We start from the raw sequence: 144,179 nt of genomic DNA on the forward strand, positions 1-144,179 counted from the left end.
TATCAAAATGCTTTCAAGTTACTGAAATTACAACAGGCGTTTTGGGGGTGGGGGTGGGGGAAGAGCGTTGTTATTCCTTTTCTCACTTGTCCTCATGCTTACCACTCAAAATACACATGTTCTGGGCATATGTTGGCACAAATACACAGACATACTGACTTTGAAAGAGGCATATTTTTTGCACTCCTTGACATCTGCTTCTGTTGGTTAAACACATAGCTCTTCTGTTCGTGTTTCAACATGGTCAAAAAACACACTCGAATGTGTCAAGCCTGTATGTGTCCTCTTTAATAACTGATGCAAATCGTTGCCAACACAATCCAGCATCACCTTGGTCACTTAGGACAGCACTGAAGTGCATGGGGAGTGGCTGGTAGATGAACCCATCAATTGTTGGATGATGTCATCATTTCTCATGCTCCTCCCCTGCTATCTCTCTTTTGCTCCTTTTTTTGTTCCTTAAAAGAAATCAAATCAGTTTTCCTGTCAAGACTGAAGTAAATTAAGAAACATTAGGACTGAGTTTGCATTGTGGATAAATTGAGGCATGGGCTTCCCTGATGGCTTGCTCAGGTTAAGAGTCTGCCTGCAATGCAGGGGATGAGGATTCAATCCCTGGGTCAGGAAGATCTCCTGGAGAAGGAAATGATAACCCAGCATTCTTGCCTGCAAAATCGTACAGACAGAGGAGCCTGGTGAGCTATAGTCCATGGGGTAACAAGAATCGAATACAATTTAGTGACTAAAGCACCACCAAAAGTGAAGTTAAGTGATTCTTTTTTCACTCTGTCCTGCCATTTTGCCGTCCACCTTTAGGATAACATGGGTGCTCTGACTGTGTATATTTGAGGATAGTATATACTATCATGGTGACTTTCTGGGTTATTGTAGACTTAAATGTTAAATATTCTGATTTGGAAGAATCTAAATTTACAACTACAGTATGGCATCACCCCTGGCTTTTATACACAGAGAATGGCATAAGTTTCTTCCATTTTCTTCATCTGCATGTTGAAATTCTATTCACAACTATCATTCATTTACATATGTATATTCAAACGGTTGTGTTTCACAGCATTACATTTTATGAGACAGGCTACCTTCATCTATATTTTATTGCAAAGAGATTACCATCACTCCTAGGTATTTTAAAATATGAGCAATGGTTGCTTACACAACAGGAAAAAAATTTAAACAACCTGAAACACCCAGAAACAACCCATCAAATTCAGACGACTAGAAGTATGGCTGGAAGGTTACAGCTCCTGTCCAAACTAAATCCTTTAGCAATGACTGCATTGCCTTTAATTCTGTAAATGACAGCCTCCTAGTAGGCTGCATTATTCTGATCACACTTACATCTGTGCTATAATTGGCTGCCCATGAAACTCTCATCGCAGACAGCCTTGTTAGCTCATGGGGAAGAACGGTACAGGCAACACATCAAAAGGTTGAATATGGAAAAGGAATGAAAGAGCCTCGCAGCCTGCTGAATTCTGGTAATTGAATGAAGAGCAGGAGAATCTTTGTGTGTATGTGCGCATGCACATCCATACAGGAGTCCCTCTGCTAAGGACCGCCAGATGAGGGAACAATAATAATCTGTGGGGGAACAGAGATACTGTGAGACAAAACAGAGATACTGTGAAGAGCACGCAGTTCACAGAATAACTTCCCAGTCTTAGATGACACCTGCTAGTGCTGCTTCCAAACACCTGTGCAATTATCTTCCGATCTTAGTTATCAATGGGCTTGATCATGACAGTCCAGAGGGTCTGAGGCTTTGGCTTTTTGCCTTTCCTTTAAATTGAGAAGTGTGATGGAGAACAAGAGCATTTACAGTTGGAGTACTGATTTCCAAGTGGATTTGAAAGCATAGGAAGATGTAAAGAGAATTGCCGTTAGGACCAGGATTTGATCCCAGGTTAATTGAATCTTGGCTGTGCAAGGTTGGAGGGAACTCTCAACCTTCCATACAACAACGTGAATCAGCTGCATGTTATTGTAAAGCAATTATACTCCAATTTAAAAAAAAATTAAAATGGTCAATAAGCGTAAAAGGATAAACAAGCAGAAAATAAAATTAAAAACAATTAAAAACAAAAACAACCTTCCAACCAGCAGTTGGCTTGACCATTACATGGGGATTGTAATATCTACTGTAGGGTTCTCTGAGGACTAAATAACTTGATGTAGCAAGCACCATGTGTGATTATGTTTCTTAGTGGACAGTTAGTTGTAGTTGTAGATATTGCTATTTCTGTTTGTTGGGAGAAAATTTTCCACAGGACTGGAAAAGGTCAGTTTTCATTCCAATCCCAAAGAAAGGCAATGCCAAAGAATGCTCAAACTACCTCACAATTGCACTCATCTCACATGCTAGTAAAGTAATGCTTAAAATTCTCCAAGCCAGGCTTCAGCAATACGTGAACTGTGAACTTCCAGATGTTCAAGCTGGTTTTAGAAAAGGCAGAGGAACCAGAGATCAAATTGCCAACATCCACTGGGTCATCGAAAAAGCAAGAGAGTTCCAGAAAAACATCTATTTCTGCTTTACTGACTATTTCAAAGCCTTTGACTGTGTGTGCAGAAAATTCTGAGAGATGGGCATGCCAAACCACCTGACCTGCCTTTTGAGAAACCTGTATGCAGGTCAGGAAGCAACAGTTAGAACCGGACATGGAACAACAGACTGGTTCCAAATAGGACAAGGACTACGTCAAGGCTGTATATTGTCACCCTGCTTATTTAACTTATATGCAGAGGACATCATGAGAAACGCTGGGCTGGAGGAAGCACAATCTGGAATCAAGATTGCAGGGAGAAATATCAATAACCTCAGATATGCAGGTGACACCACCCTTATGGCAGAAAGTGAAGAAGAACCAAAGAGCCTCTTGATGAAAGTGAAAGAAGAGAGTGAAAAAGTTGGCTTAAAGCTCAACATTCAGAAAACTAAGATCATGGCATCTGGTCCCATCACTTGATGGCAAATAGATGGGGAAACAGTGGAAACAGTGTCAGACTTTATTTTGGGGGGCTCCAAAATGACTGCAGATGGTGATTGCAGTCATGAAATTAAAAGACACTTACTGCTTGGAAGGAAAGTTATGACCAACCTGGATAGCATATTAAAAGGCAGAGACATTACTTTGCCAACAAAGTTCCGTCTAGTCAAGGCTAGGTTTTTCCAGTGGTCATGTATGGATATGAGAGTTGGACTATAAAGAAAGCTGAGCACTGAATAATTGATGCTTTTGAACTGTGGTGTTGGAGAAGACTCTTGAGAGTCCCTTGGACTGCAAGGATATCCAACCAGTACATCCTAAAGGAGATCAGTCCTGGGTGTTCATTGGAAGGACTGATGTTGAAGCTTGAACTCCAATACTTTGGCCACCTGATGCGAAGAACTGACTCATTGGAAAAGACCCTGATGCTGGGAGAGATTGGGGGCAGGAGGACAAGGGGATGACATAGAATGGAGTGGTTGGATGGCATCACCGACTGGATGGACATGGGTTTGCGTGGACTCCAGGAGTTGGTGATGGACAGGGAGGCCTGGCGTGCTGCAGTTCATGGGGTCGCAGGGAGTCAGACATGACTGAGTGACTGAACTGAACTGAAAAGAGTAGAGAATTCTTACGGATAACTGTAACCTGGCTGAATAATTGATGATATCCTACCAGTCCAAACTGTAGTATCTGTGGTAAATAATTGATGGTATCCAAACTGTGAAAAATTCTTAAAGAGATGGGAATACCAGATCATCTTAGCTGCCTCCTGAAAATCTGTATGCAGTTCAAGAAGGAACAGCTATAACTGGACATGGAAAAACAGACTGGTTCTAAATTGGGAAAGAAGTATGTCAAGGCTATATCTTGTTGCCCTGCTTATTTAACTTATATGCAGAGTAGATTATGAGAAATGTGGGCTGGATGAAGCACAAGCTGGAATCAAGATTGCCGGGAGAAATATCAATAACCTCAGATATGAAGATGACACTACCCTTATGGCAGAAAGCAAAGAAGAAGTTAAGAGCTTCTTGATGAAAGTGAAAGAGGAGAGTGAAAAAGCTGGCTTAAAACTCAGCATTCAAAATGTGAAGATCATGGCATCTGGTCCCATCACTTCATGGCAAATAGATGGGGAAACAATGGAAACAGTGAGAAACTTTACATTTTTTCATTCCAAAATCACTTCAGATGGTGACTACAGCCATGAAATTAAAGACCCTTGCTCCTTGGAAGGAAAGCTCTGACCAACCTAAACAGCATATTAAAAAGCAGAGACATTACTTTGCTGACAAAGGTCCGTCTAGTCAAAGCTATTGTTTTTCCAGTAGTCATGTATGGATGTGAGAGTTGGACTATAAAGAAAGCTGAACACTAAAGAATTGATGCTTTTGAGCTGGGGTGTTGAAGCAGATTCCTGAGAGTCCCTTGGACTGCAGGGAGTCCAGCCAGTCAATCCTCAAGGAAATCAGTCCTGAATATTCATTGGAAGGACTGACATGAAGCTGAAGCTCCAATACTTTGGTCACCTGATGTGAAGAACTGACTCATTGGAAAAGACCCTGATGCTGGGAAAGATTGACGGCAGGAGAAGGGGACGACAGAGGATAAGCTGGTTGGATGGCATCACTGATTCCATGGATGTGAGTTTGAGTAAGCTCCGAGAGTTGGTGATGGACAGGGAAGCCTGGTGTGCCACAGTCCATGGGGTCACAAAGAGTCAGATATGACTGAGTGACTGAACTGAACTGACCTGAACTGAATTTCCTGTCCTCTTTGTAAGGAAAAGAGGGAAGAAGCATCTTCTCTATGTGGTGCAGGAGCACAGAGCCTCAGGAAGGAATACAATCCATACAAGTTCACTGCATCAGCATGTAATGTATCTCTTGCTCACAGTTACTCTGCTTATAGGATTATCTTCCTGAGCCCAAAACTAACCCCCAAAATATGTACTCACATAAAACTCTTACCCATAGAGTTTTATAAAATGTGATACCATTCCTTTGCAAAGAGAGCAGAAATGGTTGCCATTGTCCTGTAATCAGAACAGTAGTTTTCAGTTTCCTCTTTGAGGTAGAAGCTCTGTGCTACCCACATTATCTCTTGGGGACCAACGCACTTCTTCCCTCAGCCTCCTGGAGTGTCTGTTGCCAATGGCTCACAGCTGAGTCTTTCCCTGGGACTTTCTCTCAGCCAACAGGAGCCGATTCACCCAAGGTTGCATCCCTTTCTTGTGGCTGCCTTTATCCACTGACTGAGGGGTGGAGGGTATGACAGTGAGCCCTCCTGTCTCAATATGGGACTGCCCTGAAGGGTCCTCCCAGGTCCAGAACTCCCTGTGAAATCAGAGGATCCCTCTACTGGAACTGCAGAACAGGCAACTTTCCCTTCTGCCTTCTTCCTTTCTTGAATCACTGACAGGAGTTGTTCTAAAAGCACTCAAGTGTCAGTTAGGGTCCAAGAGCTGAAGTGAAGTCGCTCAGTAGTGTCTGACTCTTTGTGACCCCATGAACTCTAGCCCACCAGGCTCCTCCATCCATGGGATTTCCCAGGTAAGAGTACTGGAGTGGGTTGCCATTTCCTTCTCCAGGGAATCTTCCTGACCCAGGGATTGAACCCAGGTCTCCCACATTGTAGGCAGACGCTTTACCGTCTGAGCCACCAGGGAAGCCCTAGAAGCAGATGCCAAATGAGAATTAGACATGCAAGCCTGTATTGGGGGAAATGTTTGTGAAGCAGAAAAAGCAGAGGATGCAAGAAGATGCAGACGAGCCTTTGGACTGGGCTTCGGGCCTGACACCGATGGAGGGACAAAGGAAAAGAAGTAAGGTTAAGCAAAGCCTCAATCTGTAGTATAACCCTGAAAAATTCTTAGTGGGGCTGATAAGGCTTCTAGACCACTGTCTGCTCCTTAGAGTTAGGCAGAAATAGTCCAGCTCTGTTTCCCCTGCTGCGGTAAGTCATGGCCCAGAGGAACCCAGGGAGACCATGGTCATAGTGTGAATTCTGCATGTATGTGCATGTATGTATGCTCATCCAAGCTCACGCGCACACACACACACAAATGAAGTCGTGATATCTAGAAGCTTTCATCCAACCTCTTTCCTTGTAGCCAGTTGTTTTATGGGTTGATATAAGTGACATCACCATGGTCACCAAATCTCCTTGATTATCTCCACCCCAGAGGGTGAACATCTTGGTCGCATGGTCATCTTGCAAGGAACCTGATCATAGAGAGCTGTTGTTAGGAGTGTTCTGTGGAATTCTAAAATGGGACTTTGAACCTGGATGATGTATGGGCTGCTGGTGATGAAGACCCTGTCACGGGTGGTAGGTGAAGTGCTCGAAGTCCCTGGCATGAGGCAGCTCTGCAATTATTAACATTTTGCTGATGGTACTCTGGGATGGAGTATGGATGGAAGGCATGCAATGGGAGGTGCAATGTCTCAGGCCTACAAGGGGATGGAGCCTGTGTATTACAAAGACAAAGATATCAGAAGGGTGTTGCTGAGCGAAATTTTTGCACTGGAATGGGACAATGAAAGTGAGAGTGATTATTCACCAGTTGAAGGGAAAATGTGAAACTCAGAGGGTCTCTTTGGCAGCACAGAAAGAGACTCTTATCTCCTCTAGCCAGGGGGCAGAGTGGGCCAAAGATCAGTCCCAAGACTTAATTATAAGGATGACAAAGCTCCAGCAAAGGTTACATTTTCAACTCTGGAGAAGCTGCTTTCTCACAACCAGGGCCCCTGATGAGGAAGACTAAGCCCTGACATGTCTAAATCAATGCCCTCGAAAATATGAATATCCCAGATATTTACAAAATCACGGGGCTACAGAAGTGGCCAGTTTCTCCCTATTAAGCATCAACCCTCCCTCCTGTCTTCAAGACAATGAAGGCACTTCTGCCTTTCAGGACAGCATTCAGTCATGTTAGCATCCACCCCTTCTCTGTTTTCCTGGCCACTAGACTAGAAATTAGAGCCAGGTTTTTATATAACATGCTGGGACATGCTGGGCTCAGTAAGGAAGAAAAGAACTATTCTGTGAAAGGGTTGCCGATATACTTCTGCCACAAACTCTCACATGGCCAGTCATCAGAGAAAGGGAAACAATACAGGGGATCCTGGAACCACAGTTTCAGCTTCGCTAATGTGACAAAGTGCAAATCTGCCGCAAATACGAGTAACGTGGGGTCCTTTTCTCAAATCTGGAAGGATGAAGGGAAAAAAAAAACAAATAAATGTCTTAAAAGGTAGAAGACAGATTTTCTTCTCTAGAGTAGGTGGGGCACGGAGGGAGTGGCCGAGTTCCCTGGAGAGGATGGGGATTTCATGGAGGAGAAAACTCCAGGTGCATCACAAGCAGAGGGAGAAAAGCAAGAGAAACCGAGGAACTGAACCATCACAGTGCTTTTGAAAATCAGAACCAGTTGGGCTAAACCTGGGGATAAAGATGAGGAAATACACAACTGGAGGATAAAAACAAAGGACACGATTATGGAGGGTTTCATAGACCATGCTAAGATGCTAAGAAGTTTGGACTTGATTCTGCTTTGTGGTTGTTGATTTGAATTTTATATTGAAATATTTTAAGCTATTTTAATAACTAATCAAATAAAACCATTTCAAATATGTAAAAAAAAATAGCCCTATGTCTGAACACACTAGAGATGGCCAACACAATTAACTTGGGCTGCCAAGTTCACATCCATTTGCTCAGCTTTCAAAATAAAGCTTCTCCTGTCATTTCCATTTAATTGCAAAAATATCATAAGGTGGCAAAAATAGCTATTAAAAACCTGTTCCTAATTTCAAGTATTTATCAGTGTGAATTAGGATTTTTTTTAAATTTCTCTAAACTCTAAACCAAGCACAGAAATAAAATTGGACATCAAGGTTGATGTAAAAGTAAAATTTTATTCACATAGCTGATTGGAAATTTTGGTAATCACCTTAATAATCTCAGTGTTCTCATTGATCAACTAGTTGGGATTCATAAAATAAATTACGGTAATACAATACCAATCAGTTTCAAATACTTAATGCTTTGAGGTATTATTTTGTTTCCAAATAGTATCCCACCTGTACAAAAGAGGAACTAAAAATTGCAAGCATAGGTAATGGTAAGCCAATAAAGAATTTTAAAAGCAATGTGATAATTCTTTTAAAAATTTGAAAAAAATCATGCTGATGGTGAAGTCACAAAAGAATTAGAGAGAAGTCTGAAACATGAGGTTTTTCAATCCAGGAATGAGCTGGCCCAATGACTAGAAGTGTTGATGGGATTGGAGGGGACAGAAGAGAGGAAGGATGGTGTGGACTTCCTGAAGAGGAAGCATCTGTAGCTCTTGAGGAGGATTAAGATGCAGAGAATGACGAACGGATGGAGTGGTGAGTTCAGTGACTGGGTGGTCATTGATGGCTTCTTCGTCTTTGACTTTTTATACAAGCTTAGTACAGGAGCTCTCACATTAAAAAAAAACGTTCAGTTAGTATTTTTGAACTGTTAAAATGTATGCCAAACAACAGTGCTTTGGTTGGCTCACAATACTTTGAGAAGTCCCATCCAAAGACTTGTATGATCCCACAGAGCGTTCCTTTTTTTCCTCTTAAGGGGCTTTGTCAAAAAGAAGGATTCCACTGTAATGTCTGTCATTTTCCTTCTAAATCAAGGATAACTTCTACTAAGAAAACTCACTTTTAAGAAATCCTTATGCATCATTATACTTTGGGTGGCCTATGAGTGGAAAATCCTCTTGCGCCCCAATCTGGTGGGTGGTATTTCTAGAACTGCATTTGGAAGGCAATAGAAATGCTTTCACCAGAGCTCCAGACAAACTCCCCTGTGCTCTTGTATGTATTACAGATATTTAGGGAAAATAATTATTTTTAAAGCAATTACAAATTCATAGGAAGGTGCAAAGAAATGCACAGGGATTTTATGTGCACCCTACAAGAGGAGATATATTTTTAAAGTATCTTGGAATTAATTTCCTAGTGTTAAGGAATATATATACACACACACATATATATGTGTGTGTGTTTACATATATATAAGTATAATGTATTTAATGAGATTGGGTAAGCAGGAATCTGGGGTATTAAGGCAGAAAATAGCAATACTGATATGTTAATGACTCATTAGGTTTTCCCAAGAGCAGCTACATGTTGCTCTGTTTCTAAAGGTGTACTGTTTGGACCAAAGTCAACAATAAAATCCTCACACGTATGTGGAACCTGAGACAGTAAACATATTTCTCTGGCATTTAATTAACTCTACAGAACGTAAGGCAAATAAAATCTGTTTCTAAAGGAAAAACAGCAATCACAGCTATTAGAAAGCATCGTTTAAATGTACCCATGCCCACTTTCACGGACACACACATACACACACACGTGCAAAATTAGTAGCTGGCTGGATTTTAAATTTGAAACATGCTCAATTTCTTATGTGCAGTGCACTTCTAATTATCTTGGTCTTTTCATTGGCCCAAAATACTAAATATTATAGAAGAGCTTCATACAACATTTGGCAAAATTCCTTTGAAAATTAAGACTAATTCTGAAATCTGATATCTTTTGTGCCAAAATCTTTTAACTCTGACTAGTTCGTCACAGGGTTGAGCCTCATGGTGTTTTTCAGCCCTTGCTCTTCTATCCCGTCACTAACCAAAGTGACCACAAAGCCCAGAAAATGTGCTATGGTCATATTCTGAGCATTTTTCAGGCCAGTGATATACTAATCTTACCTTAGATTTCATAGATTCAGATGTTTTTCACACACATTATCTTTTTTTCACTTGTCAATAAGCCTGTGGGACAAGTATTACTTCCCTGTTTAATTGTATGGAAAGTTGAGGGTTGGAAAGAAGTTGCTGTTGTTCAGTCTCTTAAGTCATGTCCACCTCTTTGTAACTGCATGCACTGCAGCAGACCAGGCTTCCTTGTCCTCCACTATCTCCCGGAGTTTGCTCAAACTCACGTCCATTGAATCGGTGATGCCATCCAACCATCACAACTTCTGTCACCCTCTTTTTCTTCTGCCCTCAATCTTTTTTAGCTTCAGAGTCTTTTCCAATGAGTTGGCTCTTTGCATCAGGTGGCCAAAGTGTTGGAGCTTCAGCCTCAGTATCAGTTCTTCCAATGAATATTCCAGGTTGATTTCCTTTAGAATGGACTGGTTTGATCTCCTTGCTGTCCAAGGGACTCTCAAGAATCTTCTCCAACACCACAGTTCAAAAGCATCAATTATTTGGCGTTCAGCGTTCTTTATGGTCCAGCTCTCACATCTGTACATGACTGCTGGAAAAAGCCATAGTTTTGACTGTACAGACCTTTGCTGGCAAAGTGATGTCTCTGCTTTTTAATGTGCTGTCTAGGTTTGTCAACGTTTTCCTTCCAAGGAGCAAGCGCCTTTTAATTTCATGGCTGCAGTCACCATCCACAGTGATTTTGGAGCCCAAGAAAAATCTGTCACTGTGTCCACTTTATCCCCATCTATTTATCATGAAGTGATGGGACTGGATGCTATGATCTTAGTTTTTTGAAAGGAAAGAAATTATAAGGATATAATGTATAGCACCAGGAATACAGTCAACATGTTATAATAACTTTGTATGCAATGAAATCTATAAAGATACTGAATTATTATGTTGTACACCTGAAACTAATATAATATTGTTAGTTAACTGTACCTCAATAAAGAAAAAGAAAGTCAAGGCTTGGCATGATGGAGAGGTTTACCCTAAATCAAAGAACTAGTTAGTAGCAAGGTCTGGATTAAGATCCCTTGATTTCTGTTTCTAAGCCCAGTGATCTTTCTTCTCTACCGTAATAGCTATTCCATTTGTAACTGATACAGTCTCAATTGTTTTCTGAGACTACCGTCAGTGAATTTTTCAATAAAATGGCTGGCAGCCCCAAATCCCAAACTCTGGGTACCTTAGCATAGAATATCTCCAAGACTGATGAAGGCCTTCCCATTTGGCTCTAGCTCCAATTTTTTTTGTTTCTACTGCCCCGTGAATCTGTCTTCAACTCACATCCCCTTTTCAGAGGTACAGATAGGTAACTGGGCTCTCACCAGCAGAAGATGGATGGGTTGGCAGATGCCTCTTCTAAGCATGTCCTAGAGATATTCATACACGTGCTCCTCTGTGTCTTTTCCTTCCCTAGGGTAGAAAGGGCTACAACGAGAACTTTATCGGAAGCCGTATCTTGCAGATGGCAGAGATGACCATAGCTGGGGTTCGTGATTAATCAAGTGGAGGAGAGCCATGTTCTGAACAGATACACCCTAGATCATCATGTGAGAAGTAATTCCTATATTCCTTAAATCACTGAATTATTAATACTATTGTCATATCCTAACTAATTTAACCTTCCTCACCAAACATACCCATTAAAGTGGCTTTCTAACCAAAGGTCAATTTCTCTCCCTAAAACCGAATTCTATCTTTAGCTTAGCCAAACCAGCTTTTTCAATAGTATGCTATGTTCCTATTATACTATGTAGGATGGTATAAAAATGCTGGAAAAAGCATAGGGCCTAAGGTCAGGCAGACTTGGGTTCAAGTATGAAATATATACTTTTTAGCTTGGTGACAATTGCTAATCTCCAAACCAAAATTTCATCTTATGACAAAAATGGGCTCTTTGGGGAGAAATAAATGTGATAACATGTGTAAAATACCATATCACAGGTTTCCTGAATATTGGTACATGGCATGCAACCAATAATATTAGTAATAGTTATTACTCATGGAGCAATGTTTCAGGCTTTCTCTTGGTTAAAAAATATATATTGTGGATCATGTTCCAAAAGGAATAGACAGTCAGTCCTTGGAATGCGTGTCTGCTAAGTTGCTTCAGTCACGTCTGACTCTTTGCAACCCTATGGACCGTAGCCTACCAGGCTCCTCTGTCCATGGGATTCTCCAGGCAAGAGTACTAGAGTGGGTTGCATGCCCTACTCCAAGGGATCTTCTTGACCCAGTGATCGAAACCACGTCTTTTATATCTCCTACACTGCAGGCATATTCTTTACTGCTGAGCTACAGAGGAGGCCCCGATCCTCAGGGACCCAACATCTAATGTGAGAGATGTGGATACTTAACTTACCCTACTTATTTTCTCCCGGATTATGGCCTCTTTTAAATTATGTTTTTTACCACCCAACACTCCTTTTCTAACCTATATTTGCATAATGGCGGGGTCAGTCTTTTACTGTTCTGGAAATTTGATTTCCAGGACTGATACTTTGTCCTTAATAAGCTTAATAATACTTTGCCCTTAATAATACTTTGTCCATTCAAAAGTTTTCATTAATCTTAACTCTGATACTTTTATGTGATAATTGACAGATCATTTGATTTCTTAGTGCCTTCACTTTCCAACCTCCGAAAAGCTAGATGAAAATTTTTGTGGATGAGGAAAATGATTCATGGAAAGATGTTACAAATGTAGAAGGTGCAATATTAATATGTTAACCCAATTAAGGCTTCTATTCCTTAGAAGTTTTTTTTTTTTCTTAAAACATGTTTAAAATATGTATTTTGTATGTTGGGGTAAATACAAAGATTTTTTAAAACATTAGTATTAAAAATTGCCATAGATCATCTTACCACTCATTGTTAATATTTTGGTCTAAAGATTTATTTTTATTTTCTTTTCAAACACCCACACTGTTTTGTTTTGTCCTTGTTTCTGCTCTTTTCTAAGTTTGAGTTCATACCATTCAGTTTCATATTTTTCTCTTATTCACTGAATATCATGTAGTAAACATTTTTCTACCCAAGGAACATTTCTAGGGCCCAATTTACATTATGCCACAGTAACCATTTAAATCTGCAATGACAGTCAGAGAAAGTTTTGAATTCCTAAATTTTCTTTTGTGGCAGCCTTTCTGCAGCTGTTATGAGAAATGCTGCTTTTGTCAAAAAATTCTCTTGGCTCTTATCACCTGACTGTCACTTATTCTACAGAGCTCTGGTGCTATTAGCCAGTGGGGCATTCACAGGGGTCCTCTCTGTAGTGGAGATAGGGAGTCCTGTAGTTCATTATCAGGCTTCCCAGGTGGGTACGATCCCTGGATCGGGAAGATCCCCTGCAGAAGGAAATGGCAAACCACTCCAGTATTCTTGCCTGGAAAATCCCATGGACAGAGGAACCTGGAGGGCTATAGTCCATAGGGTGGAAAAGAATCAGACACGGGGAAAGCAACTTAGCACGCACGCAGGTAGTTCATTATTAGCAGACTCAGCTTTCACTTTCCCTTCAAACACTCATAAATAACACACAAAACTCTTATGTCCCTGCTTTGCACTACCTTTTATTTTTCTTTCAAGTATCATGTCTTAGTAACCCAAATACTATAATATATACTAAAGGTAACACTATCAAGATTGGCAGTAGTGGTGACTTTTCACAGTCTAGTGGTTTAGGTATTCTGCAGAGAGATGGGACCCAATTCAGACCCTGGAAATGTCCAAAACCCCTGATTATGAAACCTTGGAAGACTGAAGATTTCAAGCTAAATATGAATGTATGTGTTATATACAAGATGAGAGAGTTATTTCATTGCAGCTAACAGATGCAGAGTGATGGTAGGGAAGAATGGTGGGTTTTTTGGGTTTTTTTTTTTAATGTTTTTAGCCTCTAGTTTATACTATCTCTCCCTTTCCCCATCAGACATGCCAAGAACACTTAGTAGATTCATAATGCTGAACTGGCAACTGAATTTGAAGGCAGGGGTGGGTAGGGGGGAGATGAAAACCAAGGGACTCCATTAGAAATAGCCTCTGCTATCTCATTAATCTCTTCCAGCAAATAATACATGCCGAACTCAGGCTATTGAGGTCTCCAAAGAATATCATTTTTTTTTCTGGGGTTATAACAAATTAAAGAAATAAATTAAGTCACTAACCCAGCAGGGAAGTGCTTGAAATCCTGGGCTCTGTAGTCTTTACTGCTGTTCTGGAATTACAGTAACAAAGAGATCTTTTCTGGAAATACGCATATTTAAAATGTATATTATATGTGTATATGTAAATTGCCAATGTAGTTTTGCTTTTTATTATTAGCCTTGCACATGTGCCTGCTAAGTCACATCAGTCATGTCTGACTCTTTGCAACCTCATGGACTATAGCCCACCAGGATCCTCTTTCCATGGGATTTTCCAGGCAAGAAGACGAGTGGGTTGCCATGCCCTCCTCCAGGGGATCTTCCTGACCCAGGGATGGAACCTGCATCTCTTATGTCTCCTGCGTTGTCAGGAGGGCTCTTTACCACTAGTACCACCTGGGAATCCTTTAGTGTACTCCAAAAGCCCCTTCTGTGCCCCAAACTCCAAAATTTGTTATCTTCTACTCACCAATTCCAAATAGAGAATAACAGTTGTTAAATGGAGTGGAAGTAGAAATTTAGTGTTCTTTTATATAGAAACAGAGACAGACACAGTTCATCCTTGGGGTTTTTTTTTTTTTTTTTTTTTCTTTTTCTTTTTGGCTTGCTTATTTGTTTCCTTGTTTTGTGACTTGCTTGGAAAAATTTTGTGGAATCTGTCTCATCACAGAGTACAGCCACTGATGTCTCTGCTTATTTTTTAAAATCATTGCTTTTATGATTAAGTCTGGCTTTCTAGGGTCTACATAATAGTGTCCATTAACTATTGGTTAGAGGTTGTGCTTAAGTGGTTTTAGTCAGTAAAGTGTTATTCACTCAGTTGTGTTGAAGTCTTTGTGACCCCATGGACTGTAGCCCACCAGGCTCCTCTGTCCGTGAGATTCTCTAGGCAGGAAGACTGGAGTGGGTATCCATTGCCTTCTCCAGGGATCTTCCTGACCCAGGGATTAAACCCACATCTCCCACGTTGCAGGCAGATTCTTTCCTGTCTGAGTCACCAGGACTCAGTAAAACTTCAGTCAGTAAAGTTTCCACCTTTACCAACATAAATGGAGTGGGCAGGAGTTGGATTACACCTAAATGGAAGGAAGTTTACTATTCTTCTCCAGCTGCTACTTGCAACTGAGTTCCCTCCTGTCCCTTAGAGGGGCATTTACATACTCCCAGCAGGATGGAGGGACATGTAGAGGCCTCTCTAATCTTTCTGATTGTACATACACATTTCAGGAAGCTCATTCTGGCGGTCTTATGGAGAGTGGGTTGAAATAAGGATGTCTGGACTTAATGAGACTACTTAAGTGATTTATTTTAGAACTCAGAAGGAGAAACTTGAGGGGCCATAGAACCACAACTATATGCAACTCTCAGGGTCATAATCCACAGATTTGTCTATAAAACCCATATAAGAACATGCATTAGGTAAACGGGAACCCCTAGAGTTGTTTAATTGGCAGCGTGTGTGGTCATATGTGATGACTCTATAAAGACGTTTCAGCAAACAGTGATGACAACTGAAAAAGAGCATAAGTTGTCAAGTCCTGACACAGAAATACAGTACAAAGGACAAAGTGTATAAAGGATTTAAGATCAATTGTTCTAAAGCAAAGATTCCAGACAGCTGGCCTAAAAATACTTTTCATGTGTTTGAAACGTTATTCAGTGGAAGAAAAAAACCCACATTTTTTCCTTTTCCAAAGACAGTAGAAAAATTAGAAATGGCTACAGCAGTGGTGGTTATATTGAATTTAAGACAATGTTTCCTGATTCTCCTCAGATGATAAGTCTAGATATCTGGTTGACTCTCCTTACCTAGACATCTTTAAGAAAAAACACAGACAGTTGGCTCACTCTTCATCTGATTTAAATACATGGCTGGAGCCTTAATACTACACAAGGTCACTATTTCTTCTCTCTTATTTTATTACATACCATATAATTATACAATGGTATATCCATTTCCTTCATGCTGAGGAAAGGGGTGAGCAGAGTGTCAATCACTTTTGTTTCCAGTTATCTATTATTTTTTATATAAAAGGGGAAAACGTCTGGACTAGGAATGAGATACTTCAGCTATCTTTGATTGACCCACCAGCTATCTTAGTTTGGTCACCTGTAAAACAAGTCAGTTAAATTAAGTGATTATTTCTCAATTTCTTTTTAGCTAAAAATGTAAAGCTCCCATGGGCCATAGATACAACATTATGTTGGTTTATTTTTCTCTTAAAACAGTACAGAATCCCTTTTCCATTTATGATGATTTGGAGATTATGACTAACTCTCTTCTCAGACCACCTAGAAAACCTAGAGAAAGTATAGAATATATTTTAGTAATGCATTAGAAAGCTAACAAAGTAGTGAGGGATTACAAAGTAAAAACCAGGGAGGAGGATGAAAGCCAAAGATGAACACATTGATTTTAAGAGTTCTTTTTCTCCTAAATCCATCTACATATTTCTAAAATGGTTAAATTCATAAGCTCATAAGATGATAACAATGTCTTGCAGGATTTTAAAATATGTAGAATTAAAATACATAGTAATAAGAGCATATAAAATGGGAGAATAAATGGAATTAATATGTTTTTAGAACTTTGCATTGCCTGGAAAGGGGTAAAAATACAAATTTATACTAGGTTTTTCTTAAGGTAAATGAGCATTTTGTAATCTTTAGGAAATAATGTTTTAACTCAGAAATTTGTTAAGTAAGTTGGACTATAAAGAAAGCTGAGCACCGAAGAATTGATGCTTTTGAACTGTGGTGTTGGAGAAGATTCTTGAGAGTCCCTTGGACTGCAAGGAGATCCAACCAGTCCATCCTAAAGGAGATTAATCCTGAGTGTTCATTGGAACGACTGATGTTGAAGCTGAAACTCCAATACTTTGGCCATCTGATGTGAAGAGCTGACTTATTGGAAAAGACCCTGGTGCTGGAAAAGACTGAAGGCAGGAGGAGAAGGGGATGGCAGAGGATACTGTTGGATGTCATCACCAACTCAATGGACATGAATTTGGGTTGGTGATGGATAGGGAGGCCTGGTGTGCTGTGGTCCATGGGGTCACGAAGAGTCGGACACAGCTGAGTGACTGAACTAAACTGAACTGAACTGAACATTTTCTGGAGGGACTTCCCTGCAGTCCAGCGGCTAAGACTCTGTGCTTCCATTGCAGGAGGGCATGGGTTCAATCTCTCCTTGAGGATCTAAGATCCCACATGCCCCGTGGTATAGCAAAATAAATAAATACAATAAAATAAATAAAATAAGTGGGATAACAGTACTACTGTTAGCAACAACAAGCCCCTGCTCCCTAAAAAAGAAAAAGACACAAAAATGTTTCTGGAGGTCTAGTAACCTTGTGCCAATTTTATTTTTTATTTTTACTTTTTTTACTGGAGTGGGTTGCCATTCCCTTCTCCAAGGTATCTTCCCCACCCAGGGATCAAACCCGGGTCTCCTGCACTGGCAGGCAGGTTCTTTACCAACTGACCCACCAGGGAAGCCCCCTGTGCCAATTTTAAATTTTGATATTTTTCTTCATTTTGATATGTTACATGTAAAAAAAAAAAGACCTTTCCAAGGAAAACAGTTCAAAGAACCATGCAAACACTCAAATTCAACTTTATATTTATTTATTTGTTCAGAGAAAAATCACCTGAAGGTGACTTTGAAGCAGAAGAATATCCCTTTTTTTAAGATTGGAAGTTTTGGAAAGGGTGCAGCATTTTTAATCCATTGTTGACCAAAAAGTATAAGGCATAGATCCAATTGCTATGCATCTAAAGTAGTACATAAGAATGAATTTATTTAACAGGCCAGTTTGCTTGGAGGGTTGTGAACCATTTCCTGAGTTTGGATATTATTGTTGTTGTTGTTCAGTTGCTAAGTCATGTCCGGCTCTTTGTGACCCTATGGACTGTAGCCCACTAGGCTCCTCTGTCCATGGGGTTCTCCAGGCAAGAATACTGGAGTGGGTTGCCATTTCCTCCTCCAGGGGATCTTACTGATCCAGGGATCAAATCTGTGTCTCCTGTATTTGCAGGCGGATTCTTTACCACTGAGCACATGGGAAGCACACTGGATATTATTGCTTACCTTTAAATGAAGACAGGTACAGAAGAGATCATATAAGGAGACATCAGGTGACTTGGTCTAGGTTAAATAGTTGTGAGCCAGCTGGGTTCACAGATTCTTGAAGGTAAGGATCAGTATTTATGTACATTTTCAGTATCTGGGAGGGGCTAGGTCTTCTGTAGCAGATAAGATACTGCTTGGGCTAAAGATTCAGATAAATAGAGTTGTAATCTTGATCTGCTATTTACTAATGGTGACCTTTGGCAAGTCACTTTGTGACCCTAACCATTAGTTTTATTTTCTGAAATATGGGCAAAGCAATTTAGCGTAAAGCAATTTAACTCATAGGTGTAAGTGCTAGAAAAATGTTTAAAAGTGGTTTGTAAAGAGAAAAATGTATTACAAGTATAGGACATTATTCTTACTTCAAATTATATGTCACACAATTCAAGTCAGTAGCATTTATCACTGGTTACAAAGAGATGGGTGCATTTATAGCTTGCATGAAAATGAAACTAAGGCCCTGTTCATTTGGGTTAAAAGCAGTTGCTTAAACAATTACAATAAATTTAGATTTTCACAGTGAGTAGGCCTTGGGAAGAATTTTAATTTTGTCTTGTATTATAACTGATAATAAAGTACCTGTCAAATTTTAAATTTATTTTCTTTTCATTAAGTATTCTTTTAGATTTGGTGCCTATTTTACTCTGTTTCTTGTAATAGGCACACAGAATATGCAAGAACTAAATGTTATCATGACCAGATTTTCAGTAGTCTGATAAACAGCTTAATTTGGAATTTTCTTTATAAGCAAAGCATATATTATTACAGAAATAAATATGCATTTGGATAATCTGGGATTTCATATTTAAATGTATCGATTTTTTATTCTGAGATGGTGGACAACAAAAATTTCCTACTAAGGGACTTCCCTGGTGTTCCTGTGGTTAAGACTCTGTGCTTCCAGGGGCCGTGGGTTCAAACCCTGGTCAGGGAACTAAGATCCCACATGCTGTGCAATGCGGCCAAAAATAAATAAATAAAATAGTAAATTTAAAAAATATCCTACTTAATTCTAAATAGGTGTAGGGGAAAATGTGCTTGAGAGTGGATTGAGAAAACCAAGGGTATAAAGTTCTGGGCTAGTGATGATGTCAGAGTTTCCAGAAGATTCTTCACTTCAGTCTCTGGAGTTTCACGTGTGGAAGTGAGAAGATTAGCCTTTCCTGATGTTCATGCTGTGCTGTGCCATGCCTAGTTGCTCAGTTGCCGCTAACTCTTTGTGACCCCATGGACTGCAACCCGCCAGGCTCCCCTGTCCATGAGGATTCTCCAGGCACGAATTCTGGCGTGGGTTTCCATGTCCTTCTCCAGGGGATCTTCCCAACCCAGGGATCAGCCTCAGGTCTCGACTGCAGTCGATTCTTTACCAGCTAAGCTACCAGGGAAGCCCCCTGATAGTCATAGCTAATGCGATTTTATTTCAAGAATCAGATTTTTTTTAGCTGTGAGTAAGACACCACCAGCATGATAGGAATGCCAGAAACCTATCGGTGACTATTACCACAAGTCAGAAAGTCCTTCTTTCAAGATAATTTTGGTGCCAATGCCCACAAAATTATGTTGGAATTATTATAAAATATATACACACTTTATGAGATACGTTCCTTACTAATGCCACAGAGAAATTTATATTACGCTTAATAGTTTGGGATAACAAGTCACATCCTTAGATCATGACAACACATTGATCATCATTAAGTAATTAACTTAGTTACAATTTTTGGAAATGAACTTCAAGAGATAGATGCGACCCAGATGATGGTCTTGGAGAGTTTATAATCCGTGAAATCTTGTACCAACAATAATGAAGAAGTTGTCACTACAGCCACCTATGAGATTAAAAATATCGCTAAACTTATAGGAAAGGATTTTCTTAGCTTGAATGCTTTTTACTCTCCTTGTGGGCTTTCTCCCTACTCAGCCCATGTTTTTGTTGTTTTTTTTTTCCTTTCTCTCCATGCTTTTTCTTTCTATCTCCCTTCTCCATCGCGCCTCTTTCCTCCTCCCAGCCATACCCCTCAACTCTTATCACTCTTCCTCCTGCCACTTTTAGGCCAAAACAATTATATTCTGAGTCATACTAATGTGATGGGTCAGCAAATATCCCAGAGCTTTCTGAATCAGCTACACTCTTATCTTCTTATTTACTCACCTAATTAATTTCAACTCTGCTTTGTTTGTGTAGATCTGGCTATAGAAACCTAACAAAAACATTTTTTCTTTTTGATCCTTCTTTCCTTCCCACTCTCCTGCCTCACTTTCTTTTCCTTCCCTTCTCTTCTACCTGGCCTGAAATTAGACTAATAGTTTAGTAGCTGTTAGTTCTCATTCTCTGGTCTTCATAAAGTCTTTTGTTTTGAGCTTCATTCCTTCCTGGGGCTCTGAGTGAATATCAAAAATCCCCAAAGTGTCTTCAAGAAGAATGCAGAGTTCTAACTGGTAATAGATTCTTCTTATAGTGACAGAGTGTTTTACCCCATGGGAATAGAAGGACTTACTTGTATCATATATATTTATCTCAAGGTGCCAGATGGGAGGCGTGAGCCAAACAGAGAGAGGTTGATGACGCCCCAGACACTAAAGTGCTTCCAAAATTCTGAAGTCTTTTAACTTTTCCTTAATGGGTACAACTTGAGAAATGGCATGAAAGACATGATGCAACAAAGAATCCAGAGTACAGAGGGAAAATATAACTACTCAGGATCATAGAAATGTCTTTCAAGTAGACTCAGTATAATAAAACAAAATAGAATCTAACATTGATCACTAATAATTAATATTTATCAAAAGATTTTTTTTTCTTAAAAAAAAAAGACATCTGAAATGATCTGGAGAAAAAAGATCTAGCCAAGATGTTTTAAGGTCACTTAATCTATTTAATGATTGCAAATTTTAAAAGTTTTAAGTTTCTGTTGCTTTATGGTTTTTAAATATATATATATTTTTATTTTCAGTTAAAAAAAAAAAGATCAAGATCTTTCAACTGGGTTGTGGGGTATGTGGGATCTAACTCCATGACTGGTGGTTGAGCCTGCGCCCCTGCATTGGAAGCAAGGAGTTTTAACCACTGGACCACCAGGGAAGTCCCTGTTTTTATTTTATTTTGTGAGAAAATGAGAGAACCTGACTGTCTTACTCAAATCCTCAAGAAAGTTTGTCAGATCAATTATTTCTGGAATAGAGTGTACAAAATTACCACTACTACAATCCTCCAAGTGAATCCATCTTCTTTGGACCACAGCTGTATGTATTCAATCCAGTCTCCTTTGGATGCTCCCTTACACTGACAAAAAACCAGGGTGGAAATCAGGCAGGCATGATCCTACGTGTGCATGTTGTCACATACAGGTAGATTACTTTGGTGGGACTCAGTTCCAACATTTTTAAAAGAAAAGGAAGAAACAGGAAGAGAATGAAGGAGAAATGAATGGAGGGAGGGCAAGAGAAAGAGAAAGATAAGTCATACATGACAATGCATAAGTTACTTAGCATTTATGAAGAAGAAAACGTATGTCATATGATGGTTCACACTTATGTGTTCAGTAAGTTTTAGTTGTTATATTATTAGCAGTAAAGTTTGAATAAAATACACAAACAGTTTATTTTTGTATCTTGTGGCATATTTTGTTTGGGTAAAAGATACTGGAGGACCATCCACTGATAAGAAAGCCAGGATATTGTAAAATCAATGGGGAGAACTCCTAGAGGGATAGTTCATTGTAATTGATGCTGTAGAGAAAAGAGTAGGACTGAGGTTGGAGAAAACCCAATAATAATGGAACATGTGCTTCAGACCACCCTCCAATGACTACTTATCGAGATGTGCCTTGACATTGGTGACAATGTCATGCCTGTTGGTGTAGGAAGAAGTCTCTTCATTTGTAAGTGATCTGTATCCTACTAACTTGGGATTCCCAGGTGGCTCAGTGGTAAAGAACTTGCCTGTCAAGCAGGAGACATGGGTTTGATCCCTGGGTAGGGAAGATCCCCTGGAGAAAGAAGTGGCAACCCGCTCCAGTACTCTTGCCTGGGAAATGCCATGGACAGAGGAGCCTGGCGGGCTACAATCCACAGGGTCACAAAGAGTCAGACAGGGCTGAGTGACTAAACAACAACAACAACATCCTACTCATTTAGCCTAAATTCTTGTCAAACAGCTTCTTCATGACAAGACTCAAACAAAGCTAATTTTAGCTGGACAAGGGTAACAGCCAGCTGTCGTTGGGTATTACATTAATAGTTGACCAGGAAAAGAGATTGTAGGTGACTTTAAGAAGGCAATGCAGGGACTTCCCTGGTGGTCCAATGGCTGAGACTCTGAGATCCCAGTGCAGCGGGCCCAGGTTTGATTCCTGGTCAGGGAACTAGATCCCACATGCCAAAGCATAAAGATCCCACCTGCTGCAATCACCGACTCAGTGAACATGAATTTGAGCAAACTCCGGGAGATAGGGAAGGACAAGAAATCCTGCCACGCTGCAGTCCATGGGTTTGCAAAGAGTCAGGCGTGACTTGGCAACTGAACAACAATGCCACAACAAACAAAATGACACCACATGAAACAAAACCAAAAAACAAACCTCTTTTTCTAGATCTCTAAGTTAAGGAGTTTCCTTAATTATACCATTTTATATTTAACTTCTCAAAATTTATCTCATATTTTAAAATAACCCCATTCTACTTACAATATAAAAAGGAAGAAAATGGAATTTGGAGTTGGAGCTGAATTCCAAATCCAACTCTTTAACTTCCTGTCTACCTAACCTACCTTTATTCTTCATCTATAAAATTAGGACGATAATATCTGCATCAAGGGCTTCTGTGATAGCTCTGATGGTAAAGAATCTGCTTGCAATGAGGGAGACCCAGGTTCAGTCCTTGGGTTGGAAGATCACTTGGAGAAGGAAATCTCAGCTCATTCTAGATTTCTGCCTGGAGAATCCCACGGACAGAGGAGCCTGGCAGGCTACCGTCCATGGGGTCGCAAAGAGTCAGACACAACTGAGTGACTAAGCACACACACACATCTTCAGCAGAAGGCTGTACCAGTGATTAAATGATTAAAAGAATATGAAATGTATAGAAGAGTAGATATGGTGCAATAATCATGCAATTGCATTACATACAGTAATTCCATTTTGTTTCCTAATAATCTATTTCTTGGATTCTCATGCACCCTTAAGTTTTTAATACCCTAAAATAGATAGCTATATATTCTAATGAAGTCTTGCTAATATGATGAACTCTATGAAATTATTTTATCTTAATCTCCAAGGTGAATGAATCTATCTAACTCCAGATTTTGGTCTCAGTGAAAGCTAAGATTCAGTTTTTTCTCTTACAGCTCACAAAAGAAGAAACCCAGACACATAAAAGTTACCCAGATTTCTTCTTCTTGATCCCCTAGATAGTGGGATAAAAATAAAAGTTTGTCCATTCATCTGTTGACAGACATCTAGGTTGCTTCCCTGTCCTGGCTTTTGTAAGTGGTGCTGCATTGAACATTGGAGTACATGAGTATTTTTGAGTTATGGTTTTCTCAGGGTATATGCCCAGTGGTGAGATTGCTAGGTTTTATGGTATTTCTATGTTTAGTTTTTTAAGAAATTTTCATACTGTTGTCCACAGTGGCTATATCAATTTCATTCCCACCAATAGCACAAGAGGGTTCTCTTTTTCTATACTCCAATTTTTAAAAAAAGAAGAAGAAAAAAGAATTACATTCCCCAAAGGGGTGGGAAAATGTTTGCTGTTATTCAGTCTTTCTTATGAGAAACCTACAACTTGTGGGTCAGAGGTCAAATTAAGCCCAGGGTTGTGGCCTCAGTGGCTCTACTAAGGAGATGTGACATCCAAGTCAACTCCAGACCCAAAGATGAAGATGAAATAAGGCAAGTGCAACTTTGAAGGGCAGACCCTGCCTTTTGCTACCAGGAAATGGCAACCCACTCCAGTATTCTTGCCTGGAAAATCCCATGGATGGAGGAGCCTGCTAGTCAGTCCATGGGGTCGCAAAGAGTCAGACACAACTGAGTGACTTCACCGTCTTTCCTTTTTTCTCCATGATGTCCTCGTCCTCTTCTTACACTGAAGCTTTATGGCAACTCACCTCTCATGCCAGACTTGTCAGTAGTGGGGAGTGGAGTGAGAGCTCAGCCTGAAAAACAGTGAGGCAGGCTCTGGTTCCAAGTCTGTCACTGAGCATGTAGGTCATATGTAGCAAGCCACTTGGGTTTCTCTAGTCAGAAAAGCAAATGAGATTAGTTATATTTTTGTTTTATTACATTTTCCATATGGTACATTACTGTTAAGTGTTTATTTAAATTTCTAAAGCTTGTCAAAGCTGACTGGTTCTAGTGCGGAAAGCATGTAATAATCTCCTGGTCTCCTTAGTCCCTGTTCTTGTTTTCCTTCATTCTTCAGAGGTCTGAGTTATTTTGGTTCTCTAGACTGAAGGCAACCTATGATCCCATCAGAATTATTGGAGATTTTTAAATCTGTGTGTTGCCTGATCGCTAGAAACAGTAGATCTCAGGTTGGCTTGGCATAGGGGGTGGTGAGAGTTTGCTTATTTTTTTTAATATAACTTTTTATTTGCTTATTTTTATTTTTTGGCTATGCTGTGTGGCCTGTGGGATCCTAGTTCCCTGACCAGGTATCGAACCTGGGCCATTGGCAGTGAAAGCATGGATTTGTTACCACTGGACCACCAGGGAATTCCCTTCATTATTAACAAATGAGTCATTCTGATGCTCTCCCAGAGCTGAGAATCCAAATGGCTGAGTCAAGCTGATCGAGCCCCCTTCCTCCTCCGCCATCTACAGAGAACTGTGTTTTAGCCTGAGTCCTCTAGAAGGCAGATCTTGAGATGAGAAACTGATGCTAACACTTTTCTTGGAGGTACACGTCCAGGGAAGTGAAGGCAGGAGCAAAAGATAAGGAAGCAAGGTAAAATGGAATATATTAGCCCTTTAGGTATTAGCAGTTTATAACAAGCCAGAGCAGATTACTTAGTAGAATCATTAATTTTGTACACAGGGATACTCTAGAAGGCTTATGAGAAGAAACTTCATTCCAGAATAACTCACAGGATAGAAAAAGAAGGGGAAATTTTTTGTTCAGCTCTCTCCTATCTCCCATTTCCAACTGGCCAAGTTCTACTGCATAAGGAGCTAACTGTCTTCTGGGCTGTGTCATCTAGGCTTTTTACCATTTCTCCAGAAGCTGATCCTGCACCCCACAGTGTGGTGTTTTATTAAAATCCAGTAGTGATGGAACCTATGGAAGGTTAAAAAGAGTTGCATCCTAATATATATGGTCATAGCCTATCCTTTCAAGAAAGATATCAGCCCAGGGCTTAAGCAGTTGTCCTGACAATATGCAAAAACTGGTTAATTGATAGCACATGCATTAAAATCCATGAGAGATTTCCAGGAAATCCAACTCAAATGAAAATGGCAATTTCTTGGATATTTCAACATATATATTTGGTGTTGGGTATTATTGAGAGTTTGAGTTGGAACTTAACCAAGAACAATCTCAAGGTCTGAAGTGTCTGCCATAGAAGCAAAAATTTCAGGGAAATGCTACATTCAAAATAGGACTTTGGGGTTTATTTAACTTGTCTACATACAGCTTGAAAGCTGTGTTTGAAATTTGTGCACACATGTAAATTGACATATAGCCCCAGGTCATTGGTACAACTGGGTCACTACAAAATAGATTTGTAAACACCATATCTCCTTCTTCTCTTTAACTTGAAGTGAAATATTTGACCTTCTTTGTTTAACTTTAAGAGAGGCCCATTTATTCCATCTGTGTATAATTTTAACCCCTGTGTGCTCATGACAGGGTCCAACCATCACAAAAATGAATCGGGCCTTTCTCCAATGACCTGTGAATATTCTATGCTCCTCTTTTCTCTCCCTGTTCCCCCATTTAAAAAAAAAAAAAAAAGGATGGGTTGGAAAGTGAGGCCTGACACTAATAAAATCTTCTGCCCTGGTAGCCCAGGATGATAGAAGTTTGAAACTCCGTGGAGTTAACTCAATATCCTTCCACAAATTAGGTGGGTCCTCTGTCTTCTCTAACTCTGCAGTTCATTGCTAGACTCTCTCAAAAAATACAGGGAGAGAAAAGATAACTAAATCTTTGTGCTAATTGGAAATATAAGTCAAAGTAAGTATCAAACATTGCATTATAATGGCATAAAGATTAGGTAGAATCATGTCAGAAGTAGCCCATGAATTGCAAAAGAATAAGTCATAAAAGAAGAGCCCTCTATCTCACTATCTTTGGAGATGCGTTTATTTTGCAATTAACAATGGGCTAAGGTGTCTTTCTAAAATCTTGGCCTGTGACTTCAGAATTTAATCTCACACTGGACTCATTTTTATATACATTTTTACAATCTATATTCCATTGAGCTGTCAGAACAAATATTTTAAAAGAATGAGGCAGATCTTGATGATCATGACATCTCAACACTCGAGTGACTTCCCATCACATTTAGAATAAATTCCAAAGTTGAAGGCTTACAAGGTCCTACTTGACCTGGACCTTAGCTATCTCACATATTTGAACCTCCAGTTGCCTCCCACCCTCTGTGCTACCGCCACCCTGACTCCAGGGTGAGGAATAAAGGACATAAATTAGTGAATGTGGAAAGAAGTAGTTTTGGGATATAGTTTAGATTATAGTGTAGACAGGTCTTGTTGGTAGATTAAATATGAGAGTTGAAGAAAAAGAGGAATACAGAATTATTTTAGGTCATAATGGATACCATAAATGTTAGCTCTTAACTCTGAATATTATCAAATATTAACAATAACAGGATAAATGATAACACATGAAAATGTGGCAGTGATAGTCTTGCTTTAGTTTGCATGTTAGTTGCCCATATTAGGTCAGAATTTAGTGTTCTCATCTTTACCTGTGAGTCAATAGTTCTCCAATGGAGAATGAGACTTCTCTTTGGAAGAACTGCCGTTCTTCAGTCACATGATTCTAGCACCTTTAAGACTTCTTGAAGTTGATTCCAACGCCATAGCCAGAGGAGTCTCTTATTCATTTAAAATTGAGGGAATCTTCATTTTAACAAGATCCCACATCCTTACAGGTCCTAAGCCTAAAGATCACAGCTTTAATAGGTTTTCCTTGGAATTGTGTATCTGGTTGGGTCTATTAAAAGTTGAACTTGAGTTACCTCCACTCCACCTCAACAGAGAAACTAAGCATCTCTCAGATGCTGAAGATAACAAACATTTAAAAGAGAGGCCTGTGGGTGATGAATGAGATTGAGTTCCCTGTGGGAAATGGGTCTGTTTTCAGACCTTGCAGAAAGTGTGTACACCAGCACCCATAAGTCTTTTGATTCACTGGGAGAAGACCGCTCAGACCCAGACAGCTGGTATATCCATGTGGTGCTGCTTCAGGAGGATAAACTAGTCTCCCAGAACCTGTGGCGAGGCTGCTTTCCATCTCCCTCTGGGATATGATTACTGTCTTACCCACTTTTATTTGTTCTATTTTTTTGACAGGCTTTCTCAGAGATATAGTGGAATGCCAGGTCTGAAGAGGGGAAGATAAAAAAACAAGCATTCCTATGGTCTTTTTTTCTGTCCCAAACTTCATTAAGCCTGAATATATTTCCCGGGTTACTTTTTTTTTTATCACTTTCAAAACAAAAAATAAAAAAAAAAAATTTTTGTTGTTTTAATCTCCAATTTTAAATAAAGCCAAATCTCTAGTTGCTTTAAAGCCCCTTTCCTGAGAATGGGCTTTGGCCATCCCCAGTTCAGTCCCCACCTAGGGAATCTGTCACATTCACAAATTTAAATTCAATTTACCGCATTCACATGAAATTCACATGAATTTCTAAGCCCGATGATGGGAGTGACATTCAATACAAGATTGTGTAGCACGTTAAAGAACTTTCCTTTTATTAGTGGCTCCATAATCACATTAACTTCAACCGAAAATTTAAACTAATTCTTTCCCTAGAGGCTTGAGCGGTAATAATTGCAGAAATCTGTGGAAAAGGATAAATACAATTCAATAATTATATTGATAAATAAAATGAAAGTCAACTAATTGTGTCATTCACTCAGAAGCTCGCCTCGGCTGTTGCTGGCTTTATGCTCCGCTGGCTGCTAAACTTTTCTGTCACACTTCAATAAATTTAATTGTGCAGAATAAATGAGCTAATTTTTGAAGTCACAGGCTCTGTTTGCAAGATAAGGATGGTGATTTATTGACCTCTTCCAGCTCTGTAAGAGCGTCACCCTCCTTTGCGAATGACAACCAGGCTTCAGCAGTCTCCTCCCTGAGAGTTCTTGCTTAGGCCCATCCGAGCTTGCCCTCTTCCGTCTCATCTTCTAATCACTGAGTGCCTATCTGGAGAGTCTGGCAGGCCCTGCCTTCTGCTGGTTGCGGAAGAAAATTCTGTGGTTTCTGTTGTAGCTCTTCACGGGGTGATGAATTCTTCCATTTCTGCAGCTGTCGGAATCCACCATTCAGTTTGTTCAACTGAAACCACAGGTTGTGAACTTACACCTTCCCGTGCCCCCAAGCCAAATCCAGTGTCTCTGTTGGTGTGACCTTGATAATGGAGACAAGAGCTTATATTCTTGGACTTAAGAGTCCAAGGCACACTGATGTCACACCAGATCACAACTCCTGATAAAATACAATTTTTCAAAATGAGACCACTTTTTGAATTTTGGTTTTCTATATGACAACAGAGGTATGACTCTTCGAGATTTCAAGAATTATTTTAAGAAGCAAAACAGAATCTATAATGTACAGAATATGCCTTAAACCACATGCCTTAGTGTCTGAAGTAGCTTTTTCATCTATTTTCCCCTGCATTATGTCCAGTTCATTTTAACAACTGATTATTTCCTGTATTAGCTCCAGATTTTTGATATACACCAAAGAGCTTGTATTATCTGTGCTTTCTCAGTGTCCAGCTTCTAGTGCAGTGCCTGAAATTAGTAAGTGTTCAATAAAATAATTATTGAATTAATATACTAATTGATTAATGAATGAAACACACTGATATAATGCTATCAGATTAAAAGGAATATATGTGGATATATTTCAGCCTATTATGGGACAATTTGGGAAATGTGCAGTTTTAAACAAGAATTGTGGCACATTGATCTCTAAGGAGTGGGGACAAATGAGAATTTATTAGAATTCCTTAATGGGGGAGTAGAAAAATAACTGGGTTTTTTTTTTGTTAATAGAGCAAGTTTTATCAATAGTTTTAGGCATCTAAATGGTGCACACGAAGAAAAATTGGCTCACATCATAATACAGCCATTTATCTACTGGAGGAGGTCCCAGAGACAGATCTCCCAGACCCGGATGTCACCCACCAGCTCAGGGTGGTCTCTCTGTCTGCCTCTCCTGGAGTTAAGAATAGCGACGGGATTTATCAGCATTAAAATCTGGGGCTCCTGGTACGATGACTTCAATCATGTGATTAGGAAAGATCACAATTTATTGCTGGTCAAAAAAGCTAATAAAATATGAATGTGAGTGTATAGGTGTGTACATTAACTTGCTGTCTTGAACATGAGGAAGGCAAATTGACTCCTTTTTAAACTTTCTTCTATCATTTTATTGTTCAACCTTGTTTCCTCCAAATCAGCTCCTTGAAGTCTGAGAACTCAGCTTGGGGAAGGGAAGAGCTAGCTGCCTTGCTCTTAATGAAGACAACGTGACAGCACTGTCCTGAGCTCAGCAGCACCTTTAGGAAAGAGTCTCCAGGTGTTTGCGTGCAGGAAGTCATAAAGTCAATGCAAATCCAGACACATTCCCCACAGGCAGAACAGGACTTCCCTACCCAGGGGGCTCTGGCTGTCATTGTTACCGTCTTTGTTGCCTTAACGATCATTTATTGATAATGGCACTTGAAGGAAGAGCCCTTGAGTAGGTATTAGATTTTAGTTACCTGGTGTATCAGCCAAGAACAGAAGGTTGTCCTCATCATATTGACTCTGCCCAGTTTGCCTCACATGAAAATATCTACCTTAAACTAAAAATGAAAGAAAAGCTAGGTCTTTTCAACACTGCTTTCCTCATTCCTGCCAAAGTGTTTATTGAATCCTTAACTAAAACCATTTGTGCTCTTGAACTTTCCTCCTGGAAAAAAAAATAGTGATTATTGTTTCTTTCTCAGAGGGACACAAAGAGGAATTACCACAGGAAATCCAGAGAGGCTTTAGAAGATGAGCTTGTGTTGAGATAGAAGCCAGAAGCCCACTTAGCCAACGGCCTCCATAGGACCTGGCACGGAGGTGGGTAGAAGACAGTAAATGCTACAGAACCCCCATGTGAAGAGGAGAATTTGGCATTTGTCCTTCTAAACCCTGCATCCCTCAGCCCCAAGTGCTTAAGAATTCTGTGAGCCATTGCCTGTGGCGGTGACACTGATTTGTATCTGGGTATGAACTTAAATGAAAACATGAATTGAACTCATTACATGAGGAAGGAAACACTGCCAAATTTAACAGGATGAAACTCCAGCAGGGTGTCAGGTTTTATGGGGCTGTAGTGAAATACCTCATAGAAAGGTTTCCAGTTCATAAAACACTTTGAAAACATGCTCAGCTCTTTTAAGTTGAGGGGACATTATCATTTCTATCTATAGCATTTCTCTGCAAATTGAACTCAAATATCCTTTGGGCTGGCTACACAGAGAGCAGAAGAAAGACATGGAAGAAACTTGAACTGGAGATTGCTTCCTTGAAAAGGTTTCCTTCAGGCGGAATTATGTGAGAGCAAATGACATCAGAAACTAGTGTGTCAGAATACTTCTGCCAGCTCCATATGGTCCGACTCATTTTCACAGGTATTTAATTAATTCAACAAATATTTAGTGAGTTCCTCTCACATGTGGGTCTGTTCTAGGCATTGGAGGTACAGTGGTCAGTTAGACAAATCTACCCTCACAGTACCTACATTACAAAAGGAGAAGAAAACAACAAACAAATGATCAGAAAATATATTGTAAAAGTCAGGTAGTGACCACTGTTATTAAGACAATGGGATCGAGGGTGTGGGCTGACATTTTAGTTAGTGTGCTTTGCAAAGACCACTTCAACATGGTGATGTTTGAACAGAAGCTTAAATAAAGTGACCTGTTGAATCCAGAAAACTAATTTTATAGATTATTTAAAAGGAGGTTGGTCAGCATCAGCTGATTAAAGGGTTGGGAAGTTATTTTGGTTCAAAGATGTTCAGTGTAAATAACCACAAGACTGACCCTCGTCTCTCTGTCAGTGGGAATTTGGATACAGCCTTGCATGTTGTTTTGGGAATTTTCTGGGGCATCTGGTAGAGTAACCAGTATGTGTTCTGCATCTTCTGTCTTGACCTTCTTTTACTTGCTAACAAGAAGCAAAGGCTGTAGGGAGTGGCATGAAGAAATGTGAAAGAATTTTATATCTTTCAGCCTGAGCAGAAGTTGACAGAGAAAAGGAGCTAAGAGTCAGAAAAAAACAAGATATGAGGGGAAAAAAGGCAAACTCCAAGTGAAATTCTCTTTTTGGTTTTCTGTCTTTGTATATAGCTTTCTCAACAGCCTTGTTAAAAAGTAAATATCTCTGCAAATTTAATTTAATTTTCCTTTGGCAAATACAAATAAGGCTTATTAAAATGTCTTTCCCTTCTGCAAGGTGCAAACTCCACATTAGCAGATTTGAAAGCTCTCACATAATTCAGATGGCAATGGAGGTTTTAACTAGGCCAACATCAACATACAAACCAAGAATCCTTCACGTGTGGAGCACTTGCTTAGAATGAAATTGAGTATGTTTGCCAAACCTGACTACAAATGGTTTATTTTGAAGTAAAGAATATGAAAAATACAAAATGATTTTCAAAGATAGAACTTTGATGATTATCGACTTTTACTCCTAAATTCCTGATTCATTTAAATAGCAAGATGATGCTACATGTTTCAAAGTTTCTGTATCCTGGAAGGGTATATTGTCTAAACTAAAGTTCAGTCTCATTTCTAAGGAGAAAACTAGGAGGTGATGCTTACATGTGTACGAATGTGCAGTGACGTGTTTTTAGTGATATTCTACTACATGGCGCTAAGTGTACGGTTGAGTTGTCTAGAAAACATCTCATCTGAACCTTAAGGTTGAGAATATAATATTTAGGTAACTAGTTTTGGTCCAGGTGCTCTTCTGCCTGTGGTAAGCCTTGCATGTGAACTCGCTTACATACATTCTCAGTTCTAGAGAAGGAAAGAAGTCGACGGGGGTACAGATGCGTGCATGCATGCTAAGTCGCTTTGGTCGTGTCCAACTCTTTACAACCCTATGTACCGACCCTGTCAGGCTCCTCTGTCCATGGGATTCTCCAGGCAAGAATACTGGAGTGGATTGCCATGCCCTCCTCCAGGGGATCTTCCTCCAGGGGATCCCTGACCAGAGATCAATCCCATGTCTCTTGTATCTCTTGCACTGGCAGGCAGGTTTTCTTTCTTTTTTTTTTTTTTAACCATTAGCACCACCTGGGAAGTCCAGGGGTTTAGAGCTGGATGATAAATGGCAAAATGCAGGGCAGGGTAATGATACCCTGTGTTAAGAGCACCACTTCTGTTGTCCTATGTACTTGGGTTTTAGGCTTGGTTCTTGGGTCCAAATGTAATTCTGGGAAAGTTTCTCAAATTCTCTAAACCTCAGTTTCATCTTCTGTAAACCCAAAATGCTTAAGGGGAAACAGATGATCATAAGGAATGCTAGGAAACCTGGTTTTCTGATTCTAAGTTTAACATCTAATATATTACCTTCTACATAAGAATTAATAAATAATTAATAATCATGCATAAGACTTTCTCCATTGCTCATTTAAATTAATACTGCCAAAGAGCTCAAATATAATTAATGAATTAAACCTTTATTTGGCCCATCTTCAAGACTTTTGCTCAGTAAATTTTTGTTGAATAAATATTAGAAAGGTAATCACTTAATTAATTATTTCTTGAGCAGCCATGACTGACTATCCAATGCTATCACCTCTGAAAATTGGCTCTCTAGTAACCTAACTTGGGGGGGGTGGTTAAGAGCTTAGAATTAACACCCCAGCAGAACCTCTCACCCCTAACTCTCACCATATCCAATTTTTTCCCACCAGTTGTTTACTAATTCTAAAAACAGAACTGACTACATAATTTGCAAGGTCAGTGCCAAATGACAACATAGGGCCCCTTGTCCAAAAAGTATCAACAATTTCAAGACGCAACAGTAGAGAGTTAAACCAACCCAGGACCTTTCTGAGCCTGGGGCCCTGCGTGAGTAAACGGATCGTAGGCCCATAAAGCCATTTAGGTCTAAAGAGATGGATGTTCACTGTAGTACCTTGAAAATGTATCCCAGAATAGACTGTGATAAAACTTACTTATTTAACAACATCCAAGAAAAAACTGGAAGAGAGTATACAAAGTGGCTTGTGAGTAAATGTGAACCAGTGTCAAGTTTGGAATCAGACTCATCTGTTTTGGTGGTTTTTTTTGTTTTTTTTTCATCTGGTTTTATTTTTTAATGTGGTTCATAAAATTTTTTAAATTGGAGGATAATTGCTTTACAGTGTTGGTTGGTTTCTGCCATAAAACATGAATCAACCATAATTATACATATATCCCCCTATCTTGAGCCTCCCTCTCACGCACCCCCTGGTCCCACCCCTCTAGGACATCACAGAGCTTCAGGCTAAGCCCTGTTTTATACACACAGCACCAGGTTGTAAGGGGAAATAGTAAGACTGACATTTAAAATAATTATGGGAGTGAATACCATGATAGAAGGATTATTTCTGGTCCCAAAATTTTGCAAGAGACCAAGTTTAAAAAGCCAGGTTTTGTTTTGTTTTAAAATGTCTAGTGACATGAATACTAGCTCTATCTCTGCATCCACATATTTTATGGATTTGCTTGTTTTTGTTTTTATTTTCCCAAGGGAATTTCTTCAGCAATAACTAAAGTCAATGAAGAAAGTAAAGGAGTTGCAAAAGTTTCCTAGTTGATTCTGCCAACTGAAATAGTTTTATTATGCTGTTCTTGTGGACAGAATGAGTCTCAAAACTGAAATCAATTCAATGTAAGTTCGTGTGCATTCATGTAATCACACCACACACACACCCTCATCAGCAAATTATTTGAAAAATAAATGAAATTGGTATCGAATTTGGAACATGAAACAGATTAGCATGCTCTTTGTGCTACCAGAGTATATTCGAAAAGTAAGCAGCCAAGTCCAGCAAAACCTAGAGACCTCGAAAAGCCACCAATACACATAGAAGAGTGAAGCTGGTTTTTTTTTTTTTCTTCCCCTCACATTAAGTCCAATAGCAACTAATCCTGAGGAACTAAAAATATACGAGGTGTACAGTAACCCCCTTCTTTGGCTCTCTCTGTAATGTATACAAATCTGACTGATAAAAGGCTCAATTCACTCAGCAGAGAGCTGGCTTCTGTCTGATGGAATTTCACCGTGGAACTTGCACAAGGAGAGCAGTTGGAGCCTTTATATCTCTCATCCTTCTCAGTGGGAGACACAGCCTTATGAATCTGAGTGATAGCAATGAGCAGTCTGGGACATGTTGGTCGCTGTGTCTGCAGGCATCTGACGGGAGGAGGATGTGATTGCAGCAATGTGTTTGGGAAGTCTGGCTTTCTCCCTCAAAGCCCTCTTTATTCTACGGTTACCTGGCGTTGCATAAGAGCCAAGCAGGCAAATTAAATTCCTTCTATTCAGCCTTGCTGAGAGGTGAAAAAACTCTTCTCTCAGCTGGCGATGTTTGTCACTGGCTCTGTCCTTCCTGCATGGCAGGCTGTTGGGCATTCCAATAGCCAGGCTGGTCAAGAGTGATGTCTTTCGTTTTTATTTATATGTTGGTTCCTTTCTAGTTCTTTCAGAATTGTCCAGATCCATCTGAGGCCCTGTGTCTGTATAAACTAATTTCCACGGCTGCTCCTCCATGTAAGGCTTTGCCATTCTCTGCCTCCAAAAGGACTTGGATCTAGGATGACCATAGCATCAGGTATTTCTCAGAGATTTTTACACTTATTTCTCACTACTTATGTTTAAATTTAGAGTTATTCAAATAATTGTCTTGTTATCTTTGAAACCAGGAACCTTGTAACCACTGTATATTTTCTGTGCGTTCGTCATGTTGATCAGTTTCATTATGTTGTGTTTTGATGTGTGTTTTGATGTTGTGTTTTGTTGTGTTTTGATGGCCATGTTGAGATACAAACTTGTCAAAGTGCAATTATGTTCACCAAAAGAAGAAGGATTTTTAAATTAGCTCAGGTCATTGGTATGTTTGTAGTTTTTTCCCAGGAGCTGTGGCTAAGTGGATGAGATAGCTACAGATTATCTGGCAGGAGTCTATTTCTTTGTACCTTTCACAGGTTGATAGGAGTGTATAGTGGACTTTACTGTCTGAGCCACAAGGAGTTCCTGCAATGCAGGAGGCCGGAGTTCAATCCCTGGTTAGAGGTGATCCCCTGGAAAAGGATATGACTACTCTCTCCAGTATTCTTGCCTGGAGAAATCCATGGACAGAGGAGCCTCGTGGGCTACAATCCATAGGCTACAATCCAAAGAGTCAGACATGACTGAGCGATTGAGCGATTAACACTCTCACTTCAGAACATCTTTAAATTTCCATGCAATACCAAGATGCTTTACTTCTGTACGTTTTCCTTTTCCTTTTTCTTTTTTGCATGGTTAATTTCAAAGAATTCAATTCAAAATACAAAAGTGAAATAATCAACATTCTTAAAAACTGCCCTGAAAATCTCAAGGGACCTGAGGATTACTTACAAAACCATGAGAATTGACCCTATAAAGCTACATAACAAATTTAAACAGTATTCTCTAGAGTTCCGTTGTATTCTGCAGTTTTGTGATTCCATAAAACCAGCTTCTATGATGCTAAACATAACTAAAATTATTTAAAAATCACACTGGGTACAAGAGGAAAGGCAAGCTTTCTGAACCAGCAACAATGAGAGCTGTAGCCATGAAATCAAAATATTACGTGAAGGTTTGACAAGATCTCTCTCCAAACTTTGTTGGGTCTCTTCTCAAAGATTACAAAGCAGGGAGAAGCTATAGTGATATATGCTGTGTTATATAGTAATATATGCTGATATATATTCAACGGGAACATATTCTCCAAACCAAGGACTCTGCTACCCCAGTCAATTCATGTTGAGTATGTCATTCTGTCTCTCCAAATATACATGCACACACACGCATATATATATTGGGGAAGGAAATGGCAACCCACTCCAGTATCCTTGCCTGGGAAATCCCATGGACAGAGAAGCCTGGTGGGCTGCAGTTCATGGGGTCACAACGAGTTGGACAAGAGTGAGCACGCACACACAAATATATATATACTGGATTCTTTCTCTCCTTAAATACAACATATAGATATTTAAAGAGAGACAGAGTGTGCTCTCTGTTCATTTTTTATGGTTGTGTAGAGGAAGAAAAAGTTTTCCTTGACCCTGTTAGGGTCCCTGGCTGTGTCTGAAAATTAAAGTGATGAAGACAGATTAACAAGAGAAAACCATACCGATTTCCCCCCCCCAGATTTATTTCATATGAATGTTATGTGACATGAGAGTCTTCATAGGAAATGAAAACAGACCTTCTAGTGTATGCTAAGTTTGAAAAGTGGAAAGTCAAGAGGAAAGTGATAGGACAAGGGGTATATGAGTGCAGTAAACCCCGGGAAACTTAGATCTGTTTGTTTGGCTTCCCTTTGTCTTCAGAGAGAAGGATTTTCCTTTCTTCCAGGTATAGAGAAGGCACCTCTCACAAGAGGCTTTTCTGATCTGTTTCAGGGGAGAAGGGCAGAGTGATTCTTCTGCTTTTCCTGTTTTCTCAGAAGTCCTTCAGCTTAAAATAGTCAGTAGGCCAAGCTTCCATGTTTTGGGGTAGTATGTCCTGAGCATGTTCATTCCTCCATCTGAAAGTTCCCTAAGAAGTTTCACAGTCCTGACACTGAGTTAGTAAATGGTCTCATAATCTCTTGTACTAATCTCTTAGTGCTGGGCACTTGCATGGAAACAAAAGAAAAGCAAAGGTTAATGGCTAGAACAAACTATAAATTCAGCTTTTGAGTCCTGAGGGAATTTCTAGATGTTAGGCTCAAAGTGTATCTTCAGGCGTGAGGGCGGGCAGTGGCAGTCTTGCAGATTTTCCTGGTTTGGAGTTGGGGATGTTGTCATCGTTCCAGTAAACTCTCTGAGTGGCCCACACAACAATAGGCATAAAAGTTGTCCAAACATGAGCTGTTGTAAAGATCTCTCTGAGGTTTATATCAAGTCGTCCAACTTCAGCTTGCAGGGCCCCAGGAAAAAAGGGTAGTTTTAATTTTTAGTGACTTCAAGTCAGAAGGGTGAGAGAAAAATTGGAAATACTAGTTTTAGGGAGAGGCTGCTAGATACAGGAGGAAACTAGAATTCAGGATCCAGTCCAGTTACAAGTAAGTAACAAGATCTGAAAGACCATGTATTGCATTAGATTTTAATACCCACAAGAGTTGTGCTACAGTTTTCTATCAAACATACATATGTATTTTGTCTACTCACCGCCATTTCTATCAAAGATAATCAAAGTAAGACTAATTTCTTTGCAGTATAAGTTGAATGTTATGAAACCTGGCCTGATTATTTATTCAGGTGCATCAAAAATAGTGAACTCTCCTTTGCTGAAACTTTTCCTGAGGAATCTCAGTTTGGATTTTTAAAGGCAAAAAAAAAAAAAAAAATTACTTTATTTAGAATTTAATTTGGGGAAGTTGTTAAGAATGTCAAAAAGTATGTATATCTGACTAAATAGAATCATATAATATTATAAAACTTAACTACCTATATTACCAAAGTGACATTATAAAACTAAAGATAAATATAGGTTATACAACTGTTAAAAACAAAAATCTTTAACTCTTTAATGTTGAAAATATTTGACTTTCTTAAGTAATCAAACGTCTGATAAAGACAGTGTGAATTTAACTTTAGCAGCTCAATCACAATAAAATTTCTTTTCCACGACTGTCTACAATTTAAAAAAATCTATCCAATTTTTTGTCTTCTACATTTTTTCATTCTGTAACAATCAATCTTTCTGCTTTAGCTCAAAATTATTCTCTTCCCCTTAAATATGTCCTTTGAACATTCCTCAGCAAAAATACATCTTCCTTTCCTTTACAGACGATAATTTATTCTTATTATTTTTCATACTTTTATTTATATATATTCATTAGAATTTTTAACCATGAGTAATTTTTATTTTCAGTGAAACCTAAGAAGTAAGCAACTGGGAACTGTCTTCCATGTACTATAATTTTATAGTAAATTTGTAAATATGTGCTTTCATAATTTCTAAAGGCATATGTGTTTTCACAGTAAAATTTTTCATGTTCATTAACTGGTCCAATAAATTTACCTTCTCTATACCACATAAAAAGATGCCAAAAGTAGATAAACTTTTGTTCAGCAATTAATGTTTTATCTCATTTGGAAATAACCTATACATTCAATGAATATTCACCATTTAACTTTGTATAGCTTTAAGGCTTTCAGTTATCAAACCAATCTTTGAAACTATTTTTAAGTAAACATACTTAAACATAATTAATGTTGAAAAGTTCATTTATAAACTTTTATCCCACAGACATCTATTTAATTCACATGTTCTTAACTATACTTGTGGAGAAGGCAATGGCAACCCACTCCAGTACTCTTGCCTGGAAAATCCCATGGATGGAGGAGCCTGGTAGGCTCTAGTCCATGGGGTTGCTAAGAGTCGGGCAGGACTGAGTAACTTCACTTTCACTTTTCACTTTCACGCATTGGAGAAGGAAATGGCCACCTACTCCAGTGTTCTTGCCTGGAGAATCCCAGGGATGGAGGAGCTTAGTAGGCTGCCGTCTGTGGGGTTGCACAGAGTCGGACACGACTGAAGCGACTTAGCAGCAGCAGCAGTAACTGTACTTGAATTGCTTGTGAAAATTTCATGAGACAAATAACAAAACTAGCCATCATTTTAAGTTATTTTTCTGGTTGATAAAGCAGGCAAGTATAAAAATATCACCAAGGCAAAGACTCCAGAGAGTTAAAAATATGGTTTTTCCTTTCCTTTTTTTTTTTTAACCGCTATGCTTGACATGCATCAAACAGTTCACTTTTATTGCACATTTGGTTTTTAGGTCGGATTTACACTTTTATAATTTTAAATGTTTAGTAAATATAACATAAGCTTATTTGACTGGCAAACCTAGGTAGAAAGTAAATCGTTTCTCTGCTTTTGTATTTAATGCTGATAACACTGAAGATATACCTGTTTTAATTTTACCAACAATTTTAAAACTAGCTTTATTTTTCAAAGAGTATCCCAGATCATGCCAACTTCAAAACATGTTTGGGTTATAGTCTGTATTTCTGAGAGTTTTAGAAATCCTTAATTTATGTGAGTGTTCATTTGTATCTAAGCTGACTTGAATAGGACTCCTTTAAGTGATTCAATAAATAATTTTTTATATCATTTAGAGGTAGAAACTGTCACTAATATATACATACACATATGTACAATATGATATATATCTATATAAACGTATAGACAGTTGCAAGGAGACCTTGTAGCTTTTGTTTTAAAACTTTATCCATGTGTCAAGTAATTAATATCTGAAATCTAGTATGTAATATTATTTAATATTTTCCCTTTTTTCCCTTAAATAGAGGACAGTTCTATTTTCAATGTCCTGGGCTTTTAGAATTTTGAGATAAATAGGTGAGGTTTGGGGATTAGTAAAGCTAGGTGGGCTTTGAATTGCTCTCAAAGCCACATTTCTGGTTTTGTAAAGACTGAATTTATAGAACAGGGACAGTTGTTTATACTTCTTCAAAGAACTGGGTCACAGCCTGACTGTTATCAAGAGGTTGACCCATGCATCCAACTACATTATATTTAATTTGCTTCTTTATATCAGAGAGAAGAATTCCAACTAAAATGAAAACCAATAATATTTATAGATTTAAGTTTCTTCTGGGGCTTCCCAGGAGGCACTAGCGGTAAAGAACCCACTTGACAATGCAGGTAGGTGTAATAGATATGGGTTTGATCTCTGACTGAAGAAGATCCTCTGGAGGAGGGCATGGCAACCCATTCTAGTATTCTTCCCTGGAGAATCCCATGGACAGAGGAGCTGGCAGGCTGCAGTCCATATGGCTGCACAGAGTTGGGTACAACTGAAGTGACTTAGCACGCATGTGTGCATGCAAGCTTCTTCTGAAACCTATCAGAGTAATTTTGAATTCTATGTTGTAGTTGAATTGTATGATATCCTTTCATTCATAAACTATAAAATATAACCATAAAATATAAACCACCCAGTGAAGTTGGTTCTATCACCCCAATTTCATACAAGAGTAATGAAATGGTAAATGAATTGCTAAAATCACACATTTAAAACATGACCACCTTTACATGTTTAAAGCAGCATGTGTGACTGCACAATGCAGACCTTTCCACTCTATTTGGCAGTACAAGTATCTTCTCCATACTCATCTCATAGGTCACCATCTCCCTAATCTCTCAGAATTAATAACCCAAAGCCCCTTTTCTTTCTTGCTTGCCATATTAAATCAGTCATCAAATCCTGTTAATGTTTCCCTAATGTTTTCACTTGGCTTTTTACTTTCTCACCTTCTCATCGCTAAAGCAAGTGTTATGGACCCAATCATGTAAACCTCTCCCCCCCAACTCATATGTTGAAGCCCTACTTCCCTGGTGGCTCAGATGGTAAAGAATCTGCCTGCAATGCAGGAGACCCAGGTTCGATCCCCTGGAGAGGGGAATGGCTACCCACTCCCTTATTCTTGCCTGGAGAACTCCGTGGACAGAGGAGCCTGGTGGGCTACAGTCCATGGGGTCACAAAGAGTCAGACAGGACTGAGCAACTAATGCTACCCCCTAATGTGCCTATATTTAGATATGGGACCTTTAAGATGGTCACTAAGGCCAAGTGATGTCCTAAGAGTGGGATCCTGATCTAATATGACTGGCTCCTTACAAGAAGAGAAAGAGACACCGGGGATACACAAATAGAGGAAAGGCCATGTGAGGTCACAATGAGAAGGTAGCCACCTGCAGGCCAAGGAGAGAGTCCTACCAGTTCCTTAATGGTGGACTTCCGGTCTCCGGAACTGTGAGAATTAAACGTCGGTTGTTTAACTCACCCAGTCTGCCATGTTTGGTGATGGCTGCCCTAGCTAACGAATACAGGAAGGAAGTATAAATTCGGCTTCCCTGGTGGCTCAGGTGGTAAAGAATCTGTCTGCAATGCAGGAGACCCAGATTGAGAGATCTCCTGGAGAAGGGAATGGCTACTCACTCCAGCATTCTTACCTGGAGAATTCCACGGATGGAGCCTGGCAGGCTACAGTCTTTGGGATTGCAAAGAGTCAGAGGCAACTTAGCAACTAAACAACAATGCCTAGTCATTAGGAATGAGGTCTAGCCTTACTTGTGTTTCCTTATCTAGATCATAAACTCTTTGTGGGGACTCTGCCTCCAAACTGATATCACAGGAAGGACCTAATTCAATGTCTGGCTCTGATGTCTGTTGATTGAGTCATTAATTTTATCTGGATTGTCATGATTTACCTGATACCTGCTCTTTTATGGCAGTCCTCTGGCTGTTTTGCAGAACCAACAGTTTTAAAGTATTATAATCTGCGTGATAACAACAGCAAACATTGCCTTCTTAGACTGTCATCTAAAGAAAATGTGCTACGATCCTTAGTATTTAGAAACAACTATGGAATTGTGAATGGGCTTCCCTCATAGATCAGTTGGTAAAGAATCTGCCTGCAATGCAGGAGACCCGGGTTTGATTCCTGAGTTGGGAAGATCCTCTGGAGAAGAAAATGGCAACCCACTCCGCTATTCTTATCTGGAGAATCCCAAGGACAGAGGAGCCTGGCAGGCTACAGTCCACAGGGTCGAAAGAGTCGGACACGGCTTAGCAACTAAAGAGAGAGAGATGGAATTGTGAAACAAATTTCTTCACAATAATGAACACTTCTGCCATAATTTTCCATTCTCTAGCTAAAGCTGAAGTACTCATCTATAACAACAAACAACTAGAGTACACCCAAAGACACACATACGCACAGACACACACACGTGCCCTTCACAACGCAGCAGGAGACAACCAGAAATCATCTCCTTGTCAAATCTGGAGGGATGTAGGTACCCCAACTCATTTGCAGCCCCACGGTGCTCTTTGCAGCCCCACAGACTATAGCCCGCCAGGCTCCTCTGTCCATGAAATTTTCCAGGGAAGAATAGCGGAATGGGCTCCCATTTCCTGCTCCAGGTGATCTTTCTGACCCAGGGATCAAACCCATGTCTCCTGTAGATTCTTTACCACTGACTCACCTGAGAGGCCCCATGTTTGGAAATGAAGCCTCACATCCATCTTTCCTTTCTAGTTGAAACCTGAAGGCTTAAGAATACCTAGGGACTAGACTGAGGTATGGGTAGTTACGGAAGTCGTTAAGTCTTTTCTCAAAGGCAGTGCTTAACCACACTTTCCACTCCTCCGCTTTAACAAAGAAACCCAGCCATTAACACAGAAAAGCCTCTTGCTTGCATTTTTTAACTGCTGACATTTGTACCTTTTGGAGGAAAGTGAAGGGCATCTCATTGCCTCCTTGTTTAAATCAGGCTGGAAATAATGGGGACGAGAGGGAAGCAGGGCTAATTTCCTTTGTCTCCTATTCAGCAGATAATGGTGGTCTGTGTGGTGGGTGTTAAAGGCCAGGCTGCCGCGGTGACCTGGCGATGATTTCATTCTTCAGAGGTTTATCAAAGGCCCCTGTCAGTCAAACCCATGCTGGGAGACTGGGGAATGGCCATCTGGTTCACTGTTCATCAGAGAACAGAAAGGAGAGCAAGGAGGTGAAAAATCTTGCTGTCAGTTCTGAGCCAGGTGGAAGGGTGATGAGACGCCTTTGGAAGTGGGTTTAGCAAGTCTTAGGTACATATGCAGAAGAGAAATAAACATGAAAGTATCTGCGTGTGTGTGTGTGTGTGTGTGATTAGGAGAGAAAGAGGGAGAAAAGGAGGGAAGGGGCGGGAGAGAGACAAAGACAGAAACGGAGGAGGTAAGAGAGACGGAGAGGCCGGGAGGAAGAGTGGGATGGAGACTTTTTATTTAAGCCACTGTGATCATCTTGAATTGATTTTAAGTGGAAAGACTGAAGGTCACTCATGCTGCTAACCCTGCAGAGAAACCTCTGAATTGGTCTCCTGGCTGTGGGGGAGAAAGGGAGTAAGTGGCTCACGGCGGGATCTGATTTAATTTAAAGCATGACATATCTGTTCTGAAGCCAGAATTCTTTCATCCCAGCCATGTTGATTACAAGCACTAACAAGGTATTACAAGAAGCACTACCAGGAAATCTTCCCCTCTCCCCTCGCCCCAAGTCAACCACTTGGTGAACTCGGATTTTGTGGGGCCACCCAGCAGGGGCTCCCCTCAGGGCAGCAGAAAGGCTCCGTTGTCAGGAAAACTCTTATCCTCATGGCACCCAGGTTTGGGTCTGCGTTAACGTGATAATTCCTACCAGTGGCTGCAATGTACACAGTCAAGGCAAAGACATTTTTACCCATGGACATTGTAAGCACTTGAAGGATGCTTCAATATTTCGAAGAGCAGAAGGACAGAGACTTGGAGCTTGTGTTCCTTCCTCCCTTCTTTCTTTCCTATTGTGGTAAACTATGCATACCATGAAATGGGTACCATTTTAACCATTTCTAAGTGAAGTCCATTGACATTGTTGTGCAACCATTACCATCATTCATCTCCAGGTCTCTATTTTTCAAAACTGAAATTCTGCTTCTTTAAACAATAATTCCCCACTCCCCCTACTCCCCAGACCCTGGCGACCATCAGTCTCCTTTCTGTCTCCATTAATTTGATTATTCTAAGTACCTCTTATAAGTAGAACTGTGTGGTATTTGTCCTTCTGTGACTGGCTTATTTCACTCAGCATGTTTTCAAGGTTTACCCTTGTTGTAGCATGTGTCAAGACTTTCTTCCTTTTTAAGGCTGAACAAAACTCTATTGTACGGATATACCACATTTTCTTTGTCCATTCAACCATCCATGGACAATGGGTTATTTCCACCAAGGCTTTCTTTTAAATTATGCTGTTCTTACATTTGTCCTCTCCTTCTAGGGCACAGCATCATTTTAAGCTGGTGCCCTCTAAATACTGTGGGTTTTTGGGTAGACATTATTTAGCTGCTGTCAACACAGGTACCACCTCAACTTAGAGTCCACTCCCCGTCACAAAAACAAGTCTGTATTGTGACTGGTTAATTATTTAAAGTGGAGAGGGGCTCAGATTCAAACAGAGTGTGGGGGGAACTAAGAGATGAGGTGAAGAGGGGATATTCCTGTCTATTAAAAACTTTTTTTTATTCTGATAGAAATGCCTAAAATATATGGAAGAAAAACTAGTTTGATGAACTTCCCATAAATCGCCATGGTCATCAACAAATGACCAGTATTTTTTCAATTCTACTTCACATGTTGCCTCCCCGACCCTGCGTTGCTTTCCTATTTCCTAACTTTTTTTAATTTGAAAAGTTCAAACCTATACAGAAGTTTCCAAGAAAAGTGTTAAGAGCAACCGTTTGTCATTACCTTCATACTTGTCTTGGAAATCACCAGTTGTTAACATTTTGCCATCTTTTCTTTATATCTGTCTATCTATGTATCTATACATCCATCCATCTATCATCTTCTTGAGGCATTTGAAATTAGTTGCACACGTGGTGACATTTTATATGTTACTACTTTAGCATCTATCTAAAAACAAAGACATTTTCCTTCATAACCAAACACAGTGATCACACTCAGGGATTAGACATCTATATGTGATTAGCTAATAAACAATCCATGTTTAGTTTTTCCCAATCATCTCAAAATATGCTGTTTTATACACACACACACATATATTTTTAGGCTTTATTTTCTTGGGCTCCAAAATCACTGCAGATGGTGACTGCAGTCAAGAAATAAAAAGACGCTTGCTCCTTGGAAGAAAAGCTATGATAAACCTAGACAGCATATTAAAAAGCAGAGACATCACTTGGCCAACAAAGGTCCATCTAGTCAAAGCTATGGTTTTTCCAGTAGTCATGTATGGATGTGAGAGCTGGACCATAAAGAAAGCTGAGCACCAAAGAACTGATGCTTTTGAACTGCAGTACTGGAGAAGACGCTTGAGAATCCCTTGGACTGCATGAGACCAAACCAGTCAATCCTAAAGGAAATCAACCCTGAATAGTTATTGGAAGGAATCAACTCAATGGACATGAGTTTGACCAAATTCTGAGAGACAGTGAAGGAAAGGGAAGCCTGGCATGCAGCAGTTCATGGGGTTGCAAAGAGTTGGACACAACCGAGCCACTGAACAACAACAAATATTTTTAGAAGATATAATATGGGATTAAGCGTGATATTTTGTTGTCATTTCTCTTTACTCTTATTTAGACTCTCCTCTCTTTCTGTCTTTGATACCATTCAGTTGTTTTAGGGTGAAGGTCTTACAAATACATACTTTAATATCTGAGATAGGAAGAAAGAGGATAATGATTGTTTTTGAATCTAGTGTCGTCATGAACTTATAAATATTTATATTGTTGTTAGAGATAATTGGGGAGTCGATAATGTATTAGAACCTTCTAAATGTTTGACATCCAAATATCTCTTGAGATATTTGCAATAAGCAAGAATGACAAGACCTTAACTACTCCTAATAAATGAGTCACACGTTAGAGGAACTGTTCACTTCTGCCTTTGGAACTGTTCCTGAAGGAAGTGCAGGGACTTATAGATGGCTCTTTCTAATGTGAATTTAATATATTTTTTGAATATTCACTAGTTAAATCTTGTAAAATCCTGAAGAGCCAGGACATCTCTCATTTATATATGAAGGAACTGAGCGTGTGGGCATCTAGGGTATAAGACATCTAGATAAAGAAGATTGTCTCTGGGACTTTCCTGGTGGTCCAGGGGCTAGGACTCTGGACTCCCAACGCAGGGGGTCCAGATTCCACCCCTAGTCAGGGAACTAGATTATGCATGCCACAACTAAGACCCAGCACAGTCAAATGAATAAGTAAATATTAAAAAAAAAGAAGAAGACTGTCTCTGATTTGTTGAATATTTCCTGGGACCACACAGTCTACATGACAGCCCTTAGCAAGTCACTCTATTACTGTGCCAAACCAGGGAGAATGCAAGATGTTTCCTAGTTATTTGTCTCAGATGGTTAAGGCTAGTAAGGTATCTGGATGCAGCAGAATTCTGTTATCGTGTAAAGATGCATCGCATTGTATATAATATTGTCATTTTTAAGAGTCAGAAATATCAATCTACTCAAATGCTCACTTAGCTCTTTAAAAAGGCCAAATAGACATTTCTAAAAACTACCTAAAAAGTGGATAAAAACTTTATGTTTGACTTTTTTTAAAGGACAGATATACATATCAGAACACAGACTTGCTTATTATAAGGTAATGGGCAAGGTTATTCTGATCTTTGTCCCCTTGGTTTAATTAATGATAAAAGAGTATTGGCCTAGAATACTTGTAAGATGAAGTCTGACGTTTTACACTTTTATCTATCGTGTTTATGTTGGGTACAAAGAGAAAAGTGTTCTGTTCAAATTTTTTTTTTTTCATTAAGCTGATGAGAGAGGTCTTGCTGAGGTCTATCAACTGGAACATTTAACAGAAAACCAAAAACTCCTTTTCTTTGTAAATTCACCATCCATGTACTCAAAGTGTTACCTTAAAGGACCCCTGCCTGTGGTATCCAGCATTTTAGACAAGAGTTTGTGAACTCTGGCTACTACATGGTTTATAAACAAAAAATTGTGAGTCTTTGGGACACTGAGCTGACACCAATACAGGGAGCTAGGGAGACCCCTGTGGCTGGGAGACAGGCGAGGAGGACTCGTGTTCCTGATCTATCAGGGTGTCCTTGCTTGATGAAGGGTAGATTCAGAGGAAACGTGCTGGATACACAAGAGGAGACAAGATCACAAGAGAATATGGATGGAGTTGTTTACAAGGACCATGTGCCTGCCTGTCTTTCTGTGTTTTTGCTTTAAAAATTTATTTAACAAGGTTGGCTTAACTAAGCCATGGGTTACCTGGAGTGGTTCTATTTTACATGTGCTTGGAACTTATATTAACAATCTTTCTATGCCTCTTTTTGGAAAGCTCATGGAAAAGAGGGATCACTTTAATTTCACTTGGTGTGTCCTGGGATATCACAGAGTTTTTATACAGTTGACTTTAACTAACTACAACAGTTTATAGGATCCTAGGATTAATTTCAAGATTCGTGACACAAAAGTCTTTGTTCTGATGTTGATTGGGGTTAACAGATTTCCTTGTAGAAAGGAGGCTGTGATGAGCTGGGTGTTTGGCAAATAGAAAGAACTGGAGACAGTCACTTGCCCCAGAGAGTTGGGAGTTCACTCTATCTTCACTTTCATCTGTCTGGGATTATTTTGTCTCCTGGCGATGCTGCAGCTGAGTGAATCTCAGAGGCACACGCCTAACTTTTCATTCCATATAAGTTTCTGTCTTACCCTCTTCACCAGCAAAAACTCAAAGAAAGAAATCTATTTCTTTATTACTTATTTCTCTTCCATTAGAAAATATATATTAGTCCTGGGTCCTATTCTTTCTCATCCAGGTATTATACAGGGAAATGATAGCATTAAATAAATATTGAATGAAAGATTCCCAATAAGGTACTGATGGACTAACAATGGATTGGCAACTTATATTTCCAGACTTTTAAAATTTCAATAAGACTGCATGAGATACAATGTTTTACTCTAAAGACATAAGTGTGGTTTAGCAACAGAAATGTAGCCAAAAAATTACTTAAGGCAGGTACCTAGACACCTAGGAACTGAAAATAGCACTAAGCAGAGGCCATAAAGAAGGCTGAGCACTGAAAAATTGATACCTTCAAGCTGTGGTGCTGGAAAAGACTCCTGAGAGTCTCTTTGTCAACAAGGAGATCAAACCAGTCAATCCAAAAGGAAATCAACCCTGAACATTCATTGGAGGGACTGATGGTGAAACTGAAGCCCCAATACTTTGGCCACCTGATGTGGAGAGCCAACTCATTGGAAAAGACCCTGATGCTGGGAAAGATTGAGGGCAGGAAAAAAAGCTGGCAACAGAGGATGAGATGGTTGGATGGCATCATTAGCTCAATGGACATGAGTTTGAGCAAACTCCAGGAGATGATGAGGGACAGGGAAGCCTGGTGTGCTGCAGTCCATGGGGTCACAAAGCGTTGGACATGACTTAGCAACTGAACAACAACAACATAGGCCATGGAGGTCCCATTGCCATGTTTTTCTAGCACCATGTTGGATCTGTGTTCAAGACCAAGTTCATCATATAGGGTGATAGGTCTGTTCAAGCTGTGAAGGTTGAAGTCATCAAAATGGAATATGGTGTTGGTCATTATCATGCTCCTCCCAGGCATTAGGGACCTTCCTGCTTTATACCTGAGTGTCTGTCATTACATTGAATACCCTGACTCTCTATCCTAATAGGGGGAATTAGCAAGATAATCAGCATAATTGACCCATTCCAATCCTGGGCATCATGTCCCAAGGGGGATCTAGGAAACAATACTCTATTAAAACTGGTGTTTAGTTACCATTCAGACCGATAGTGTGGGGCTAGGCAAAAAACTGAGTGTCCAAACATGGCAGCACATGATTCCAACAGTAGGCAAGCAGGAATAGTTTTAGACTTAAAAGTAAGTTTAAAATTTCAAGGCATGGAGGAAAGGAAGATATCTTTGTACAAAGTCCTATTCAAGTCTAGGATCTGAAGAAGGCAGGAATCAGGCAAAAGAGGAGCCATGGAAGGAACATAGGAAAGATCTGGGATGGCAGATGCCTAAAAGAAGTATAATAAACTCAGTAATTAGGAGAATGGATAAAAGGGGGAAATCACCGTGGGACCTAGAGAAAAGATAGAAACCCAAATTTGGAGATGCCTAACTATCAAATTTAGGATGGGACCAGCAAGATAGATTTGACACTGGTTAACAACCACCCACCTCTCCTAAAGGTTTTTGTTGTTCAGTCGCTAAGTTGTGTCTAACTCTTTGCTGCAACAAAGAGTCAGACATGGGCTGCAACACACTAGACTTCCCTGTCCTTCAGTATCTCCTGGAGTTTGCTCAAACTCATGTCCATCGAGTTGGTGATGCCATCCAACCAGCTCATTCTCTGTCGCCCCCTTCTCCTCATCTCCTTAAGATCTGTCCTAGAATTTGGAAGTGTGTGTATGTGTGGGCGGGGTGGGGTCAGTTAAATAATCTCAGTTTCTATGTTAAAAACAAGGGACAAGAGATATGATAGGGATGGGGCCAACTTTTACTAGATCCAAAGGCATCCATTTTGGGATTAGGCTTCCATGTCCTTGTGGCTCACACATTAAAGAATCTGCCTGCAATGCAGGAGAGCTGGGTTCATTCCCTGGGTCAGGAAGATCCCCTGGAGAAGGGAACAGCAACCCGCTCCAGTATCCCTGCCTGGGAAATCCCATGGACAGAGGAACCTGGTGGGCTGCAGTCCATGAGGTCACAAAGAGTCAGACATAACTGAGTGACTAACACTTTCACTTTTACTTTTCTGTACCCTATGTCCAGCTTCTGAGATAGTCTGGCTTTGCGGTATTCCTGAAAACACACCCAGTGGTGGGACATGGATTCTGTGCTACAGGCCTTCTCTTAGAAGCCAGGTCTCTGATCTCCAGTCCCCTGAGCACCTTCTCTGGACTGTAGGTCTAAAGGACTTTCTGAAGCCTCGAAAGATTGACCTTATCAAAAAATCTGCCTTCTATAATTCAGGCAGGAGGTGTGTCAGAGGGAGCTTTTCCGAGTTGGTCCCGTCTGCCTGAAGAGAGGTGGACCCTCTGAGGCAGAAAGGGTCTGGGGAATCAGCAGTTAGTTGCCTTGGTTTCCAAGAAATGTCTCCACCCTTCAGTTGGTTCTGAAAATAGTCTGTTTCACTTGAAAAGGGAATGCATGCTGAGTTCTCTTCTCAGCTTATAAATTATGCGGTATTAACACTGGCAACAGTTTCATTTTCACTGTGTAAACATGAGGCGGCGCAGAGTGGGAAGGGCCGGCTGCCAGGCGCCGGCAGAGACGCGTGAGCAGCAGTTTCAATGCTGGATGGTGTTCGCGCTCACGTGAAGGGTGGGTTTCCCAACACCTGTCCCCAGCCCTCAGGTCTGTTATTAAAATTATGAACGCTTTTCCCACCTAGGTTGGTTTAGTACTAGGTGAAGCCCATGGTCAAATAAATGCTGTGATTCAAATAGCCTTAAAAAAGGGGGCTTTTCTCAAAAATGTCCACTGTCTGGTCACTGAGTCTGTGATTCTATTATAGATTCATCTGTAGGGGGTTATGATATAGCATCTTATTTTATTATTTTTTAATAAAGTACTTTCTGAGTTTTCTTTTTTAAATATTTATTTATTTGCTCTGTTGGGCCTCAGTTGCCGCATGCCGGATCTTCCTTGTGGCATGTGGGTTCAGTAATTTTGGGACACGGGCTTAGCTGTTTCATGGCACACAGGAATTCAGTTCCAATCGGAGATTGAACCTCCATCCCCTGCAGTGCAAGGCAGATTCCCAACCACTGGACCACCAGGGAAGTCCTGTGATGTAACATCTTAAAAGCTCTCTCTTCCACCATAAATACAATAGGGTTGGAATCACATATTTATTTCACTAACCCTTTCATTGAGCCAGATCTTCTGCTGTAGGCAAGGCACTTTGTGCATGCTTGCATGCTAAGTCGCTTCAGTTGTATCTGATTCTTTACAATCCCATGGACTATATAGCCCACCAGGCTTTTCTGTCCATGGACTGTCCCAGGCAAGAATACTGGAGTGGGTTGCCATTTCCTTCTCCAGGGGATCTTCCTGACCCAGGGATTGAATCTTTATCTCCTGCATTGCCCACAGCTCCTGGATTGCACATGGACTCTTTACAGCTGAGCCACCAAGGAAGCCCAAGGCTTCCCACCTAAAATTTCTATTGCCATTACCGGCCACAAAGAACTAACTCATCAATGATTCCAGGCAACCATCATGACAAGTGCAACACAGGGTGACTAACAGAGTATGAAGATTGAGGTACAGGAATGGCAAGATTCATACCCAAGGAGCACAGACCTAGGTAGGACCTGACCAAGGCCGTCCTCGGGAGGCCTGAGGACGAAGCGAGAGCAATGATGGATTGAAGGCAAGGAGTGAAGTGTCACAAGGAGGAAAAGAAAACACAAGATGTAAAAATGGGAGACATTTTTATACAGTTTTGTTTTAGAGATCATTCATAAAGCCATACACTAGTGGACAAGGTGGCCCCTTTGAAACAAAGAAGAAGGACTTTCTAAACATGAAAACTCAGTATATTACCCTGGGAAAGGCCACCCAGGAGCCCTGTGTTGATACCAGGGCTGGTTAGTTTTGGCCATTAACTGCCAAAGTGCATATCCTTTATGAAAATTCTTTTTTTAAAAAAGAAACTTTGGGAAGGAGCTAAGATGGCAGAGGAATAGGACGGGGAGACCACTTTCTCCCCTACAAATTCATTGAAAGAACATTTGAATGCTGAGCAAACTCCACAAAACAACTTCTGATCGCTAGCAGAGGACATCAGGTGCCAAGAAAAGCAGCCCATTGTCTTTGAAAGGAGGTAGGACAAAATATAAAAAAGAAACTTCTTGAGAAATCTCTCAGGAAGTGTTCTGTCGACCACTAGAATGAATTAACTTATTGTCTATTTTAACGTCATAATTCCATGCTGTTATTCTCCCGCCTACGTAACCTAATTTAGGGACCTAATACTAGCGTCTGCCCCAGTTGCATGTTCTGATCAGAACTCACTGCAGCTCATTTGTCTCTTTGCTCTCAAATGCCTTTCATACTCTTTTTTCCTGTATTTCTGGGGCTGACCCCTGCATCTGCATTTCCAGACCTCTTGGCCAAGTCGTTTCCAGGTAAGTCCTAACAACAGGAGGCCCTAGCAGGAGACTGGAGGGTCAGAGGGAAGAGGGCCTCAGCTTATTTCCTTACTTTTCTCTGCCAGGTCAGGTCTCCTCTGTAACTTTTCAGGGGCTTCAGCTCCCACTCATCAGTTCCTCCCTGCGTGTTGCCAGCCCCGACCAGACAGACAAGCTATAATTCTAGCTCCCACCAACTGAACCCTTTGGATGCAAGATCTGACATAGTTGGTTGAATAATTGGTTTGATTTCTTCGAAATCATATTTTATAAGAGCACTCATGGATCTCAGTTGCAATATCCCAGTTCACATGTGTAGGCAGCTGCAGTCAGCACTCAGGTCCCAGTAACACCACCCCTTCTCATGCTTCCTCCAGGCCTACGGGTGGTAGTTAGTTACTCACTATGGTTGGCACTCACCTTCCTTCCCTAGCTGTTCCTTCGGCTCTTTTAAGAACATCGAAAACATTTTCCACTATTACATTCTTCTTCTTGAATTATCTGACATAGGTTATTTTCTTGCTGCTGCTGTTGCTAAGTCACTTCAGTCGTGTCCGACTCTGTGCGACCCCATAGATGGCAGCCCACCAGGCTCCTCTGTCCCTGGGATTCTCCAGGAAAGAATACTGGAGTGGGCTGCCATTTCCTTCTCCAATAGGTTATTTTCTTAGTTGGAGCTTAATTAATACTGTGGGAAAATAGTTGGGTTTTTTTGACAGGAATTTATTTTGATATACCTACCATGCCAACCATATAGAATTACAAATGATAATAACATTCTTTGAGAGTAGAATCATCTTATGCTAAATCTACTTCAGTCTTTCTTTGTTTAAATTTTCTATTGCAGACTATATTGATGCTTGTACACATGTGTGAATAGTGAGGACTTAAAGTCCTAAATTTATCAGATAAACATGAAGACTATCAATAAGGCAGAAACCATAGAGTGGGTTGAGTCCCTTGGGGGCCTTCATCTATGCACCTTTGTCTTTCAAATTTCATGTTAAATGTTTCAAGTGCTTTTCAATATCAAGGATGCTAGAAGAATCTTTTGAGTTTAACTTAAAATTGATAGAGCCAAATAAAGAAGCTATGTTGAAAATTGACACCTACCCCCCATGCTTTCCACTTAGAACACTTGTACACATTAAAAAGGCATACCTAACTTGTAGTTTTTGACCAAACATCAGTTGAACTAAAGGGGAGAGCAGGGAGTTCATGCTGGTTGAGTAAGTCTGAAACTTTGGTTAAAAATTCCCAGAGGGGTCTCAAATCAAATTACATGGAAGCAAAAGCAGACATCTCTGGCAGGACTTGAAGCACTCTGGGGTCCACCATCTTGAACGTGAAGGTGGGATGGCTCAGTCCTTGTCTGTGTTAATTACCACTTAAATCATTGCGTAGGATTAGCAGAATATGCGTTAAGTCTGGTGGGTCTTTACTTGCACATGATGACTTTGACCTTTCCCATAGCAAATGCTAAAGTATATTATGAGAAAAGAAAATATCCATGATTACATTTTTAAAAAATAGCTATATATTTCTTTAGAGAAGAAGATCAAGTTTTCTGTTTCACTTTTAAGAAGGACTTGGGAAAAGATTACATTAGACAATTTTGCATCGTGCTGCTGACAGAAAAACAAGCCAGGGTTGGTAGAATGTGAAGATTCTCCACCTCTTGCTCAAAGGGGGAAAAAAAACACATAAAGCAAATTGAACAGAAGCATAAGCAGTTGCTCTCTCCGACACCCCGACAAAATAACAAAGAAAAATCTGTATTTTGTTTTGCAAGGTATAGTAGAGAGAGTTTTTTTTTTTTTTTTTTTTTACTGTGCTTTCAAATCCTCAGGGACTTTATAATTTATCAAGAAAGACACATTCTTCCTAATGAAAGGTTACTGACCTTCATGAATGTGACAGGTCAATTACAGCCCATTCATATGCAGAACAGCGTTGATAAAGGATTTGGGAAATGTGACTAGCATAGCAAAAAAAGAAAAATGTCTAGGAAATTATTATTAGTTAAAAAAAATTTTTTTTAATTGTGAAGCAAGAATAATAAATAAGCCTGGCTCAGGTAGTGGACCCTTTTCTTCTGGGCCCCAGCAGACCATTAGATTTGCTTCAGTGGACATGCTGGCTCTTTCTACGTCCTTCCTAATATTTCTGCCTTTTTAATCCTCTGAGCCACTAAACCTAACAAATCGGCAAGCCCTTGGGGTTCTGAAATGCCGGGTTTCAATTTTTTTTTTTTTTCCTCCTTTTTCCTTTGACTGGCAGGACAAGGTGGAACGTGTCTTAATGTTATTTTAAGTGCTTGACTACTATTTAGATGCCGAAAGGGACTGGAGAGTTATAAGAGGGAGTGTTACATACCCTCAGCCACCCACATCCAGGCACTCAAGCCCCAGTTCATGGGAGGCAGGCCCCTCCAGAGCAGCGGAATAGTTAAGCCAGAGCCTGGCTAGACTCGCTGGAGCCAGCCTCCGCCAAACTTGGGTGACACCTGTGAGTGGCTGTTTGCTGAGCTCCTCCAGGTGTGGGAAAGAAAATCCAACCGCCACTCTGTAAATCAGCCCAGAATGGTTCTCTGCCAGGGGTCTCTGGAAGATCCCAGAAGGAGGTTCTTTTTTAGCAACTGCTAATAGAGATGCTCCTTCAACCATACACTTTTCATTAAGAATAAGACAAAATGCATCAAAATGTAAGATTCTCTTTGGGATATAACCAATATAAATATTTTAAACAACTTTGAAAAATATTCACTGTTTTCATTTTTCGTTCTTTGCCTTGGAAATCAACATCAGCCACATACAGGTGTGGTGTGTCTTCAAATGGTAAACTTTACTGAGAGTTTTGAAAGAACATATGTGTCCCCGACATGCAGTATACTGCCTGGCACATAGTAATCATTCATTATTTGCTGAATGGGTCCCCCTTTCTTACAGCATTTCTTTCCATTCCATTTTTGGATAAGCACTCTGACCTAATTATCAATTATTCCTCTCAGATATTTACCCACCCTAATTTGCTTTTATAGGTGGCCATCTTGCTTCACCATTCCTTGGCTACTTCAGTTCAAATCACTTTCAATCACATTGCATCTTTGAACATGTCTACTACAGAAGGCATTTTTTAAGGGAAAGATTTGAAGAAGCAAAATTAAGGGGGAAGAGTAACAGTGTTAATTCTGCATGTGATGCTGGGAAAGACTGAGGGCAGAAGGAGAAAGGGGTGACAGAGGATGAAATGGTTGGATGGCATCATTGACTCAATGAACATGAGTTTGAGCAAATTCCAGGAGATGGTGAAGGACAGGGAAGCCTGGCCTGCTGCAGTTCATGGGGTCACAAAGAGTCAGATATGACTGAATGATTGAACAATAACAAAATTTGTAAAAAACACAAATCTTTTCCCTTAGGCATTAGTATGTGAAGTCATACCTAACTGGTAGAAAACTTTCAAACAGACAGTGACCAGCAGCCAAAACTAGTCCTGTTGAGTATAACATAACTCAATTTCTCTACCTCTGCTTCTCTTGAACAGTATTCTGAAAAGCTTTATCAGATTTTTTTGCAAATCAGTCTGTTAGGAATTCGTGTGGAATGGAATTCAAATAAAATCATCTCAAAGTACTATTTCTTGAGTCTGAATATTCCATTTCAAAAAGATTTATCATTTAAATATAATACTTTGAGTGAAGTAAATCAGAAAGAGGAAAACAATTATCCTATATTAATGCATATATGTGGAATCTGAAAAAATTGGCACAGTGATCTTTTTACAGAAGGAGAAGAACAGACACAGATTCAGAGAACAAATGTATGCCAAGGGGGTGGTGGTGGCATGAATTGAGAGATTGGGACTGACATGTATATACTGTTGATACTATGTATAAAAAAGATAACTAATGAGAACCTACTACTATATAGCCCAGGAAACTCTACTCAATGTTCTGTGGTTACCTAAGTGGGAAGGAACTCCAAAAAAGAGGGGATATATGTATACATATAGCTGATTCACTTTGCTCTACAGTAGAAGCTAACATAACACTGTAAAGCAACTATATTCTAATAAAAATTTTAAAAATTAAAACATAAATATGATACTCTGAGAAACTAAGATACTTTCAGACTATAATCTGAAGACTAGTAGGGTTGTCTAAGGTTTTGATTAGCTACAATAATATTTTAATGTGTGTCTCTTTTATTTTGCCCAGTTTTTCTTTTGTCCCATGTATAATTTGACTTATTTTGTTTTTAATATGAGGTGAGGAGATAAGTATGCTGCATCACTCACACATTTTTATATACTAACATATACCTTAGATGGCAAGGAAGTTAACAATTTGACAGTAAGATCTTTTTGAATTTTGAAATAAATGTGTGCCTCTTAATAAGTATAATTGATATATGTTTTAAATTAGAGTTCTGTAAACTTTATTGTCTCAAAGTTCACTTTTGTTTAGGTGTCTTATTTATTTTTTGCATAACCTGAAGGACATGTGGGTGTAAAAGTGCTAGTCGTTCAGTCATGTCTGGCTCTTTGTGACCCCACAGACTGTAGCCCGCCAGGTTCCTCTGCTTGCTGAAAGATACACAATAAAAATTTCCTTCGATGACAGTTTTTTTGTGTGTCAGACCTACACACATTCAGAACTCTGGTGTAGTTTTGGGAAGCTTCTCAATTCTTCTGATTCAATGCTGTGAGAAGGTGAATTTGGAATTTTTAAAAATAATCTAGATCAGAGTTGCATACCTTATAGCTCTTCATACTGTTCTGATATTTCTCCTAAAATCTTTTTTTACATTGTTAATTTTGGATATCACCCAGAACTACAATTTAACTATTAACAGACTTTCTCTGACAAATACTGTGCTTTCAACACACTATTATTAATTTTCTGCTTTATGGATAAAAAACAGAAAGTTGCGAAGATAGTAAGTGGTAGAGCAAACCCTCAAATCTGTATGTGCCTGATTCCAGAATCTTTTCACTTAACCAGTTCACTACTATGTTTGAAAATGCACTTAGCAACAAGTAACAGGAAATCTAACCCAAAGTGGCTTAAATAATAAGAAAATTGCCATGTGATCCCAGGCAGGGTGGCTCTAGCAACAGATAATTCAGAACTCAAAATTATTACAGAGGACACAGATTCTTTCCATCTATCAACCTTTTTTTCCTCAGGGTGTGTTGAGTCTCCTGATATTGAGAGGGCTGCTACAGCTTTTAGCATCCTCTTTTTATATGTCAATGCCAGAAGTCCAAATATAGTAAGAAAAACTCATACTTTTTTTCTGGACACTTTTTTAAGGGCTAAGAAACATTTCTCTAAAGCACTCCCTCATACTTCATTAGCCAGAGCTGGGTCATAAGGCCCTTTCTAAATAGCTCATTGATAAAGGAAATTAAATTACTACAAGTGATATACACAAATCAAAATTTATTGGAGCTAGAGCTCTCCTTTCTTCAAGGACATGATACATGGGGAAAAAAATGTGGGTAGTGTATCAGAACAAAATTTGGTTTCTTTAGCAAAAGTGGAGCATAGCTCCAGTTGTCAACCAATAAAGTCCACTACCACAGAACTATCTCATGATTGCCATGGACAAGAAGAAAGACAGGGAAATGCTAAAACAGGAAAGTTGGAGACCAGTGGAAAAAGAAAGAAAAAAAATAGAAATCTTGTGTATAGCAGGTGTTCAATAATTGCTTATGACAGGAAATGCATGAAATATAATTTACAGCAAAGTTAATCTGACACATATTTAATGATATGTGTTGTTCCATGACATTTCAGGCCAATAGTTTAGTAGTCTGCATAAATAATTGTAATTAGTACTACTTTTTGACAGATCTTTATAGCTTTTGATCTTCCATTGTTAATTAGCTAGTTTAAGAACAAGAAACAAGCATCGATGTTCAGAGGCTTTTTATTTTCACTCTTCTTAACAAACAGTTGAACCTTCATCATATACTTACTGACAAGTAAGTTGGAATGGTTCCCCAGGAAGTGAAATAACCCATGAATCCTCTACTCATCCCCACCTACCTGATGGGATCCAGAAATGAGCCACCCCACCTCCATTTCCTCTGAGAAGTAACAGTGGTACCTAAACATGTCAAAGTATTAGGACCTATTGCTGTCTGACTGATCAAATCTGGAGGCGAGGCTTTTCAGAAAGCACAGCAATGAATAAGTGGTTCCAGATCTTTCCCAATTCTGATAAGGAAGGAGGGACCAGAATCATAGTGCAAGTTCATAAGAGATTTCCACCATGGTTGACAGACACAGCACACTAGACAATAATTGGGAAAGCTAGCTCTTCTTTGGCCAGATCCTTTAATGGTTAAAATTTTGTTTCCTTAAAGGTAAAGAACATCCTTGGGAATAACCCATCTCTAAATTTCCTTCCAGCTCTACCTTACCATTTTGCTTTAGGCCAGAATAGTTTAATTCAATTATGAGCAGACACACAGAATTGTATCTGAGGTGATTTCATATATTACTGATTTTAATTAGTTAAATAGAGTCCTAGAAATTTAGATTTGTTGTTGTTTAGTCACTAAGTCATGTCCGACTCTTTGTGACCCCATGAACTGCAGCATGTCCAGCTTCCTGTCCTTCACCATCTCCCAGAGTTTGCTCAAACTCAACGGCTGTCTTCACAGCATCAGGGTCTTTTCCAGTGAGTGGACTCTCTGCATCTGGTGGCCAAATTTAGGTTACTCTCTGCAGTCTGATGTTGCCAATAAAGAACTCTACTATAATCTAAGTGTGGGCTAGTTTCTTGAGAAAAGTTAAAGCATTTTGTTACATACATTGTTCTCTTTTTGGAACCCTGAGCCCAAGTTTGAAGTTTTTTTAAGCCAGTCCAAAGAAAACTGAGATCAAACAAGACTATTATTCTCTATTATTATTATAGTTTTTGTTGTTATCCTCTATTGGTGGCATAAGAGACTCCTTTGATGAAGCATCATTAGAATGCCCAAAATGGGCAATTTCTGAGGAATGTACACCCTTTCTTTGATCCTGAGAATGTATCTTCCAGACAACCCCCAACTTTACAAGGTTAGGCATTCTTGCTGGTTAGCCTTGAATTCCTGGGTGGATCATCCCCAGGTCATCTGAGATGGGACCACACTGATCAGAGAAACTGTTCAAGTGCTTCACCCCAAGCAGCTCTCTCCATGTGCCCGTATCCCTGTGCCAGCATCCTGTCTCCCTTCTCTCCTGCTCAGGGTGTCACTGGTCTTTTTACAGTGTCACTGTGCATCTCAAATCCTTGCCTACCCAGTATGCTGACCAATAACTGTGCCTTGGCAAGACCAGGGCACAGCGTCCACCTCTCTCTGCTGGGTGAGTCCGCTGCCCATGCCACACTTACCAGGAGCAGCCTCTGCTCTCCTCTCCACCCCCACCTTCAACTAGACCACTCTGACCTCCAGACTCTTTCTCAGAGAAACAGTGAACGGTTTTATTGCCCTAGGAAGAAATGTGGCTCCTGGACATAGCCTGATTCTGCTGGCTCTTCCCACCCACCCTCTTCATCTTTTTCTTGGGGGGGATCTGAGGAAAGTGGGAGCCTTGGAGTCATGTTTTCTCTTCGGGGCTGGGCTTTCACATTGGCAGGAAGAGTCTAAGGTGAGGACTCTAGAGCTCCTCAAGGAAGGGCTCAGAAACGCTCGTCTGTCTTCTTGAGTCCCCAGAGCCTATTTAAGCTGTCACTGAGGAGACTTGGAACAATTATTTGCACACCAGCAGACTTGCAACAATTATTTGCACACCAACACGTGTGTGCTTGGCTTCCCAGGTGGCGCTAGTGGTAATGAATCCACCTGCCACTGCAGGAGACACAAGAGATGCGGCTTTGATCCCCGGGGTTCCGGAAGATCCCCTGGAGGAGGAAGTGGCAGCCCACTCCAGTATTCTTGCCGGGAAAATCCCAGGGAAAGAGGAGCCTGGCCAGCTACAGTCCATGAGGTCACAAAAAATCAGACATGACTGAGTGAGCTCATAGCACATGTGCTTATATTATTTCTCACCCCAAATGCCCAGCTTTCTAGAAGGAGGGGCTTCTACTTCCAAGGTACACTCAGCCCTGATATTCCAAAACCTGTACAGTTTATGAGCCCCATTCAGCCAACATCTCCCCTTGTCCTGAGCAGTTCTCAAGTACCAGATTTTACATTCATCTAGTTTACTAATGGAATTAAAGCTAAGGAACTATCATGCATATAACTTTCTCTGGGAGGCTTGAGCCCCCTAGCATAATTTCGTTTTTCTTTATGCTTACTTTGGTAAGCATAAGAGTATAAACACTTGTACTCTTCAGAATAAGTGCTATTGCTGAAAAAGCACATTTCAAGTTTGGAAAATCTGAAAGTATGACATAATCATAGCATCTTGGTCCAAAAATGTACACAAACAGGGGAAATGTTAGTAAATATTTGCTAATTTTCACACATTTACTGGTTGTTGTTTGGAATGTTTTGCTTAATCTTACTTGATTTTACTGAAATTGGAGAAGATTTTACTAATTGGAGAAGATACGCACATTGGACCCAACCTCAGCGTATGCTTTGCAAATTTAATTAGAAACTGGCTAGTGTGACTTGGGGAGAGTAGGTTATATTTGCTGAACTGGAGATGAGAAATTTTCTTTTGTTTCTTTTAAGCAAGATTCAGGTGGTTCAATAAACACCACTTAACTGGGACAGACTTGATCAGGGAAGTTGCTGAATTGGGAAACCAATTAAGTCTAATGATAATTAGCATGTGCTGCTGCTTAATTGGGATAGGTGGTCCACAGAGTTGGTATCACTGTAGGTAATTAAATGATGCTCTTGGCGGATATGAGATAGAGTCTTCTTGATGTTTACAAGACTGAAGGCAATTTATTTTCTCTCTTGATCATGCTATTGCTAGTTGAGAAAAACTCAATTTCTAAATGATGCCTTCAAAAGTTCTACTTGTTTTGAAAGGACTTCTTTGTATATGTGTGTGTTTGTGTGTGTGCATTTTTCTCTCTAAATGGACTGGCAAGAAATGAAAGTGTTAGGCATTTTTTCAAATGCAAAGAATGAGACATGGAGAGTTGGAGTGACTTCCCCATAGTTATCACCAGATAGTGGTCAAACATGGATAAGAACAGGGAACTTTAGTATTCCTCCCCAGTGATTCAGCACCGGCTTCATCAGTTGGCTGCCAGGTTCAGAGGCTCGAGGGGGCAGTGGGAAGAGGCTGTCTGACGTTTGTCACTACCCCACAGAGATGAGACGCTTTGCCTCTCTGGGCTTCAGGGTGCTGCTTTTATTAAACGAAGGTGTGAGACTAAGGAGTCACTAAGATTCCTTCCAGCTGTAAAAACTGAAGTATTTCAATTTTGTGACGTTAACTTAAAAATTGTCATCGAAGAAAAAACTTCATCATTACCAGTTATAAAACCTTTCATTATATGGCTGTGTGGGCTCAATCACTCAGTCATGTCTGACTCTGCGACCACGTGGAGTAGCCCACCAGGCTCCTCTATCCATGGGATTTTTCAGGCAAAGATATTGGAGTGGGTTGCCATTTTCCTTCTCCAGGGGATCTTCCCGACCCAGGGGTTCAAACCTGCGTTTCCTGTGTCTCCTGCACTGCAGGCAGATTCCTTACCTGATGAGCCAGCAGAGAAGCCCCATTATGTGGCCAGATCACTGGCAAAAAGTAATAATGATCTCAGGCCCTACATTTAAAAAAGTATTACTGCACAAGATGTAGCTGTGTGCTTCTTGTAAGGTTGGGAGAGAGGTGGGAGGTGGGTCCTCATGGAATGATTTCTTGTCTGTGCTGTGAAAAAAGCATGAGTCTACCACGGAGAGGCGAAGAAAATGGAAGAGATGCTTGTGAGTCTGGACAATCTGAAAAGCATAAGGAAATGAATTACAATAGGAAAGGAAAGTAGAAGACAGTGAGATGTGCTAAGTTCTGTGAAAGGGAGAAAAACCCGAGTGCGTAATGATGAAGAACACTGGTTCCTAGGAGTCCAACAGGACAAGAGAATTGAATAACCTTGAACACAGCATATAGAAAAGAGGAGGTGGGGAAACCAGACTCTACCGGGAAGAAAGTCCTAAAGGCCCAGAGAAGACATGAATAGCAGTTATTAGTGGGATCTACTCTACAATTTTTTGGATTTAGGTATGAGTTCAAGATACTGAATCCAAAACTCCTTTCTTCTATTTTTCCTCTAAAAGTCAGCATACTACCAAGCCTTTGGACCCCAAGACATTCAATCATAATAGAAATGTGATGATTAAATAATGTGTAGCATCCAGCCTCCCCTAGTTATTTTTTTCCTTTCTTAATTTGTTTCTCTGAGCTCATCATTACCAAAAAACATCACATTACTCCAAGAAACGTACACATTACCTCCAAGAAATGTCACCATCAATTCTCTCAATAGATCGCTGATGACTCATGATTATACTTTGAATATTATCTTAATTGGCAGAATCCTGTACTGTCCTTTGAACTTGCAGATTGCTTTAAATGTCCTATTAACCTGCTAACAGTAAATTCTGTCTAAATATTTATTTGGGGGCCATGGTGTGGAGATAAACATCATAAATATATGTAAACATATGCACATATATACACTCAGATAGAGATGAAAATATAATTTTCTTATCCTTTAAAAACAAAATGATATGTACTTTAGGATGTGTGTTTTTTTTTTTTTTTTTTTTTTAATGATTTTGTTTCACCTATTAGACACATCCCAGTTTATAGCCAGTGAAAGGGCACATTTAGGTGACTTTACTCTTTATTCCTATTTGTGCTATTATATGCAGGCTTGTAAAAAGTCAGTGAAACATTGCCAACTGCAGTGTGAGAGAATGCATATGGTTGATTTAAGAATAAATCAACAAACAAATAGACAAAGAATTGCCTGTGAACTGCTTCAAGCTCACTTGCCACTGTCTTTGTGGAGGAGCTACTGATGTTTAAGCAGCCAGTAGGAATCTGATGACAGTGGCCCCAAGCTAAATGGCATGAGTTCCAAGCTCCATTGTGAAATTCACCTACTTCTATTGCCCTTCTTCCTCAATTTTGTAAATATAAAATCTACTTCTGGTGTCAACTGTGCATTATCCTATTATATTACTTATCATTTTATTATTCAGATGACCCTTGAAGAAAGATATCTTTGGTGTACACATAGACTTTCTGGACATTTCCTTCATTAAGAAAAAACCTATCCATCTGGAAGTAAGGGCCCTGGTATAAGTAAATCAACAGTATCTCCTTGAAGTGTGTTCTTTGCTGTCACTTGGGAAGTGCAGTCAGGCACACAGGGAACAGAACTTTGTAGCAACTGCAATATCTCCAGTCAAGCTCCTTGACCACGGGGACAGAACAGTTCACTGAAGCTTCAGCTCTGGTGACCTTTACACTGTCAACGCTTTACCGCTTGATTAAAAATGTGCTCACGCTTCAAGGCAGATTGCCGACGGGGTTTATAATAAGGCACAAACACACGGAGAGGTTTACCAGAGGTACTTTATGTGACCATTTTTCGGGAATATGATTTTGTTTAGGAAGTTACTAGAGCCAGAATGACAACTGCTCTGTAAGTCCCTGGTAAGTTTTCCAAATCAGTTCACGTGGAAATCAAATTGCACCTGAGCAAATATTGAAGGGTGGAGCAAAAGGACGGAATAGCTTTCATTTTGCAACCACAAAGATTACAATAGCTCAGGCACATATTTTAGGAAAACAGTTTTTCTTATGTGAAATTACTTTGCGTGAAATTGCGAGATCAATTTTGGTTGCGTGGATAACCTGAGTTGTTTTTTCACAACAATAGCCTCCAGGAGAATTAGGATGTAACTCCTCATGGAAAAATAAATGGGAAAAAGAGCTCATCTTATGTTCTGCCGCCTAACAAATAACATTAATGATGCTGGTAGATCGTAGATGGCACGGCATGATGGTCAATGGAAAAACATAATCTAGAAATTGATAAAAGCACTCCAAATCTTTCTCTAAAAAGATGACAGTCATAAAACAGGGCCAATATTTAAAAATTGATAATGATAATAATAGCTACTTGTGGAGTGTTTAATGTTCTGAGTTTTATTCAGAGAGCTATACAGGGTTTCCATCACCTAATCCTCACAACGCTTCTGTGAGTTAAGTATGATCATTACTTGGTCGCATCACAAGGAAACTTAAGCATCTTGTTCTGTGTTATACAGAGATTAAGCCCTTGTTATATGCTATATAGACATTATGGTAGAACTCAAACTGAGACAGTCTAATTCTGAAGACCTTTCTCTTAAACCACATATGATACAATCTCCATGTTTACTTTAGTTATAAACAAAGATGGCCTCAGTGACCAGAGATGGTCAACCCATCAATACCAGGGTATCTATTTTGAAATAAACTTTAAAAAGTAGGAAAGATTCCACCAAGTTCTTCCTGAGTAGCAAGATCACCTGAGTAAACCAGTATCTCTTTCACAACTTTGAGGCAGAGAAGATTACAGTGGGTGAAAATATGAACTTTTGGATCCAGACACACCAACATGGAAAGTGCAGTCAAGTCCCAATATACATTTGGCAAGTTATATAACTTTATCTCCTGCATCGCAGGCAAATTCTTTACCATTGGAGCCACCAGGGAAACCCATCTATGCCTGTTTTCACATCAAGAAAATGATGATAAAAATAGTCTCCTCAAGTATTTTTTAAAATTAAGACTAAAACAGATGATATTCCTCAGCTGCTTAGTCAATGAGACTTAATATGCAACCGATCAAGGGCAACTGTCACTATTATTACTTAAAAACATTTGAATAAGGAGCATTAACTAGAACTGGAAATTGCAACTTATTTGCTATTTCTTATTTTCTATTCAATATACTCTTTCTTTTCTCTGTCTTCTTTTCCTATGGATATTATGAATGGGAATGTTCCTCCTGGAATAGTATTTTTATAACATCGAATTTGAACTCTGGGAAAAAAGTAGTTGTCTAATTTTACCTATAAGTAGCAATGAGGGATTAAAGAAAAAATAGAGATAAAAGTCAGTCTATGGGTGGCTCAGATGATAAAGAATCTGCCTGCAATGTGGGAGACCTGGGTTTGATCCCTGGGTAGTGCAGATACCCTAGAGAAGGTAATGGCAACCCACTCCAGTATTCTTGCCTGGAGAATTCCATGAACAGAGGAGCCTGGTGGGCTACAGTCCATGGGGTCTCAAAGAGTCAGACACGACTGAGTGACAAACGCTTTCACTTTTTTCACGGGCAAGGGAAATGGTCTTTTAGGGGGTGGTGATAAATTAAGTTAATAAATTGAAAACAGAAGGCATGAAAAAGAGAGAGGGATCATGTCTTATACCAAACAAAGAGCATGCCTAGAAAAAATTTGACAGGGGGTGTCAAAAACTGCCAAGTATAATCTGAATTATTTGAGACTATCCTTTGGTATGGGCTTCCCAGATGGCTCCGTGGTAAAGAATCTGCCTGCAATGAAAGAAATGCTGGTTTGATCCCTGGGCTGAAAAGATTCCCTGGAGAAGAGAGAGCAACCCACTCCAGTCTTCTTGCCTGGAGAATCCCATTTGTCCTTTTGTGACTGGCTTACTTACTTAGCATAATGTTCTCAAGGTTCATCTGTGTTATAGCCTGTGTCAGAGTTCCCTTAATTTCCTTTTTTTTTTTTTTAAGGCCGAGTAACATTCCATTGTACGTATATATCATATTTTGTTTGTCCGTTCATCATTTGATGCACATTTGCGTTGCTTCCATCTTTCAGCTTTTGTGAATAACGCTGCTATGAACATGAGTGTACAAAAATCTGAGTCCCTGTTTTCAGTTCTATTCAGATTTCCCACTTTTTTTTTTTTCATGATTCAGTCATGGAAAGTTGTGTGTTTCTAGGAATTGGTTTATTTCATCTAGCTTATCCAATTTGTTTACATACAATTGTTCATAGTACTCTCTTAGAAGCCTTCATGTTTCTGTAAAATAGGTATTAATGTACCCTATTTTTTTACTTCTGATTTTGAGTCTTGTCTCTTTTCTCTTAGTCAATATAGCTAAAGATTTGCCAATTTTGTTAATTTTTCTGAAAAACCACTTCTGGGTTTTGTTGATTTTCTCTGTTGTTGGGGAGGCTTTTTAAAAAGTGCTAATATCCTGTTCCCAGATATCCTGCTTTAATTTAGTGTGAGATGGAGTTTGAATATCAGTATTTTCTAAAAGCTTCCTTGGTGGTTTTAATGTGTAACCACATTTTAGAATCACTGGTATAAGAAATTCTGGAGTCTGGAAGTACTTAATGGCATTTTCATTATTCAGTATTTAGGTTTATGACAGGGGAATTCTTGTAGAAGATAATGCAAAATAGTACTAATGGAATGGGTCAGTAAAAAGTGGTGAGCTGGAATTTTAAGGCTGGGTTCCTCTCTTTCCTCATAATGAATGACTACTTGTGTTATGACAATGTAGTTAATAAATATTCACAATAGATTAGGTGTTGTATTGAATAAGTAAAGTGTACTGTTAATCCCTCCACTACAAAAAAAAAAAAAAACAACCTGACAAGAGTCAAGAGAACCAAACATGTATTATTTAAGTTCATTTATAAAACTTTCATCTCTAATACTTCTGATTTCATTTCCCAAGTTTACTTCCCGTTACCTCCCTGTTCCTAGAACTACCAAAACAAAACTTTCCAAGGAATTTCAACTTCAATATTTCATGTAATCGAAGACACCATCAATTTTAAGATGTAATAATTTTAAATGTTTTAACAAAATCTCCCCAAATGGCACTTTCAATAAAGATTATGACACTGCATCAATTGTAAAATGCATCCTAGGTTAAGAGATATTAAAATTTGAACAAATAAATATCTTTGGATCAACGAAATATGCAATGTTTCTCCTCACCTAAACAGAAAGATAAATTGATAGGGACAAAATAACACTCTGCTTCCCTGGTGGCTCAGATGGTAAAGAATCTGCCTGCAATGCAGGCGACCTGGGTTCAATCCCTGGGTCAGGAAGATCCCCTGTAGAAGGGAATGACTACCTACTCCAATATTCTTGCCTGGAGAATTCTATGGACAGAAGGGTCAGGCGGGCTACAGTCCATGGAATTGCAAACAGTTGGACACGACTGAACAGCTAACACTTATACATGCCAAGGGATGCTTGCGTTTATATGGCTAACCAAAGGTTGGCTGCATATCTGTTTATCTGGGATAGTGGACTTCTGCTAAGGAACACAAGAGACGTGTTCTTGATGTCTCTTCCAGTGCTCTTAATATAATTCAAAACTTTAATATTTACCAGATAACTCAAGACATGTGCTTTTGATAGAAGGGGCAGTCAGACCATGTCTGTTCTAGATATTTGCTCTTGCAAATATTTATCTTGTCCAGGTTGGGATGAATCCAGTTTATCTCAGTCCAAATCTCCACCTCAGTTATGCTGAGAAAGCAAACAAAATGAAGCATCTGGATCAGATGAAATAGCAAGACCACAAATCTGAATCCACACCCATGCTGGTGGTCTTGCAGAACCAAATGCAGTGTGAAGGACTCTCCCATGATATTTGGGAATCTGACCAGATCACAGGAGGAAATTCATAGTGGAAGATGTAAACATAAAAATACTCCAGGAGAATTCCAGAAAATCATGATTACTTTTGACCCAAACAAATAAAATGACCTGCCAATGTATGTGATTATGCTTAGAGGTTAGAATTCAAGTCAAGTTTTCTGTGCAGAAAATCAAGACCCCTTGGTTCATCTGCTTCTCCCTCTCACACTTTTCTCTTCCTGCATACATATTTTGTAAAGATTTTTAAAGTTTCCTCATATAATATGCCACTCTCACTCGGTTTTTTCCTCCTTTGAAAATGTAAAAGACTCCTTTAAATAGAATTTGCTTTGTCGAATCTGAGATAACAAAGGATTAAAGAAACAGCCAGCTGTTTTCGATAGTTAGAAGTGGGGAAGGAACAAGCTAGAAAAATTTCTGTTTTATGCATGTTTAGCTGCTGTTAGGTTCCTCCTTCCTTATTTTATTGTCTCGTCCCTTGGGGAGGGGCACCAGGTTTTCACCCTCCACCCTTGATTGTCAAATCTTATGAGGAAAAAGCAACAGTGACTAGTATTTAAGTCCTCTCAAATTATCCACCCCCCGCCCCGCCACCCCCTGTCTCTCAAACACAGACATGCAAACTCATAGTTTCATATGCAGTCTTTTAGTTTTTTGACTTGGGGATATAATCCTTTTTAATTTCTCATCCTTAAAAATGAATGAAAAAGGGTGACAGTAGCTGAAACTAATAACAACTAAGAATAAGAATTTGGTTCCTAGACAGAATTCTGGAACCCCAAATAGACAAAGCAATCCTGAGAAAGAAGAACACAGTTAAGAGTCACCGCATGCCCTTATTTCAAACTATGTTACAAAGCTATAGTAAACAAAACAGTGTGGCATTGATGTAAAAATACATAGATCAATGGAACAAAATAGAGTGCCCAGGAAGAAACCTATACATATGTGGTCAACTAATATGTTTCAAAGGAGCCAAGAATATACAATAGAGAAAGGACAATTTCTTCAATAAATTGTATTGAGAAAACTGATCAGCCACACGCAAAAGAATGAAACTGAATCACTTCTCTCACACTATACACAAGAAAATGAACTCAAAATGGATTAAAGACTTGAATGTAAGACTTGAAACGATAAAACTCTGAGGAAAAAAGCATAGGCAGTGAGCGTCGTGGCATTAGTCTTGGCAATGTTTTTTAGATTTGATTACAAAACCTAAGGCAACAAAAGCAAAAATAAACAAGTGGGGCTACATCAAACTGAAAAAATCTGCATGGCAAAGGAAACCACCAACAAAATGGAAAGGCAACCCCACTCAGTGGGTGTAAATACTTGCAAGTCATATATCTTTAGGGCAGTCAATATTCAACATATATAAAGAACTCCTACAACTCAATAGTAAAACACAAAGAACTTGATCTTCTACCCACAAAGATGGGTAGAGGATCTGCATAGACATTTTCCAAAGATGACATATTGATGGCAAATAGGTACATGAAAAGATGCTCTATATCACTAATCATAGGGAAATGCGAATCAAAAGGATAATGAAATATCACTCACACCTGTTTGAATGACTATTTTCAAAAAGATAAGAAATGAAAAGCATTGCTAAGGATGTGGAGAAAAGGGAACCCTCCTGGTACACTTTTAAAGGTAATGTAAATTGGTACAGGCACTATAGAGAATAGTATGGAGATTCCTCAAAAAATTAAAAACAGAACTACCATATGATCCAGCAATTCCACTTCTGAACATTTATCCAAGGAAAATGAAAACATTAACTCAAAAAGATACATGCACCTGATGTTCATTACAGTATTATTTGCAATAGTCAAGATATGGAACCAACTCAAGTATTCATCAACACATGAGTGGATTAAAAAATATGGTATATATACAATAAGATATTATTCAGCTATGAAAAAATGAAATCTTGCCATTTATGATGGACTTAAGGGCATTATGCTAAGTGAAATTAGTTAGACAGAGAAAGATAAAGACCAGATTATCTTATGTGTGGAATCTAAAAACAAACAAACAAGCTCATACTCAGATACACAGAATAGATTGTTGGTTGCTAGAGACGGGGGTGGAGGTGGATGAAATGTGTGAAGGGAGTCAAAAGGAGATACACACTTTCTGGTACAAAATAAATAAGTTTTGAGGATGTGATACACAGCATGGTGACTGTAATTAATAATAGTCCTCTACATTCAAACCTTCAGGTTGCCAACTTCCAAAGATGCAGACATGCATTCACATGTCCAAACACCGTAAGTGAGCTCATCTGTCTGGCGTACGTTGTCATGTGTGTGCATCCTCTACAAGTGGCGTGCTTTTGTGTACACTATTGTACTAAGTACTGCATAGAGCACAGTATCTCTATTCCAAGGGTGTCGGAAAGCCAGTGCAAAAGCAGTGGTGATGTAGCTAGTACTGCTAAGACTCACCAGGAATGGAAGACACAGAGAAAGAATGAAGAGAGACAAGAGGAAGAAGAAGTAACTGAAGAAGCAAAGAGATTCAGAATGCAGGAAATGGCAACGGCCACCCGAACATAGAATCATGTCATCTATGTCGAGAAAAAGGGAGCTACCACCTAGACATCACCCGATTGTTATTCAAGAGGGTAAACAGAATTGAATCCAGCAAGGAGCTGGTATAGATGTGAGAGTTGGACTATAAAGAAAGCTGAGCGCTGAAGAATTGATGCTTTTGAACTGTAGTGTTGGAGAAGACTCTTGAGAGTCCCTTGGACTGCAAGGAGATCCAACCAGTCCATCCTAAAGGAGATCAGTCCTGGGTGTTCATTGGAAGGCCTGATGCTGATGCTGAAAGTCCAATGCTTTGGCCACCTGATAGGAAGAGCTGATTCATTTGAAAAGATCCTGATGCTGGGAAAGATTGAAGGTGGGAGGAGAAGGGGACGACAGAAGATGAGATGGTTGGATGGCACCACCGACTCAATGGACATGAGTTTGAGTGAACTCCTGGAGTTGGTGATGGATAGGGAGGCCTGGCGTGCTGCTCTCCATGGGGTCGCAAAGAGTCAGACACAACTGAGCGACTGAGCAACTGAACTGAACTGAGGAGCCAGAACCTGTGCCATCAATGTCAGGTATCAGTGAAATGACAGCTTGCCCTCCATCTCCTATTGGTGATCATTCTTCAGCTCTACCATCTCCCACCTCCTCTCCCTTCTCCACTTAGTAACTCTTCTTGCCTGTTTACTCACTGCAGGCCCGCATGACATCTATTGTACTGTACCACTGTAGTCCTCGAGGTACTGTACTGTAAGATTAAAAATGTCTTATTTTTATTTGTTTGTTATGTATTATTTGTGTAAATAGTATTATAAACCTTTTACAGTTCAATACTGAGGAGGAGAGAGACAGATACTCAATCTCTGGTGCTTTTTTCTAAGGGCACTAATTGCATCATGAAAGCCCCACTCTCATGACCTCATCTAACCCTAATAAGCTCTTAAAGGTTCTATATCTAGCTACCATCACATTGGTGACTAGGGCTTCAACATGGGAATTTTGGGAGGGACACCAGCATTTCAGTTATATATATTTATACACATACACACACTCACAAACACACACAGAGTGCTAAAATATTAGCAATGGCCATCATTGGAGCTATAATCTGAAAGTTCACAATAGGTTCTTACCATTAGTTTTATATCTTTTTTTGCCATCAAAGTGTTCTGTGGTTTATTTTTGTTACTTAAGCTATTTCGTTGACATATACATATCATCTGAGCCATCAAGGAAGCCCAAAAATACTGGAATGGGTAGCCTATCCATTCTCCAGGGGATCTTCCTGACCCAGGACTCAAACCAGGGTCTACTGCAGTGCAGGTGGATAAATGCCAGTTCAATTCCTGGGTCAGGAAAATCCCCTGGAGAAGGGACAGGCTACCCATTCCAGTATTCTTGGACTTCCCTGGTGGCTCAGATGGTAAAGAATATGTCTGCAATTCTGCCTGCAATATGGGAGACTTGGGTTCAATCCCTGGGTTGGGAAGATCTCTTGGAGGAGGGCATGGTAACCCACTCCAGTATTCTTGCCTGGAAAATCCCATGGAGACAGGAGCCTGGTGGGCTATAGTCCATGGGATTGCAAAGAGTTGGACATATCTGAACAACTAAGCACAGTGCACATTTCACATTCATTTCCTCACTCCTTTTCCCCTTCCTCCCTTTCTTCCTTCTTTCAGAAGTCACCTCATGACATACCTTCTTTATTTGTAAGAGCAAGGCTCTTCAACTTGCTCTGAGATCGATTTTATTTGAACAAGACCCTCGCAGTATTATAGTACAGATGTGCCTCTACAATCGTTTCAGTGCTGTATGAGAGATTGTACTCTCTAAGGATACATTTTCTATTTATTTTATTATCTTTGTACTAGGATAAGGACATAGTAACATAGAAGTTAAGACCATGGATTCTGAAATCAGATTTCCTGGGTTCATTTTTCAGTTACATTACAGTTATATTAGTAGTGTTAAAACCTTAGATAAGCAATTTAATCCAGCAGTACTTTCATCTCATATCTATAAAATGAGAGGAATAAACATAAGTACTTTACAGACATGTTGTAGGAGACCAATGAGTTCATGTATTTAAAGCCCTTAGAATAGTGTCCATGCATATGAAGTACCAAATGAATGTTATTTACTATTATTATCATGCTCTAACACAATTTCTACTTCTAATGGATTGTTTCTTAACACCTTCTAGACTACGTTTACTTTAAATCTATTATTATTATTTTTAAATATATCTGTTATCAGTCATGATACTTGGCTTTATTTTTTATTTATTTTTATTTTTTTATTAGTTGGAGGCTAATTACTTTACAATACTGTAGTGGTTTTTGCATACATTGACATGAATCAGCCATGGATTTACATGTGTTCCCCATCCCGATCCCCCCTCTCGCCTCCCTCCCCATCCCATCCCTCTGGGTCTTCCCAGTGCAGATACTTGGTTTTCAAAATTAACTGCCTTTCTTTCCAGAGACAGCAGGTTGATAATTTTTTTGTGTGTGACAAATCTCTTTTCTGATCTGCATAGCTGTATTTCATTCTTTGGCAAGTTATCATTCCATTTTCATAAGCCAGAAGGATTAATCCAAGTTTTGATAACATATATAGAGTCAGAAATTTCTTTTCTGAAATTTTCTTTTAAAGGTCATTATATTTCAACTAGAAAAACAAACAAAAAAATGCTGCTCTTCCTTCCTTTATTGTTTCCTTCCTTTTCAAGGCTTTCAATATATTATCCACTCTTGAACTTAACTTTTAAAAATTTACACGTTGCAATTTTATTTGGGCCTGTTATTCATTTTTATGTATATTCACAGGATACAATTTGGGTTTGGTGAATCTGGCAGATACTTTATCATGCAAACTTGTAGCCATAACAGAGTAGAAATAGCAGGATACGAGGAATCAGGGCCTCTGTGATCAACTCTCCGGTTTTCCAGGGAATAACCTGTGCAAGTCACTTCATTTCATGAAGCATTAAATTTTTTTTTTCCCTTCTAAAAAATGAGAATTGCAACTGGAGATCTTTAAAGCCTCTTTCAGTTTGGAAAAACATTTAGATTCTAGGAAGATGCCATATGTCTATGATCAAGCCACAGCGGCCTGAACTACACTCTTTGAACCTCAAAGCAGATTACCAATGCTATTTACCCCTTCTTCTATAGTGTTAACAGCAGGATTGCTTGAATTTCTTATACCTGTAAGTTGTACTTGACTTTGGTAAAATATGGATGGGGTAACCACTGTAGTTTTATGTGTGAAGAGCTAAGGGGTAAAATCTTAAAACCTTAAACTTCTCCAACCAGCAAATGCTCCTGGGTGCCTTCCCAGCCTAAGAATGATGCTTATGTTAACAAAGAAGGAAAACTGATAATTAAAATACATTTTATTCCATTTAAACCTATCTAATGGTTAGCGAAATTATTCTTGGTGCTCATTTCTACCTAATGAACTTGCAATTTGTTTAACTAGAACAGAAGAAAATTTCCAAAGATGGTTCATGTTTGCCCTCATTGTTCTGTAAATGGAGTCACCTTTAAAAGGCGTTATTTCCTTGTCTCTGTTTAGGTTGTGCTTCAGTGAAGTTGCCGTCCAACTAAATCCTATGAAGTGTATTTCTCCCTTCATGTCACAGAGTCACAGTTTGATCAATGTTCAGAAAGAGAAATTTTTTCCCTTTCAAAATTGTGTGGGTTGAAAAATCCTCCTTGCTGTCAAGCTCTTCATGACTAATAAATGTTACCTGTATCAAGTCTTCTAATTATCTCCAAGATTTTGGATTTTAGAGCCAGCAATTTTATTATTTTACCATCTGCCAGAATATCTTTGGCAGGGTTCAGTAGAAAAATAGGCAATGTGGATGAAAACTTAACTCATTAAATACTAAACCTAAGTACAATGCCATGGAGTTTTGCTTAAGCAAAGCTGCTACTGCATTTGGTACCACTAGGTCCATGAAGAATTTGAGTGCTTGCCATGTCTTATCCTCTGACATGTCATTCACACAAAAGAAATTAAAGAGGAAGAAAGAACTATTTTCTATGACAGTTAATGTATAATTTCTTCTGAGAGTGTTTTCTTACTTAAATGACTTACAAGTTATTGCAAATTAACAAAGAAAACTAAAAACACAGTCATACATTAAAAGAAAACTAAAAACACAGTCATACATTAAAAAAAAAAAATTGCCCAGAAATAATGTTTGTATTGAGACTTAGGGTGTCTTCCTGATCCTTATAAATTCTTCCATCACACAGGGAATGTAGGCATATGAATTGCAGGCTGCCTGAATAGTTTAAATATCTCATAGATTGATTAAATTTCTTCTTAACAAAAACACTGCATGTATGCTCTTTTGCCTAAAGTAGACACCTATCTTTCTCTGTTATAAAGCTGCCTCACTACCATTTTAATGGAGAATTGATGTGATAGTATGCCCCATGCATCATGCTGAAAAGATTATACTGATACTCATCCAGTGTACCTGTTCACATGTGTTTCTACATCTTTGAGCCTGTATTTGAACTCCAACTCTGCCACTTCCCATCTAGCCATAAGGAAATTATTTAACCTTGTCACTGTGCCTCTTGGATTCTGCCTTCATGGTCTAGGGATGATAATAGTACTGGTTTCAGGAGATAGATGTGAAGGTTAAATGAGTTAATGTACGTGAGGCATGTAGAACACTAGCGGACAGTGATCCTTCAGTAAATGTTACCAATATGTAAACATTATTTATATTATTTGACCTAGAAATTGTGTTAAGGGAAACTTCTTAAAACATATATGTATGCAGAGAGATACATGTCGCAACATTATAATAGAATCAATATGGAAGTAATTATAATGACCAAATACAAGAGAAGTGCTAACAGAAAGAACAAGCATATGATGGTATAGCTATTGCTGTTCAGTTGCTAAGTCATGTCCAACTCTTTTCAGCCCTATGAACTGCAGCTTGCCAGGCCTCCGTGTCCTTCACTAGCTCCTGGAGTTTGCTCAAACTCATACTTGTGTTTACTGAGTCAGTGATGCCATTCTACCAATCTCATCCTCTGTCGTCCCCTTTTCCTAGAAAATTAAATGAAGTATGTAAAGATCTGCGGTTCCCTGGTAGCTCAGCGGTAAAGAATCTGCCTGCAAATGCAGGAGATGCAGGTTCGATCCCTGGGTCAGAAAGATCTCCTAGAGAAGGAATTGGCAACCCACTCCAGTATTCTTGTCTGGCAAATTCTTGTCTGGCAAATTCTTGTCTGGCAAATTCTTGTCTGGCAAATTCTTGTCCAGTATTCTTGTCTGGCAAAGAGGCCTTGGTGGGCTACAGACTGCGGGGTCACAAAAGAGTTGGACATGACCGAACAACTGAGTAACATCATATAAAGATTTACATAACATATAAACTCCAATTTTAGAATATAAAATAATAGAAACATAACACAAAATTGATGTAAGTATAATTTCACTTATATAAATCAGTAAAGAAAGAGGGAATGAAATATAAAATGATGTAAATATACAGGGATGATCAGATGTATGGATGATTTTATTTGTTCACATCTTTGGGTTTTTTCTTGTAATAAATATGACTTCAGAAATAAAGAGACAGAGAGTTTTTACTGTTACTCCATGTCTCTTTACCTCCCCAGGCATCTTTTGACTGTAGAGATAACCAGCCAGTGCCTCTGACCAAGCTGTGTTTTAACCCAAGAGTAACTACCCTCTGAGAATATTGCCTGTTTCAGGGAGCAAGAAGAACATCTGGACCATGCCAACATGTATTACTCTTGGCTGCCCCGTGGAGCAAGGGTACAAGCAGTGAGAGTAAGGGGAACGCCTAGAAAGCTCTCCCTAGGCCAGACTGTATATGTGCACCCTGGAGCTTCCCCACCGGGAGCCACTGCCTACATTGGGACTCAATCGTTTTTTCCTCCTGAAGATATTTAGTCAAACTTTTTGTTGGTTGCAGGGGCATCTCCAAATTCGAGTTGAAGGGAAGAAGCCAGAACCTGGACTAGTTCTTTACTTGCTGCTGTTGTTCAGTCTCTCAGTTGTGTCTGACTCTTTGTAACCCCATGGACCACAGCACACCAGGCTTCCCTGTCCTTCACTATCTCCTGGAGTTTGCTCAGACTCATGTCCATTGAGTTGATAAAAATATCTGCTATATCAGACTATATTTGGATGATGAGTATTTCAATATGATTATAGGACAAAATAGGTGTCACAGAGGAAATAAGTTTGGATAATTAATGTGGAAATTAGGCTAGGAGTATAATCATTATGGAACAGCATGAATTTTTTTGAATAAGAGTAATATGAACCAATAAATTATTTTTTTATTTTCAAAATCTTTACTTTAATAAAACATTACTTGGTATCCCATTTATATAACTCTAATAAATTCAGAGATTCTCAGACATTGGAGCACTGCTGGAAATACCTGCTTAGAAGATGCGGCCAATATCTCCTGTGAACCCATGAATTATTGAGAGAGATGCTTCTAGTAGGCTTTTAAAGAATGATACATGTGATAATTCACAGGTAGAGTGACTATTATTTCTCTCTAGTGAACTCTTATGGTCAAACTGTATTAACTTTACTGGAGAAAAGAAGATGTAAAAATGTGTATGAAGAGACAAAAAGAAATATTGCACAAATGACCTCTTCCCCTAACAAATATGACTATTCACAAGAAAAAAATGCCTATATATATATCTATCTATATATATATATACACACACACACACTATGTCACTGACATGTAAACTATAAGTACTTGTTTCTAGAGCAGAGTACAAGTCAATAATTTAATGTCAGAAATACACAGAAATTTCAACTAAATAAAAACTATTATAAATATTATAAGAAAAGAATATAGTGGTACAAATTTTAAACAACTTAGTTTTGAAAGACTAAACACAAAATACAGGTATCAAGAACCCCCAAATAAAATGATAACATATTAATATAGAATACATGTTAATTTGTATTCTACAGAGAGAAGATAATTCATTTTTAAAGGTATTAAAAGCTCTAGAGGAAAACATCAGAGGAAAACATCAATACATTTTAAAAGCTAACACTTTGACTAATCACATTTTCATTGTTGAATTGTTGCCAAAAAATTTTGGAACAATATTTAAAGGTTAAGGAGTCACCACTAACAATGGAAAAAACCACCTTCTTAGAGATTAAAATATATCTGCTAAATACCACTGAGATCAAATTATAAATTAAAATGTTGACTCTGTGGATCACAACAAACTGTGGAAAATTCTGAAAGAGATGGGAGTACCAGACCACGTGACCTACCGCTTGAGAAATCTGTATGCAGGTCAAGAAGCAACAGTTAGAACTGGACATGGAACAACAGACTGGTTTCAAATCAGGGAAGGAGTATGTCAAGGCTGTATATTGTCACCCTGCTTATTTAACTTATATGTACAGTACATCATGCAAAATGCTGGACTTGATGAAGCACAAACTGGAATCAAGATTGACGGGAGAAATATTAATAACCTCAGATATACAGATGACACCACCCTTATGGCAGAAAGCAAAAAAGAACTAGAGAGCCTCTTGATGAAAGTGAAAGAGGAGAGTGAAATAGCTGGCTTAAAACTCAACATTCAGAAAACTAAGATCATGGCATCTAGTCCCATCACTTCATGGCAAATAGATGGGGAAACAATGGAAACAGTGACAGACTTTATTTTGGAGGGCTCCAAAATCACTGCAGATGGTGACTGCAGCCATGAAATTAAAAGACGCTTGCTCCTTGGAAGAAAACGATGACCAACCTTGAGAGCATATTAAAAAGCAGAGACATTACTTTGCCAACAAAGGTCCATCTCATCAAGGCTACGGTTTTTCCAGTCAGTAACATGACTACTTTTCCAGTGGTCATGTATGGATGTGAGAGTTGGACTATAAAGAAAGCTGAGCACCAAAGAATTGATGCTTTTGAACTGTGGTGTTGGAGAAGACTCTTGAGAGTCCCTTGGACTGCAAGGAGATCCAACCAGTCCATCCTAAAGGAAATCAGTCCTGAATATTCATTGGAAGGACTGATGTTGAAGCTGAAACTCCAATACTTTGGCCACCTGATGTGAAGAACTGACTCATTTTTTGAAATGAATGAAATGAAATGAAAATGAAATGAAAATGAAATTTGAAAAGGCCCTGATGCTGGGAAAGATTGAAGGCAGGAGGAGAATGGGACAGCAGAGGATGAGATGGTTGGATGGCATTACCAACTCAATGGACATGAGTTTAAGTAGGCTCTGGAAGCTGGTGATGGACAGGGAAGCCTGGAGTGCTGCAGTCTATGGGGCCACAAAGAATTGGACACTACAGAGCAACTGAACTGATCTGATAAATTAAGATTGGCCAGAGTGTAGGAAAATGGACTTGAATATATACTATTGTTGTATGAACTGATATAGCGTTTTGTGGAATGCAGTGTGAGAGTACTTACCAAAATTAAACATGTACATACCCCTTGACCTAGGAAACTCCCTTCTGGAATTTACTATAGGGAAATATTTACATTTCACTATGATATACCCATAAGAGTAGACATTTACAGCCTTTGTAATGTAATGTATGTATAAATGAATCAAATAATATTTGAAAGAATAAAGAGATTATTAGCAGTTGGTACTTTGAAAAGTTGAAGTAAATTAGAAGAGAAAGTTTATTTATTTATAGTTATATCTGTACTACTGGAAATTTTATAATTAATAAAAAGCAATGAAATACTGATAATATTCTCAATTTTAGAATATTTAGGAAATAATCATAAACTGATTTAAAAATATTATTATGATATATGGCTAAAGATATAGTCAAACACCAATTTAGACCCTTCAATGCCAACATTATACTAGAAAGGGTGAAAATATGTAAACAAAGTATTTGATGATAGAAATTAAACCTATACAACAAAGCGAGTTCTAAAAAAAATGAGAAGAAAAACTTTAGAAATGAAAATTGTAATGAATGATTCATCATATACAGTCAAACACTGGGATTCTAATTACATATATGTTAACTAGACTTGGCTCAGTCATGTCCGACTCTTTGTAACCCCATGAACTATAGCCCGCCAGGCTCCTCTGTCCATGGGATTCTCCAGGCAAGAACACTAGAGTGGGTTGTCATTCCCTTCTCCAGAGGATCTTCCTGATCCAGGGATAGAACCTGAGTCTCCTGCATTGCAGGCAGATTCTTTCGTCTGAGCTACAGTATGTTAGACCATGTGATATTGTTTCACATCTTTTGGTGATCTCTTCTTTTGGAGTTTTCCCTTTTCTCATTTATTTTAGTTTCAATCTGTGTACTATCTGTAGACTTACCTTTAGTTCACTGAAACTTTCCTTGTGCTATTTGCTGAGTTGTGTTGTTCTCTTTCTCAAAAAAAAAAAAAAGAAAAAGAAAAGTTATATTTTGTAGTCCTAATCCCAGCATTTCAGAATATGACTGCTTTGGATACAGGGTCTCTTTTGGTGACCTCTTTAAAAAATAATTAAAAGACAAAGAAAAGTTATATTTTGTAGTCCTAATCCCAGCATTTCAGAATATGACTGCTTTGGATTCAGGGTCTCTTTTGGTGACCTCTTTAAAAAATAGTTAAGTTAAAATGAAGTTGTTAACTGGGTCCTACTCTAATATTGCTGATGTTCTTACAAGAGGAGATTAGGACATACAGATACACACAGAGGGAAGTTCGCATGAAGACACAGGAAGATGACCATCCACAAGCCCAGGAGAGAGGCCTCAGAAGAAACCAACCCTGTTAACTCTTTGATCTCAGTCTTCTAGATTGCCCATTTATGAGGAAAAATTTTGTTGCGTAAGTCACCCATCCATGATATTCTGGCATGGCAGTCCTAGAAAACTATGACGCTTGACCTTGCTAAGTCTACTAATAAGTCTGTAAGAAGTACTTTTTATCTCCGTTTCTTTGTTCTTCATTTCTAAACTTCTATTGATACTTTCTTACAGTTTGCTTTTCTCTCCTGAAGTCACCCAATTGATATTACATGTTACTTATCTTTCCAATTAGCGCTTTTGCCTATTATTCATAGTTATTGGAAACTCCTTGCCAGATAGTTCCAATATTTGTGTCATATCTGAGCTTTTAAGAATTGCTTTGCTTCTTGGGAAACTTTTTCTTTCTTTCTTAATGCTTTGTAATTTTTGTAAAGACAAGACATCTTGTGTACTATAATACAGACTGAAACATATAATGCTTAAGCCTAGAAATGGACACAGCTTTCTTTTTTTTTCTGCTGGGACTTTACTTTGGGAGTTAATGTTAATCTCACTAGAAATTGAGCTGGATTTGAGATTTGTTGTTGCTATGGTTATGATCTGTATACTACATATTTTTTTTTAAGTGAGTGGGAACTGTTTTGTCAGAAAGCTTTTGTGTTTTTCCAATGTCTTCTCAACCTTCAACTTTTAATCTTTCCACTGTGCAGTGCCTCAAAGAGGGTCTATCTCTTGCAGGTTACTTCTTACCTGGAGCTGGTTAGCCTCACCTGTAGGAGACTTGGGTGTTCTCTATTGTCCAACTAAGCGTCTGTATTAGGCCTGGACGAATACAGAATAACCCTTTTAGGCAAATGTGTTTGCTCTTATAAGTTATATCCTTCTCCTGTTTTAAATTGCCATATTATTCCAAAATGATTATGGGGATGTGTATCATTCAACCATCAACATATTAATGAGAGACATGTTTGAAGTATAGATATATACATATGCCACCCCTCCACAGACATACACTTAATGTCTACTCTTAGAGACTTGCTGTGAAAAATTGTATAAAATTATGTTTTCCAGATTTCTAAAACCCTTCATTTTACATGTGTCCATTGAAATTTTCCTTTTATAAAATATTTTTATGATGAGATACATTATCACATACGAGGAAGAAATTATTTTATATTATTTTTCACTAATCACCAGTAGCAGTCATAGGCAAATAGAAAAATCACACTTAGACAGAAGAGCTAGCATTCCCATTTCTTTAAGGCAACAGCAAAGAAGTTTGTGCCCCCTGTTCTGAAAAGTTTCTGGTGATACAGAGTAGAAACTCAGGGAGGCAGGGACCCAGACTTGCAGGGTAGCTTGACAGTGAATACAGCCCTCTCTCCACTAGTGATTAATTTTCAGATGATCTTATCAACAGCCAGTTTTAGGAAGAGGTTCTGAGGGTGCCTTTTAGGGAAGAAAAATCAGCCTCGGAGTTCTGGGCACCCGGATGTTTGACTTTCAGGTACTTTGCTCATTTGGTGATACCATTTCATGAGGGGTTTTGTTTAGTTATTCTATCACTATTTCCCCTCACACTTCAGTAAAATGTAAAATAAACTTACTGGCTGCCAAAATCAAGCTTATAAGTAAACAGTGGTGGAGCGCGCGCAGGCAGGGTGCTGCGCCGGAGGCCACGGAGAGGAATGAGCGACCAGCCTTCCCTGAGCCTTTGTATGATCCTCCTTGAAATGACTAATAAAAGCAGACTAAAATATCCAGGAGGAAAGCATAATTTTTAAAAAGATTATAAAGCAAAGAGGCCAGCAACAAATATGTGACACAGAATGTTCTGAAGCTGCTTCACTTTTCTCACTGTCCAAGCTGTTTTGGCTTAGTTTCAGGCGCCAGGATATGGCTCAAAGGCACTTCTGTCTTTTGAAAATCTTGTCCGTGCCAAGAACTCTTGGTCCAGAATGCCTCTGGGAGCCTGGCTTGGTTCTGGGGAACTGGCATAGACTGAAGACATAGAGAGAAAAAAAAAAAAAAAAAATATATATATATATATATATTTTTTTTTTTATTCTGAAACCTTCTTCCTCTCCCTTAACTAGCTCTATCTCTTTTCATTTTCTTCACAGCTTGAGATATCCTGAGGTAGATGGAAAGCAACCAGGAACACAGAATGGTAAGTGAGAAAGAATTTTCCAAAGTTCTTAAACCAAAATTATAGACGGGAATACCAGTGACTTTGCTCAAGCCTTCATTGAATCTTTCTAATCTCTGTTCTCATATAACCCCTTCAATCACTGCACCTATCAACACTCAATTTTCTCTTTATCTGAATTTCTATGGTTTTTACATTCCATCATTTATGCTGATTCTTTAGATTTTTACTCTAGAATTATTCCTGGAAATTTCAAATCTTCAAGGTTGCCTCACAATTTTGAATTTGCTTTTTAAAGTTTATACTCCATTTGTTGAAAGCTAGACATAGGCACCCTTTTTGCTTAACTCTTTCAAAGCATGATGTTAATAGAATCCCTGTATAAATATGGCTGGGAAAGTCATCATAGTTCCTCTTTGCTTCTGGACATCACACAGCAGGAAAACAACAGCAGAAACCTCTAAAACTCTAATTTTTATCAAACCTGGATGATAAATATAATCCAAAAAAAGCAAGGTATTTTGGAATTGTCAAAAAAAAAAAGTTAGAATTCTCTTGGGAGGCAGTGAAGCTATGAAATGTCAAGAGTGATAACGGGCCCAACAGAAGTAGAGCTCAGAGGATAATAGCAAAATTATAATAGTTCTTGAAGGTGAGTGGTTCACCCTGAATTTAAAATTTATAATCTTGTTTGGAAAAAAAAATTCTGCTGGAACTACAGTCAACAAGCTGTTGATAAAACCTCACCATTCACTGCATTTGACTCAGAATCAGAGGGATTAGGGGTAGAACACATTCACATACTTGAGCCATACTGGTATAGAGAACTGTCTATCTTTGTGACAGCAAATAAAGATCCTTTTTGTAGTAAAAATTCAATGGTTACTCTGGCAACAACTGCCTCTCTTTCCCATCAACTCTGTAGAGGATACTAATCCAAGAAAATCCAACTTATTCAATGATGAGTAATAGGAAAAGAACCAGCAGAACAACCATACAAAATTCTTACATGAAAACAAATGTGAAAAACAGCATGAAAACTCATTCCAAAATGAATGCTCACAAGAAAAATGGTGACACAAAGACTAAATATTTGACCTCAGTACCTACCAGCAAGTAAAAGAATATCAAGCAGTATCCTTTTTAAGTGTATGACAGAAAGTGAAAGTGAAAGTCGCTCAGTCGTATCTGACTCTTTGCAACCAACCCCATGGACTATACAGTCTATGGAATTCTCCAGGCCAGAACACTGGAGTGGGTAGCCTTTCCTTTCTCCACAGGATCTTCCCAACCCAGGGATCAAACCCAGGTCTCCTGCATTGCAGGTGGGTTGTTTACCAGCTGAGCCACAAGGGAAGCCCAAGGGAAGTAATACTAGAATTCAGAGATAAGAGGGAATTACACCAGGAAGAAATGAAAATTGAACTGGTAGAACTCAGGAAAAATTGAAGAAAAACCAAAATCAGCACAAAAATACAGAAAATGCAAGGAACACTATTGAGGGACATACACGATGGCAAACATAGTAAAGGAAATAAATTACAGAAATGAGAAGAATTAACAAAATGAATTAGAAACAGCAAAATGAAACAACTGAAAAGGTTACAGATAAAATGAGATACAGAAAAGAAGCAAAAATTAAAAATCCAACATATGTATAATTGAAATCTCTGAAGATAAACAAACACACAACAAAATGGAAAATAACTTATCTCAAAGAAATAATTCAAGAAAAATCTTCTTAATTAATATGTCTTGAATATTTACATTGGGAGGATAATGTTCTAGTGAACACTGAAACTGATACAGCAACACCATAACTATGCTAATAATGTTATAGAAATTATAAGATTTAAACAAAAGGATCATTTGAGTGATGGAGAAAAAGGATTATGCTACATATAAGAATAAGATAAAACAATGAAGCAGTCTGTATGTTTCTGCATAGTCACAAACAAGGTCAGAAGTCAGTCCAGTAACATGTAAAAGGTATTCAATAAAAGAAAGGAAGAGACCCATATCTTATGATCAGGTAAATTTATCTTCAAGATTATTTAATACACAAAGTAAAATAATGAGGAAGAAAATATTGACAAAGAAACTAAGATGAAGGAAGAAGAGTATAGCAAAATTGCTACTATTGTTCGTATTAGGAAACTAATAGATACCATTATAACTAAAAATATATTGGGTAGAGTAGGTACCAGCTAATCACAAATTATGGGCCAAATCTGGTCCAACACCTATTTTTGTATGGCCTGCAAAATAAGAATGCTGCTTACAGCTTATATGATGCCTGGGGAATAAAATGAATGATAATAGTTCATGATGTGAAAATTGTATGAAATTCAAAATTCAGTATCCATAAAAATATTTTATAGGACCACCAACAGGCTTATTCATCTACATATTGCCTGGGGCTGCTATTGTGTTAAAATGACAGAGTTGATGACAGAGACACTATTATGTCTTTTAATTCTAATGATTTAGAAAAATGGTAGCTCTAATCTATGAAGACAAAATCTGGTTGTTTTAAAAAGAGAGAGAAAAATCGTTAGTTAATCAGGAAAGAGAAAACTGCAATTAAAAACAAAGAAACAAAACTAAACAGTAAAGGAAGAATTAACCACACAGCAACTGGGGAGATTAAGGAATCTTAAGAAGATGAAATTGAAAAACTTGGATGAAACAGACTTTTTAAGAAAAATATGATTTACACTAAATGACATCAAGAAATAAGAATCTAAATATTTAGAACTACTTCAGTAGAAGTGATAGAAGATAAAATGATCAAAAGGTTATTTTCAGCAAAGCTGCAGATTTAGTCACTTTCATAGGGGAATTTAAAAGCAAATAAACCAGGGCTATTTCAACGTTTCCAGAGAATAACAGACAAAAGAATTTCTTAAGATTGTTTCTGGAAAAATGGTGCAAAAATTGATAATAAAACTTGACAAAGATGTTCTATACACAAATAAAACTAATAGATTAATCTATTACCAAAAAAATGAGGGCACCATTTCAAAGAAAATGTACCCAAAAACATACCAAAAGAATAGTTATTTTGATAGAGGAATTTACTCCAGAAGTACAATGATGGTTCATTATTAGGAAAAATGTTCGTATGTAGTTTATAATATTAGAGAAAAATTATGATCATTTTCATATATGATGAAAAGTCATTGGTAAACTATAATAGCCATTCCTCACTAACACATTCAGTTAAATGAATATAGATGGACATCTTTTACACACAGTAAACATATATTTATCTCAATCCAGAAGTCAGCACTGTGCTCCCTGGAGGTTGACTAGAAGCATACTCATCAAAATCTCGGGTCTGTCATACAGTGAAGTCAGAGAAAGAAAAACAAACATTGTATATTAATGCATATATGTGGAATCTAGAAAAATGGTGTGGAGGAACCTACTTCCAGGGCAGCAACAGAGACTCAGATGTAGAGAATGGACATGTGGGCCCAGTGAGGGAAGGCAGGGGGGTGGGACAACTTGGGAGATTAGCACTGGCATATATACACTACCATATACACTACCATGGATAAAATAGATAACTAGTGGGAAAATGCTGCATACAGAGGGAGCTCAGCTCTGTGATGACCTAGAGGGGTGAGATAAGGGTGAGACGGGAGGGAGAATACAAGAGAGAGGGGATATATGCATATAGCTAATTCACTTCATTATACAGCAGAAATTAACATTGTAAAGCAATTATGTGCTATGTGCATAGTCGCTCAGTCGTGTCTGACTCTCTGTGACCCCATGGACTGGAGCCCTCCAGGCTCCTCTGACCATGGGATTCTCCAGGCAAGAATACTGGACTGGGTTGCCATGCCCTCCTCCAGGGGATCGTCCCAACCCAGGGATCGAACCCAGATCTCCCGCATTGCAGGAAGATTCTTTACTGTCTGAGCCACCAGAGAAGCCCAAAGCAATTATACTCTAATAATAAAATAAAATCAGGAGCAAGAGAAGAATGCCATAAAGTATCCCATAAAGTATTAGTGTGTGTGCATACTCAATTGCTTCAGTCATGTCTACTCTGCAACCCCACAGACTCTAGCCCGCCAGGCTCCTCTGTCCGTGGGATTCTCTAGGCAAGTATACTGGAGTGGGTTGCCATTCCCTCCTCCAGGGGATCTTCCCAACCCAGGGACTGAATCTGTGTCTCTCATGTCTCCTGCATTGGTAAGTAGGTTCTTAAACACTAGTGCCACTTGGGAAGCCCAAAGTATTAGCATCACTAGTCAAAACAGACGAGCCGAAGGAAAATAAGAAGAAAAAACATTATAAACTGTAATCATGTGGCAATAACATGATGGAACATTTGAAAATCCAAGGGAATCAACCAAAACACTACAAACAGTGAGAGAATTCAGGGAAGAAATGGGGCATAGATACTAATAAACAGAAAGCAATAAATTTATTATGTACCAAAAGGAAGCAGTTAAAATGCCTAATGGGAAAAACATTTAAAACAGCCAAAACCAGCAAAACAATATGTTTAGAAATAAACTTTAAAACAATGTAGAAATCCACACAAAGAAAAATTAAAACAAATGTGAAGGCAAAGATGGATTTTTCAATAAATGGTGTAGAATAACCCATCTGGGGAAAAAAGGAAAAACTGAATCCATATTTCACACCAACCATCAGGAACAATTCCAAATGGAGTTTTTTTTTTTTTTTTTTTTTTTTTTTAACACTCAAGAATGAAAGTCTTAAAAACAGTAGGAAGAAGTAGGAAAATTCATTTGTAAATGTGAAGTGGGGAAAGTCTCTTTTAATCAACAACTCACAATCCAAATTGCAAAAGACAACGTGAGAAAACAGAAAAGAAACTTCTGCACGCAAAAGCAGTAAGACAGAAAACCACGAATAAAGTCAAGAGACAAATTTATAAAATGGGGGGAAGGAACTGCAATTCATATCATAGGCAGCATGAGCTGTTTTTTTTTTCTCAATAAAAATAGCTTCTTAAAGTCAATAATGAAAGACAAACAGCTGAATAGAAAAAAAAACTAGATTGGACAGTTCATAGACAAGAAGCTTATAAAAACACTGAAGCATATGAAAAGTAATCAATCTCACTTAAAATAAAACTGCCTAGGTACACTATTGTTTTAACCGATCAGGTTAACTCAAATTCCAAAGTTTATAACTTCATTGGTGACGCTGAGGGGCAGCTGGCGCCATGCACTGCTGACCGAAAGATTCTCAGGACCTCCCAGACCATGTGCTGGGCGTACTTCTATGAGGTCTCTGATGCCCCAGTGGATCCTGGTCAGTTAGAACCAGTAGGCTTGCTCCCTTTGGCCACAGTCGATCTAAGGCTTCAAATCTTTTCCAGTTTATCCCAAGTATAAACCACTTTATTTGCTTTGAGTGTTATGATGGGGAAGAGCTTGGGAAACCCTGAAACAGTACTCTTGTTAGAGATAGCAATTTGGTTCTACCCATCCCAAATTACAAATTTGTATAGCTTTTGATGCATCTTCAATTCAGAAATTAATCCTGTAGATGTACCTGCAGGTGTGTTCAATGAAATATATTCTAGGTTATTCAGTATATCAGTATTTGTAATACTGGAAGCAATCCAAATGTCCATCCAGAGTTTACTGGGGTTTAGGTAAATTATAATCATCCAAACAATGCGATACTGGCAGTGATGCTAACAAAAGAGGAGAGAGACAAATCACATTCTGATGTAGAAAATATCTCCGAGTAAATGACTAATCAGGAAAAAAGGAGTGTGCAGAACAATGTACATAGAATGCTAACTTTTGTCTAAAAACACAGAAATAATATATATTCATATTTGCTTCGTACGTATTAAAAAACTCTGGAAGGATACATAGTAGACACTGCTTTTGTGAGGTCAGGGAATGTGAAGGGGAGAGAAATGAGGAGGATCAAAGGCAGGAGGAAAACATTTCACTGTACATATTTCTATATTTTGTAATTGTTTTTTATTTTTGAATAATATAAATGTATTGCTATATTAAAAATGAAAACAATGCAGCCTTATCTATCTCCAAAAGTAGGAATTAGGAAATGTGGTCGAGTTAATGAGGAAAGCTATTATGTCAAATTTCAGAGGCAGAGGAATATATATTGAATCCCTCAGGGCAGATCCTGGACAGGAAGTGGTAAATATCTTCCTGAACAATCCCCCGCCAACACACATACACATTGCCTGTAATGGTTCACTCTGCTCTGATGCTTTAAAGACATGAAAGAGTGGGCTCCTTTATGAGTTATTTGCTTTCCCCTCCATCAGGTTCGAAGCAGCTAGATTTTGGTAGTATTCTTTACCTTTAAGGAGAGCTAGACTCAATCCCTTTGGATAGAAAGTGGAATGTACACACTACTATATTTAAAAGAGATAACCAACAAGGACCGACTATAGAGCACAGCGCATACTGCTCAATATTTTATAATAATCTACATGGGAAAAGAATCTGCGAAAAAACAGATACATGTGTGTATGTGTGTATAAATATATATATTTATATAAATATATAACTGAATCCCTTTGCTGCATACCTGAAACTAACACAACGTTGTTAATCAACTATTGCTCCAAGATAAAATAAAAATTAAAACAAAAGTTGAGTCAAATTGCTATTCAAGGCAATAGAGTGTAGAGATCCCAGACTCTGGGAGAGTCTGTTGGGCATGAGCTTAGATTCCACCTTTAGAAACTTTCTTATTTGGCTATAAGGTTAAGATCTCCTCAGCAGGAAAAGAGAGATCATAGTAACACCTACTTCCTGGGCGCTTAGAAAGAGTAAAACACATCTAACACGTCTAGGAGAGTGTGTGTCACTTGGAAAAGGTTCCATAAGTTTTAGTTATTGTTCTTTTTGGTATGCAACTCTTGAAATTGTCAATAACGTCTTATCCCATGAGTCCAACTGTATATTTCACCTTTATCCTCCATTGTGCCCTAAGGAAGGACTGTGTCTGGCCTGCTGCTTTCTTAGTTAACTTGGAGAGCAGACACCAGACTAAAGTTTTCTGATATTTTTCTTATTTTTCAAAGGACAACTAAATATCAGTCTGAAGGTGACAGATTGCCTCTGAATGTGCACAGTGCCGTGACTACATATGAGCTCTTAGAGTCAGCTAAGTAGAGATCATGTCCCAGCTTCACAAATCCCTTATATCTTCTGAGTCTCAGGTTCCTCTCCCCAATCAGTGTAATGTCAAGCTCACAGGGGCATTGTGACAATAATGAGACGCTGCATGCATGATGCCAGGCAAATACATAGCAGGTGCCAATCAAAGGGCTATTATGTTCTTTTGCTAATACGTCATCATGACTCACCTCAGAGACATCTAGCACATAGCAAATAAGGAGAGAAAAAAGTCTCAATCCAAAGAAAAATTCCCAGGATGAATGCATAATGTTTCCATTGAAGGGAAGGCTGAGGTTAATTTTTTTTTTTTTGGAAAACTTCCATCTCATCCATCACCCAATTCCTTTCCAGGGCGTAGACGTCAGAATTGGTATCTTTTTCTAACTTCAGAGGTTCACCACACCCTCTCCAGACTCTTATGGAACATCAATTGTCTTTTATGTTTTAGGTCTTGGCTCTTAGAGGAATATTCTCTCTCTTTTTTTCCCTAAATAGTACAAAGTCACACGTTACGAAAGCCCTACAGTTCACAGGAGAGAATCTCGTGAGGGGCTGCAGCTGTCTCAGATTTTCCCGAAGAAATGTTTGCTTCTTTCTCTTGCCCAATACCATTAAATGTTCATTTGGTAAATCTTATTTTACTATAGTAATAATAATAATTCAAATGAAGTTCAGAAGTGTAACCATCTTGCTTGCTGCTGCTCTTGCTGTCTTCAAATCTTCTGGTAGAAAAGCTTTTATACAATTTGCCGTAAGGCAGATATTCTTAAGCTGCTTCCCTGCTATTTGAGTTCAGTACATCAAAATAAGTGTACAGTCCATGAAGACAACTTCTCTGAGGCCATTAAGGAGGATCTGCTGCCCTAACCACATCTCTAGAGTCCTGGCTACCTAATATATGGACTTCTGGGGCACGAGGTGCCCCAGTTTTCAGTTTCAATCTGTTCCAAGTCCATGGGGAGACCACCGTGATGAAATGTTATCATTATGGCACCAACGCAAGCCTCAGATTATTAAGTGTATCGCAGTGGATGGACCATCTGTCATGATATAAACTGGTTTGATCAAAAATATATGCTGGGAACTTACATGAAATTTCATAACATGGTCAAAGGTTTATACCCCAAGGATAGAGATGCATAGTACAGAGACATGCATCATTAGAAATGTATATATGCACACCTAGCACCAGAAATACATATATATCTGGGTTTCGATTTCATCAGTTCTTTAAGAAGGATACTAACATCTCCTAGTGTAATTACATACTGTCTTTATAAGTATAGGTATACAAATTGAGTAAGAAAGTCAGTTAAAAACTTCATTTCATGTGTCTCAATCAGCATATTAAAAAATTTTAAAGTTTCCAGAGCCTGGGTATACTCTTTTGCAGGCATCCATCACAGCACCTTTAAAATTCTACTTCTTGTCTTGAGGCAAAATAATGATTTAGATCAGCTTGCAGAACTAACTAATTGGATAAATTAAGCATTGTTAACTGTAGTGACATCAGGAATCTTGGAGTGAAACGTAGCTTAAACGTCATCTTTTCAACCAAATGCTTTTTATAAAAGTAAGTTATAACTTGGGTTTCCTAACTCTACCCGCTGCCCCTCTTGTTTCTTTTATCAGGAGCTCTGTTGAGGGGGGATTTCATGTCAGACAGAAAGGGTATCATGGAGACACAAAAAACCATATGTTCTTGGTCGTATGGGTTTGAGCCATATTTAAATCATATGAGACGATAGCATTGAGTAGAACTGGTTGAAGTATCACACATAAACATTAAAAGTGGATTAATTTTATTTTGTATTATGTTCCAGTTGGATTCTCTTAAACAAAATGCCATCATTTTTTCTTCAACCACCAATTTTATAGCAGATGTTATACATTCTTTGAAAGCGAAAACTGACATTTATCTTTGTATTTCTTTTAGCACCTATGTAAAGATTTCTAATAAATGCTTGATGGATATATTAATGGTTTCTTTAGAAAGTCCTTCTTGTTAACGTGTATATTTGAACCAATATACTACTTTGTATTGAACCTTACATACAAATTTGTATTAATAAAGCATGTGGTTCATAAAATATTGGAATTTGCTATACTTCCATGTAACTTTGATGTGCCTAATTCCCCCAAGGAATAGATGGAAAGATGAATTTCATTTATGTGTCTTCCTAGGTCAATTTTTTAATGCAGGAATTTGTCAATGCCTAAGTATCAAATACAAATGTTACACGACTCCTTCTTCCCAGTACTTTTCTTATTGGTCTTAATTTCCAAGTGATAACATTCATTAGAGTGGCATCGTAAAATCCAATTTTTATTTACTAGCACAACTGGAGTTTTATAGAGAATAAAATTCAAACTCTATCTTTCTCAGAGCTTTAAGGAAAACTTTGAGGCTATTCATCACTTTTCTTTGAAATTTACAGAAAAGAAATAGCCAAAGAGATGATGCCATTTTGAGTAAGAATTGCTGTCAAGAAAGAGCAAGTCTATCTATCGATCAATCATCTATTTATCTGTCATTTATCTATTGAGATAGGTTTGTTTAGTTGATGAGAGCTTGGGATCCCTAAGTCTAAGCCCATGGATTAATACACAAGGGGTTGTTTCTGTAACATGAGCTGCTCTATTGATCATGGGGACAGGCTTGTACATACATGTTCTGGTCTCCAAAGGACTGAGTGATGGGTCCATTCACATTACCACTACTAGAAAAACAACTCAGAATGTGAGTTCCACGTTTGGTGGATCTACAGTCTATGTTACCTGTTTCTTGGTACCTCTCTGTGGTGTTATTCTGGGCATTATGTAGGTACGGGGATACATCATTTGACTCATTTGACTCAGGTAACACAGGTAACACCCTCACTCTCCTTTGCTCTTCATGTTTTGTTTTTCCTCATCCAGGACTCATTTCCACATCAAGGCCTTCACTCCTGTTTTTCCTTCAGGTTCAAATATTCTCTTCCTTTCACTCTCTATTCCTCTTCCTCTCTTCACTGGACCAATTTCTAATCAACAGTCCATTCTCACTTGTTTTTTTTTTTTTTTTAATGTGGACCATTTTTAAAGAGGGCATCCCAGGTGGCGCAGTGGTAAAGAATCATCCTACCAGTGCAGGAGACACAAGATATGCGGGTTCGATCACTGGGTTGGGAAGATCCCCTGAGAAGGGAATGACAACCCACTCCAGTATTCTTGCCTGGAAAATTCCATAGACAGAGGAGACTAATAGGTTATAGACCTTGGGGTCACAAAGAGTCAGATACAGCTGAGTGATTGAGCACTTGAGCACTGATTTTCAAAGACTTTACCAAACTTGTTACAATATTGCTTCTATTTCATGTTTTAACTTTTTGGCTGCTAGACATGTGGGGTCCCAGCTCCCTCACCAGGGATCAAATTCTCACCCTCTGCATTGGCAGGTGAAGTTTTAACCACTGGGCTGCCAGGGAAGTCCCAGCTCTCACTTCGAATGTCATTTCCTCACTTTTTCTTTTCTGGTATCACCATTCACAATCCCACCCTGCACACACAGAACTTTATAGACTCTTAAAACGTTATGTACCTCCTTCATAAAATTTATCATTATTATGGCATAAGAAATTGAGAGGCTGGTTATAAACTGTCTTCTCCATAGAATGGTAGTTCCACGTGGGCAAAAACAAGGTTTTCTTGTTCTTCTACATACTACCAGCATATAGTAGAGATTTAATTATTATTTTTGAATAAATTAGCATAATGATACTATTTTTATACTTGTAGGTTGCTGGAAAATTGTATAATACTTCATATACAATAATTAGGATTTCAATAGGTGAGCATATACTAATATTTTGAATCCATGAAAAATGTTTTGAAATATAAGGAAAAGGCATAAGTTGTAAAATGAAAAGGAAACAAGATTCAGCATTGTTAAGTATAATATGACCTAATTGGTATATGCATAGGAAAATCCAGAAAGAAAATTCACCAGGATGCTCAAAGAATTTTTTCTCAAATACTCAAAGATGAGATATTAAACATACAGTTTTGTCATTTCCATATTTTCCTTAACTAACATGAATTGAGAAAATAATGTTATTAGAGAAATAAATATTTTTATTATTTATTCATCATTTTAAAATACTGCTTTTCCAGATCCTGGGCAAAAGCAAGCATTTTTGATAAAAATGAGTCTCTACCTGCTTGAACTTTCATCCTTATGAGAAAAAAAAATCAATAAATCAGTAAACAAATAAACAGAGAGTGTCATATAATAGGTGCTTTGAAGAAATAATACAGGGCATTATGGCAGAAAATGACTGATGGTAGAATTTTAGATAAGAAGCTTATGATGAGCTGTTCACAAAAGCAATAGGTAACAATGTTTCAATAACTGCCCTAGGCCAGGCAACTGGGTCCATGTCTCAAATATTTGACCTCATTTGCTTTTAACAATAATCCTAAGAAACAGGTGTTGTTCTTATTCCCATTTTAACACACAAGGAAGTGGACATTTAGAATCAAGATTTTAACAGAAAAGTTGTGGTGTGCCTCCATCAGAGTATTTATCATATTGTACTTACTCATTTAGTTCTCTGTCTTCATTGTAATATTCTCTGCTTCATGACTAGAGCACATATTTCAGAGCCTGAAACATAATTTAAAATCTCATCACATGTTTGTTCAATAAATGAATATATGAATAATTTTTTTAAAAAAGAAAATTCATCATTAGAGAAAGGAAGTATTATTCTGGAAATTTGCAAAAAAGCAACTCCTGCAGCTCAATTCCAGAAAAATAAATGACCCAGTCAAAAAATGGGCCAAAGAACTAAACAGACATTTCTCCAAAGAAGACATACAGATGGCTAACAAACACATGAAAAGATGCTCCACATCACTCATTATCAGAGAAATGCAAATCAAAACCACAATGAGGTACCATTACACGCCAGTCAGGATGGCTGCTATCCAAAAGTCTACAAGCAATAAATGCTGGAGAGGGTGTGGAGAAAAGGGAACCCTCTTACACTTTTGGTGGGAATGCAAACTAGTACAGCCGCTATGGAGAACAGTGTGGAGATTTCTTAAAAAACTGGAAATAGAACTGCCATATGACCCAGCAATACCACTCTTGGGCATACACACTGAGGAAACCAGATCTGAAAGAGACACGTGCACCCCAGTGTTCATCGCAGCACTGTTTATAATAGCCAGGACATGGAAGCAACCTAGATGCCCACCAGCAGATGAATGGATAAGGAAGCTGTGGTACATATACACCATGGAATATTACTCAGCCATTAAAAAGAATTCATTTGAATCAGTTCTAATGAGATGGATGAAACTGGAGCCCATTATACAGAGTGAAGTAAGCCAGAAAGATAAAGAACATTACAGCATACTAACACATATATATGGAATTTAGAAAGATGGTAACGATAACCCTATATGCAAAAGAGAAAAAGAGACACAGATGTACAGAACAGACTTTTGGACTCTGTGGGAGAAGGCGAGGGTGGGATGTTTCGAGAGAACAGCATGTATATTATCTATGGTGAAACAGATCACTGGCCCAGGTGGGATGCATGAGACAGGTGCTCGGGCCTGGTGCACTGGGAGGACCCAGGGGAATCGGGTGGGGGGGGAGGTGGGAGGGGGGATCAGGATGGGGAATTCGTGTAACTCCATGGCTGATTCATGTCAATGTATGACAAAACCCACTGCAATGTTGCAAAGTAATTAGCCTCCAACTAATAAAAATAATTGAAAAAAAAATTTAAATTAAAAAAAAGAATTATTATATAAAATTATTATGTAACATGTTCTCTCATCTCTTCATGTTTTCATATAATAGGGGGGAAAGTATCTATGAAAAAGGAACAGACAGTCATAAAAAAATGTTAAGGTGAATCATGGATTAACTTTAAAAAGAGCTAGTTGGTTTTATTAAAAGCTTACAAAGTAGTTTAAAATAACATAACATATCTAAAATCCAAACTGGAAGATTTAAAAACTTTAATGGGGTAACTTAACACACTCAAACTTTTACAACCTAGGTGTCTAATAAGTTCAACACAATAGCCCATAAGAACCACACAAAGATAAAAATTATAAAATTTATGAAAAAGATAAACTTTAATTAATAATGAGTCATATTGTTATAAGACTGTTAAAATATATCAATTCTTATGTATTAAATTTACAAGTTTAAATATTGTTCCAAATATAGCTTAAGTGAAGTGAAGTGAAAGCTGTACAATTGTGTCTGACTCTTTGCGACCCCATGGACTATACAGTTCATGGAATTCTCTAGGACAGAATACTGGAGTGGGTAGCCTTTCCCTTCTCCAAGGGAAATCTTCCCAACCCAGGGGTCGAACCCAGATCTCCCACACTGTGGGTGGATTCTTTACCAACTAAGCCACAAGGGAAGCCCAAGAATACTGGAGTAGGTACTATCCCTTCTCCAGAGGATCTTCCCGACCCAGGAATGGAACTGGAGTCTCCTGCATTGCAGGCGGATTAAGCCCAAATACAACTTAAAATATATTTAATTCTGGGCTCATCAAGAGACTAGATATGGCCAATGAAAGAATCAATAAACTTGAAGGTATATCAGTAGAAACTTCCTAAACTGAAATGCAAAAGTAAAAAGATGAAAAAAAGAGGGACTAGAATATCTAAGACTATGAGATGATTGCAAACTGTACGGCATATATGTAATTGGGATAACAGAGGAAGTAGAAGAGAGAATATAACAAAGGAAATATTAATACCTGAATTAATAATGGCCAAAAATTTTCCAAAATGAACAACAGACATTATACCACAGATACCTCCCCCAACTGACATAAGGTGTTGACATCCCTCTGAGTCAGTTTCATTGTACCCTTCTCAATTCATTCATTTCTCTCCAGCAGCCATTGCCACTGCTTCCTAGGTGGAGAAAGAAAGTCACAGATAAAGATATCTTCTTAAGTTGGATCTCTTGCACTTGGGAGTGCTGGAGAGAATGCTGAAGTTTAGGTTGACTCATCAGAGAAACATTTGTGAATGAAGGTAGTAATTATTGAAGCCATGCTCCATTTGCATTGTGCCTTTGCCAATTTCCTGAATTTCTTTCTTTGGTTTTTATTCCTTGACATTTATGACATTGAATCATCCTTTTGTAATGGGTCAACATAAAGGATTTCTGCCTTACTATATGCAGAGCACCATCATTGCCTTGAACCCTGCTCTCCCAACTGGGGGTGCCTGACTCTTTGAAATACAAAGACAAAACTGAATGAGCCGTGCAGTTATTTCAGGTGCAAACCATGAACTCTAGCTATAAAGTATCTTTCCTGAACAAGTCTTTGAACTCAACACTAGAAATTCTCCCTAACAAGTCTATTCATTTACCCTAGTATATGAAGTGTTTGTGTTGTGGGGAGGGGATCAGTAACGAATGATTCCTGGTGAAATTTAGAATGGCACTCCGAGGACTATGCTTTGCTGCGCTGATACGTAGAAGCATTTCGGGATAAGGAGCACCCTGCGAGTAGTTCTTTACTCTAGGAAGCTGTCCTCACCTTATGCCCAGCTCACTACATAACACATTAGCCAGATGCTTTCTCAGATACATTCTACTTCTGTTGTTTTGACATGACCACTGACAAAGTGTTTCTGGCTTCCAGCACTGGGTCAAATCTAACCCAGCCAAACCCATTCTTCCAGCTGTATTTTCCCACAGTTGTAATGCAATAAACTTTGAGAAGGCCACATAAGTGAGGCCTGTCACAAAGCTAGAGGTCACTGGTTGATCTGCGTGAAGATCCTGTGGGAGATGCAGGGCTTTAAAGGTTAATCCTGCAGAAAATTTGAGAGCCCTGAAGGTTACATTGGAGACGGCTGGCCTAACAGTGCACGTGGTGGGCACTCAGTCTATACTTCATAATTGATTGATTTTCCTTCTGGAAACTTACAGAGGCCTATGGCAAAAACAACACGATCATTTCCCTTCATTTCACCCTAGTGCGCTTTGCCATTAGGGTTAGAGACTTGAAAACAAACTGATTTATTATTCCTGGAATGAAAATTTCCCATTTTGGTTTAATTGTGCATAGGTGACAAGCCACATGTGAGTGGGTGTTTAGAGTCAGACATGAAACCTGAAATAGATTTACAGAGTTATTTTGTTGTTAGCATTATGTTCTTCTCCAAAACAGACTAATGCAATTTTTAAAAAGGCAAATAATTAAAGTTCTTTCTAAGTTTTAAAGATAGATGAAGAGTTTAGTATCATCTCTATAAAGTGCTCTTGAAATTTAATCTAACTTTGTCCAACTTTCTTCTTAGGTAATGGATTTCCAGGGCTATGGAAAGGCCAGCTTTGTGCATGGTAAGCACCAGAGTGGGGGATATTAGTGTTGGTGAAGCAGGGTTTTAGCATCACTCTCTTCTGTCCTTCAGCCTTTTAGCCCCTTCATAACCACCTGACACTCTTCAGCTGGGATTACAAAGAGCCATTGCTGTGGTCACCAAGATAAGGGACTGCAATTCTTTTGGCCAGCCCCATACTGTTAGCCACGTGGGAGAATGATGGAAGTGAGAGAAGAGGAGATAAGAAGAGTTGCTTCTTCAAGGCCATGCTATACAAGCTTTATCTAAGTTACAGGCTGTATCCACTGGCTTGCTTGGGAAAATGAAATTTAATCTGCTTGCATTGTGCTTAATTCTGCAAATTTAAGAGAATGGAGACGCATTTCCTAACGAGAAAAGGGTTTAGAGGAAGGCTCTTCTCCCAGACCAAGCAGGAAAGTTACTTTTAAGCCCCAGGCCCTCCATCGTCTCTGCTACGTTCACTGTATCATGGGTGATTTGCAGCATCCTGGTTGAGGTAACACATCAGTAAAGTTCAGAGCTGGACCCGCATATGAACCTTGTTGAGGAAAACAGGGTGAGCTGTTATTGCTATAAAAAGAAAAACATGCTTTCTCATGCACTTCAGAACTGTAGGAAAGAAAACCAAAATCACAAAGACAGCAGATGGAATACAAAAAATGCAATTATCTTTTATTCATTCATATTCCATTTGGTAAGAGAAAAATTATATGCTGTTGGGCTTGGTACCCTTCAAAACATTGAAAAATCAATCAATCAAATAAATTAGGTACTTTGGAATTTTACAGCCGATGCCAAGGACATGCCATAGGGATTGCTTATGAATTTCAGAACTATTTTTAATAAGATATATTGCATTAAAAACATTTTGAAATGATTTGAAACAATACAATGTAATAAAAATAAATGTGGAAGAAGAAATAACAACCACTGGGCCGGGCCTTCATTTGGGAAGGGAAAACAACATCCACGCAAAGCTTGGCCCTGTTCAATTTTAAACGTGGTATCAGGCCTTTATTTTTCAAAAGAAATTTCAAAAGTCAAGTCTTCCAAAACCCATGAGTGATTGCATTGTACAGTGTGGGGATAGTCTTTGCCACATATTTCTTGGCCTGAGAATTCATTCTGCAGAGTCAGTGGCTCCTCCCTAGTCAATGCCCACATATCCTGGCAAATTCTCAGGTCAGTTCCTGTACTAAAAGCTACAGGAAATGCTCCATGGACTTGGCTATGAATGAGAAGGCAATATTGTGTGGATTTTTGCTGTCTATCCAGCTATCTAGAGCTGCAGATATTCATTTGTAGGCTGACTGTCATTGGTGGACATTGGCATATCCACAAATTTATCAGTTTCTTTGTAGTCTTTCTGTTGCTGTTTAGTCGTTATGTCCAGCTCTTTTGCGACCTCATGGACTGCAGCCCACGAAGCTCCTCTGTCCATGGGACTTCCCAGGCAAGAATACTAGAGTGGGTTGCCACTTCCTTCTCCAGGGGATCCTCCTGACCCAGGGATCGAACCCATGTCTCCTGCTTGTCAGACTGATTCTATACCACTGATTCTGAGCCACCTGGGGAGCCTGTAGTTTCTCTTATCAGAGCTTTAACATCTAAAGATAGTTATTAGTTAATACATGTTTGTCCTCTTCGGTACAAAGCTCAACATATATAAAGGAAAAGTAGTACATGATGGCAAAATATTCCCTAGGTTTGCCAAGAATAAACAGATTCTGTTCAGTGCAAGTTTAGTGGAACCTGTATTTCAGTCATACTCTAATATTTTAAAAATAAGTTAATCCACATATATTAAATTGGGGAATTCTCTTCATCAGATATTGGTTTATTCATGATATGTAATCTCTTAACTCTTTCTGGTAACAGAGTTTATTTTACACTAATGTGATATCTACTTATTTAAATGATCAGGTATTGGTTATGTCCTCTGACAAACAGTGCTTGATATGTATTTTTGGATTCCTTAAAGACAGAGCACAGAGGCTGTCTATGTTAATATAAATAGGCACATTTTGGTCATGGGAAATCACCATTATAAAAACAGAGAGGAGGAAGCAGACATTCGTTGGGTCGGGGGTGGAGAAGCCAAATACCATGGTTCAGTTCAATCACTCAGTCATGTCCAAAATTTGTGACCCCGTGGACTGCAGCACGCCAGGTCTCCCTGTCCATCACCAACTCCCAGACCTTTCTCAAGCTCATGTCCATCAAGTTGGTGGTACATTTGTACCAAAATATGTATTTATAATGTTCACCATAGCATTCTTTCAAGTAGTCCGAAACTGAAAAATTCAAAAGTCAAACAGGAGCTGTCAGTTCAGTTCAGTTGCTCAGTCGTGTCTGACTCTTTGCAACCCCAGGAACCACAGCACGCCAGACCTCCCTGTCCATCACCAACTCCCGCAGTCCACCCAAACTCATGTTCATTGAGTCAGTGATGCCATCCAACCATCTCATCTTCTATCATCCTCTTCTCCTCCTGCCCTCAATCTTTCCCAGGATCAGGGTCTTTTCCAGTAAGTCAGCTCTTCGTATCAGGTGGCCAAAGTATTGGAGTTTCAGCTTCAACATCAGTCCTTCCAGTGAACACCCAGGACTGATCTCCTTTAGGATGGACTGGTTGGATCTCCTTGCAGTTCAAGGGACTCTCAAGAGTCTTCTCCAACACCACAGTTCAATAGCATCAATTCCTTGGTGCTCAGCTTTCTTTATAGTCCAACTCTCACATCCATACATGACTACTAGAAAAACCATAGCTTAGACTAGACAGACCTTTGTTGGCAAAGTAATGTCTCTGCTTTTAAATATGCTGTCTAGGTTGGTCAGAGCTTTTCTTCCAAGGAGAAAGTGTCTTTAATTTCATGGCTGCAGTCACCATCTGCAGTGATTTTGGAGTCCCCAAAAATAAAGTCTCTCACTGTTTCCATTGTTTCCCCATCTATTTGCCATGAAGTGATGGAACTAGATGCCATGATCTTAGTTTTCTGAATGTTGGGTTTTAAGTCAACATTTTCACTCTCCTCTTTCACTTTCATCAAGAGGCTCTTTATTTCTTTGTTTTCTGTGATAAGGGTGGTGTCATCTGCATATCTGAGGTTGTTGATACTTCTCCCAGCAATCTGGATTTCACCTTGTGCTTCATCCAGCATTTCACATGATGTACTGTGCATATAAGTTAAATAAGCATGGTGACAATATACAGCCTTGACGTACTCTTTTCCTGATTTGGAACCAGTCTGTTGTTCCATGTCAGGTTCTAACTGTTGCTTCTTGACCTGCATATGGATTTCTCAGGAGGCAGGTCAGGTGGTCTGTATTCCCATCTCTTTCAGAATTTTCCAGTTTGTTGTGATCCACATAGTCAAAGGCTTTGTCATAGTCAATAAAGCAGAAGTAGATGTTTTTCTGGAACTCTCTTGCTTTTTGTATCATCCAACAGATGTTGGCAGTTTGTATGATCCAACAGATGTTGGCAATCTCTGGTTCAACTGCCTTTTCTTTTTTTTTTTTTTTTTTCAACTGCCTTTTCTAAATCTAGCTTGAACATCTGGAAGTTCATGGTTCATGTACTGTTAAAGCCTGGCTTGGAAAATTTTGAGCATTACTTTACTAGTGTGTGAGATGAGTGCAATTGTGCAGCAGTTTGAGCGTTCTTTGTAATTGCCTTTCTTTGGGATTGGAATGAAAACTGACCTTTTCCAGTCCTGTGGCCACTGCTGAGTTTTCCAAATTTGCTAACATATTGAGTGCAACACTTTCACAGCATCAACTATTAGGATTTGAAATAGCTCAACTGGAATTCCATCACGTCCACTAGCTTTGTGCATGGTGATGCTTCCTAAGGCCTGCTTGACTTCACATTCCAGGATGTCTGCTCTAGGTGAGTGATTGCGCCATCATGCCCATTCCAGCCCATTTTAGTTCACTGATTCCTAAAAGATCAATGTTCATTCACTCTTGCCATCTCCTGCTGACCACTTCCAATTTACCTTGATTCATGCACCTAACATTCCAGGTGCCTATGCAATATTGCTCTTTACAGCATCAGACTTTACTTCCATCACCAGTCACATCCACGACTGGCTGTTGTTTTGCTTTGGCTCCATCTCTTCTTTATTTCTGGATTTATTTCTCCACTGATCTCCAGGAGCACACTGGGCCCCTACTGACCTGGGGAGTTCCTCTTTCATTGTTGTATATTTTTGTCTTTTCACACTGTTCATGTGGTTCTCAAGGCAAGAATACTGAAGTGGTTTGCTATTCCCTTCTCCAGTGGACCACATTTTGTCAGAACTCTACACCGTGACCCATCCATCTTGGGTGGCCCTACATGGCATAGCTCATAGTTTCGTTGAGTTGGATGAAGCTATGGTCCATGTGATCCATTTGGTTAGTTTTCTGTGATTGTAGTTTTCATTCTGCCTGCTCTCTGATGGATAAGGATAAGAGGCTTATGGAAGCCTCTTGATGGGAGAGACTGACCGAGGGGGAAACTGGGTCTTATTCTGATGGACGGGGCCATGTTCAGTAAATCTTTAATCCAAATCTCTGTTGATGGGCAGGGCTGTGTTCCCTCCCTGTTGTTTGACCCGTGGTCAAACTGTGATGGAGGTAATGAAGATAATGGCGACCTCCTTCAAAGGTCATCTGCATGCACTGCCGCACTCAGTGCCCCGACCCTGCAGCCGACCATCACCAACCCGTGCCTCTGCTAGAGACTCCTGGACACTCACAGGCAAGTCTGGGTCAGTCTCTTGTGGGGTCACTGCTCCTTTCTCCTGGGTCCTGGTGCACGCAACGTAGACACAGAAATCTAACGAGATGGGGACCTGTTTTAAGGGCAAGAGTGTGAGACTTGTGAAGCAAAAGACAAGTAACTTTTATGATGTTCTCAACATAACACCAATATGTAGCCCCAGGACTATGATAATGTGAGCTGTACACTTATCTTTAGTTCAGTGGTTCCCTGGGAATTGAATCCAGCTTGGCTTTTTCCAGTGATGAGACAGAATGTTGAAATAAAGAGTACATTCAAGCCTTGAATATATCTCAGTAGAGACTGAGAACAGAAGAGGATACAAAGCTAGGTAATTAGGAGAATTACTGAAGCTGAGCACCGAAGAATTGATGCTTTTGAACTGTGGTGTTGGAGAAGACTCTTGAGAGTCCCTTGGACTGCAAGGAGATCCAACCAGTCCATCCTAAAGGAGAGCAGTCCTGGGTGTTCATTGGAAGGACTGATGCTGAAGCTGAAACTCCAATACTTTGGCCACCTCATGTGAAGAGTTGACTCATTGGAAAAGACCCTGATGCTGGGAGGGATTGGGGGCAGGAGGAGAAGGGGACGACAGAGGATGAGATGGTTGGATGGCATCACTGACTCAATGGACATGAGTTTGAGCAAGCTCTGGGAATTGATGATGGACAGGGAGGCCTGGCATGCTGCGGTTCATGGTGTTGCAAAGAGTCGGACATGCCTGAGCAACTGAACTAAATTAGGAGAAATATTGTTCCCTAACGAATCCTTAGTAATAGTGGATGAGATGCCATTTTATATGGGATAGGGTGTAAGTCAATGTTCATTACATTTTTAAAAATTTGAAAGCCTCGCGAGGATTGGAAAATGTGCAAGTTATATTGTTATCTCAAAATCCTTAGTGAAATTTAATTTAGGGGAAATACAAAAATGTATCAAGGCAGGGAGAAATTTATTGTAACTGAAATAAAACTTCAGTGTCCTAAGGCCGTAGCCTGGACAAAAACTGAAATATCATGGCTCCGTATAAACAGCACTGTACCAAGAGTAGGATGACTCTAGTCTTTCCTTTTACTTTCTTTCTAAACTTTCTCATCTTCTGCCTGCCTTGTTTAAAAGCTTCCAGGCTTTATCACTGAGACTTGCATGTCTTTGGCAAGCCTCAATTTCTTGGGCAATGCTATGTGATTTCTAGAGGACCAGATGACAACAAGATGCTGGCAAGTGCCTCGAAAAGTAGAAGTGCACAAATAGAAGCCACTTGATAATGGGAGTGCTTTGTGGGCAAGTGGTAGAGGAGTGTTCCTCCCAGAGGTAAGAGAAAGGCTTGTGTTCTTTATTCAGTGTCTTCCTCCTGTAGGTCCTGACTCTCTTTTCTGCTCTCATCTTCACACAGAAATTTGTTCATGATTAGCCTCAGATTTGCCCAGGAGCCTCTGCTAGGGAAATACAGTGGGTTTTTTGTTTGTTTTTTCATCTCTGTTTCAGCACACCAGTAGGAAGGAATGGTGACCGAATGAAAACATCAGGCACCGTCTTGATTTTGATGGTCTTGGTAACTAAGGGGTGACTAGAAAGGGTGACATACAGAGCTTATTTTCAAAGAATGCCAAAGTATTGGATCACTTTAGCAGTAGGACTTCAGACTCCACGGCCAACTCTTTAAAATCTACTATCAGAATATCAAAAGAAATATGTCCTGGATAGCATCAGAGTACCGAAATGGTCAACCAACATTGCCCTCCAAGAGGATGGGAGGACATTATGATGTACTCACAAAAAAAAGGTATTAAACTAAATTTATAGGCAGTACCTAAAATAACCACTTCTGCTATTTAACCTCATGTATCTTGGACAAATGTACCCTGGCTCCTTTAAAGAGCTGTATAACACATATACAGGTCTGGAAGAAGCACAAGCTGGAATCAAGATTGCCGGGAGAAATGTCAATAACCTCAGATATGCAGATGACACCACCCTTCTGGCAGAGAGTGAAGAGGAACTAAAAAGCCTCTTGATGAAAGTGAAACAGGAGAGTGAAAAAGTTGGCTTAAAGCTGAACATTCAGAAAACTAAGATCATGGCATCTGGTCCCATCACCTCATGGGAAATAGATGGGGAAACAGTGGAAACAGTGTCAGACTATTTTGGGGCTCCAAAATCACTGCAGATGGTGACTGCAGCCATGAAACTAAAAGACACTTACTCCTTGGAAGGAAAGTTATGACCAACCTAGATAGCATATTAAAAAGCAGAGACATTACTTTGCCAACAAATGTCCATTTGGTCAAGGCTATGGTTTTTCCAGTGGTCATGTATGGATGTGAGAGTTGCACTGTGAAGAAAGCTGAGTGCTGAAAAATTGATGCTTTTGAACTGTGGTGTTGGAGAAGACTCTTGAGAGTCCCTTGGACTGCAAGGAGATCCAACCAGTCCGTCCTGAAGGAGATAGGTCCTGGGTGTTCATTGGAGGGACTGATGCTGAAGCTGAAACTCCAGTACTTTGGCCACCTCATGCAAAGAGTTGACTCATTGGAAAAGACCCTGATGCTGGGAGGGATTGAGGGCAGGAGGAGAAGGGGACAACAGAGGATGAGATGGCTGGATGGCATCGCTGACTCCATGGGCATGAGTTTGAGTGAACTCTGGGAGTTTGTGATGGACAGGGAGGCCTGGCGTACTGCGATTCATAGGGTCGCAAAGAGTCGGACACGACTGAGCGACTAAACTAACTAGCTAACTATAACACATATAGACGCCAGTATCTGGTGTATAATAGATTCTCAACAATTTTTGATAACGATAAACAAATCAAAATATTTGTATACCTTGGGTCAGTAGTTTCTCATTTCCCAGACTTAATTTAAAAGGGTATTATACTTATGAATTTATAAAATTCTTATATGCTTTTACAGTTATCCACTGATCCAACTATTGTACCTGTAGTCAGAGAGGAATCTGTTTCTGGTCTGCCAACTAACAAATGGTGAGACTTCAATTTCTTCATCTCTAAATTAAAAGACTTAGCTAGAACATTCTGTTATTCTATATACCACACAACTGTATATAAATACACACAACCAAACAGATCTTGGTTGAGAGTAAAGGGAAAATCATGGAGTCTGCCAATGGCATAGGCTAGGCATGGGTGCCATGTTTAAAGTTTATGTTTAAATCAAAAAGATTCAAGTTTATGACCATCTCTAGTGCAGAAGAAATTTGGAGCTAATTATATTTTTAAAGGTTACTAGATTTTCTTGTTTAAATACTGATAGGGACCTTGTATTCAGCCTTCAAAGATCCCCAATAAACCTTCTATGTTTTGCTACTGGGTCCTCAAGGCAACCCTTTTACCTCCCACTGCTCCTAGATCTCCTAAATTGCAGAGAATTGGGGTGTGCTTTTGTAGAGATAAGGAAATAAAGAGAAGCTGAGCTTCCCTGGGAGAAGTGATGGCTGCTCTGCTGAAGATGGTCTGATTAAGGAAAAAGAAATCAGAGGAGAGAAGGAGCCATAGTGGAAGCCTGCTTATGGTATTGGAGAGTATTTAAATCTATGATTCAAACTCTAAAAATTCTATAACCCTTTCTCACCTTCCTCTCCTCCCTCCTAACCTGATCCTGTCTCAAAATACTTGAAAATATCTCATTTGGCAAATTGACATGAGACTTTTGGGATGCAGTGAGCAGAATGTACTGTGGTCTGAAATCAGCATGGCCACAGCAATGGAGCTGTGGGCTGGGCTGGGAATAGTATGTCACAGAAATGTGCTAAATGCCCGTGTGTCAGACCCTGTGTGAGAGATTCTTATATACCTTGCCACTTCACTCCTTAAAAATCAGTTTCCTAAGTATTAAATCTTTTCAAACATACAGATAATCATATTACATCACTATTATTAACACTATTATGATTCAATTATTATTGAAATTAAAAGATGCTTGCTCCTTGGAAGAAAAGCTATAAACAACCTAGACAGCATATTTTAAAAGCAGAGACATTGCATTGCTAACAAACGTCCATCTAGTCAAAGCTATGGTTTTTCCAGAAGTCATGTATGGATGTGAGAGTTGCACTATAAAGAAAACTGAGCACTGAAGAATTGATGCTTTTGAACTGTGGTGTTGGAGAAGACTCTTGAGAGTCCCGTGGACTGCAAAGAGATCCAACCAGTCCATCCTAAAGGAAATCAGTCCTGAACATTCATTGGAAGGACTGATGCTGAAGCGCCAATACTTTGGCCACCTGATGCAAAGAACTGACTCATTAGAAAAGACCCTGATGCTGGGAAAAATTGAAGGCAGGAGGAGAAGGGGATGACAGAGGATGAAATGGTTGGATGGCATCACCGACTCGATGGACATGAATTTGAGCAAGCTCCGGGTGAGGAACAGGGAAGCCTGGCATGTTGCCGTCCACGGGGTTGCAAAGAGTCGGACACGACAGAGTGACTGAACTGAATTGATTATTAACATAGGTAAGTATTAATGTTAAATTTGGTTGACAAAGATTTTTAAAATGATGCAAGTAAAATCTTACCCACTCAGCTGAAATACAACCACTTCACCCATCCAACTACGTTTTCTCCCCTTTCTCACTATTCACCTGAAGAACACAGGTGCTGTGTCCACCTGTCAGAAGCACACCATTGATTGGGGGAGACAGAGCTGGCCAAATGATGGCCAGCAGAAGAGATGCCATGGTCACCCAAGGTAACTAGAAGTGAGAGATATCTGCGGTTGAGGAGTTTTTGAAGAATCCATAAATGTGCCCTGGGAAAGAAAGGACAGTCATGGTGTATCTGCCAGGTTCGGTTGGTACCAATGTCCCGATTATAGTTACATCAGGAGAGCAACACCATTTCTGTCCTTCCTCTATTTTCTCCCTGTCTCCAAGAGTGCAACGGGCCTTTTAAATCAAATCTATAACACTGATTCAGTCATGGTCCCAACAGGAAACAGATGGCACTCTCCAAACAGTGTAACATGAGGAGGGTTTATTTACAACAGGACTGTTTACAAGGATATGGGTAGAGGGGAAACCACAAGAGATAGCACAGTAACCCAGGACTAATAGCAGCTCGGTATTTAACCTCCATCCTATAGAGACGAGGGGAGTGAGCACTTCCTGGGACCCAGAAGGAGAGAGAGTCAAGCAGAACCTCCCCCTTTGAGAGGAGCAGTAAACTGCTGTGAGACAGAGCCAGCCTACCTCTCCAGCTGAATGCCAGGAGAATAATCTCCTAACATCAATTTCCTAACTCAGTCTGGTCCCCTGCTGTGGCTCCATCATGAAGCCACAGGGCATTGGCAGCCATTTACATAAATCTATATGGGTCAGCCATAAATTTACATGCCAATAGTATTTTAGCAGCATTACAAAGTGTGTGTGTGTGTGTGTGTGTGTGTGTGTGTGTGTGTGTGTTCAGTCAGTGGGTTGCCATTGCCTACTCCAGAGGATCTTCCCGACCTAGGGCTCAAATCTCTTGCATTGGCAGGCGGATTCTTTACCACTGCACCATCTGGGAAGCCCTATTCCAAAGTTTGGCTATGCGACATTTCATTGTTTAGTTCTAAATACTTCGTCTGCTCGATTACCACTTGTTTGACCCAAGGGATTATTTAAAAATGAATTTTTATATTTTCAAATTTGTAACTTTATGACTATCTTTCATAATTGAACACTAGTTTTCTTGCTTTAAATTGGAAAACATTGTCTTTCTTGTGTAATTTTTCATTGCTATTTCTTGAGTCTTTTGTGACTCAATAGATGGTCAATTTAAAAATGTTCTGTGTGTGGTGGCTAAGATCATATAGTCCCTAAATTTTGATTGCAGAGCTCAGTATAAGTCTATTAGATATAGTTTGTTAATTTTGTTGTTGAAATTTTATATATTCTGACTTTTTTCTTTTATATGCTTTTTCTAAGGATTTAGAAGTTTCATTTGCTTGGTGATTTGGTTTCTGTGAGTTTGGGCAACATTTTTAACTTTGTTTTTTTGGTTTCTTATTGCAATTTTGTCAATCTACATGTTTATATGATATATAACTATGTAACAAAAATTAAGTGTCAAAATAATTTAGTGTGGCTGTGTAAATCTTACAATTTCCTTCTATTATTATAATAATCCTCTTTGTCCTTAGTGAGTCTTTTTGTCTGTAATAACTTTTCCCTGTAATTCTATTTTATCTGCCATTACTGTAGCTAAAAACAAGCTTTATTTTTTAACAATATTTCCTCAGATATATTTTTCACCCTTTAATTTTCCAGTCTTTTGTGTACTTACATTTTAGGTATCTCATAAGTAACATATAGCTAAATTTTATTCTATAGTGTGACCACTGAGAAAAAAATAAGAAGCAATTTAAATCTCTTTACTTTTATTGAGATTAATATATATTTGGAATCTTTTTTCCTGCTACTGTGTTTTTCTTCGCTTTGCTTATCTCCTTTCTTGCCTTAAGTTGATTGACCAAACTTAATTCTTTACTCTTTCTTCCTCTCCCTCTCCCTTCCTTTTTTCTCTTTTTCCTTTATTTCTTTATTTTTAAAGTTAATTTCTTTATTCTTTATTTTCTCTTATTTCTTTATTTCAATGATTAATATTTCTACTTGGATATTTTACAAATCTGCTTTCCCCAATGGTGTCATATTTTTAATATGGTTTTTATGTTGTCTTTGGTCTCTTGATCATGTTCAGTGTACTTATTGTGTTATCTATTTTAGATATTCTGGTGTAAGAAGTTCTAATTTTCCTTTTTGTTTTGCTGACTCTTTTTCATGGCTGACCATTTCATTGAGTGACTGATTTTTTTTTAATACTTATCTCACATGGAGCTTGTTTTTCTGTGGCAGCCACATTCACCCTGGGTTGTGTCCTCATAGAAGAGTTTTTTTCTCTTACAGTGTCTGGGATATCTTCAATTTAAGACCAGTTTTTATGCATTAATTTATCATTTGTGACTCTTGAATTTGTAGTAGAAATTCAGACCCCCTTTTCCACTACAATCTCAAAGTAGATTTTTTTCTAGTCTAGTTTCCATATATAGGGAGCAACACTTCAAGAAGCTTATCTTTATGTAGAGATTTCAATTATAAGTCCTCACCTTTCATGAGTTCAAGGCCACATTTACTTTTCCAACCTGGGCATTATAATGCTTTTTAGTTAGCTCTTTGGTGTATATATTTTCATCTAATGTCTCTTAGGTGTTCTTGAGTGAGTGAGTGAGTGAGTGAAAGCCCGTATGCTGTGGTTAGTCCCTCAGTCGTGTCCGACTCTTTACGACCCCATAGACTGTATAGTCCATGGAATTTCCAGGCCAGAATACTGGAGTGGGTAGCCTATCCCTTCTCCAGGGGATCTTCCTGACCCAGGAATCGAACCAGGGCCTCCTGCATTGCAGGCAGCTTCTTTACCAACTGAGCTATCAGAGAAGCCCCTAGGTGTCCTTAGCATTAGCCAAGTTTGAAACTCTGGCTTTGACTTCCTTATGTAACAGCTTAAGGATTTTCCTTTCCTCTATTTTGAGCTTTGTTATACTAAAAGCATCATTGTTTTATATTCTATATTTCTAAGTGTTTGAAGGAAAAAGCAGGAGCACATTCCAGCAACTGAGCTTGCTCTTAGTGTATCTGACAACTTTGTGAGGCAGGGATATTTTTAATTCCTTTTAGAAAGTCTCACAGAAGATCTACAACATACAGTGTTCTAAATCCTGGGAATACAGAAGTGACTAAGCTGCAGCCCATGATCTAAGTTCTATGCAAATAATGATGACAGTTAAAGGTGAGAATTTCTGAAATAAAGGCATGAATAAAATGATACAGAAAGAAAATCTGGCTCTTCATTCTTTTAGAGAGCAGAACTGAATTTCAGAGTGTTGATAAAGACTTGCCCAATTTCAAGCAGATATTAAATATAGAACCAGTATATATGTTTCACTCTTCTGACACAAAATCTCATGCTTGTTAAAGTAGAAATAGCAGCTGTAGCTTCAATATAAGTGTAACTTTGTGAGCAGTGGAAAAGTTCACTTAGAGTGTTGGCTACATATCAGATTTATGATGAAAAGATATTTATTAATTAAATAGTCTTCAAGGACCTTGCATCTCTCACTTCTGTCCTATTTAAGAAAAAATATTTTTTATTTCCTCTAAGCCTGAGCTTTTACTTGCCACTGCTGACCCAGCATCAAGGGCAGAGAATTCAGAGGCTAGAGGAAGGTGGATTGCAAACCAGAAATTGGTGCTCTGAAAGTTCAGATGTCATAGAAAGCAACAGAAAAGAATCTATAGTAGGATGAGAATTTAATCCTAGAGTAGAGGCTTGATAGAGTTTTATATTCAGTGGGAGGGAAGGAGCTAATAGCTGGGACAGTTCATATCCTCACTAAACAAGGATTTCACATTGACAACAGCTAGAGAACCACAGCCAAGCCCCCTGCTATTCCCTCCTATTGATGATTAGAGAGACTTCTCAGAAACCTAACCTTAATTTCTTTCCCAGTTGGCAGGCTTTGAATTTTTCAATAAGTTTTATGTTAAATAAAGTTGTTTTTTTCCTCTTAAATGCCAAATTTTTCATGTGATTGTGTGTCTGTTTTTGATCTGGAAAATGCTCTGAAAGGCATTAATCGTTTCATCTGATATTAATTTGAAATGAAAAACAGAAAGAAGGGGGCAGGCAGATTTGCTACATTGATGATGCTTTATAGCTAATTTGATTTGTGGGGTAGAAGGGAATGTCAAGAAAATCTTAAGTATTCACTTCAGCAAATATGTCTGCTGCCTTGTATTAACCCACCACCATTTTCTTTTCCCACAGAGTAGAAAGAAATGCACTCATCTTCTGCGAGAACTCCAAAATTACAACTTGCTGCTGAACAACCATCAACAGGATAATGTTGAATTCCACCAAAAAAAGATACCACATGTCCAAGGGCAAAGGAGAAGCCCCAACAAGATGGTAGGAGGGGCAAAATCACATTTATAATCAAACCCCATACCCGCCAGAGATGGTCAGAGGGCTCAGGATGCAGAGACCCCACAGAGACTGAGCCGGACCTGCCTTTGAGTGTGTGAGTGTCTCCTGTGGAGGTACAGATCAGCAGTGATGCAGGGGCAGAGGCTCTTGGGGCAGCAGACCTGGGTATGATGTAAGCCCTTTGGGAGGAGGTCACCATCAACCCCACCATAGAGCCCCGAGAACTTACACAGGACTGGGGAAACAGACTCTTGGAGGGCACAAACAAAACTTTGTGTGCACCAGGACCCAGGAGAAAGCAGCAGGGACCCCACAAGAGACTGACCAGATTTGCCTGTGAGTGTCCAGGAGTCACCAGCAGAGGCACGGGTTGGTGGTGGCGGCCGCAGGGTTGGGGGCACTGAGTGTGGTTGTGCATGCAGGGGACCTTTTGAAGGAGGTCGCCATTATCTTCATTACCTCTGCCATAGTTGGGATAAACAACAGGGAGGGACAAACAGGTCAAACAACAGGAAGGGAACACAGCCCTGCCCATCAACAGAAAATTGGATTAAAGATTTACTGAGAATGGCCCTGCCCATCAGAACAAGACCCAGTTTCCCCCACATTAAGTCCCTCCCATCAGGAAGCTTCCATAAACCTCTTCTTAACCTTATCCCTCAGAGGGCAGACAGAAGGAAAAACACAATCACAGAAAACTACTCAAACTGATCACATGGAGCAAGGCGTTGTCTAACTCAATGAAACTATGAGCCATGCCGTATAGGGCCACCCAAGACGGATGGCTCATGGTGGAAAGTCCTGACAAAACGAGGTCCACTGGAGAAGAGAATAGCAACCATATTCAGCATTCTTGCATTGAGAACCCCATGAACAGTGTGAAAAGGCGAAAAGATATGATACTGAAAGATGAGCTCCCCAGGCTGTATGTGCCCAATTGGCTACTGAAGAAGAGTGGAGAAATAACTCCAGAAAGAATGCAGAGATGGAGCCAAAGCAAAAACAATGCCCACTTGAGGATGTGACCAGTGATGGAAGTAAAGTCTGATGATGTAAAGAGCAATATTCACAGGAACCTGGAATGTTAGGTGCATAAATCAAGGTAAATTGGAAGTGGTCAAACAGGAGATGTCAAGAGTGAACATCAATGTTTTAGTAATCAGTGAACTCAAATGGACTGGAATGGGTGAATTTAACTCAGATGACTATTATATCTACTATTGTTTGCAAGAATCCCTTAGAAAAAATGGAGGAGCCCTCATAGTCAACAAGAATTCAAAATGCAGTACTTGGATGCAATCTCAAAAACGACAGAGTGATCTCTGTTCATTTCCAAGGCAAACCATTCAATATCATAGTAATCCAAGTCTATGCCTCAACCAGTAATGCTGAAGAAGCTGAACAGTTCTGTGAAGACCTACAAGACCTTCTAGAACTGACACCCAAAAAAGATGTCCTTTTCATCATAGGGGACTGGAATGCAAAAGTAGGAAGTCAAGAGATACCTGGAGTAACAGGCAAATTTGGCCTTGGAGTACAAAATGAAGTAGGGCAAAGGCTAATACTGTTTTGCCAAGAGAACACACTGGTCATAGCAAACACACTATTCCAACAACATCAGAGAAGACTCTACACATGGACATCACCAGATGGTCAATACTGAAATCAGATTGATTATATTCTTTGCAGCCAAAGGTGGGAAGCTCTATAGAGTCAGCAAAAACAAGACTGGGAACTGACTGAGGCTCAGATCATGAACTACTTATTGCCAAAATCAGACCTAAATTGAAGAAAGTAGGGAAAACTAGACCATTCAGGTATGACCTAAATCAAATCCCTTATGATTATACAGTGGAAGTGATAAATAGATTCAAGGGATTCAATCTGATAGACAGAGTGCCTGAAGAACTATGGATGGAGGTTTGTGACATTAAACAGGAGGCTGTGATCAAGACCATCCCCAAGAAAAAGAAATGTAAAAAGGCAAAATGGTTGTCTGAGGAGGCCTTACAAATATCTGAGAAAAGAAGAGAAGCTAAAAGCAAAGGAGGAAAGAAAAGATATACCCATTTGAATGCATAGTTCCAAAGAATAGCTAGGAGAGATAAGAAAACCTTCCTCAGTGATCAGTGCAAAGAAATAGAAGAAAACAGTAGAATGGGAAAGACTAGAGACCTCTTCAAGAAAATTAGAGATACCAAGGGAATATTTCATGCAAAGATGGGCACAATAAAGGACAGAAACAGTATGGGCCTAACAGAAGCAGAAGATATTAAGAAGAGGTAGCAAGAATGCAGAACTATACAAAAAAGATCTTCATGACCCAGATAACCATAATGGTGTGATCACTCACCTAGAGGCAGACATCCTGGAATGCGAAGTCAAGTGGGCCTTAGGAAGTATCACTATGAACAAAGCTAGTGGAGGTGATGGAATTCCAATTGAGCTATTTAAAAATCCTAAAGATGATGCTGTTAAAGTGCTGTACTCAATGCCAGCAAATTTGGAAAACTCAACAGTAGCCACAGGACTGGAAAAGGTCAGTTTTCATTCCAATCCAAAGAAGGGCAATGCCAAAGAATGTTCAAACTACTGCACAATTGCACTCATCTCACATGCTAGTAAAGTAATGCTCAAAATTCTCCAAGCCAGACTTCAACAGTATGTGAACCATGAACTTCCAGATGTTCAAGAGGGTTTTAGAAAAGCCAGAGGAACCAGAGATCAAATTACCAATGCCCATTGGATCATACAAAAAGCAAGAGAGTTCAAGAAAAACATCTAATTCTGCTTTATTGAGTACACCAAAGCCTTTGACTATGTGGATCACAACAAACTGTGGAAAATTCTTAAAGAGATGGGACTACCAGGCCACTTTACCTGCCTCCTGAGAAATATGTATGCAGGTCAATAGACAACAGTTAGAATTGGACATGGGACAACAGACTGGTTCCAAATTGGGAAAGGAGTACTTCAAGACTGTATATTGTCAGCCTGCTTATTTGACTTATATGCAGAGTACATCATACAAAATGCCAGGCTGGATGAAGCACAAGATGGAATCAAGATTGCTGGGAGAAACATCAATAACCTCAGATATGCAGATGACACCACCCTTATCGCAGAATGCAAAGAAGAACTAAAGAGCCTCTTGATGAAAGTGAAAGAGGAAAGTGAAAAAGTTGGCTTAAAACTCAACATTCAGAAAACTAAGATCATGGCATCTGGTCCCATCACTTCATGGGAAATAGATGGGGAAACAGTGGAAACAGTGAGAGATTTTATTTTGGGGGGCTCCAAAGTCACTGCAGATGGTGACTGCAGCCATGAAATTAAAAGATGCTTCTTCCTTGGAAGAAAAGCTATAACCAGTCTAGACAGCATATTATAAAACAGAGACATTACTCTGCCAATAAAGGTCCATTTAGTCAAAGCTATGGTTTTTCCAGTAGTCATGTATGGATGTGAGAGTTGGACTATAAAGAAAGTTGAGTACTGCAGAAATGATGCTTTTGAACTGTGGTGTTGGAGAAGACTCTTGAGAGTCCCGTGGACTGCAAGGAGATCCAACCAGTCCATCCTAAAGGAGATCAGTCCTGGGTGTTCATTGGAAGGACTGATGCTGAAGCTGAAACTCCAATACTTTGGCCACCTGATGTGAAGAACTGACTCATTTGAAAAGACCCTGATGCTGGGAAAGGTTGACGGCGGGAGGAGAAGCAGACGACAAAGAATGAGATGGTTGGATGGCATCACTGACTCAATGGACATGAGTTTGAGTAAACTCCGGGAGTTGGTGATGGACAGGGAGGCCTGCCATGCTGCAGTCTATGGAGTCTCAAAGAGTCGAACACAACTGAGCGACTGAACTGAACTGATTTTATTTTCAGAAAATACTATACGCATGAGAGAAAAATAGCCTATGGCTATCCATGTAGCCTGTTCAACCTGGCTCAATAGTTCAACCTTAGGTGACTGTCAGATTTCACAGTCTTGTTCTCCTGTGCTTTGCTTCTTATAGAGTCTCAAAAAATTTCAGTTTTCTTAACATTTCCAATCTCTTTCTATTACAATACAGTTCCTTGGCTAATAATTTAGGAGTTGACAGCTATGGATGATAGAAATATGGACTGAAGAAAAGGAAGTTTCCCAGAAGAACAACATGGAACAATAAAAGGAGAAGAAGGGGACATAATTTTTTGTATCATATTTGTGTTCATTTGAAAATACATCTTCAGCCCAGATTGCCTTTACTCCAGATATATGTGTATTAAACCAACGGGACACTACATCTGCTATTGTACACATGTCTCCAACATGTCCAGAATTGAATTTCCAAAGTCAGAAACTTGGGCAAAAATCTGACTCCTATGTTGTCCTTCCCAAGTCCTGCACTGTAATATTATAATTTTTTATCATTTATCAAGTACCTCCTTATTACCTCCTATATGGTAAGCACTGTAGTAGGTGTCACACAGACAGACACACACACATACACACAATTGTTCTTAACATTGAAAGTGATAGTTACACGTGTTACTATCACATTTAATGTTAAGAACAATTGTCTTTGCAACCTGTTATTCTTCCATTTTTCAGATGAGTACACTGAAGTTCAGAGAGGTTATGTAAGATGCTCATGCTCACATAGGCAATAAGTGACAGAGTCACAATGCATTACTTTCAGTTTCATAAACACATCTCAAGTGGGTCCAAGAACTTTCCTTCTCCACCTCTTTGTCTCACTATCCCTTTCTTATGGTTCTGTCAGGACTCACTTAAAATGTACTTCCTCTACGATCTCTGGTCTTTCAAGCTTGGTCTGAATGTCTCTCCCATCTCCATCACCTATTATCTCTTCCCCTGTGTTTATCCTTATTGTATTAAACTTTGTCTAATTGCCTGCATCCACCACTATATTGTATATGAAGGTGAAGACCATTTTCCTTGCCACAAAATCCCTAGCCATACCATGTAGCAGGTATTAAATATTTGTTTAAAGAATGGAAGAATATTGGGAGAATAAGAAACACAAATTCTGTTCACTTCTGAATTATAGTCTTGGACTGGCCCTTTCAAATTTTCCTTTCTCTAGAATGATTCCTCGTCTTCAGAGCTCTTCCATCTTAGTTTTCATGTGTTAAACCCATTGCCAGATTCTGCAGGTTGCTCTATCACAGAGAGCAAATACAAGTATTTACCTTGCTTATTTAACAAAACGAGCACTTACATTTTGCTGTTTTATCATATCAGCTTGCAGAGGACATGGTTTTCTTGTTTATCCTTCCTTCATGGTGCCATTTCATAGGCTTATGGGGTGTCAGTGTTCAGAGGTAACTTAGAGACTATTTAATGAAATCCCCCAGAGGAAATGCAGTCCCAGAAACACAAGGAAATTTCCCCATTCTCCTGCTGCTAACAAGCAGTAGCCTCTTTTGGTTTTATTTACTCTGTGCCTCTCCACCATTTCCCCATTCTTAGGGTCAGATTAACCTCCATTAGGGAAGGTGGCATGCCTACTAGTCCAAGGTCTACCAACCTGCCTTTGAACACTTAAAAGGACTTTCCTTTGGGGTTTGCCAAAGGCTGACTTCAGTATTAAAAGAAAGTCTCCCATCATCTGGTGTTACAACTTTGGAGCAGCCAGAAGACTCAACAGTCACATACTAAGAAGCAAAACACTGAACAGAAACCCAGCCAATTCTGTCAGCCATCCAAGGGTGTGTAGCTCAGCCATGTCAGCTGGCAAAAGTGTTTGCAGCAACCAGTCCTGAACTCGCTGGAGCCATGGCCTCACATCTGGAGTCTAGACTGAGTGGCTCTCTCATTTGGGCTCATGGCCTCTTCACACCTCCCAGACCTCTCTCTAGTTCTCTCACTTTACTTTTTCACTTTGCCAACTCTTTTTTTTTCTTGTCTCTTGTGATTTTTTCTTCTTCTTTCATTTATCCTTTCATTGTTCTTTTCTCAAATTAATTCTGGCTTAAGTCTTTCCAGATACTCCTGACAAACATCATAGAGAAAAGGTTTTCCCAACCATGAGGAGTCCATCAGGGCACGATGTCAAATGTCAAAGTGTATGGTATCTGAGAAAGGTTCTGGTTCAAGATTTTCCACTCACCAGTTGCATCTTTTTGGAAACTCAGTATTGTTGGGGCTTGACTCTTCTTATCTTTAAAATAAAACAAGCTGGATTGCCTTTGTCATATTCCAACTATTTTTAAAGCTACAGAATCCTTTCTTCAAAGAAAATTATATGAGAAACATCAAGATGGAGAAAATATTGAAAAAAGCTTTTCTGGCTCACACAGGAGGATGAGGGAAATAACTGTTTCACCTTCAGGAGTTCCTAATGGATGCTGGGAGCAGTAAAGTTCCTAAAATGTACAGCTGGAAAACCCCCCGCCTGGATGATCTTAAATGCATCTTCTATTTGGTAGGTAGGTGTGGTGAAAACTATTGTGATCATCACATGTTCTCTCTGCTTCCTTGCATTCCTCAGTGCTTTGCAGTTAAACTCTGCAATATCAATGGTCTGGCTAACTTGAGCAAAGATGATTCATCACCTCTGAGCTGAGACAAAGCAAACTCATGTGTGATTCTTCGTAGTCTCTTTCCTTGCTACTGAGACAAAAGAAGCTGCCTCCTGCGCAAGGTACAGCTCCATAAGATTATAGACCCTCTTTTCATCCTGGGGCCTTGAATATGTTGAGCAGAGAAACTTGTGATGCCATAGTGGACAGGTTGTGATTGAAAAATAACCCTTTGGTGTGTGAAGTCATTGGGATTTGGGAATTAATTTCTATGCTGGAATAAAGCTAGCTTATGTTGATTAAGGTAGCAGGCAAGGACAACAAAATTATGAGAACAAGATCAAACTCTCGTGTTAGATCTTATTTTTTCCATCTGCTTGTGTGCAGCCATCTCTTTCTGCGGGGTCATACTGGTAGATAAAACTAGCAGTCTCTGTACTAGTTTACTTGAATGAAATTCAGCAGAAAGGGGATCTACTGATTAACATAAGTGGGAACAACATTACTAGTCTAGAACTCTTCAAATCCAAATAGTTTTAAAACAAAGTACTTTCCCCAAATAGAAGCCTAGACAATTGTACAGAATCCTATACCTTGAAGATAAAAATGCCAGACCTATTAGAGCATCTCTGGATGGGCTGGAGCAGAGGCTGACTTCTCACTGTAATGCGTGATGTCCAACATCCTTCTTGGGGCTTTGTCTGTCTCTCCTCTTCGTTCCCTTCCCTGCACACTACCCCCTGGGGGCAATGCTATCTGAGCATTTTTATGATCACATGTGATACTCCAGCTTCTTTCTGGGGGGACGGGGACAGGGGCACCACTCTGAATCACAGGGTTTACACTCAATCCCTGAGTTTCTTAGTAGAATCGAGTCCCAATTACCCAATGGGCTCATTGATACAATAACACATCCTTTACTGGCTGTTTTCCTTTTTCTGTCTCCCCCCCTTCCCCCCTCAGCTGTTATTTCCTGGTATCACAGCCCCAAAACCCACTTGCACTTAAATCCTTTTCTTAAGATTTGAGTGGAATTCAAACTATCCCAACCACTCTGGCTTCCATGGTTTCAGATCTTCTCTCTAGACTTCTAAATGGACTTATAAGTGGCAATTTTAGGCAGATGGGTGGAAGTTTTTAAAATGGATATTACAAGAGGCTTGAGGGCTTTTAATTAAAATTTTAGTTCAATTAATTTGGAAATGTAGTTACACCTTCTGCCGTGGAACCGTAGACGTGTCTCCTGATGTGTTTTGCAGTTAAGGAGATTGCTAGAACTCATCTCTCACCTGTTTAAAAAAAATCTTAGAAGAAGAGGTGATGCCATGCTTTTGAGTCTAGCATTTCCATTGATTCACAAGTGGAGGCACATTGTCACATGACCAACACCTTCAAAATGTTCCTCTTTTCCTGGATCTGAGTTGTTCAAGTTTCTTGGGAGAGTGTTGAACTGTGGAATCGAAAGGAATAATGGATAGAAAGGAAAGGAATCAATTTACAGAAGGGCTCAACAGCAAATAGTTTAGGTCACTGAAAGCATTTGAGTGCATGCGATGGGAGAAATGGTGTATGGTCACAGAGTATATTTTTTGAGTTTATTGTTTCAGGAGTGACACAGTAACAAGTCATGACAAATCGTAAGGTGTGGCCACAGAAGGGAGTAGCTAAGATGCAGGGAATGAGGGAGATAAGAGATCAAAGAAGTATGGAGCCTCAGAATGGGGTTGTAATGAAACTGTTAGTAATGAACTTCATGTTTTCAAAACGCAAGGTGCATTTTCAAGTCTCTGCTTTGATTTCTGAGAAGGATTATCATTATCTATTTCTTTTTTCAAGCAATATACTCCCCCTGACTCCATGGCTCTATAGTGTAAGACTTCCACTATCAGTGATTCTCAGCATTTTCCCCTGGTTGATTAGATCCCCTCCATGGTGTTAGCTGTCACCTGTATGCTGACAAGGCCCAAATCAATGTCTCCAGTCCAGACTTTTTCCTGAGCTCCTCCAATAAATCCCTACATGGATACCTCACTGGCACCTAAGACCAACATGTACATGGCAGAATTTTATGCAACTTCATCCCCCTCAAAAAAAAAAACAAAAAAAAAACCTTACAAAGCATTTTTTCTATTGTTTTCTCTGTCTTAATAAATGAGAATGCTGGAACCCAAGTTACATGATGTTTATGGGGACTTCCCTATAGTTCAGAGGGTAAAGAATCTGCCTGCAATGCTGGAGACCTGGGTTTGATCCCTGGGTCAGGAAGATCCCCTGGAGAAATAAATGGCAACCCACTCCAATATTCTTGCCTGGAGAATCCCATGGACAGAGGAGCCCGGTAGGCTGAAGTCCATGGGGTCACAAAGAGTCAGACATGACTAAACAACTAATACACACACACACACACACACACACACACACACACACACACGGGGATGTTTATACATTTTGTCTATTGATATATCCCCATTAGAATCATGGCTAAAAAAAAGAGTAGTTATTAAAAAATACTTAAAGGAATGAATTCTTGACTCCTTTACCCTCTATGAAATCAATTAAAAAGCTGACTCTGATTAGTTGCCAGCTAAACTTCTGTCCTTCTCATCAGAGTACAAGAACTTAGTAAGAATCCAAAAATAGGAAAAAGTTTTATCACACCAATTATTAGTGGCACCAAAATTTGGTTTTAATATACATGAGTTTCAGAAGAAAAATAATTAAACATACGGCATCCCATGACTAATAATAGTGCTTAAAAAGAACTTTGAATATTATGAGGAAGAGAATAATGCATAATGTTATAATTTATTAAAGGAACATGGACTATTTTAAATATAGGGTATCTTGAGTTTACATCCATAACTGTATATATGTTTAGTGTGTAAAGAAATGACTAGGAGAAAATGCAACAATATGTTAACATTGATTATCTTTAGTATAATGGGTAATTTTTATTTTATTCTTTGTGTTCTTGGCTTTTTTCCAAACTGTCTAAAATAAGCATGTTTTACTTTTATATTAAGAAAAATCTTTAATTAAAATATTTTATGTAATAGAATCAGGGCTAGTCATTTTCTTCTTACCATTTTCTTGGTCGTTTTAAATTTGTTTCATAGTTTTCTTTTATTATTCAGTAAATTTCACCAAAACATTTTCTTTTGATTGCTAAAAATGGAGCCAAATATTTATTTTGCCATAGGCTTCTTTTATTCCTGCATCTCATTGTTTTTTAAACACTAATTAATATACAACAGAATATGCTATTCTTTTTATTTTATGTAACTATTTCCAAAGTAATTGGACCCTAGATATTTCTGTAAAAAATATTGAGCCAGGCAACAGATCAACCTTGATTTTTATATTAATGAAGGAGTGGATGAAATAACATCATTCTGAATTTTAACTACTATTTATAGGCTTCCCTGGTGGCTGAGATGGTAAAGAATCTGCCTGCAATGCAGGAGACCTGGGTTCAATCCCTGGATTGGGAAGATTTCATGGAGAAGGGAATGGCAACCCACTCCAGTATTCTTGCCTAGAGAAATCCACGGACAGAAGAGCCTGGTGGGCTATAGTTCATGAGGTCAGAAAGAGTCAGACATGACTGAGCGACTAACACATACATTATGAACTTTGTGGTCCTTTAGCAAGTAAATCTGTAAGTTGCAAAACAGAAGTGCCCAGCACAAGGAAAAGACGTCTCACTCTTAATAGATATTGAAATGTGATTAAATGTGATCTTATAAATGAAGACGTTATATATGTATAACGTGCTATGAAGAAGGACTTCTTAGGGAAGTAAAAACATGAGTATGTAAAATTTAGGAAGATTGTAAATATTACTATGTCTACAAAATGAGTGTACACAGCATCTTTAAATAACTGATGTTAAACATGATTCATGTCATGCACAGAGGAAAGAAATTTATATCTTAATTTCAAGTAGTTTTGATTTTAGAAAAGAACAGCCTCTTTTCTGTTAGAAAAGAACATCCCCAAATGACTCTCTCTCATTCTATTGGGATTCAATACTGAGAAAGAAGATGGGAGCATAGTCTTTCTTCACTCTCCTCCCAAACACCTACAAATGTAGCCTTACATCTCAAGCAGAGTGTTCCATAAGCCTCTTCACACTTTCCATCATGCTTTCCAGCACACACTCAATCATGTTTCTGCCCTATTTTGGAACAAGCAGTCGCAAAATTTTGCTGAAAATCTCTTGCTGTGCCTTGGAGATTAATTCTCTCCATTAAGTGAACATGGATGGAAATAATTAACCTTTCACTTGGTATTAATAGAAGAACGTAGAATTTCAGTAGTGCTAACCTACTTTATAGGCTATTACTTCTACTGTCTCCATCCCATCTCTGTTCCCACATGTGACCATCTGGTTCGCAGAAGGCAGCTGTTCACTTGGTCCACTCGCATGACTACGGGTGCAAAGAGCATAATAGGAGACGAAGGAAGGAGAGAAGCACGTGTTGGAAGGAGAGAGCTGAGTTATGTACCCCAAGGGTTCTCATTTTGGTTAATTTTGGAAAATACATAGTATATCACTGCTGGGCAATGAGATTGTTAAATCGCTGTTCTGACCTCAGAAAGTGAGTGTGGGTACGGCAATTGGTGCTTGGGACAAGAAATATGCTTATGGTATTACATGTTCAAATGACACATGAGATTTAATGAGTATGAATACAGTATCCCCTGACTTGACTACAGTTCAGTTCAGTTCAGTCGCTCAGTCGTGTCCAACTCTTTGTGACTTGACTACACATCTCCTCCAATTACAGGAAATGCGATCTGCACGATAGGGTGCTTGACATTAAGTGTTGGACACATAACCTTCCCTTCTCTCGAATCGTGATGACTTCTTGGCCCCCACGATTCTCTGCAATGGGACCCAGAAATCTGTGTTTTAACAAGCCCTGCAGAAGATTCTGATGCACACTCAGGTTTGAGATCCACAGCCATAATTCTTCAATCACTATCTCCAAGTGATGTTTCCTACTACTGTCTTCAGTCCTACTATGCTGGAGGGTTCTCTTGTTTGTCTCTTAACCTCTTGCATTCTTTTTGCTTTGTCAGATAATCAGTATCTTCTCTTAGAAAACTGAATCCCTAATAAATTTTTCTGCCTCGAGTATCCATTTCCTTTGATCTTGTAGTCTTTCTTAAACAACCCTTTCATTGCGGTCCCTTACTTTAAATCCCTAGAGTTTTCTCACTTACACCTTGGGTGAAGTCCAATGGTCCTATCGTATTTTTTTTTAACATTCTGCATTGTACACATTTCTGACCAAACTTAAGAATGTATTTCTCCTTCCTGTCCAAACTGATTTTCACTTTGTATTGTGTGTTGTTCTCAGTTGTGTCTGACTCTTCGCGACCCAATGGACTGTAGCCCTCCAGACTCCTCTGTCCTTGGAACTTTCTGGGCAAGAATACTGGAATGGGTTGCCATTTCCTTCTCCAGGGGATCTTCCCAAACCGCGGACTGAACCAGTGTCTCTTGCAGTTGCTGGATTGGCAGGTGGATTCTTTGCCACTGTGCCACACTGGTGAGGTTTACTTTCTTAATTTCTATAGCATCCCTTGCACGTATTTTTCTTCTGGGCTTTCATATATGATCTTCTCGTAGATCTAGATCAATCCTCCTTAGCGTTTCTTATGCTTTCAAATCCTAATCGCCTGGCAAAGTTCCCTTCCTCCAGAAAGACTTCTCCATCACCTCCTCATACCTCAATCTCTCTCTTACTATTCACTCCTCTCCTCTGACAACTCCTTACACACAACTTTGTATTATTATATACATGCTGCCCTCATGAACAAAAATTTCAATTTATGTACCTTTGTATCTTTTCACCCAATAGCTTACATGCAACAGCCTTATGTTCAAAAACTGCATTGACCTGTGAGTCATCAGACCAAAGTTTTGAAAAATTGATAGCCTGCTTATCTTCAGCCAAACCATTAGTTAGATGATTGAAACATTATTATTTATTCCTTGGTCATAATTCACTGTACTAAGGGGAAATTACTGCAGTGTTTTTGGATAAGGATAACTATGAAGAAAGGCCATTCTCTGTGGAAGCAGGGCAGCTGTGATGCCCAGTCCTCGTGAACGGCTCTGAGGGTGAGTTTTTACACCAGGATAAGGAAATGAACTTGAGCAGGCTCCAGGAGATAGTGAAGGACAGAGAAGTCTGGCGTGCTGCAGTCCATGGGGTTGCAAAGAGTTGGACATGACTTAGCAGCTGAACAACAACAACAAGGAAAATGAGCACCATCTTCAGGGTATATCAGAGAGTTGCAGATAGTCCAGAGACACAAAGATAATGTTCTGGGTTTTTTGTTTGTTTGTTTGTTTCCAATGACATAAAGACGGAAAAGGAAAGGAAAGGAGGGAGGGAGGGAGGGAGGAAAAAGAAAGGAAATAGGAAGAAAGGAAGGAAGTTTACCTCTTTCTGCTTGCCTTTTCTGGAACTGAGGAGAGTAATTTGGAAAATGACATATATCATATATTTTCATCAGCTATATGTCATATGATAAATAAATCTTGATTTTAAGTTCAAGATGAAGTCCTAACTTGTTGCAAGGTATTCATTAAGTTACATTCTAACTCAGATTCTTCATGCATCAAGTGAAGATCCATAGTGTAAAATAAGTGTCTGGCAGTAAGCTTTTTGATTGTAATGTAAGTGCCTAACACTTAGTTTCTGATTGCCAGTGCATCCATTTCAAAGACACCCATCTTGAATAAACATGCTGCTAGCTACACATCTAGATAAATAGCCAGGTCACTCCACCCAGGAAGTTCCCCTTTTAGAAAGCCCCAGGCAACCTAGATTCCTGATCTCTTGACTGACCCTACTTTTCCCTTTCCAGGCCTGAATCCCCACCTTTATGTTTTAAATTCACCAAATAAAGAATAAACCTATGAAATGCTAGGCACCCCACGCTCAATCCCAATAAAGCGAGAACCCAGGTCTACACTGTGTCTCTACCCAGAACCTCCTTGGATGGCTCTGAGCTTGCAGTATACCCTCCAAGAACTGCAAATATAAATCTTATTTTTTCAAAATTCCCAGATAGCTTTTCTCTGAGGTGCATCTTGCAGTCATAATAAAAACCACAAGGCCCAGTCCAGCCATAACACTGACTCTGGTCCAGGCAGGGAAACCTCTGTGGGGACTACCACAAGTGGTATGGGTCCAGGTGAGTGTTCCCAGGCATTCCTAGTCATAGCATCATCACTGATAGGCTGAGACCAACAGAAAACAAGATTATACACCTTTTTCTTGAGGTTAATATAAAGATTCTAGGAGACAGTGACAGTTCCTGGATCAGAGTTGAGAAAATCAAATCATTGCCATTTAGAGGCTGGTTTCCAGACAAGATTTGAAGTGGCAGAGTGCAGATAATACCAGAGAACATCAAAGACTTTCTTCCTACATTCCGCCCTGACCATTGGAGCTTTCAGGCCTACAGGAGCTGTGAAGAGAAGAACGTTAAATGCTTGAAAAATATGAGAAAAATAGCAGGGGTACACCTGTATCAGGAACAACAGATGTTCCCTGCAGGTCTTCCTGGATACAGAAACACCAAGGTCCATTTATTCTTAGAAGATACCCTTGCATAGTATCTATAGTATTTATTGATGCCTGCCATGTGCTAGGCAACATGCCAGGTACCTTTATATATGTTATTTCATTTCCTCCTGGTCACACTTTCATAATATAGGTAGCCCAGAGAGGAAATAAATCAAAAGAGGATAAATAGATTTTCCAGTAGCCAAACAGAGGGTTTTTTTTTTTTACTTCAACGATGGTGTACTTTCTCCTATATCAGGATGGCATTCTGAAGTCAGCATGAGCTAGGAGAAGGAACCATATGCAAGAGAAGGCAAACTTATGCTCCTTGTACAGAGTATTTAATACAAACTTGAGCTGCATCATTAGAGATCTGAGCTCGCCAATTTATTTGGAATGAGTTTGATATATAAGCTGAAAATGCTGAAGAGTGGACCTCAGTAAAGATATCACACATCCATGCCTAGGACAGTTTCACAAAATTGTCAAGCAATAAGGAATCCACTGTCTTCTGACCTAGTTTTATGAATAACTGGCATAGATCACTCCAACTCTCAAAATCCTGAGTCTTTTGCTCTTCCACTGCTCCATTTGGTACGTAGTAGACTTAGGACATGAGATGTAAATCCTTACATGGTCATTTGTTAGCTATTAGGGAAGCACAGTAATAAGTATGAGATAGGTCCTCTAGTCCAGCTACTGGTCCCAAGCATTTATAAGGGGACCTTCCTGTATACTTCATTTCGTCCATTTGCCCAAATCTTAGAATATCATTAAATTTCCTGAACCTATTTATTTTTCCTATTCTGTCCTCAATGTCCTGCCAGTCCTTGATTATTTTAAGATCCTCACGAAACGAGCTCCTTCATGCCTTTCCTCTTGCAAAAGAGCAGATTATCCCTTCAAGAAGAGATTGATGGTACATTTAGAAAGGCCTAATTGCTATAAACACAAAGAAAGTCTTATGTCCAGCTTGGCAAGGAGATGGATCAAGTCCCTGTTATTTGCTCCCAATGCTTCACCCCTCAAAAGACTAACAAAAAGATTTCTTGCTATAGCTATGAAAAATAAAATGCAAGTTAAATCCTCAAGGCACACCACAAGACAAGACTTTGGCAGCATGCCGTAGTTAATTTATATTTCAACAGAGTCCGTTTTTCCATTTTAAAGTGAACATATGGACATTAGAAGGAAAAGGAGAGGAAACGATGAATGAGGTATTAAAAAGAGCCCAAATCGAAGGATTTAGGTACCAGATTAATAGCATATTTCTGAAATTTTGTTCTGTCAGTGCTTAATTTTTCTGTGTACTCATCAAGGTAAACACTTGTTACACTAACCTTGAAATTTCAGTGACTTTACACAGAAAAGCACATCTTCCCACACATCACAGTTCAGTCACTCAGTTGTGTTCAACTCTTTGCAACTTCAAGACTGTAGCTTGACAGGCTTCCCTGTTCATCATCAGCTCCCAGAGCTTGCTCAAACTCACGTCCATTGAGTTGGTGATGCCATCCAACCATCTCATTCTCTGTCGTCTCCTTCTCCTCCTGCCTTCAATCTTCCCCAGCATCAGGGTCTTTTCCAATGAGTCAGTTCTCATCAGATGGCCAAATTATTGGAGTTTTAGCCTCAACATCAGTCCTTCCAATGAACATTAAGGACTGATTTCCTTTCCGATGGACTGGTTGGATCTCCTTGCAGTCCAAGAGACTCTCAAGAGTCTTCTTCAACACCACAGTTCTAAAGCATCAGTTCTTCAGCACTCAGCTTTCTTTATAGTCCAACTCTCACATCCATACATGACTAATGGGAAAACTATGGCTTTGACAAGATGGACCTTTGTTGGCAAAGTGATGTTTCTGCTTTTCAATATGCTGTCTAGGGTGGTCATAGCTTTTCTTGCAAGGAGCAAGCATCTTTTAATTTCATGGCTGCAGTCACCATCTGCAGTGATTTCACATCACAGTCCAATATATGTCAGCCTTTGGGGAACATGGGCCATTCTGCCCCACACAGTCATTCAGCTTATAGCTTACCACCTTTAAGAATCTCATATTCTTTAATTATATCAATTGCTTTCAGCAAAGTGAAAGAAAACTAAGCACAAGTGAAGAATATATTAGCAAGTTTCTAGGAATCAGTACTTGAAAATTATATCCATCACTTTCCCCCACATTCCATTGGCCAGAACTCAGACACATGACTTTATCTATATAAATTGAAAGCTATAAATATGACTCACTTGTGAAAACAGGAATAAAAGGAAGAGGGTCTAAAGAAAACCAGTTTTGTCTGTAAAACAGTTAGGGACGAGAGCTAGAAATGGTTCCCCACAAGCAGTACCCCTGGCTGAATGTGAGGGGAATGTCCAGTCAAACTGTGAAGTTTCTCATTAGTTTTCTTATATTTAAACTGTCATGTGGTAAAAGTAATTTTGACTATCTTTGGCCCTTGGTACAAATACACAAAATATACCACACATTAATTTTTTTCAATATAGACGAGGCTTTTGTGTACTGGTCCAAATCTGTTTAGAAATTTGATGCTGTGAAAACATTTGATAGGTGTCTATATTTGTGCTGCCTTCCAAATTTAAGAGATTTTCATGGGAAATTACAATGTGGAATGTCCCAGGGATGGAATTTTTTACTAAATGATTTCATAACCTTGAGCATTATGAAAAACGTACCACCCCCCCCCCCAAAAAAAAATTGGTATGTTATTTTCCTCTAAGAGAGTTCCTTTAAGTAGCAATAGAAACAGTTACCATGTGGTTATAATGGAAATTAAAAAAATCCTTTCAGGAAGATATATTTTCTTCTATTCACTCAAAAACACTTGATAGCAAATCCTCAATAGTTAATTATAATTCAATATCATGACAATAGTTAGATTTGTTGCAGCTTTCCCAGTACTCCTCTAGGTTGTCATCACCAGGCACTAAAATAACCCTAATCATGTTGCTAGTCCTAATGATAAGTGTTTATGTACATAGAGGTGTAGAGGTTAAGGTTTCACCAGAAAAACAAAACCAAGTTTAGATATCTACACTCATGGATGTGGTTATATAAGTGGTGGTTCTACAAGTATATCAAACAAGAGTCAGTCAGGTAGCCCAAGAGATTCTGATGGCAGGAACCACTTCCATTCCGAGGCTGGAGAGACAAAGAGAGGAGATGGTGTCCACCGAACCCACAGGTCAGCATTGCTTTATGAAAAGTGGAATCACAGCAGATATATCTGGCAGGAGCTAATGATTTGGTACTCCATAAAATGAAGTCATCCCCCAAGAACCTGCCCAAAGCAAAGAAGAAGGAATAAAAATAATTAGGTTCTTTTCGCTCTTCACCTCCCACAAGGTTCTTTCTGTGCTTACTATTGACCAAGCACAGCCTGGGTGACAGGAATATGCATAACACCTGCTCTTCCCCGATGCTACAGAGGACAGGGAAGTGATGAGGAATGCATCCTATGACAAGCAGCAAATGCCATCAACGCACCAAGGAAGAGAGCATCATTATGCTCTCTATATATTCTCCATTGATTTACTTACTCAGTGCAAAGTGATGGCCTCTCTCCACATAGCTGCTTAAAGAATACTTGCCAGTTCAAAAGGATTCTAAATCCTTTGAGTCATGTTTGAGTACAAGTAATGTTCAGTTTAATCAAATTGCTACCTCGGGTTTGAAATCACGTCTAATCAGTTTTATTTTTAGGTTTCTGCCCTTGCTAGAGATAAACAAAACAAATTAAAACTAAAGCCGATGGATAGATGCATTTAGATTTAGCACATAGATCGTCTTCTCCAAAAATATCTTAGATGAACATAGGAAAGAAATAGTGTTCTTTGAGAATCAGAGGGGCAAATACTTTCAACTAGATGTCAAACCAACAGAGTAAGTTGATAAACCCTTGGAAATCATTATCTAACAAATTTTAAGTTAAAATTACACAAATAAATCCTCACAATTCTTACAGATCTCTGAAATTCTATAACCTTTCTTTGGAGTTCAGTTCTGTCGCTCAGTTGTGTCCAATTCTTTGCGACCCCATGGACTGCAGCATGCCAGGACTCCCTGTCCATCACCAACCCCGGGAGTTTACTCAAACTCATGTCCATTGAGTTAGTGATGCCATCCAATCATCTCATCCTCTGTTGTCCCTTTCTCCTCCCACCTTCAATCTTTCCCAACATCAGGGTCTTTTCCAATGAGTCAGTACTTTGCATCAGGTGGCCAAAGTATTGGAGTTTCAGCTTCAACATCAGTCCTTCCAATGAACACTCAGGACTGATCTCCTTTAGGATGGACTGGTTGGATCTCCTTGCAGTCCAAGAGACTCTCAAGAGTCTTCTCTAACACCACAGTTCAAAAGCATTAATTCTTCATTGCTCAGCTTTCTTTATAGTCCAGCTCTCACATCCATACATGACGACTGGAAAAACCACAGCCTTGACAAGACAGACATTTGTTGGCAAAGTAATGTCTCTGCTTTTTAATATGCTGTCTAGGTTGGTCATAACTTTCCTTCCAAGGAGTAAGCATCTTTTAATTTCATGGCTGCAGTCCCATCTGCAGTGATTTTGGAGCTCAAAGAAATAAAGTTTGACACTGTTTCCACTGTTTCCCAATCTATTTTCCATGAAGTGATGGGACCAGATGCCATGATCTTAGTTTTCTGAATATTGAGCTTTAAGTCAACTTTTTCACTCTCCTCTTTCACTTTCATCAAGAGGCTCTTTAGTTCTTCTTCACTTTCTGCCATAAGTGTGGTGTCATCTGCATATCTGAGGTTAGTGATATTTCTCCCAGCAATCTTGATTCCAACTTGTGCTTCATCCAGTCCCGCATTTCTCATATGTACTCTGCATATAAGTTAAATAAGCAGGGTGATAATATACAGCCTTGATGTACTCCTTTTCCTATTTGCAACCAGTCTCTTGTTCCATGTCCAGTTCTAACTGTTGCTTCCTGACCTGCATGCAGATTTCCCAAGAGGCAGGTCAGGTGGTCTGGTATTCCCATCTCTTTCAGAATTTTCCACAGTTTGTGGTGATCCACACAGTTAAAGGCTTTGGCATAGTCAATAAAGCAGAAATAAATGTTTTTCTGGAACTCTCTTGCTTTTTGTATGATCCAGCAGATGTTGGCAATTTGATCTCTGGTTCCTCTGCCTTTTCTAAAACCAGCTTGAACATCTGGACGTTCACGGTTCATGTATTGTTGAAGTCTGGCTTGCAGAATTTTGAGCATTACTTTACTAGCATGTAAGATGAGTGCAACTGTGCGGTAGTTTGAGGATTCTTCAGCATTACCTTTCTTTGGGATTGGAATGAAAACTGACCTTTTCCAGTCCTGTGGCCACTGCTGAGTTTTCCAAATTTGCTGGCATATTGAGTGCAGCACCTTCACAGCATCATCTTTTAGGATTTGAAAGAGCTCAAATGGAATTCCATCACCTCCACTAGCTTTGTTTGTAGCAATGCTTCCTATGGCCCACTTGACTTCACATTCCAGGATGTCTGGCTCTAGGTGAGTGATTACACCATTGTGATTATCTGGGTCATGAAGGTCTTTTTTGCATAGTTCTTCTGTGTTTTATTGCCACCTCTTCTTAATACCTTCTGCTTCTGTTAGGTCCCTACCATTTCCGTCCTTATTGAGCCCATCTTTGCATAAAATGTTCCCTGGTACCTCTAATTTTCTTGAAGAGATCTCTAGTCTTTCCCATTCTTTGGAGTTAATTCATAGTAATTCAAATAACCTAACCATATTTTGAGACAGGCAGCTCTTTGAAAGATGATAGAAATGAAACCAAGGTAGCAGAAATAAAGAGTTGGATGCAGAAATAGTCTCAGGGCAGTAATGAAAATGACACATTTTCAACCCAGCAGTGCTAAACATCATTAAAGAAATGTCTAGAAACATGTAAAAGGCTTTAATCATTCATAAAAATAATTAGGGTTCTCAGCAACTTTAGCCAAATGGATGTCATAGTAATTCTCTAAGGATGATGTCTAATGTGTAGTTTGTCATTGAAAGGTTATTTTTTTCTTTCTGCAAAGTAGTATAGTCTAAATGGGAAGTGGTTGAACTATAGGGCCAAAACAACATAAAATTTAAATCTGCCAAATGTATGGTCTTGGAGCAAAGTATTTTACCACTTTGACCCTCAGGTTTTTCTTCAGTGAAAATGGGATATTTCTTCCCCTATGATTTATAAGAAGAATTAGCAATAATGCTTATAATGGATTTGACACATAGTAAATCAATATTCCATAATTCTTCATTATAATTATTATTATAGTCTCATTATTTGAACATTTGCATATCACACATTGACAAACTAACTTCTTTTAATACTACAGTTTCTTTCTCATCAAGAAATATATTTTACCTTCTTGGAGACCACTTCAAAAATGCAAATACCTTTGTGGGAGAAATACTTTTTTAAGTATTGACAGTGTCTGTGAATATTGTGATTAATTTTAACACCTCTACAAAGGTTGATTGACAGCCACCTAAGAGCAAATTTGGGAAGGGTAGTTGGGTGGAAGAAGTAGCACTTAGAGAAAGCTTTATTTCACATATTATTTGAAGTTTTTGTCAAAATTGCAGGCAAATAAGTGCCATGCCAGGCATATTAGAAACCAGGAATATGCCCTTTTAATAAATAAACCACTTGAATCTGATTTACAGGTGCAAGATCCCACCTTGAAGATTATTGCTCTAAGACAATGTGAGGAGTTAGACGGGAGGAATTGAGGGGGTTCGTGGTCATCTCACGCAGACCACAGCTCCTTTTTAAAAACTACTGGGTCAAAGTTTTGCTAAGCTTCTTGGTTCTGCCCTATTTCATTGGTAGGAAAAGAAGAATAAGCTTATGGTAACCTAAAGGTTCCTATGGCTTGATGCTAACAGCAGTGAGTTCAGGAAATCCCTTAAATGTAGGCCCTGACTGGGAGAAGACAGGGGGAAATATAATTATATATTTAGAACTGCATTTGGCAAGAAAACATACTGAATTTATCAGTACAGGTAGTCCAGAATACCAAGGAATGGGCAGCCCTCCTTTGGGGCAGAGATGAAGGGCTCATAGACTTCTATCCCTGACTCATGCCTGAAGATAGTTAATTACACTTCTCACTTACCACTTGACTTTGATCTTTCTCTCGTTGGTTTCTCTGTTTCCACTTTTCTCTTATACATTTTGTACTCCCCACATCTGCCATCTACCCATGACCTAAATTAAACTGTGGCTACAATATGCTCTGACTTCTCGTATGCATCCTAGCCTAAATGAACAACAGGTGTAAACCCTGGTTGTATAATAACTGTTATTAACAGTAATAAAAGTTAATAATTTTCATCATTGCTTCCTTTATTCTTACTCCTGCCACGACTAGAGATATAAAAAGTAAATGAAAGGTTATGCTAAGAAAATGAAAAACCAGTTTTAAAATATTATCTCATATTATCCCCATTAAAAACTTGAAAACATATAGACTCAGTGTTATAAAACCATTCTTCAGGGCCAAGATGATGAACCATCAGTAAATTCATCCCAAATTCAGAAGCAAAGTACACATTTGCAGCTTGCCTCTTCTCTAGAAAATGTCTGTGACAGAAACAACCTAATTGCTAAATCAGAGAATAAACAACACAAACTTCCCTTGCTCATAGAAGTTCATGAAATGTGTTCTTCTTGTCAATTTCTGCACGTGGAATTGAGTACCTTGTCCTTGGATCCTGTTGACAATCAAGAGAAGTGCACTGTTCCATGTATTAGCCTTAGTTACTCTGAAGCTTTAGATATGGGTGACTTGTGGAACTGATAGCAGACCTTCAGAATCAGAAAGGGACTAAGGCCTAAGTTTCTATTTAATCTGATTTCATGGAAAGCCCTCTTTCCCTTTTGGTTCAGAAGTGCTGTGAAGTATAAAACTTGAGCTATATATCAATTTCCGGTTGATGCAGGTTAGTTATTTTATATACCATGATCAGTTTCACAGCTGATTCCCTTCCATGCTCAAAATCTGGAGGAATGATAAATGTAATGGATCTGGTTCTTAGCAAATAAGAAAAATATTTGATAATGTTTGCTAAAATCCTTAAACTTAAATACAGCCACTAATTTTTCCTCCTTAATGAGCAAAAGAAATGCTTCACTATGGCCTAGTTATAATAATTAAACTACCATTTAATTTGTGTCAGATGCTAGGAGACATATATCTATTTATTCCTCCCCCAAACCCTAAGAGGGGGTATTATTAATATCCCCATTTAACTGACCAGACTGCAGCAGCTTAGAGAAGTTAAATGACTTGTTCATGGTCACCTGTTAGTATGTGGTGGAGCCAGCATCAGAAGGTACCAGATAATCCAATAATTGAAGGTCTTAATCATCTTGTGATTTTGTTTTACTCAAAAAGCTATAACTCTTCACTTCAGTGGTGTTCTTCTCCAAGCTGGTGATAAAATCACTATAGCAGTTCTGGCCCTTACACATATTCCAGCAGTTTATTTGTTTGTTTGCTTTTTTAAAAAAGCAATAGTGTTTTTCTCAGATAACTTTTTAAACTCCCTCCTGACATCTCACTGACTCCCTGAGTCATATGCCCATTGAGACGGGTCATATGCCATTGCATAAACATCCTAGTGGGTTGGGGATTGATGAGTGCTGACTAGCTTTGGCCTCTGTTCCTGAACCAATTATTGACAAAGAAATTGAAATGATCAACTATCCTTAGAAATTCAAAGCCGCTTTTGCTGGGAATGGTCAGATTTCACTGCATGTGGTGGTGATGTTAGGAAAACACCTGTTTGGAAAGGAACTGGGCTTTGAGTGGATGGCCAACAATTTCCATGACATCGTTGGTACATTTCTTTTTATCATGTTTCACCTTCCAGGTTTATCTTCTGTGTACTTCCCTTATCTTCATGAAACTGGACTACCAATGTTAATAAACACCCTCTTCTTAAGGCACTTCTGTGTCTCTGCTATTTTGTAGAGGCATTAAACATGGGTTTTTGAGCCAGTGATATACCTGGTTTTCTGGTTCTACTTCATACAGAATGAATAACTTACACTCTCCAAGCCTCAGTTTCTACCACTTTAAATATAGGAACAATACTGATCTCAGAGAGCTATACTCAACATTAAATTAAAAGTAGAACTTAGGGAGGTGGATGAATCTAGAGCCTGTTACACAGAGTGAAGTCAGAAAGAAGAAAGTGAATATCATGTATTAATACATATATATATATATATGGAATCTAGAAATAAATGATGAACCTATTTGCAGGGCAGGAACAGAGACACAGAAGTAGAGAACAGACTTGTGGACCCAGCAGGGGAAGGAGAGGGTGGGACAAATTGATAGAGTAGCACTTAAACATATACATTACCATATATGAAACAGCTAGCTAGTGGAAGTTGCTCTATAACAAGGAGCTCAAGCTGGTGTTCTGTGACCACCCAGGGGGATGGGATGAGGTGGGGGATGAGAGAGAGGCTCAAGAGGGAGGGCGTAAGTGGATACTTACAGCTGATTCACATTGTATGGCAGAAACAAACACAACGCTATAAAGCAATTATCCTTCACTTAAATAAATAAAAATTTAAAAAGGAGACCTTATCACAATGCCTATAGTAAAGAATAATAAATGATTCCTCTCCCTTTAAAATTCCTTTGAAATTCCTTTTTACTAAATATTGCAGAAACCTCTTCTGGTTTTTCATCCTCAGTTATTCTTATCTTGGGGCTTCCCTGATAGCTCAGTTGGTAAAGAATCCACCTGCAATTTAGGAGACCCTGGTTCAATTCCTGGGTCAGGAAGATCCCTTGGGGAAGGGACAGACTGTCCACTCCAGTATTCATGGACTTCCCTGGTGGCTCAGTGGTAAAGAATCCACCCGCAATGCGGGAGACCTGGGTTCCATCCCTGGGTTGGGAAGATCCCCTGGAGAAGGGAAAGGTACCCACTCCAGTATTCTGGCCTAGAGAATCCCATGGAGTGCATCAAGAGTTTAAAAAGAACCAATATATGGAAAGTGGGAAATACAGCAGCAAAAGCTTTTTCCTTAAAGCTTGGATTTAGACATTGGCAAAAAGGACTTTTAAAGTACATCTAGAATACTGGCAATGAACTCTAGGCCTTCTGTATCACCTCACAGCCCCTCACTAAAGTGGCTCATGGTGCCTAGAAAGCTTGACTACCCCTACCCCTCCCTTTCCCATCTGGCTAATTCCTTTATTTCTCAGGACATATGTCACTTCCTTAGGGAAGATGTTACTGATCCTTCAAGTCTCCAGACTAAATTTAGTCCTCTGTCATTGGTTCAACAAGTGATGTCTCGTCTTTTGTATCCCACAGCATCCTGGTGATTTCACTTTCTCTCTATCTTCTACCTGCTCTGTGATTTCTAGAGGATCCAAACAACTTTATCTATTTCACTGCCATAGTCCTGGTGCCTACTACAGTATGTATAAAACTTGGCACAAACCCACAAAGCGCTAAAAAATAGCTCTTGATTAAATGAATGAACAATCGCAAGATGGATTGATAGGTGGCAATGCTCAGAGTTCAGAAAATTTGACGTGTTTCCTGTATATGCCTGGGAAAAGGTAAGAAAAATGAGCAGAAATAAAATAGAAGTCCTTATTTTTCTGTGTGAGCATACACAGTACAGGATGTTCAATGAAACATAAAAAGAAAATTACATTGGGCAAGTGCTGATTCCAGCTGACAGACACACTCTTATGTAATTTCCTTATCATTCTTATTGGATCAAACTATAGTTCACAGATGCAAAAAAAAAAAAAAAAAAAAGGAACAAGAAAACAGAATGTAAAGGAGAATGGATGTAGATATGATAAAAATATTTAAATTAAAATCAAGCATGGAAGGCCAAACTCTCTCAAATATCTCTGAAAATTTCACAAAACATTAAAAGCAAATACTTAGAATCACTTAAGTCCAAACGAAGTACCTAATCTCATTAATTATGCCAACCACATTAGGCAGTGATTTTTCATTTGTGTTTTGAAAAATAATGCATGCAAGTCCTGATATAAGACTTGCTGATTTATTTTCTCTGAATTATAACACTTCAAATGCCTAAAGATCCCAAATGCAGCTCACTGCAAAACTGATAGGTAGAACTGTGTAAATTTCCATACATTTTGACATTTTCAATCTTCTTGAAAGGAGAAGAATGGAAAGACTATAAGGTGACTCTGATTAATAAATCTGTAAAATGTGATTAGTACACCCTTTGTATGTTGAAAAGTCAAAGCCTGAGTGAAACATATTCAGAGAACCTTCACAGTAAGAGGCGAATAGTAGAGAACCCTGATTTTGAATTCAGAGTGTTCTTGGGTTTAAATTCTAATTTTTATATGGTTTTCGGCCACCTATTTAATTACTTTCTAATTCCTTTGGCATTGTTTTGAAGCTCTTTAATAATGATGATGATAATGACTACATATTATTTTTGTTTGACTCAGAGACAACCTGATACCTGGTGACCTAGTACCTGACACATAGTGTACACAATAAAGAGCAAGCTTGACTTTTTTCTGTAAGATGATAAGAAGTCACCTCTGTCAACAAGACAAGAGGCAACTTCCTTTAACATGAAACTTAGTTTATTTCAGCATTAAACTCGGAACCACCAATGGTGACAAATAGCCAGGTTAAAAAGCAATATATTTGGCAGGTATAGAAAGTGCTCCTGTATGCATAAGTTGCACTTGTCATCAATCCTACTGACAGCTTTGGTGAGAGGACTTCAAAAGGAAAAGATCTGAAAGACTGAGAAATGCATTGAGAACTCAAAGGAGAAAGGGAGCCTATTACCAGCAAAAGTGCCTACAAGAAAGCTTTGTTTTCACTTGAACTTTTCTCTGCCAATCTCAAAACCACCAGCTTCTTCCACCAATTGCAAAACAAAGAGAGGAAACAAAACTGACAGATAAGTTCAAAGTTAGATTTCTCTGAGTCAGTGATGGTGGGATGGCTTCAAGGATAAGGATTACTCCTTCGAGTGATCTGTTTTCTTGAACTTAATTTCACAGTCTATCAGTTATCCAAGAGACATTATTTTCTTTGGCCCAGTCAAATCAAAAGCAAGATTTCACAGATATAAATAAAGAGAGGAAATAATATCTTCTCTCAAGGGAATATTAACCCTTGGAGACATGAGTCAATTTCTTACAGCTTCTTGCACCTTTAGTGTTTTCTGAGGCATTGGTTAAATCATAGAATATCTTTAATAGCTAATATCTTAAAGGTGCAAAGAAGAACATTGCACCCTTATAAATGTAACTTTAAGACTGATGATATCTGTGGTGTTATTCTTAGGTATATTAGCAGTCCTTAACTTATTTCTCTTGGATATATTGGTAAACAGACCTCCTTTGGCTAACAGACACACTATTGAAATAAACTATTTTCAGAAGATAGTAACCTTCTGTGAAATTTGTGGACTGTGAAATGCATCAGTAAAAAGGCTAGGAGGAGTGAGGTGGTAATTTTGATTTATTTATGTTAATTCATTTTTATTATTTTTGTCTTTCCTTGTACCAAAAAGGATTTAAGATGTTAAAGAATAATGCTAAAATGATTTTTTAAAAATTAAGAACGACTTAGAGTTAAAAGGGCTTGTGTGGTTTTGTATATGTGCTGGTTTTGTCTGATTCAGAATTAATTTAGTAATCAGTTGGGAGCTTCCCAGGCAGTGTAGTGGTAAAGAATCCACCTGCCAATGGAGGAGACACAGAGACGTGGGTTTGATCCCTGGGTTGGAAGATCCCCTGAAGGAGGAAATGGCAACCCACTCCAGTATTCTTGCCTGGGAAATCCCGTGGACAGAGGAGCCTGTCAGGCTACAGTCCACGGGGTCACAGAGAATCGAACACGACTGAGCATACACACACCCCACCACCAAGCAGTTGAGCAAAAAGCTATGGACTAGCAGAGATTTTACTTTTCAAAGACCCAGAAGAGAGAAAACAGCCTTGAACTCTTGCCCATGGAAACCCTATCTTGCGCCCCACTGTCAAGGTTGGTGGCCCAGTATGTTCTGATAAGATTACTGCATTTGATGGCTTGTATATACCACAGCTTGGTAACTGATGGGACTTCTACATAGGGAAAAGGGTATGCTGTAGACAATAGATGTTAAACTTATTTCTCTATCATGCTCTTTACTTTTCATGATTATTACAGATATGCCTGTCAGGAAGGCATCAAAGCTTCTTGAGGAAAATCAAAGCAGAGGAAAATAACCTCAGATTGTAAAGGGCAGCTTCTTTTGTAGATGTGACCTCTTGAATCTATAGAGACGTTTCTAAGATGATGACTGCAACTTTTCCTTCACTCTGATTCTTACCCAGAGATATTCTGTGTCAAGAATGAAAAATAGATTTTTATATCTAGTTAGGTAGCTCAGATGGTAAAAAAATATGCCTGCAATGCAAGAGACCCAAGTTCAATCCCTGGTCAGGAAGATCCCCTGGAGAAGGAAATGGCAACCCACTCCAACATTCTTGCCTGAAAATTTCCATGGATAGAGGAGTTTGGTGGGCTACAGTCCATGGGGTCACAAGAGTTGGACATGACTTAGTGACTAAACCACGACCAGAGTTGCTATAACAGGATTCAACAACTTAAATCAACTGTCAGTTGGAAATAGATACCTAAAGCTTTATGTTGAGAACAATTCTTCACTCATATCTGGGTCCAGTGGGCTAATGTGATCAATTAACAATGTTGGCCAAGAGAGTGGGAAGCAGAGTGATAGTGACTGTCATTGAACATGTGTGGTTTCAGTTGCTTTCTGGTTCTTTGATTCTGATTATACCCCAGAGTTGTAGGAAATTTATTTCATGGGATCTCTATTTCTTTCCTAAGACCCTTTAAGAAAGGATAATTAGGAGTCAAATATTTTTTTCTCTCTATAAAACATGGAAAGACTGATGATCCTGCCTCATCCTGTGATTGCTCCCATCTGTATTCATTGTTGCAAAAAAATAAATAAATAAAACTGGCAAGATGCACAACAGTACACTATATATTGAAAAAAATCCCTAATTCAAATATAAGTGATTTGGAATGTGGATGAAGAGAAGAAGAATGCCAAAGGTCCTTATAACAAGACCCAAAGTCTTTCACAACTTTTCAGATTCTTTCATTATATTAATTTGCCAGAAATAGGCAGTTCAGACAATCTTCTGCTTCTGATTTATAAGTGACTTCCAATTTTGGACTCTTCCTATTATGGATGGCAGGATGATCTCAGGTCCAACATAAGTCATGTTTGCCTTCTAAGATTCTAAAGGTATTACTCAATCCTTTAGGAATATGAAAATTATTGTGGACATTGTCCTGATTAAAAGGGTAAACACAGATGTGTGTTGCCAGTGAATTTTTGAACATGCATAGTGTGAGAACATCATCAATGGAATTCTAAGAACTTGCAATGCTGTGGGAAACTGGCTTCCAAGGAGCTATACAACATCTGAACATGCAACTGTCCTTCTGCTAACCATTTCATTAAGAATCAAAGTGTTCATAAGGCTAGTTGGCTGCTGAAAAATATTCATGGGAGAAAATTTGAACTCTAGTGAAATTGTAACTGTAGATTGAAATTTGTTTTTCTGTTTTAAAAGGTCATCTCTTCTTTTAAATTTTGTTTAGTTTTTGGCTATGCTGGGTCTCTGGCTGTGTGGGCTTTTCTCTAGCTGCAGAAAGCAGGGGCTACTCTCTAGTTGTGGTGCACAGGCTTCTCATTGTGGTGGCTTCTCTTGTTGTGGAGCATGGGCTCCAGAATGTTCAGGCTTCAGTAGGTGCAGTGCAAGGGCTCAGTGGTTGCAGCTCCTGGGCCCTAAAGCACAAGTTCAATAGTTGTGGTGCATGGGCTCAGTTGTTCTGCGATATGTGGGATCTTCCCAGACCAGGGATGGAACCCATGTCTTCTGCTGTGGCAGGTGGATTCTTTACCACTGAACCACCAGGGGAGCCCTTAAAATTTTTAGCTGAAGGCAACAATAATTGAATCTGACAGTTATTGCTAATTTTCAAGTGCAAATGTATAATAGATTAAGTCATGCATGATATTGTTGTAAAGAATCAAACTTGTTCAGAGAGCTGAGACAATCCCAACATTGGTAGCTGAATTTCTTTTCCTGATGTTGGGTGTATTTACATTTTAATTATTGGAACAGAAATCTGTTTGGTAGGATGTGAACAGGTGTCTCTGAAGAGATATCACAGTGGGAAATGTTCATGGAATTTCCATACTTGGTTTCAACCCAATAGTTCATATTTCGTAACATTTCAGCTAAATTAGCACATCCATTTTTGTATTATATGGGGGTGGGAAAAAACTAACCTTTTCTAGCTCTTGAAAATGAATCAGACTTTTTTAACTTTCATTTTCTTTTGAAACAAAAAAAAAGTTGCAAATATGAACTTCCACCTTGGCAAAATTATAAAGCTCATTCAAACATGAAAACAATCAATGCCAAATCAGGAAAAAAAGCAAATGAGAAGACTCAATTTTGGTCGTTTGAAATTGAACTCTTGTGTACAAGAAGTCCCATCTTTCAAATGTCATCCCTGTTGCCTGGTGATCCCTACAGTGACATGGGTTTATGAATCAGGAAGTGCAGCAGAGCAGGGTGGACAGGAGACACTCAGTGTCGGGGGGACCTATGCAAGGCTGCTAGGTTTGGGGGGCATCTCATGGCCTACACTGACACCTCTCAGGTGAGTACTTGGGAGATGGAAGCTTGACACTGAAGTTTATGCTTCATCTTCCTTCCAGTGGGATTATCAAGAGAAGACTTGGAGGCTGAAGTTGAAGTTTGTAGCTGAGATTGCTAGCTGATCACCAAACTCATTTAAAATTTTTCTTGGAAGATGGTATGAAGACTCCTTAAAAAGCTAGGAATAAAACTACCGTATGACCAAGAAATCCCACTCCTAGGCATAAAACCTCAGGAAACCAAAACCGAAAAAGACACATGAACCCCAGTGTTCACTGCAGCACTATTTACAATAGCTATAACATGGAAACAACCTAGATATCCATTGACAGCTAAATGGATAAAGAAGCTGTGTACATATATACAGTGGAATACTAGTGAAAGTGAAGTCGCTCAGTCATGTCGGACTCTTTGCAATCCCATGGACTATAGCCTACCAGGCTCCTCCATCCATGGGATTTTCAAGACAAAAGTACTGGAATACTATTCAGGCATAAAAAGGAACACATTTGAATCTGTTCTAATGAGATGGACAAACCTAAAGCCTATTATACAGAGTGAAGTAAGTCAGAAAGAGAAATATAAATATCATATACTGAGACATATATATGGAATCTGAAGAGATGGCACTGATGAATTTACTTTCAGGGCAGGAATGGAGAAATGGACATAGATAAGAAATGTATGGACAAGGTGGGAGGAGAGGAGGGAGAAGAGGAGATGTATGGAAAGAGTGACATAGAAATTTACAACACCATATGTAAAACAGATAGCCAGTGGGGATTTGCCGTATGACCCAGGGAACTCAAACTGGGGCTCTGTGACAGGTGGGGTGGGGAAGGAGATGGGAGGGAGGCCTGGGAGGGAGGGGATATGGGTGAACCTATCGCTGATTCTTGTTGAGTATGACAGTAAACCACAAAATTCTATAAAGCAATTATCCTTCAATTAAAAAACTTTTTAAAAAAAGATGTTTTTCTTGGACACATAGCTAAACTACATTTCCCAGCATCCCTTGTGGTTAAGTGTGGCCATGGGAATAAGTCCCAGCCAAGGTGATACCCACTTGCAGGGCTAATCTTGGAAATTCAAAAAGAAATCTCTCCTTCCTCTTTCCCTTGCACAGTTTAATGCTAAAAATTTGGTGTCCTTAGAGGCCTTTGGTAAAGACTGCTAAGCTCCAAACCGGAAGGAGTCCGGGGCCGGGAATTAGTACTTGAAGAAAAGTCACTTGAGCATAAATATGCATTAGGAGGTTATATGAATAAAAAGTAAACTTTTATTGTGTTAAGCCATTTAGATTTTGGAATTTGTTAGTTTTAGCTGCTAGTATCACCTTAAGTAATATGGATAATTTTCCTCATAATCTCCAGAAGGCCCTCCATAGCTTTTCAAAATAAACATGCAACTTATGTAAAATGATGTACTTGCTAGTAAAGCCAGCTTTCTGGCAAGTATTCTTGAACTCAAATCCCTTTTGCATAGAAATTATGGGATAGCTTCCTATTCTGCCACCTCCCATGTACTTCCCCAAGGGGTAGAGTGGAGAAAATGTCAAAGGTATCTTTGTGAGTAGATCTCTAACTAAATTCTATCTACTACTTTTATTTTTTTAAAAAACAAAACACCTCAACAGTGAGATGTCACTATATTAGGAAACTTTAACCAACTTAAAGCCTAAAAAAGTCAACATGCTTTATCTAAGGTGACAGCTGTATATTAAAAAGAAAATTCTTGAATACTTTGTTTGCCGACATGTTTCTTTTCCTTTTTGCATGGAGTATTGAAGCAATGGAAAATCTTCATGTCAGGCTAATTGTGTGGCTGAAACAAAAATTTACAAAAGTAGTGAAAGCAAGGATTTATCCTTCAAATTTAAAGGGTAATCTCATGAACTCAGATTGAAAGAATCAAAAGTCAACATCACAGTCATCTGGAAGTTTCCAAATATTCAGATTTCTGGCAATGAGTAAACAAAAGATCTAGATGAGTTATTGATTTTTTTTTTTAACTTTGGGGGAAATTTTTTTGGTCCATGGGGTAGCAAAGAGTCAAACAAGATTGAATGTCTAAGCATGCATATACACACGCACACTGTTATAACGTTAATGGAGACCATGTATTTCACATACCATTATCATTATATAACAGTGTAGTAGCTGCCTGTGTATCAAAACCATCTGGAATTGCTTTGATAAGAGGGATATTCAGAGTAGGTGTGTGTGTGTGCTAAGCCGCTTCAGTTATGTCCAACTCTTTGCAACCCCATAGACTGTAGCCCGTCAGGCTCCTCTGTTCATGGGATTCTCCAGGCAAGAATACTAGAGTGGGTTGCCATGCCCACCCCCACGGGATCTTCCTGACCCAGGGATTGAACCCATGTCTCTTACGTCTCCTGCATTGGCAGATGGGTTCTTTACCACTAGCGCCAGTTGGGAAGCTCATTCAGATAAACTTTACATGTTTTACTGTCTGAGAGATTCTGCCCACACATTTGTAAAATATCTCTCCAGAGATAATGACAGTGGAATAATTTTCCTGAAAGATTTCCTCTTAAAGTTTTAGTGCTTTCCATTATATTCTGAATATACTTATGCTATAAGGATACATGAGAACTTGTGTTAATGGATGGTATTGATATTACCCCT

This window comes from Muntiacus reevesi, chromosome 20, assembly GCF_963930625.1.
Source record: "Muntiacus reevesi chromosome 20, mMunRee1.1, whole genome shotgun sequence".
Lineage (NCBI taxonomy): Eukaryota > Metazoa > Chordata > Mammalia > Artiodactyla > Cervidae > Muntiacus > Muntiacus reevesi.